General features: G+C 39.7%; 5 protein-coding genes, 1 long non-coding RNA gene and 1 pseudogene across 18 annotated transcripts; 3 read left to right on the top strand and 4 right to left on the bottom strand.

Annotated features, from left to right (window-relative positions):
- LOC131220128 (histone-lysine N-methyltransferase ATXR2-like) overlaps positions 1-23,803 on the bottom strand; it is a 45,391-nt pseudogene extending 21,588 nt beyond the window's left edge.
- A 2,887-nt stretch (positions 23,804-26,690) lies between these two features.
- LOC131220127 (probable disease resistance protein At4g27220) lies at positions 26,691-28,259 on the bottom strand. The gene has a single exon (XM_058215098.1). It carries the CDS (start codon positions 28,257-28,259, stop codon positions 26,691-26,693), a length of 1,569 nt encoding a protein of 522 aa, XP_058071081.1.
- A 368-nt stretch (positions 28,260-28,627) lies between these two features.
- On the bottom strand, positions 28,628-29,632 carry LOC131220125 (disease resistance protein At4g27190-like). Its single transcript, XM_058215097.1, has one exon. It carries the CDS (start codon positions 29,630-29,632, stop codon positions 28,628-28,630), a length of 1,005 nt encoding a protein of 334 aa, XP_058071080.1.
- A 536-nt stretch (positions 29,633-30,168) lies between these two features.
- Positions 30,169-30,704, top strand: LOC131220568 (uncharacterized). Its single transcript, XR_009158690.1, has 2 exons — positions 30,169-30,206; positions 30,295-30,704. It is a non-coding gene; the product is annotated as an uncharacterized LOC131220568 (long non-coding RNA).
- Positions 30,705-76,325: 45,621 nt separating this feature from the next.
- On the top strand, positions 76,326-115,099 carry LOC131220124 (receptor-like protein 15). Its single transcript, XM_058215096.1, has 4 exons — positions 76,326-76,823; positions 103,160-103,507; positions 103,653-103,727; positions 112,735-115,099. Exons 1-4 carry the CDS (start codon positions 76,469-76,471, stop codon positions 115,011-115,013), a joined length of 3,057 nt encoding a protein of 1,018 aa, XP_058071079.1. The 5' UTR covers positions 76,326-76,468; the 3' UTR covers positions 115,014-115,099.
- A 2,830-nt stretch (positions 115,100-117,929) lies between these two features.
- On the bottom strand, positions 117,930-119,789 carry LOC131221486 (uncharacterized). 5 transcript variants are annotated; one of them, XM_058216744.1, is made up of 6 exons: positions 119,650-119,789; positions 119,423-119,486; positions 119,202-119,311; positions 118,921-119,008; positions 118,663-118,771; positions 118,144-118,563 (listed from the first exon to the last, which is right to left on the bottom strand). In XM_058216744.1, the coding sequence occupies exons 2-5, from the start codon at positions 119,475-119,477 to the stop codon at positions 118,755-118,757; spliced, it is 270 nt and encodes an 89-aa protein (XP_058072727.1). In that variant the 5' UTR covers positions 119,478-119,486; positions 119,650-119,789; the 3' UTR covers positions 118,144-118,563; positions 118,663-118,754. The 5 variants fall into 5 exon arrangements, 4 of the variants coding, with proteins under 4 accessions (XP_058072726.1, XP_058072728.1, XP_058072727.1 ...); XM_058216743.1 differs by lacking the exon at positions 118,144-118,563 and adding an exon at positions 117,930-118,050 and having other exon boundaries at positions 119,423-119,789; XR_009159307.1 differs by having other exon boundaries at positions 119,397-119,789.
- A 5,444-nt stretch (positions 119,790-125,233) lies between these two features.
- LOC131221487 (oligouridylate-binding protein 1-like) lies at positions 125,234-131,292 on the top strand. Of its 9 annotated transcripts, XR_009159308.1 has the most exons (7): positions 125,234-125,555; positions 126,988-127,035; positions 129,255-129,306; positions 129,440-129,527; positions 129,731-129,806; positions 130,766-130,854; positions 131,016-131,292. XR_009159308.1 is itself a non-coding variant. In XM_058216752.1 (6 exons), the coding sequence occupies exons 2-6, from the start codon at positions 127,030-127,032 to the stop codon at positions 130,787-130,789; spliced, it is 246 nt and encodes an 81-aa protein (XP_058072735.1). In that variant the 5' UTR covers positions 125,234-125,555; positions 127,010-127,029; the 3' UTR covers positions 130,790-131,292. The 9 variants fall into 9 exon arrangements, 7 of the variants coding, with proteins under 7 accessions (XP_058072735.1, XP_058072733.1, XP_058072729.1 ...); XR_009159309.1 differs by having other exon boundaries at positions 129,255-129,316; positions 129,440-129,523; positions 130,766-131,292; XM_058216752.1 differs by having other exon boundaries at positions 127,010-127,035; positions 130,766-131,292.
- Positions 131,293-144,179: the final 12,887 nt, after the last annotated feature.

Below are 144,179 nucleotides of genomic sequence, written 5' to 3'. Positions count from 1 at the left end.
TTATCACAGGAAGGCAGGCCGGTGGCCTTCTACAGCGAGAAGCTCAGCGAAGCCCGAAAGAAGTGGTCGACTTATGAGCTTGAGTTGTACGCAGTTGTTTAGGCGCTGCGACATTGGCGGCATTATCTGATTCAAAGAGAGTTTGTTTTGTACACTAACCATCAAGTATTAAAGTTTATTTATAGTCAGACTAACGTGAATCGTGTGCATGCTAGATGGGTTGCGTTTTTACAGGAATTCACGTTCGTTCTGAAGCACAAGTCAGGGCAGCAGAACAAGGTGGCTGATGCACTTAGCCGTCGTGCATCATTACTAGTAACAATGAGTAACGAGGTAGTCCGCTTCGACTGTCTCAAGGAGCTGTATGCAGAGGATGAGGACTTCAAAGATTCTTAGATGAAGTGTCAAGAAGGTCACCCCAGTGACCTTCATATACAGGACGATTTTCTCTTCAAAGGGAATCGATTGTGTATCCCCCAAAGTTCTCTGAGGGAGCAGATTATTCAGGAGCTACATGGAGGTGGCCTCGGTGGACACCTGGGGCGAGACAAGACGCGAGCTCTTGTGGAAGAGCGGTATTACTGGCCACAATTAGTACGCGATGTGGGAAAAGCCGTACAACGTTGCCATGTTTGTCAGACCTCCAAGGGGCAATCTCAGAATACGGGCCTCTACACCCCGTTACCTGTGCCTAACGGTCCTTGGGAGGATTTATCAATGGACTTCGTGCTTGGTCTCCCACGAACACAACGCGGCATGGATTCGGTGTTCGTGGTGGTAGATCGTTTTTCAAAGATGGCGCACTTTATCCCATGCAAGAAGACCCTCGATGCAACACACGTGGCGAATTTATTTTTCAGGGAGGTCGTTCGGCTACACGGGGTCCCCAAGACCATTACTTCCGATCGTGACACGAAGTTCATTAGCCACTTTTGGCGGACTTTATGGAATCGATTCGATACACGACTTCAATTCAACAGTGCTTACCACCCACAGACTGATGGGCAGACCGAAGTTGTGAATCGCACGTTGGGAAACCTCCTTCGCTGTATTTCAGGAGAAAAACCGAAGCAGTGGGATTTGGCCTTGTCTCAAGCAGAGTTTGCATTCAACCATATGGTGAACCGTTCGACAGGGAGATCACTGTTCTAGATTATTTATGGACGAGTGCCTTCCCACACACTTGACTTGGTCCATCTGCCCAAGCACCTAGGCACGAGCATTGCAGCAGAACATATGGCAGACAAGATCATGGACATCCATGCAGAAGTGCAGACCAAGCTACATGCCTCGAACGAGAAGTACAAGGAACAAGAGGACAAGCATCGGCGATAAAAAGTGTTCGAGGTAGGCGACCGCGTTATGGTCCATTTGCGCAAAGAGAGATTTCCGACCGGGACGTACAACAAGTTGAAAAATAAGAAGATTGGACCGGTACCAATCATCCGAAAGATCAATGACAACGCTTATGTTGTTGATCTCCCAGATTACATGGCCATCTCACGGACTTTCAATGTCACGGACCTAACCGAGTATCATGAACCAGAGCATGACGAGAACTCGAGGACGAGTTCTTTTGAAGTGGAGGAGACTGATGTAGAGCAGGTCGCAGACAGTTACTTGGCCAAGATGGATCAGAAAAGGCCCGGTCGACGACATAAGTGATCCAGACCATCGAACCTTAAATCGGGCATATCTTGCAATCCGGAATGAGTTATCTGACGTAAAATATATGATTTTGGGGTAGAACGAGCTACTTTAGCCAACCAAACCGGCTATGCCAGGTTGCGCAGCCCGGAATTGCGAAAAACCCCTGGATCGATGGTCGTTTCCCCGTTTTAACTATAAATAGTAAGTTTTAGTTTGATTATAACTCTTCATCCGTCGGGCTTTAGGAGTTGCGCCCAACATAAAAAGAGCTTAGAATAATTAGGAGAACGGTTTGGTGAAGCCAAATAGGACACTTACTATTTTTGGCCGAAAACCTTGCGCACTAGTAGACATCATGACCGTCTATAAATAGTAAGTTTACTATTTATAGCAAGTAGCGGATTCTAAGAGTTTGAGTTGTAGTTTGATTCTGATTTCTTTCCCATTGCTTGGTACCCCTATTTAAAGGGTTGTGAACTCGTTTTTATTCATCAATTAATCAATTTCGAATTTATTAGAATTTATTTCTATTTTCTTGCTTTCTTTCATCGTGGATTCGAGAAGTCTCTGTGAGGAGTCCAGAGAAGCTCCGTGGATTTGGAGTAGTTATCCTTGAGGAAGATGGTGATCGTCCTCATCACGTTCATCCCTGCGTCATATTTTCATACCGAGCTTGAGTGGGGTGGCTTGTGGGATGCGGGGACACACTCGGGGTGGAAGGCCTGTGTGAAGCGGTGGCTCGTGTAAGGCGGAACCAATGTGATTTAGGCCCACGAGGAGGGTTCGGCCGATGACCTAACCCATGGATGTGGAACCCAGGCTATGAGATAAAAGGATTAATTAGCCATGCTCTATCAGTTCGAGCTTTTAGAGCAAGTGGTTAATTGTCCGGCATCAATGGTGCACCTCTGCTCATGCCCTCACACCCTCAATAGAATGGGCTGGCAAAGAGAAAGAATGGACATATCATTTAAATTACAAGATTTCTCCTTATGGCTTCATGGATGCTCAAGTCATTTTATCAGAGCAGCGGTTCTTGCAGGAGAATCAAAGAGCTTCCATGGTTTGAACAATAACATTCCATCTTTTGGTTAACAGGTAGGCATCATTAGCTTTGTGTTCATGTGTACATGCACAGTAATGGATCCCAAACATGAGAGAGACAAACCTAAGACACATCAAAATTAATAAAATATTTTAATGATAAAGAAACAAAATATTAATGTATATTTGTTAGTGCCTATCTACCCTATGATTTAGGTATAAAACACATCCTACACAAGATCTGTACCAGTCCAACAAACCATGTCCAAGAAACATAGATGTCCGTTTTTTTTTTCTTCTTGAGCCTATACCTAAGATACTTTGCTGGTATCAACTCAAGTCAAAAATAAATAAAATAATAACAATAAACTGAACCTACTGATGCTCAATCATGTGAAGAACTAAAAAGATCAGATTATAAAATATTTATTTCTGTTTATTGTTTACACAGTTTTCCATTGAGACTAATGGGCTCTCCAAGTGATTATGAGAAAGATACTACTGCAATTTTCAACTTAAAGGTCCTGAAGAATCAATACTGTTAGGATGGATGCAACACCAGAAATCTATCCAAAAATGATGGTCCATGCACGACACCAGTTGCTGGACAGCATACCGTGAATGCAAGTTCCTTTATTTGCTGTCTAAATGATGTTTCATCATGACAATCAACATCATCTGGCAAAGCAATGCAGTTCCACCACCTACAGGCATATTATAAATACTTGTCTTAATTTGTTTTAAGAATAATCTTACACTCCCACAACAAAGCAACATGAAAATGCAATGAAAAAGGAAAGATGAATTAAGAGTAACATCCATAATAACTGATAACTTATGATACTCAAAACTTAATGATATGCATCAATGGAACCATAACACCTTAAAATTATTGAATAGGTAAATACAAGGGAAATTATGCTGTTTCATATAATTCAATGCAACATGAGAAGGTATAAGCATAAAAATGGCGCAGAACACGTGTTGATGCCAATGTACTAACGAGTTATGGGACTGAGCAGGACCTAGGCAAGAACCATAGCGAGGTCCCATGCTTGACTCCAAAGAGCGGACAAGGCACCTATGTGCAGCTCCTTGTAAAAATGAGGTGCCGCATGGGGCCATGTTGGTCATTTTACAACCAGAAAAGGATAGGAATTTTTTAGAAAATATCTTTTGCAAGGAAAATTCACTCTCAAAATTTCGTCTTGATTATGGTATTCATTTTAAGTAAGCTTCTCGACACTGACGGACACTCAGATATTAAACATGGAGGGACGCTAGATTGCTTTAAGCCTTGTGTGTCCAAATGAATGGTTTAATTATTCAATATATGGATGTTTAATTGTTTACTTTTAAAGGACTGTATATCTCTGTCTCTTTTTTTTTTTACATGATTTAGATAAGATCGAATTTTTATCAAAGGAAAAAAAAAATTTAATGTATCTTGAAAAGAAGAGGGTATATTATCATTTGTCAGAGGCGAATGAAGCTGATCAGGTAGACTCCCAACATGGTCCATCTAACGAACAGTTGGTGGATGTCCTTATAAAAGGCCTATGAAGGGAACAAAAGCTGTCTAAAGCAAGCTTTCAGCGCACCAAAACTGCATCTAATCTTGAAGGGGAATGTTCAAGAAATGACATGACTTAATATTTTTTTGCCTCTCATCATTTCTTCACATGAAGAGGTTGGAGAAGGGTGCGTCCATCGTCTGTATTTTACTAGTAGAAAACCCTGAAAGTTCAGTTTACATGTGTAAAATGTATATCAGATTATCTAAGCCCGCACACAGCAGACAGTCATTCATGTATGCTGAGCATTGGAGCCAAGCATCAGGTGGGGGCCCCTTGTAGATGATCAGGCTCAAAAACCAGGCTAGTCCATTCATCAGGTGGGGCACACATGCAGTGGATGTGGATCATTAGAAAATTTTGTTAAGCTGAACATTGTTTTCCCACGTGTGACCCACCTGATGACTGGACTGTCCTGATATCCATAACAACACATATGCCCACATATGTACAACTTGGATGTCCTACAAAAAGGCTAGGTTTGCATGCATGTCTGTGTGCAGAGATACATGCGGGCCTTAGGGAAGCTTGTGCATATGCATGTATCAACAAGGAGTCCAGTTTTTTTTTTCTTTTTTTTTTTTTTTCCAAAGGTAACAAAAAGTCCATCAATAGCACTTTAATAAGATTCTTAGCTCAACGTCTCACATTTACATGCACATATCCATGCACAAATATCTCTATGTTGTTTACATTATAAGGCAAATGCTTTGACTAAATTGATAAGCTACATCAATTGTAAGATGACAGAGAAACACGACACACCGTCTCTTGAATCCCATTGAGATTGGTTTCCAAGCCTCCAAAAGCAACGAAATCTGGAATCATCCACTCCATTTACCATAGCAGGCTGTTTTTGGTCTTGATGACATGATTTCAACTTCTTGTACCTCAAAATCATGAATGAGATAACCTACAAAATGGAAATGAAGAAATATGACCAGGAAAGAGGTATCATTTAACTTCCATCTGTGTATATACATATCATAAAATTTTCTCCATTTGTGATATGCTAGTTTGACCCTTATCCTTTTTCAATTTACATAATTTCGCTAGAAAAGTAAGGGATGTCTTCTTGTATCAGAGTGAGCATAAAAACATTGAGAAAAGCATAAAATAATAATAAAATAATAAACAAAGAAGAAGAAGAAGAAGAAAAATAAAAAGTGAACACAACATGTTCACAAAATATTGCTAATGAATAGTGTATAGAGATGCTTTCCGACCTTTTTTTCCTTGGCTAACCTTTTAGTTAGGAAGTTCAGCAGATGATTGGGCATAAACTTCGTGATGTAGAACACTCAAAAAATACAACTTTGTATAGAATACAAAGGTTCTTTCACTTATTTATTTGTGATACGATAGAAGTACTTAATCCGACCCATCATTTTCACAAGCAGATGCCTATGTACCCAAGGGCACTTTAATCAGGGTTTCGAATTGGGCCAGGCTCAACCTGATGCCAACTGGCCCAACCTGATTCTAACTTGGGTTGGGTTGGTCTGGTTTAGGTCGGACCGGATCCTTGTAAACTGATTCTAATCCAGATCAGGTTCAGGTTGAGTCACAACTTGTAACCCAACCTGGACATGCAGCACTCAACCCAACCCGGCTCCAATCTATAAGAGTTTTAAACCATTCGAGGCATGGTTTACGTTCCCATTTTAGCATGCAACTCGTTTCAAACCAAAACCGAGTCAAATTGGACTTGATCAGTTTGTCTTAGCAGGTCATGACAAAACCAACTCAGCTCTCCCTCAAGGCTCAGTTACTTGCTATATTTAAAACATGATCCCTAGTGGGGATCTTCATATCAACGGTTTGGATCAAGTTTCATTACTCAAACAGAAGAATTCGGGTTAAGCCAAGTTCAAGTCATACAATATGAAAATGGGTCGGGTCAGTTTTCAAAATATCGGTATCGCATTACGTATCGCATCCTTGGGATACAGATACGCATCGGTTATCACAAGGAATATATCATTTGTATTAGATAATTTATCACACTTTTTGCAAAACATGGGGAAACATTGGTAAAATGGTTGAATTTTTCAATGAAACTTCAGGGATTGTTAAAAAAAGACCTTAATACACACTTTTAAACCATAACATCTAAAAAAAGAAGTACACATAATAGGTTTTCTTTGTATAGGGTCCTAAGTTGTGTTATCTGACTGAACTAATGCAACTATATTCAAATTGAATGCATAACATTTAGAATGTATGTGATGATCATTTAATCAAACACTCCTAAATATTTCGAAATTAGTCTCAATTGACAGCTGGTTAAAGGAAAAAGTAAATAATAATAATTTTTAATTAAAAAATGATTTTTATTTACCAAAAATTGACTAGGACTTAACAAATCAATAGATCGGGCCTCATAAATGCTTTGATTTCATGTTTGGAGTGCAACATTCTAAGCAATTTGGGAAATTTTTGAATTTTTCTCAAATCGGATCACCTATACTCAAAATTTTGAAATTAGAGTATATGTGATGATCATTTCATCGAATACTCGTAAATACTTCAAAATTAGTCACAATTGACAACTGGTTGAAAGAAAATTAGAGAGTTAACCTAATGGGTGTCGGGAAAGAAAGGAGTTTAAAGAGGATACATTAACATGATTGAGGATATATATAAGGGAGCGGTAACAAATGTGAGGACCACTAGTAGATAGACAAGTGACTTTCCAATTACTGTACGCTTGCACCAAGGTCGGCATTGAGCAACCAAACAAGTTAGTGAAGCATTTCCAAGAAGAGATCCCATGGATTATGTTGTTTGCAATTGGCATAGTTTGATTAACAAGATGAGGAAGGGTGGAAGCACAAAGCTAGATTTATGGAGAGACGCTTAAGAATCTGAAGGATTTAAAATTATTTGGTATATGGAATGCAATTTTAGTAACAATAGGAATGGAAGCAACGAATAGTGAAGATTGCCAACCAAAAAGTTTCCCAAAAGGACCACTTTCAACATTTGGGGTCAACAAATTCATGAGAGTAGGTGATGCAGGACAATCAACCACTTGCTCTAAAAGCTCGAACTGTTAGAGTAAGGCGAATTGATCCCTTTATCTCATAGCCCAAGCCCCACATCTCATGGGTTTTAGGACCTCGGTCGAACCCCCTTCGTAGACTCCAAATCACATGGGCCACCCACCCCGAGTGTGTCCCCGCATCTCATGGGCTACCCCACTCGAGCCCGATGTGAAATGCGCATTAATCACCCCTGGTGAGGAGTCTCGAATACGAGACCTCCTCCGTGGGCCGCAACCACCCCGAGTGTGCCCCTGCATCCCACAAGCGACCCCACTTGTGCCCAATGTGAAAATGGTCCTGCATGAATCACCCTCAGTGAAGAGTCTCGAACCCGAGACCTCCCGCTCTTATACCAATTTGATGCAGGACAATCAACCACTTGCTCTAAAAGCTCGAACTGCTAGAGTATGGCGAATTAATCCCTTATCTCATAGCCCAGGCCCCACATCTCATGGGTTTTAGGACCTCAGCCGAACCCCGTTCGTGAACTCCAAATCACATGGGCCGCCCACCCCGAGTGTGTCCCCGCATCCCACGGGCTAACTCGCTCAAGCCCGATGTGAAATGCGCATTAATCACCCCTGGTGAGGAGTCTCAAACACAAGACCTCCTCCGTAGGCCGCACCCACCCCGAATGTGCCCCTGCATCCCACAAGCGACCCCACTCGTGCCCAGTGTGAATATGCTCCTGCATTAATCACCCTCGGTGAAGAGTCTCGAACCCGAGACCTCCCGCTCTGATACCAATTTGATGTAGGACAATCAACCACTTGCTCTAAAAGCTCGAACTGTTAGAGTATGGCGAATTAATCCCTTTATCTTATAGCCCAGGCCCCACATCTCATGGGTTTTAGGACCTCGGCCGAACCCCCTTCGTGGACTCCAAATCACATGGGCCGCCCACCCCGAGTGTCCCCGCATCCCACGGGCTACCCCACTCGAGCCCGATGTGAAATGCATATTAATCACCCCTGGTGAGGAGTCTCGAACACGAGACCTCCTCCGTGGGCCACACCCACCCCGAGTGTGCCCCTGCATCCCACAAGCGACTCCACTCGTGCCCAGTGTCAAAATGATCCTGCATTAGTAGGGAGATTGAGAAGGATGCCCATAGAATTCAAGCTAGGTGGAAGAGATGGAGATGTGCCTTTGGAGTTTTATGTAATCATCATGTAACACTCAAACTGAAAGGGATATTTCATAATATAGCTATAAGACCAGCCATACATTATGGGGCAAAATGTTGGGTAGTTACGAAACAACATGTTCATAGGATGAGAATAGTTGACATGAGGATGTTGAGATGGATGAGTGGCAAGATGAGGAAAGATAGTATTAGAAATGAACGCATTCAAGGAAACTTAAAAGTAGCACCAATAGGTAATAAGATGAGGGAAAGTAAATTTACATGATTTGGTCATGTCTAATAGAGATCACGAACAACACTGGTTTGAAGGAGTGAGCAGGTACAAGTTGAAGTCTCTCAAAAGAGGGCAAGGGGAAGGCCCAAAAGGACATCGGTGGAAGTAATAACAAAATACTTGATGACCTATGGTCTAACCGAAGTTATGGCCCTTGACAAAGTGACTGATTGAATAGGATTAATGTAGCTGACCCCGATTAGTTGGGATAAGGCTAGATGATGATGATAAGTGCTAGTGCATGAGGTTCTTGAGCAAAACTTAAAATCTCAAACAAATGAAAATAGATTAATATCATTAGTATCTTGGCAGCAAGGAGGAAAATATCATTCGTTCCTGGAAAGAAAGAAAATGATATAAAGATAATTAGAAGGGATAAAAAGTATTAGGACACAAATGTGGCTTCAAAAATGAGAAAACGAAAATTATTAAAATGGTTCCCAATGAGAACTGTATGATTCTAATCAAGCAGAATGTGAAATGGAGTTGACATCTTACTGTTAGCATGTTCTATAAATTTAACAAGTGCTTCCCGACGTGAGGATCCTGAGCTCTCTCCAGTACATAGTAAGGTATGAAACAATTCCCACTCAGCCTCCGCACATAATTTGCTACAAAAGGTTGGCAATTCAACATTACTCACAAGCATGTCAAATTACGTACCTAGAATTAAATGAAAGAAAAATAGGCATCAATCACTACACCAAATTAAAGAATGTAGCCAAGCTCAGACAAATTACATTTGGGAAACAATGTCATGGGGTGTATCCTCCATGTAGAAATTATTGGGTCCTGATGTGTCACACCACGGATGTCTCCTAATACACCTATTTTGTACAAGCAGGCTAATGATCAATGATCGAGAGTGTTGATCTGATGAGGCCCAGTCATGGGGGATATCTAAAAGATCTTCCAAATTAGAGGATCCTGAGCCATCCAATGTTCAGCCATGTTTTACTGACCATTGTTGTCCATTTCCATTAATTTTCTACCAAGGATGCCCGAATAGCAAATTGCCACTCCTCTTGAATCCTGCCCTACTCTCGCTTAGTACTTTCTGGAACCAAGCTTTTATCTCCGCCAACTCCCTATCACCACCATCATCACATCCCTTTCATTTGTCAATTTTGATCTAGATATTCAGCTATTTATAAGTTACAAATTTTATTAAATGAATCTTACCCAATCAAAATTGAAGGGAAATTTTTATAGGATTGCTTTAAGACCAGTCATGATTTATGGTAGAGAATGTTACACAATCAAGGAACAACATGTTCATAAGATGAGTGTAGCTGAAATGAGAATGATGAGATGAATGAGTTGCAAGAAGCGGATGGATAAAATTAGATGAACAAAGATGAGAGAATTTAGGAGTAAAACTAATAGGTAAATAATATGAGAAGTCGACTTGGATGCTTTTGCCATATGCAACAGAGACCAAAAACTGCACTAGTATGAAGTGAGTTGGTTCAAGTTGAAGGCTCTAAAAGCGCAAAGAGAAGCCTAAAAGGATGTCGATAGGCAGTCAAATGGGCCCAACCACCTGGTCCAAATGTTAAGCTGGCCCAGTCAACATGCAGGCCACTGTTGGCAATTTATTTGATGCTAACGTTGGCGTGAACTGCATGATTAGTGGATCACCTCCATCTTTAGGCCAGGTTATCTACACAATGTGGTCCACTTGATGCATGGGTATAGTGTCACACACAAGTGCCATTTTGAAATGATTTGCTGCTTTTTGAAGTGTGCAAGTGCATGTGAGCTTTAGCAGAACTATAGAACAGAAACATGCTGTGTTACCAACATCTATCTTTCATTTACTAAGGTAGGAAATAACATCAGTATCCATAGAAACTTACTGACAGTAAAGCAACAGAAATTACATTTAACCATAACAAATTCTCATACAAATCCAGAAAGCTACAATCTCTTTGTGGAAGCCAACTATCAAAAACAACACTCAAAATTTTTTATTTGAGAGATAACAGAGACTTTCATTAAAAGGAGAAAAAAGAAGCAACCGGCCCGCTGAGAAAGCGGATCAGTTAACTCCACACAAAAGCACATTGCAATCTTTTAGAGAGATAACAATAGAAGCCCATTTGAAAATATAAAACTGAACCCTTTGCACAATGGACTCCCGCCCTTTAGATTCCCCTCTAAAACATCTCCTATTCCTCTCTTCCTACACCATCCACCGAATAGCCGCAAGGGATAATCTCCAAATTATAGATTTCTGCTTTCCAAAGGAAACGCCATGCCAGGCCTTTAGCAGCTGAACTTTATGGTGAATACACTTAAAATATAAACCCTTGCTCAGAAGTTTCTTGTTGCCTTGACTTCTATGCTTTCGCTATTGCTTACCCTGTAATTATAGTTAACATGGCTCCATTTCTCTATAACTAGAATCAGTCTTTATAGGATTACATGGATTGAATACAATAGACATATGATATGTTGGCAAGAAAGACAGTAGCATGTGAAAGTTCACAATCACATGCATCCCATGAATGGAAACTTCACCAAGAAGCAATGTGTGACATGCATCGACTGAACCCAAGCGCAGTTAAAGGAGTGGAATTTATGTCCAGTGAGCAGCCCATTGTAGAACTTTTTCCAAGAATCATAAGAATTCTTGCTTTGGATATGATTGACAAAACGGAATAGTAATGCCAACCACAAATAGTTGGGAGTTGGGACAAGGCTATAATGATGGGTTGAACACAATAATGAAAATTTGCACATGAGGCGCGCATATTTATTAGCTTTGTTCACCTGCAGTAATGTTCTTGCTCACACCCTCCAGGACATGGAATGACCGAAGGGAATGTAAACTGCTTAGAGTGAGGCAAAGCCAAGCTACCATTTACTAGCACCTCCAAGACCCCTTTTGGTACAAGATTGTTGTTCTTCATATTACTTGAAGAACATGACTGTACACTGTCATAGTTCGCCATGAGAGTATTATCTTCTTCATCCGATAATTCAACTGGACAAGCCTCTTCTAAAGAATGTGAAGATGTCTCATGATCATGTGCTGTATTTGCTGGTAATCCCAGAGATTGCAAATAGAGTTTCCTACCAATCTGAAGTTCTATTGAACCAATATAACAAAAACAGTAGCTACAAACAACGCAGTCAACCTGCAAAACATGAGAAATTAGTGAGCGATATGTATATATGAGAGGCCAATGTAAGAAGAGTGAGACTAAACCACTGCATGACCTCCACACTTGTTGGATGGCGGTTACTCATCCACCATACACGTGGGACATGGCATATATGTATTTCAATGCCAACCACCAAAATAGTCAGCCCCACTGTGGGTGCAGCAAAGCCCAAAAATCACACCGAGTGACTGATCTTAACCACACATCCAATTAATTTGGACATTTGACCATTTTCCTCTTAGGTGTGTGTTGGCTGCAAATTGGATGGCTACAAACATCCAATAAGTGCGATTTCAGGACACAATACATCCTCATTAGAACCGAGCGACCATGTATGCCACATGTACAGTGGATGAGGCATCACCATCAAGAAATAACAGAGAAAACATATAGAAGTCTAGCCAAAGAATATGAAGAAACTGCAAATTCCAAAGAAAGAACGGAAAAAATGAAAGATTAGATAGAGATAAAAGCAAAAACATGGTCATTGGCACAACCTTATTCGAACTGCGTTGAGCACCAACAAGCATTTGGTCCCTAAAAACCAACTCCCCCTCTTTGAATTCCAAGCTTGCATGGACAGCTCCAGTTGCCAATCCAAATTGAAGATATCACAATTCATGAGAAGTACAATAAAAGTGAATAGACAGTGCAAATAGATTTTGCTAAGGGAGTGTTTGGGTTGAGGGTATACTATAGAAAGCAAATAATTTTCCTTTGATTTGACATTTCCCTTTTTTTCTCTCTTTTTCATTTTTCCTTTGGAAAGGCTTTCATTTGACATTTTTCTCTGTTTGATAAACATAAAAGGAGAAGGAAATCAATTTCCTTTGCTAAGTAAGGGAGTAAAACTTTTTTTTCAAAATATCAATTGATGGTAAAAGGGGTTTCTGTATGATGTGACTCTTTTAGTGCAAAATTAGAAGGAAAAATGTTTCCCTTTGAAAATTGAAATTCAAACCAGATGGTTTCTGTAGTAAAATGAACAGGTGCAAAGGTTTTCCTTCCCCCAACGTCAATCTCACTTTACCATCCGCTTATGTCACACTTGTACTTTCCCTTGCCTTCCCTAGTTTACCATCAATCCAAACACACCCTAATAGATCACAAAATGTAAAAGATAATCCTCAACATTGAAAAGGCAAAGTATGATCTACGAATTGTTTCTAGCATCAATCGTAATGCCTTTTCTAACTTTTCCAATTTATCCTGTTTTCTCACACATTAGTAATTGAGCACAAAACTTTTTAGACCCAGTCTGCAAAAAACCATAATCTTCAGCAAAGCATTGGAATGCAGCCGCAATACACTATAACAGAACTGTACTATATAGTATATACTGTACCGAAGCGGGTTGGACGTCATAAAAATTATTGGGTGTACACAAATATATATATATATATATATATATATATATATATATATATATGGGGGTACTATCATCGAACAGATTCTAGGCGATACACTAAGATCATATGCATATGCATCATTTCTTGCATTTGCATTTTCAAGCATGAGAATATTATCCATGTATGGAAATGTTATGAATTAGTTTATAGACTGGCAAAGCATGACCATCCATAAGCATGCACATAGCTATTGTACACTTAGCATATACATGCATGCTGTAATTCAGTCCAAATCGCACCCAACTATAGATAGGACACGCCTCAAAATGGCCACATGGACATATACTGCTGAACTAGACCCTGGCTATTTTACATTTTAACCATACACTTGATGGCCGCTGACTGGATATTTCAGATCATTCGTTCAGTGTGATCTTTGGCTTATGAGACCCATCTACAGTTTGGTGCCAATTTCAGCATCCTGAGCTGAGGAATCATATGATACACAGCCTATGTGTTTGCTCAATATACACAGATTTTCAGTTCTGAAAACTGGGACCCACAGTTCAGCAGTCCGGACAATTGGTATATTGCCTCGCACTGCTAGTGGACTACTCCCCAAAAATTTCCCAGTTCGGTATATCCCAGCAACCAATCCTGGAACTTTTGATCAGCTGAATGTGGACCTTTGTTGCATTTCTCTTCTTAACTATCCATTTGTGGACCACAAATCAAATGGTTAGGATTGTCTCATTGAGGAGAGTTTTATGGCTTGGATTATAAAACCATGAGTCTCACTTTTCAGAACCAAAAACACACAGATAACAAGCAAACAATGTTGCATTTGTGGACTACCCCCCAAAAATTTCCCAGATCGGTATATCCCAGCAACCAATCTTGGAACTTTTGATCAACTGAATGTGGACCATTGTTGCATTTCTCTTCTCGACTATCCATTTGTGGACCACAAATCGAATGGTTAGGATTGTCTCATTGAGGAGAGTTTTATGGCTTGGATTATAAAACCACGAGTCTTACTTTTCAGAACCAAAAACACGCAGATAACATGCAAACAATTCCTCTTTCACAATATGTTCAGGACCATCCCTGAGATATACGGCATGAAACATTATATCATGGAGCCAACCTACAAATGGCTCGGTTTACATGATGGTGGGCCGCACCTGTGCCATTTCTGGGCCAATTAAAACAAATGATGTTCCTCTCAATCAAGCATTATATAATCACTCTTCGCAACATATTATCGTGTGGAGTAAACATCATTAGGCATTCAAAATTTACGGCAAAAAGAAGTGAATATCTACACCAACTATTACTGCTAAACACACCCATCATTTCTACACTTGGTTATAAAACCCTATAAAATCTTTACCATAGTATAACCAAAAACAGAAAAGATGGGCGTATTAAGCAAACGGTGGATAAAATTAGTAGAAAGAGAAGATACCCTTTCCATGTTCTTCACTCTGCTTAATTTCAAGACCACGACATCGCCTTTTTGTAATAAGCTGGTCATAGTAGTCCTGTATCAAAAATAAGGGTGAGAATGTCAACTTATGTCACAGGCAACCAAATTGATATTTACACCTGCCTTTTTATATACTTGCACCCCATTTTTTAAGCACATTGAAAAGGGGTATGTGTATAAAAACAGAGGGAGCGTTTGGAAAATAAAAATACAAGAGAAAGGTGTTGTTGGAGATGGAATGCCTGAGAAGATAGAGGAGACGGAGTTGCGAGCAGGGCTGCAATTATATCTGAGTACTCCTTGTCCAAAGGGCAGATTGTACTCGCCATCCGTTTTCAGAGAGAGAGAGAGAGAGAGAGAGGAGGGAGGGAAGGTTTTGAAAATCCTTCGAGAGCACGGGGGAGAATGGAAGAGGAAGCTTGCCACACGAACTCTCCAGCTATACAAGAGATGATTAATGTGGTCGGTACATGGATAAAGAGAAGAGATCATCATTTGCTTCTCAAGTGTAGAGCTTGAATCGACAACGAAAGATAAAATCTCTAAAAACAAGAAATGAACTTCGATATTATTGAATTAAGTAATGTTTACATCCTATACAATTGCATTATATAAGCAAAATATAAACTAGACCTTTGATTTGAAATACACACTTTCCCGAAATAGTATAAATTAACAAAAATAGTAATAAGTTGTCTAATCATTTCAAAACTCATAAAAAATCTGCAGATGAGTTAAACTCGAAGAGGTCGTTTGGCAGTGACGATTCGGAGGTATTTGGGGGTATTTAGAAGTTGTTGAGGTTTTTGGGGGCATTTGGAGGCTGGATTTGGGGTATTTGGGTTCCCCAAATCAGTGATTTTGAAAAATGCAATCCCCCTCTTGGACTGTTGCCACTCTCGTTTATAAAGGAGATATTCGCGGCGGTTAGACAGAGCTGTAGAGAAAGAGAGGTAGCAACCGGTGCATGGGAAGAGGGATAGAGAGAGAGCGGCTATGAGAGAGAGAGAGAGAGAGAGAGAGAGAGAGCTGACTTGATTACAAGCGTCGCACTTTTTGGCCGGAGAAGACGATGGTGTCGGGTAACAAGAGAGGGAAGCGGAAGAGGAGTGTGTTTTCGACGCGGATTGCCAGCGACCACGACTGGAGGAATTTCCTGCGGTCGGAACTTGGGTGGGCCCCACGGTGATGTTTGTGTCAAATCCACCCCGTTCATCTGTTTTGCCAGCTCGTTTTAGGATATTTACCCAAAAATGAGGAAAATATAAAACTCAAGTGGGCCACATGAGGGAAAATAAACGAGTATTGAATGCCCACCATTGTAACACGTGGGACCACGTTTTGGGCGGGCGCGGATTGGGTGCTACTGCCATGGGTGCACACGGATCGGTTTGGTCTGGTTCTAGAGTGAAACCGGACTGAACCATTCCTAACTGTTCTACCACTTTTGGAACCGGAACCAAACCGTTGGTACCTCGGAGCCAGATTGTGAAAAATGGTTAGGTTCCGGATCGGTTCCACGGTTTTGGCCTAAAAATCAGGTTGTTTCAGGTTTGAACTTGCCAACATCAATGCATAAGCTACAAATTTCTCATGAAAGAGAGAGAGAGAGAGAGAGAGAAAGAGAGAGAGAGAAATACAGAGAGGGCACCGCAGAGCTTGCGCAGGAGCTTAGGCAGGGGCTTAGGCTGCCAAAAACAGAAAATAGAGACGGAGAGAGAGAGAGAGAGAGGATAGAGGCGGCAGTCGGCGAGAAAGAGAGGGCAAGAGCAGCAGTCGGGTGAGAGAGATTAGATTAGGATTTTTTTTTGTTTTAAAGTCATATCTGGATCAAAGGTTCGGATCCAATGTTCAGATCAACGGTTAGGATCCACGATTTAGATCCACGGTTCGGATCAACGGTTCGGTTCACAGTTCGATTTGGTTCTACAGGGCCCTAAACCGAAACCGATTCGTATCCAACGGTTCTTGAAATTTTGGAACCGGAACCGGAACCGGTGTTATCTAAAACCGAACCAAACTGAACCGATCCAACGGTTCTGGTCTGGTTCCATGGTTCTACCGGTTCAATGTGCACCCCTAGCTACTACTACCCCCGCTAGGACGGACCGGCTTCCGTGGATCCCCTAATCCACCAAGGTGGGTGGGACCCCTGAGTGTGGGGCCCACCATAATGCATGTGACTACATCCACACCGTCCATCTTTATTGAAAGCTCATTTTATGGCATGATCCCAAAAATAAAGTAGATTCAAATTTTAGATGGACCGTAGTGGAGGATATAGTGGAAATTGACCATTAAAAACTTTTCGTGGGCCACCAAAGCTTTGGATGAAGATGATATTTGTGTAGTTTCTTCATCTAGCAGTTTGTGGGAACGGATTGGCTACTCCCCCTGCCACCAGCCAATAGCTGGTGGTCGGTGCTCTATGGGCCCCTCCATGATGTATGTGGTTCATCCATGCAGTCCATCTACTTTTCTAGATCATTTTATAGTATGAGAACAAAATTGAGGTATATCCCAATCTCAAATGGACCACATTATAGGAAACAGTGTTGAATGAACTTCAACCGTTAAAAACTTTTTGGTGCCCATAAAAGTTTTGGATCAATCCGATCTTTGTTTTTTCCCTTCATCTAGGTCAGTATGACCTGATCAACAGATTGGATGTCAAATAAACAGTAGAGTGGTCCTTGGGAGGATTTTAATGACGGATATCCAATCACTATTTTTTTCTTGTGGTGTGGTCCACCTAAGATTTATATTCCTATCATTTTTGGTATGAAGCCCTAAAATGATATGTAAAAATGGATGAACGGAATGGATGAATCACATACATCATGGTGAGGGCCACATAGCACCAACCACCCGCCACGAGGATGGTGGCAGGGGGAGTAGCCAATCCATTCCCGCTGTTTGTGACCTTATCAACAGGTTGGATGACAAATAAATATTCTGGTGGAATCCATGAAGTTTTTAATAATGGGGGTTCAATCTTGATTGTTTCATTTGGTGTAGTCCACCTAAGATTTGGGTCAGTTTAATTTTTTGGAATGTGTCGTTAAATGAGCTGTCAAAATAGTTGGATGGTGTGGATCTAAGTCATATACATCAGTGTGAGACCCCGGCTCCACCCAAGATGGTGCGGCCTTACCACGGGCCACCTTGATGTTTGTATTTAGTATCCACCTGATTCATTCGATATTGGGGGGAAATTGGTTGCTAACATGTACATTTTAAGCCCACTTTTGAAAGATTGAGCATGCTTAAATGAGTTGATTTTGATCTTATTTGAAAACTCGTTGAATCATTCTCCAAATGAGTCAAAGATCGCTCCTATTTAACTTGTAATGAGATAAATGTGGCAAATCTTATAGGATCGCACAAGATTTGAAATGGGAGTAAATGCGAACAATTTGTTAATGTCATTATAGACTTTAGGCCCACTTTTAAAAAGTCAAAACATATTCAAATGATATCATTTTAGTCATATTGAAAGTTTGTCGAATTATTTTTACAACGAGACCAAGATCACCCTGATTTGGCTTACAATAAGGGAGTTGTAATCATTCTCGTAAGATCACATGATAGTGGAAATGAGAATGAACACGAGTGTACTCGCATTCGCATTTACACTCCTTTCCAGCTAGGGCTGTACACGAACCAAGTTAGCTTGGTTAGCTTGCTCGACTTGACTCGAAAAAGCTTGGTTCGAAACCGAGTTCACACCGAGTCGAGTTGATTTTTTGTGCTCAAAAAAATTTCGAATCGAGTTCAAGCTTGCCTGAGCTTGACTCGACTCAGATCAAACCCCAACTCAAATTGAACTTGGATCGAACTAGTTTAGTGACTCGATTACTTTGATATTGATGTTGCTCACCAAGTGTTTGATGAAATGACTCAACGAAGTGTCGGCTGGTGACAATGAAGGTATGTATATGAAACAAACTCTTTTTTCTTGATTTTGATGTTGCCTACAAGGTGTTTGATGAAATCCTTGTAAAATTGTTGTTGTTATTTTATATACAGTAAGAATTTGAAGGTGTAGTCCATGTGTTTGTGAAAATGCTGCATAGGCAAACTCAGCTCGATTTTAGCTCGAACTAGGCTCGAACTGGCCCGAGTTGCTGACAGAGCCATATCAAGCCAAGTTTGAGCTGGGGTCAGCTAGTGGTTGTGCCGAGTCGAGCTTGTATGCCTCTATTTTCAGCATTAAATGATTCTACAAAATAGTCATAACTCCTTCGTCATTTATCGGATTGGAGCATTCTTGGGCTCATTATCTGTACCATGTTGAAATGAGATGAATTTAGTCTTATTTGAAAGCTTGTCGAATTATCTTTACAATAAGACCAAAAGCACCTCAATTTTACCTATAACAAGGGAATTATAACCATTTTCGTAAGATCGCATTCACATTTACACTCTCTTCCAACATTGAACGATCCCATAAAAAATGGCCTTAACTCCCTCGACATAGGTTCGATCAGAGCATTCTTGAGCTCATTATCTTTATGGTGTTCAAATGAGATGATTTTAGTCATATTTGAAAGTTTATCGAATTATCTTTACAATGAAACTAAGATCACCACAATTTGGCCTATAATAAGGGAGTTATAACCATTTCTGTGAGATTACATGATGCTAGAAATGAGAGTGAACATGAGTGTACTCGCATTCGTGTTTACACTCCTTTTCTAGCATCAAATGATCCCACAAAAATGATCATAACTCCCTTATCATAGGTCAGATCAGAGTGTTCTTGGCCTCATTAGAAAGATTATTTGATGAGCTTTCAAATATGATTAGAATTATCTCATTTGAATACTATTTGACCTTTTCAAAAGTAGACCTAAAGTCAATAGTGACATTCATAAACTATTTATTTTTGCTCTCATTTCTAGCATCACGTGATTTCATAAAAAAAAAAAAAAAAAAAGAGTCACAACTCTATTATTGGAGGTTAGATTGAGATGATCATGGACTCGTTAGAAAGTTGATTAAATGAGCTTTCAAATAGAACTAGAATAATCTCATTTAGACATCGTTTAACCTTTCAAAAGTAAGCTCATAGTTTAGCTTGCCAATATCTTCTTCACTCATATAAGCAAAATATTGTAGAAAGAAAATTAGCATGTCTTTTAAAAGTGGAGCTTTTGTGATTTATTTTCTTCTTCTTCTTCTTTTTTCCCTTCCATTTTGTGGTAAAAAACCCATCTGAGTACAACCTTTCGAAGAAAGAAGAATAAATAATCTTCTAAAAGTTAATTTTTTGCACTATGTTTTGATGTCAATTTTATTATTTTTTGTCCAAACAAATCCATTTAAGCATAACAAGTAAAAGGAGGAAGAATAACTTATTTTTATGAGGTGGGAGTTTGTGCCATAGATAGTAGTTGGTAAGCATAAATGATTGGCGAAAAGCAGTCGGAATGCTTGAAAGATCATCGAAATGTAGTGGCGAAAAAAGGTTTAAGTGTAGAAAAAAAGGCCTAGGGGTATTTTCATCTTGAAAAAATAAAAAGAAAAATAAAAAATGTTTTAAAAAGTGAGTGGATTTTAGAGCTCCCATGATACCTTGGGTGTATTTAGGAAGAAAACCCTTTTTTAATTCTAAAGTGCTTTTCTAAAGTGTAATTTAAATTGTGTATTGGTTTGAATTATAGATAGATACACTAAAATGAATAGCTTTTATTATCTTCAACATATGTGGTTTTACCTAACTTATAAAATTAGTCGACTCACTTGAGACTCGAAATTTCTCATTTTTAGAAAAAATAAAATCTTTCAAAAGACTTATTATAATAATTATTTAACATATTACACATGTATACAACTTTGGTATATTAAACGTGATTTGTTTTATCAAATTGATTATCCCGTGAATATATTGCACATTCCACCTTAGCATAAACTTAGGCTTTCAAACACAAATTTTGGATTTAACATCATTCTAATTATAAGCCACCAATTACAAATAAAGATTCGAAATCCCTTCAAATCAAGTGAAATTGTATTTGAATTCTACATATTTCAAATCCAAGGAACCTTTAAAGTATAAAAGAAAAAATGAAATGTTTTAAAAATATTAAATTTACTTGCAATTTTAATTAAACTCTTAAAATGATTAAAGTTTATAAAATCATATGGGCCAACGAGCCTTGGATGGTTAGCTAGGGAGTGGAGATTGCCGATGGCTTTCTCCATGAGGCTGGTGGCAGGGGGAGTAGCCAACTGGTTTCCAGTGACTCCCACCGTTGAAACCTTCATAGGCCCACATTAAAGTTAATTACCATCCAACCTATTTATAAAAGTCACGTAGACTTGGAAAAGCATTCAACGGTAGGCATTCAATCCTCACTCTTTCACGTGGAGTGACTCACTTGAGCTTTGGATCTCTCTCATTATTTCGCTCATGCTTTAAAATGAGCTTGAAGAGTGGATGAGCGGTGTGTAAAAAACACATACGTCACGGTGGGCCCCACAGAGTTGGGTCATCAGGCAATCCCCGTCCGAAAAAGTGGGGCCATTTGAAAGGCTAGCATAATATGCCCACTGATGCACAGATATGCTGCTACTGTACAAGTGGCACAATCATAACCGTCCAAATTGTGGGCTATACAGTAGATGGACTATGTTCCCACAGAAAACGGATTGGACGATCGTAGCCTCATATTGATATGTGCATTTGTCTGTTGATTTGGACCATTGGAGTGTTTTATTCCAACCGTCAATTTTTTTTTACCACAAGTCCAACTGTTTAATAACCCTTTCGATGATTTGTTGTGTTATGATGCATCAGCTCTCATCCCCACCGTTCTTACAGTTTGATTAAGGAATGCATACGCAAGTATCAAGATCGCATGGCTGCACTCTGCATTTCACTTTGGAAGTTTCATCTTCACATTCCGTTTAATCCCTATGATTTCAATGCAACGCTTCTTCAACGCCTGGCCTACCTGATGACGCCCCTGATGAATGGCTCAGAAACTGCTTTCCTCGTATTGTGTTCCTTCTTCATCATGCTAGTTTCAAGATGATGCACACCATTTGTTCGACGTTTGGGCTCAACGAGATTGAGTACTCTGCAGTGTACGTGTAAGCAGCAGTTGAAAAAGTAGGAGGGCAAAAGGTGTGACTTGATTGAAGAGATCTGCAGAAGAGTGAAGAGTGGGACTGCATGACAAGTGATTGTTTAAATGTCTAGAAGAAGAAGAAGAAGAGGAAGAAGAAGTAAAAGACTTGGCTGGTAAAACTATCCAATTTCTTTAGCTTTACGCATAAAATAAATTGGAAACCTCACTTATCCTGTTTCTCACTTTCAACAATGATAGTGAGAAATCTTTATCTCAGCTCTTTCTTGGGTGATTTACAATATTTTGAGGGTTTTTTCTTCTTTTTTTTTTTTCTAACAGGAAAATTCCTCGTAAATCCCAAATTTACCAAGGGATTCTGCCACGAATCGAAATACCTATTAGGGCCTATTTGGATGCCTGTAAGTTCTTTTAAGTTGTAAGTGACTTACCAGTAAGTCACTTACAAGTGAAAGTTACTTACAGGTAACCTGTTTGGATGTAAGTTGTAAGTCACTTATAGGTAAGTTAATTTTTCCGTTTAGATAACCTGTAAGTTACTTATAAGTAGAAAGTTGTATATTCACATCAAGCAGAGCTTAGATTAGAAAATTGTTCTAAAATGTTATAATCATATAAAAAAACATAGGATCAAATATGTTATTTTGTTAAGCCCATCAAGATGAATATTTAAGATAATTATTAAGCTAAACCAATCATCAAGTGGGCTATAAAAGTGAGCTCACGAATTCAAAATATTTATAATATGGAGTAATAACTCAATTTAAACATTGAGAATAAACTTCCTCAATGAAAAACTCGGCAACACAAGCAAGGTGGGCCTAAAATCCCTGATGGAGAAATGGTTGGGTGGAGTGGATATATAACACATCATCAAGGTGGGCCCACGGCAAGGGTAACACCCACTACTGTTGTGTTACCAGTAATGCAATCAGACTGCATACTGAGTTGCTGCTTTACTTTTATTACACAAAATTAAATTCAGTTGGACCCACTGTAAATGTATACAGTTTACCCAATCAGTCCATCTATTTTTTTCATCTACATGCAGAGGTCGAGCCATAAAATTAAGCATATCCAAAGCTCAAGTGGACCATACCACAGGAAACAGTGGAAATACTGATTTAGACTGTTGAAACCTTTCTAGTGCCCATAGTGATCTTAATTTGTCATCCAACATGTTCATGAGATCACAAACACTTGGATGAGGGGAAAAAAAATCAGCTTGATCCATAACTTCTGTAGCCCCCTAGAAATTTTCAACAGTATACACTCAATTCACACTATTTCCTGTGGTGTGGTCCACTTAATCTTTGGATATAGCTAATTTTTAGGATCGGGATTTAAAATTAAGTATTAAAATGGATGGACGGTGTGGATCAAATACATATATCATGGTGGATCCCACAGAGTTTACGCATTACTCAGCACTCAATCCCTTCCCGCATAATACTTAGCAGCGCACGAGTTGGCAAGATTTCTCTTGAGAACTTTTTGAGAACTCATCATATGTGACTTGAGTAGAAAATCTGAACGGTCCACGTGATGCAGAACCCCATGAAACTCCTATGAACTAACTTTTACTTTGATCTAAAACATTGGTGGGCCATGACAAAAGAAAACATTTTCCTACCTTGATTTGCATCTCTCTTTTATATGGCCCACAATAGTTTTAAATCAGGGTGAAAATTGGTCCTTGATGGTTTCATGGGATGCTGCATCACATGGACCGTTCGGATTAGAGGTCCATGACACGTGTGAACAAATGTGCACATGTGCAAGTGCGTATAAGTGAGCGTGCCCTATTGAGTAACGTGAAGCCACTACCGTTTTCAAAGAGAAAAAAGGGTTGATGAAACCCTACCGTTCTAGGAGGAGAAGAGACCGCAGAGAGGGAGGGAGAGAGATTGCAGGGAGGGAGGAGGAGAGAGCTTGGGATGGAGAGGCGAAACCTTCAATCCCCATTGGTGCGTTTATCCCTCTTCCACTCTTTTTAAAAATCCGACCGTTGAGCCTGTAAGTGACTTACAAGGAAGTGACTTCTCACCCCCACCCTCCTACAGTTTTTTGGTAGATTTGCCTATAAGTGACTTACAGGTTGTAAGTTACTTACAGGTGATTTTTCTCCCCCAAACACCACCTGTAAGTGACTTCCCTGTAAGTTACTTCCCACTTACCCAACTTCCAGGCATCCAAACAGGCCCTCAGTGTTTTTTTATAAGGAAATTACAAGTACCCTTGTTTATTGTTTTTCTTTGGGCCTGTTGGTTCATGTAAGTGGACCATCGTTATCATTTCCCAAGAATTCACTGCAATTTTACCTTATAAAATCTCAATCAGTACAATTTTACAATGTTAAAACAAATAATGGAAGAATGTCATTGTTGTGGTCAAATGTGACTGACATCATCAAACAAGTAAAGGAAATAGTAATTATTACCCATTTCATTCATTTACTAAGGTAATTGGAAAAATGAATATACCTTAGAAGTATTAAAATCAGGAAAATTTGGGGCCTAAATGGTTTTTGTTTGGGATCCAGCCTGTCAAATAGACACACTCAACCGTAGTAAATGCATGAACAAAAATATTTCTGATGGAATCCGTAGATGGGTTGCATATGCATTTTGATGTTTTTGATTGGTGTATATTATTTATTATGGTGTGACACACCTTATGCTTAGATTGATTAAATTTTTGGTTCTTTTGAACATAATGGCATATTACATCTAATGGACGGGTTAAATATCATAAAGATATCACGTGGGCCCCACAATTCTCCACTTCACCACATTCTGAAGAAAAAGGTGCACTGTGTGCCTTATGGGAATTTCACCACTCAAAAAGAACTAAATTTCAGTTATAGAGTCATTAGGTAAAATCATAATTTGTAAGGAATTTTGAGGTAAAAATCCCTATTTTAAAATCTACTAATATTTTTTAAAATCTCACGATGAAATGGTTAAGTGTATTTCGCGAGATTTTCAAAATCTCAATGATACTTGTCCCACCCAACAGAGTGATCTGGGCACTGAACCATCGGTCCACTAGGGTTGTCCTACCCCAGTAGAGTGATCTAGGTGCTGAACCATCGGTCCACTAGAACTGAAGAGCTTAATATATTATGAAAGAGATAAACTTCGATACTCAGGCAGGTATTGATGGTTGACACATAAACACATGCACTAAGAAAGTGTACAAGTAGCATAAAAGCAACTTAAGTTAAACCATTCAAATTATGGGCTACATTTAGATGAATCACAAACATTAATCGAAAAATAGTCAAACAGCCTGACTTCAACGAACAAATGTCCATTAATCATAGGATTGTATAATATCCACTGCTTGAATCAAAATAGAATGGTAGATTTATTCACTCTATCAATAACCAAGCTAGATCTAGTGTAGCATAAGAGGTTTGCCTTTTGTACCAGTTCCTATGGATTGATCAGTAAAATTCTTGAATGAGGCATTCAATTCCATAGATGAATGGGTTCTGCCTCCTTTTTTTGTTTACAAAGAGAATGAATCTTTTTATTGAAGGATAAGAAAAAAATCGGTCCGTATCTCCTGTGGGAATGATTTGGAAGATGCAAAAGGGTTTTGTACTAGAGTCTTGATTTATTAAAGGCCACATCTTTTACCTCGTACTCCAATAAGAAATTATCACATACAACTGTTTGTGTGGTGCAAATAGGAAATCTCTCCTCTACTAAATCAAAACAAATTTCATTATTATAGTTAAATTAAAAAAGATTCTTTGAAAATCTTCATTGAATTTGAATGTGAAATTCCCTATTGTACCATGTACCAATTGCATGTGATTTTTTTTTTTTCCTTCTCCAAATGTCTGCATACCCCACATGCACCTTTTTCACATGGCATCTAATCTGTGTATCAAGTGGACCCACTGTCTTCTATATAATCTGGCCGAAATAGCATGCCCATCCATGGATGGAATGAGGTTGACAGTACCATACATCAAAAGAGCAACTTAATACATTTCCTATATTTTATCCAATGAGGTAGTTGTTTACATCACAATGTATAAGAACTTAAGAAACTATTACAGGGAATAAAAATAGTGGAAAGCAAAATTGAAGATTTATCTAAACAGATAAGCAAAGAAAATAAGTAAAAGTAAATCTCCCAATTGAATTTCACAATGCTTAAACAGCTTATCCTGATACACTTTCCTGTGGGTGTGACCCAGACCTTAGGGTTCACCACTTCACCTCGATGTATGCATTGTATATACATGCTGTCCATCTGTTTTCTGACTTATTTTAGGGTATGGTCCAAAAAATGAAGCGGATAAAACAATCAGGTGGACCACACCAAAGGAAAGAGTAATTATTGACCATTAAAAACCTTTTGTGGGCCACAAAAGTTTTGGATCAAGCAGATATTTGTTTTTTTCCTTTCATCCAGGTCTATGTGACGTTATAAACAGGTTGGATGGTCAATAAAAATTGCAGTGAACCCTAAGAAGTTTTTAATGGTGGGTGTTCAATGAGCACTCTTTTCCTGTTGTGTGGTCCACCTGAAATTTGTATCTGCTTCATTTTTGGGACCATGCCCTAAAATAAACTGGAAAAACAGATGGATGGTGTCAACAAATACAATGCATACATCTAGGTGGGCCCTAGGGTCAGGGTCCCACCCACATCGCTCGTTCTAGGGTCGCAGCCAAGTCATGCTCTCATGTGCTACTGTGAACAGACATGGGCTGCACTTTTTTCTAGCTGCCATTTATATTCCTCAGTAGTCCTCCAATTGGGGGTAGGATCATCCCAGTGCTGTGACTTCCGGGTTATGGCACATGACTGCAGGGCCCAACGAAGTATGTGCTTCATTCCCCATTTGGAATTAAGAACCTGTGAATATCTTCCAAGAAACTGGGACGAGCGACAGACTGAGAATCCTTTTGTAACATTGGGCAATCACTCACTTCAATATGCTGCCATGGCAGTGCCTCCTTGCAAACATGTATTAATTCTTTAAGGCTAAAGAGTTTCAAAATCCCTAGCCTTGGAATTGCATTTCCCTCTTCCCTGATGATATCCGATGCTTGTCCATCTGCCACCTCCTTGGTTGTGACTATCTCCTCCATCTGAGAACAGTCTCTTACCTTGATCTCTTCAAGGTTCTTTAATTGCTGAAGAAGATCATAGGAGATGAGACTTTTCAACGGCTTACAATTGTCCACTTTTGTGGTTCTTAATTTCCCAAGGCTTTCTCCATTAAGTTTCGTTACTTCAACCTCCTTTTCTTCAAATATCGCCCACATGTTATAACAGGAGCTTACCTTGATCTTTTCAAGGTTTTCCAGCTGTGGAAGAAGATCATAAGCAATAAGACTAGTCAATGGACAGCCACCCACTCGCAATGCCCTTAATTTCCTGAGGCTTTTTCCATTCGGAACCACTCCTTCCCAAATGCAAGTCAAGTTCCCGAGCCAAACCAGGTCCAGTTCCTCCAAATTTGGTAATATGCTACCGTGTACATCTTCTCCTTTTATTACACTGGTGATCCCACGACAATCTGCAATCCGAACTAATTTTAGGGTTGCAAGATTGAAATTGCTCTTCTGAACTAATCCAGATATGCTGTTTAGGCCCTTACATGAACCCAACACTAGTGCAGTTGTGCTGCTCAACAACACGTCAGCCCCTTTCCCTGAGAGATCAACACCGCTCATAATTGTGCTTCTTTCATTGTTCCACATTGGCGAGTATTTCGAAACGTAGGTTCTTGGACCAATGCATATGTGGAATCTTCTCAACCATTTCAACCAACTGAAATCTAAGGCAAGACAAGCAATGCTGTGTATCCTGATGTAAAGAACAGACAAGAACCTGAGAGATGACAGTTCCTCAATCGTTGATCTTCCCTCATCAGCCTTCTGTTTGACATCCCAGATGTAAGCACTCAAAGACACGTCGAATACCTCCAAAATGGACAGCCTTGATACTGTACCGGCCTTAATTCTTTCTAAATTGAGTGTGCGAGATAGATACAATTGCTTTAGTTTATCCAATTGTCCTATCTCACTAGGCAGTTCGCTGATTTGGGTGCCAGAGAGATCAAGTGTTTGGAGTTCCGTGAGTCGTCCCATTGGTGGTAACTCTGATAGAAAAGTGCAATCTCTTAGAAAAATTGCACGAAGCTGTCTCAGTTCTGTAAGAGAAAGTGGCAATGATCTTATGGAAGTCTCACTTAAATTCAAGACTCTAAGTGCTTGCAACCCTGTAAAGAATCCTTCTAGGATTTCTTTGAGAGGATTGCTTTGTAAATGCAAAGTTGATAGCTGAGAGCATCCCACCATGCGATCTGGCAACCTTCTTATCTTGTTTTGGATGAATGAAGCTCTCTTCGTCGATTCCCACATGCCTTCCTCTGGCAGCTGATTCAATCCCATACGGATTGAACAAAGAACCTGCTTCCATCTTCGAGCGAGGATGCTATCCAGATGGCAACATTGCGGACAACGTCATGCATCTTTACTGTCCCCTCGTGTGTGCCATTGTCCAAGAGGCATGAGTCCTTGAGATTTTCAATCAAGGCAATCCCCCTATTTGATGCTGATTCAAAATTCTACCTCTCATCGATTAATCCCTCTGCTATCCAGTATTGTACAAGTTTGCTTGCTTTGATAGAGTAGTCTTCAGGGAATTAAGAGCAATACAAGAAGCATGGTTTGATGTTCTTACCTTGTAATGAGTCGTAACTCCACTTCAATGGAGAAAAGACCTCCTTTTCTATCCCTCTGATGGCTGGAACTGAGCTTCACAGTTCTTCCAAAGCATGCTTCCACAACTTGATCCTCGTCTTCCCCCTCATAGCCCTCCCTACAGTGATGATCGCCAGTGGCAAACCACTACATTCTCTAGCAACAGCTCTTGCAAGATCTCCTACCCTGACCAAATCAGTCATGTCTCCTGCATTTTGGCAAAACAACGTCCAAGCTTCTTCGTCGCTAAGAACTTCCACCCTGATGTCTTTATCCGTCTTCATCCCCCTACACACATCAAGAGATCGAGTGGTCAATATGATCTTAAAACCTTTGTGACCTTCCCCATGTGGTATACCCAATGCATCCAGATCGATTTTCTCCCAGACATCATCGAGAATCAAGAGGAATTTCTTCCCCTTCAATTCTGCGAACAACCGAATAGCAAGTTCCTGTATGGTTTCTCCCCTTCTCATCCTCACGTTCAATCTTTTAGCGACCTGCGATTGAACCCTCTTCATGTTGGAGTCCTTTGATACCGTCACCCATATGATAACATCAAAAGCTTGAGCTGAGGAAGAGCATTCAAGCATGTTGTTCAAGTTTTTTACTAGAGTAGTCTTGCCTACTCCTCCCATACCCCATATCCCAATATATCCGACTCGTTCATCCACCACAAGCTCCAAAATCCATTCTAGTGTATCAAGTGCCGCTCTCTGACCCATGATTGGTGCAACCGGGATCTCCTCAACTGCCCGTGCTCTGGGATTCCTCACCACCATCCCCATTGGAAAATTAGCTGAATCTATAGCTTCTTTCACATCCACGAGCTTTTCCACCGCTTCTTTGCTCAATCTATATCGCATACAACAATTTAGCCCACACCCACGTAGATTTTCTTCATTTGATGTGACTTCTTCCTCTATCAAATTCACTTTGATCTGGATTTCTTCGACATCTTTCAACCACTCTTTAACTTCCGCAATTGGTAGCCTCCCTTCTTTATCGGCGGATTCAAGCTCTTCATTTATGGTGGTTTTCAGATTCACAGGTCGTTTCATGTACCGGTCGAGTTCTTCCACGTTAGATCGGAATTTGATGAATATGGTGGCCTTGGAGAATATGAAGCCACAGAGGTATTTTCTTGCAGGATTATAGAACCTAAGTTTCCATGGCCATTTCTCTCCTGCAACGGTCGACAATCGATCGGTCAACAACAAAGAGAATTAGAGAAGAAGGAGATTTCAAGGAAAGCAAGCAAAGAGTGTTGGAGATTAGAGATTGGAGGAGGAAACCAAGATCAATGGTATGATTTTTGGACTTTACCCAACTAGCTAATTGACTTCATTGGAAATATCGTGCTTAGTTTTATCATATAATTTAATTCCTGACCAGTGAAAACAAGCAATGCATTGGTTTTTCTTGTGAGGGTGGGTCGCTCATCAGGTGGGTACCACTTGTAATGGACAGTGGAGAGAGCTAGGTTGAGAAGGGGAGAGCTATTTCAGATTATGTACAGGTTTCAGTCCCTGAGGATTCGACCTCGGTCTCACCAAGTTTATTACTACATCACAACCCTATACTTGGGAAGTGAACATTGAGCACAAGATTTAAGCCAGCATGTTGAAAATAAAGGTATTTTATTTTAATTAAAGGTGAAGAATAGTTAGGATTTTCACCTCCTCTAAGCACATCCTTAACACATGACGTCACCTATGTGCAGGCTTCAAAAGATAGTCTAGATTGAGCAAGGTAGAGAACCTTGACCTGAGCTTCCTCTCCTTCAAGGAAAGCATCCTACCATATTGGGGTACCCTTTCATTCCTCAAGAGTATGTCTCTAGCGGACAATTCGTTCAGAGTTCCAGACAAGTTTTGAAATGTTGTCATGATTGGGCAACTTAATTAGAGCATCTAGGCCTAAGTGGGAATGGCTTCAATAGAAGCATTATACCGTATTTGGGTGCAATCTCATCCCTTGGGAGCTTTGATTTGCGCTGGATTAATTTGGAAGGATCCTTGTCCTCTAAATGTAAGTTGATTAATTGTAAAGAAATTAAATCAAAATTGATAACATCAATCATATGTCTAAACTCCCCGTTTAATTCTTTTATTATTTATTTTTTAATTTTTTGCATTTTGGATTTGGGAAATAATTGGATCAATGGGTCCCTAGATCTCCAAGTTAAGAGCACTTAGATCTTACTGATAGATCTCCAAGGAAGTTGTGAGTCTTTCACATGCACCTCAAGATGGCATTTGAGAATTCACATTCTAAGAGGCTTTTTGTGATATAATTCTTGCGTCCAGTAGTAGGAGAAAATAAAATTACATATTTTTGTCATATTATTCTCGCCACATGGGAAAAGAAGCACAGGTGGGACATGCCACAAGAAACATTGGGGACCGAATGCCCGCTGTCAACTTCATTGTGGCCCATAGAAGTTTTGGATCAGAATGCTATTTGTGCTTTCCCTACATCCTAATGGGAATCACCTTATGAATGGATTGGATGGAATGTAAATATCAGCATGGACCTCAGGGAGGCTTCAATGGTCAATGTTTTCATTCCCATTGTTTTTTGTGGTGTGGCTCACTTGAATTTTAGATCTGCCACATTTTTTGAGTCACATCCTAACATGACCTTGCAAAACTAATGGAGAATACGGATTTCAGATGGACATCATGGTGGGCCTCACAGAGCTTTGGGTTGCACGGGCTCTGTCTAACAAGGATTGACACAACTCACCTCTGTCAAAGCAGGGCGGCAGTGCATGGCTAGGTCTCTCCTTGTAACCCGGGGTTACAGGATTCTTGCAACCCAATGTCTGTGGTGCCCACCGTGACATTTGTGTTATCCACTGCATCCGTCCATTTCATTGGTTCATTTTAGGACATGAGCCCAAACACAATGGAGGTCCCAAACTAAGTAGGCCGCACCTCACAAAACAGTAGCGATGGAAATGCCACCATTGAAACCTTATTGGGCCACGTGCTCTTTATATCCCATCAACCTGTTCATAAGTAGAATCCGTCAAGATGTAGGAAAAACACAAAAAATCAGCCTGATCCAGAGCCTCTAACAATGGGCATTTCTATCTTCATTGTCCTTAGGAGTAACCCACCTGAGTTTTGGATCTTCCTCGTATTTGGGTTCATGTCCTAAAATGAGCTATCTAAATGGATGGACGGACTAGATATAACAAAAACATCATGGTTGGCCTCTATGTTACCGAAGCTCAGAGATAAGTTGTGTTCAATTGGAAACGTTGATAACCCTTGCTACACTCAGGGCAAGAAAGAACAAGCTTTATGTGGCTCACCATGCTTTATATGTAAAACCCTCTCCATCATTTAGGTGACGCCCTTTATTTTCACCATACATACAAAAGATTTTCCCAAACATAATTACTTTAGGCCTAAAAAATGGTTAATGCTAAAGTTTCTCCAAAAACCTTATATTCACACGGTGTTGCACGCTTGAGTTTCACAGAATTTTGTGTTTTCTCTTCATCTTAGTAAGTTACACCTATTAATATGTTTGATTAAAGTGTGTGTGTGTGTGTATATATATATATATATATATATATATATATAGAGAGAGAGAGAGAGAGAGAGAGAGAGAGAGAGAGAGAGAGAGAGAGAGAGAGAGAGAGAGAGAGACACCCCTTGGTGGCCCACACACAAACATCCGGTTGTTGTCCCATCACTGTGGTTCTAGATGGTATGGCCCACCGAAATTGTGTATCTGGCCGATCTTTTGCTCTTAGGTCCAAACATCAAGGATAACCTGATTGATAGAGTAGAGGTTCCATATAAAGCTTGAAAAGCCCCACAGGACTGCAGATTGTCCTCCTAATTCAAAGTGATGTGAATCTCCTATTTCCTACTTCCCATGACACCGCCCGGGTGCAACAAAAATGTGGACCCACTGCGACATCTCAATGCCATTCTGTTTTGCCAGCTGATCCGAGGACATGAGGGCAAAATTAGGCAAATCCAAAACTTAAGTGGACCACACCACAAGAAATGGTAGGGGTAGAAATGCTCACCTGAATTTTGTAGTGATACGAGTAATTACATTGTTCATTTTTGTAGCTTTGTGCAATCATGAGAATCTCCAAGGGGTCAATGAATTGGAAGGGAGCATTCCTCCATGTCTCAGCAACTTGCCATCTCTCTAATTACTTGATCTCTCTAGGAATAGACTCAGTGGGCAAATCTCCTCATCTATCATCTCCCGCCTCACAATGCTCCACTTCCTTTTTCTCTCTTCCAACGTCTGTAGATTGACCGGGCTAATTCCTCGTCAGCTAATTGAGCTCTACACCTTATCTACTTTCATGGTGGCCCACAATAACTTAACCGGTAGGACACCAGACATGAAGGGGCAATTTGGCACATTTGGAGAAACCCGCTACGTAGGCAATCCTCTACAACAGACATGAAGGGGCAAATGAGCTCATCGCATTAAGTTTTAGGTCCCTGACATACAGAGGGATGTGATGATGTCAATCACCATCCTCCATGGAATATCTATTCTGAATCCATGGAGCTCTCTAGATTCCTCACAGAGCTTCCTCGAATCGAGCGGATAAAAGTAGAAATAATTTCTAATAAATTTGAAATAAATTTAATGATGATAGAAAATGAAATTACAATCCTTTAAATAATGAGCTCAAACTTAGGATAGAGTTTTAGGCTCAAACACCCTAAGTACATGATGTCTGATTTCAGATAATTGGTATATACTTTGGACCCGAGATTCATGTCATGACTTGTACAATAAGAATACTTAAACTATTAAATATGCTTATAAAAATTCGCCTATATAGTAGTTCAACCATAGATCTAAGTTTCACTCATACTCAATCACATCTCATTAATACGAAATCAACCATTCGTTCCAATCATCAGTTATAAACATAATTAAGGACACTTCCATTTGGGGTCCTATGCAATGAAAAAAATAAAATAAAATTGTCCAACAACTTCAAAGACATAATTAATAATCTAAGAACATCAAATAGAATTAAAGTTATAACTATTGTTGGTTCAGGGCAACAACTTCTTCCTCTGTCAAGTAGGGCCATGTGTCCCTTAGATCCTTTTTCAGATCGACTGCGTACTCTTGTTCTTTAGCCAACGGCTCACCCTCAATCACATCTGTACGGTTTTACATCAATACAGGATAAGCTGGCCAGACCTAGTAAGAAGTTTCGACATAGTTCTTCGTATCAAATTACAATAGAATAACAGTAATCATATGCAATATAAGTTTAAAAAGAAAATGCAAAATATTATGCAATGCATGAATGCATCATGTGAGAATCCATCCACTTGCTTAAGTTGGAAACCTATCAAACACAAATCTACCCCTTAGCAAACTTTTACTATTTAGTAGACATAGGCAAGGCTCGCATCTACTCCATGAGTAGACTTCCACAAATATAGTGGGCTTTTGGTAACGATTCTACCATGTATACCATCTAGGGAAGTCCCCTAGGAATTCGGCACATGTTGTGCAAGCAAATAAAAAATGAACAAAGATAATAAGTAGTAGTGAATCATACATTGTATAGTTCATTCCGATTTTCATATTTGAATCAACAGTCCAATATTATCCAATAATATCAGTATATCGTTCAATTCATGTCCAATTAATAATTCAATATATAAGTTGCATCAATACATAAACTTATATAATTAAGTATTCTAACACATTAATCAAATCATATCATTATTATTAAATTAATACAGAAATCACACGTTCTTCTAAATCAAGTAAAAGTACACAACAACTACATTATGATAAGTATGCAACATATCAAAAAAATCAATCTATTTTAACTTACTAGAGGAGAAACACATCGAGATCACTCACCTTGATGCGGTAGAAATGATTCCGTAAATCGATGGCTTTATTTGAATCAAAAATTTTTTAAATCACATAAATGAAAATTATTTTTAATCTTACTAGTTCACATGGTGGGGCTCCATCTGTGATTCATCTAATTTCATTTCAGATGTCTCATTTAAATGAATTCGTAAATTAGAAAATAATATTTCAAACTTTAAGGTACTGTTAGAATTTGCCCCATGAAATTTTTATAAATTCAGGCTGTTTTCAGTAACTGCCTTGAAAGTTGATTTTTTCTGAAAGTTCATGCTGCATTCTGTAATATTCTGAAATATTATGACAGAACCCTTGACTTTGCAAAAAAATATATTTTAACCCTGAAATTTTGAATTTTTATGCAGTTTGTGATGATTTACACAAATTTGAGGGGATTCATTTACTTTGATAATTTAATGTTCGAATTACCTTTGGTAGAAGGATCAAGGCCAACAACCATTAATTGTCACTTGAACAATTTCAAGGGACAATTGATGAGCATCTTGATTTGACAATCCATATCTTAATTAATTATAATTATTAAATATCACATTGATTGGTTAATACGGCCTACTAGATGGTTAGATCGATCATCAAATTAGGACGTCATCATCATCTGATGTCTGAATTTTGATAGTCGATGCAGATTGAGTTAAATCTCAACCATTCAATAGTTTCACACAATAAATTAACATATGATTTATTGTCTACCATTTTCTCATACCGATTCGACTCATCCAATTGTCTGATCGGTCTGAAATTTAAGATTTTATTTTATTTTATTTTTAAAAATATGATAAATGGTGAGGATTTAATCAAACATTTCAAATTATATCATATAATTCCATGTGCCAAGTTGTAACTTGCATAGAGAATTATTCTTTTGGTATTAATTCAATTTCCTTAGATTAAGGAAGAACCTTTGTAAATCTATGATCGGTACAGTTCATTGAGGTGCCAAATAGGTCTGATTCTTAAAATTATTAAATAATTAAGACTTATAAAACCCTTGAAGTGTACAAATCATATTAATTATTGTCCATCATGGAAAAATTCTACATTCTGCACATCAATCCTAAAGTCATGCACATCAATGTACCTTTCCACATTGATGAGTTAGATGTAAATAATGGATATTTGATTGATCAAATTCATTCAATGTATAGAGCAATACTGAATTAAACTATTGCGAAAAGAAAACAGAGAGAAAATCATTATACTAACCTGAATAGATGAATTTCAAAAGCCTCTCTCCTACTTTCTTTTTCATTTTTTTTCTACGAGTTTGTTTATCTGATTCTTTGAGTGTTGTTAGAACTCTCTCTCTCACATGCTCCATTTATAAGAGAGATGGTTTGCTGGGAGACTACGAGGTACGATGGAGAGTTTGAATAAAGAAAGATACGATGAGGGATAAGATGAGATTGACGGATCTCCCTCTCACTCAAAATTAAATTCAAAATTTTTGAACTTAAATTTTATTTTATTTTTAAAAAAATACAGGCTTCACACGTGACTTACTATAAATAGTAGACTTACTATTTACAGATGGTCTCCATTCCTACTTATATTTCATAGTTTTCGTCCAAAATAATAAGTGTCCAATTTGCCCTAATTACATTATTCTCCTAACTTTTCTAATTCTTTTTCATGTTGGGCACGGCTCCTAGAACTCAAAGGATCCAAAGTTATATGCAAACTAAAACTTACTATTTATACTAAAAACAAAATTAAATGGGATTTTTGACCGTTGATCTAATGGAATCTCACAAATCTGACGTGACAATGCGGCATAGCTAGGTTAGTTAGATAAAGTAGCTTCTCCTACCCCAAAATCATATATGATGTCAAAAAAACCATCCTAATTTGTGAGATGCTAGGTTAGTTAGATAAAGTAGCTTCTCCTACCCCAAAATCATATATGATGTGTCAAAAAAACCATCCTAATTTGTGAGATACGACTGTTTTAAGGTTCTGACAGTCTGGATCATTTCCGCCTCCAAATGGGCCTTCTTTGGTGCTTCTTTGCCATGGAAGTGTCCGCAACCCACTGTACATCAGTCCGGTTCCATGGCTCAGTGGTAGATATACTCTATTTCAACCCCGAAACCAGGGATTGGGTGACCATGCATGTGGTGTAGGTGGGTATGTAAGTGTTTGGGGTGTGGGTGGGTGTGTTAAAAAAATAAAATAAATAAAGATCTTAATTTCTCTTCCTTAATTACTATTATTTAAAATGAGATCAACTTATTTTTGGGCATTAAGACTTTCATCTTTATCTGTAAAAAGGCACGTCCTATCCATTTTAGCGTGAAAACTACACCGGTTGGAAATTTTGGTAACGTGGTTCAAGCGATTAGGAGGACTTGAAGCAGAAGACAATGTCCCATACACAGAGGTGTGGCTTTACTTAAAGATGGCACCTGTCCCAAGAATTTGTGAAAGTACTACGTCTTTTCAGTTTGTATGTGCAGTGATCCTTACCGTTGATATAATGGCCCCAAGGTGGTAAAAGAGCACGTCCAACATACCTGACACGAGAGAATGTCCTACAACATGACACCTTGTTATACGTGACTACATGAAAGGTGCACGTGGATTTGGCAAAGGATGAGAGTAACTGGGCTGCTTTTATACATATTTACGCCGACCATATGTTTTGCAAGCTGATTTTAGGGCGTGATACCAAAAATGAAGAAGGTGCAAATTTCAGGTGGATCACACCACAGGAAACAATCGTCATTGAATGCTCACCATTACAGGCTTCCAAGGGTTCATGATGGTTTTTTTTTTTTTTTTCAAATCTAACCTGTTGATAAGGTTAAACAGCTTGATCCAAAACAGTGTGACCCACAAAAGTGTTTTAATGGAAAACAAATTTCAGCTTGATCCAAAACAGTGTGACCGACAAAAAGTTTTTAGTGGTTAACAACTATTGTTTCCTCTGACGTGGTAAATCATTTACAAATACTAAATGATTTACGAGTAAATTAGTGCATCTAAATGATTTACAAGTAAATTAGTGCATCTAAATACCAATATTAAATGATTTGCTAGTAAATCTTCACTACTTGCCCCCATTTACTACTATTCAAACGACCCCTACTTTCACAAAAATGTTATTTCACGGGCATCCGTTCGTTTACCTCACTTTATGGAATGGCCTACCTGTGAAATATCCATTCCATCCTCCTTACGACGCCTTCTGTTAAAATGATCTGTGCCAAATATCAGTACTTTTCACTCATCAGGTGGGCCACAAATGCATGAGTAAACTAGCTGGTCGGTAGAAAATAAGGGTAGTGATTTTTAAAAGCACGGAGGTTCTGTGGACACGAATTGCCCATGCGCCCACCCCACCGAACCCAACCCACAGTAAGTTCCTGCTGTTGGAAGCTTATGTGGGGGCTCGCAGAGATTCCCTTCCGTACTTCAACTTCTAAATATATCCTAATATGGTAGGAATCCAAAAATTATGCAGATCCAAAACATAGGTGGGCCACATGAAAGGAAATAGTAAGAATGAAAACATCAACTACTGTTGAAACTTTCCTTGAGCCAACCATGATGTTTATATTCTATCCAAACCATTCATTAGGTTACCAATAGATAAACTATATGCACAAATATCATCCTGTCCCAAAACTTGTGTGGGCTTTAGAAAGTTTCCAATGTGGGTGTTAAATCCCCATTCTTTTCTGTGGCAAAACTTGTGTGGGCTTTAGAAAGTTTCCAATGGTGGGTGTTAAATCCCCATTCTTTTCTGTGGCATAGCTCAACTGATTTTTGGATCTATCTGATTTTTAGACTTTTATTCTCCTGTAAGCCCTATAAACTGATTAAGGGAGCGGATTGCTCTCTTTTTTCCTCTATAGGGTAGGTTTAGGTGCAGTCAAGATGGGCGGGTAGTTTGTTCATTTGTAGATACTTAGGATTGATACAGGATAGGTGCGGCCATAGGTTTTTGTGTGGCCCACCCAAAATATTTGTATATCTTCCCATATGAATGCAAAATGAAGTTATTTTTATGTTTTATTTTTTTAAAAAGGGAGTGGATTGCTCACTGGAGTCTCCGTTGGACCACATAACTTCCAACCATGGGAACTTTTTGTGGGCGGGGCAAAGGCAAATAGTGTCCAGGTTTGCTAATCCAACACCGGTTTAGATTAGAGCTGTGGGCTGGGCTTGAGGTAGGTCTCGGCCTGGATTTTGAACTGATTTGGGTCGGGTTGTCAGGCCAGCCTACTCAAAATTCTATTTTTTAAAGCTCGACCCATTGACACCCTAGTTTAGATGCCTTCCACCTCACGTGCCAAGTAATGGGTTTGGTTAGGGCGGTGACAAGCTTTATCCAAACCTCTTTATCCAAACCTGGCCTGCTTTTTTGAACCAAAGTCCAAATTCAGCACAGGCTAGTGACAGGCCAAAACAGTCCAACTTGAGCCTGGCCTGAACTCAACCCAAGCCTAAGCTCAAAATTAAACCTCATGAAAAAAATCTCAAACATGAACATAGGTGATATCAGTTTGCTTGAGGGTGCGGTGGATTTTTTCCTTGGTGGAGGAGGTTGATAAGGATGTCTCTCGCTGGTAGAAAGAGTGACAGAGAAAGCACCTTCAGTCGAAGGCTCTGCAACCAAAAGCTTAATGGTGCCCGTAGAGGGAGAAGAGAGAGTGAAAAAGAAAGCGCCTTCAATGGACCGCCCCATGTTAGTTATGTAAAATCCACGGTGACCGCTAGGTACATCACCGCATGGTAGAACCAAACCAAGGCCCAAAAATAAGTCTCACCCATGATTCTAGGGGACCATATAATTAGAAATATCATACAGGGTAATATTCACCCTCTAAACTGTTTTCCTTGACGTGGCTCTTCTGTTTTACATGTGGGGTTCTTGTTTTGGATCATAGACTTACTTTTTCTTATGGCATATAATGTTGGAGTGTATATCATATAATCATCATGATGAACCATGAAAAAATCTCTCTCAACTATTTCCGTTGTTGTGGCCCTATTTAATCACAAGAGAGCCTGAGTTTTTGGTCCTAGTCCTAACTTGTGATTACGCATCTAATGGTAGGAGCAAATTTCACATTCATATCATGGTGGGACGCCTAAAAAATTGAGAGTAAAGTATTAATGATAAAAAAAATAATTATAGGAATCCTATCCTTGATTTTTTATGGGGCCCACCATGATGTGTAAGTGAGATCCACTGTGGGCATTACGTGTTATCTCAGAATAGGCATTGGGCAAATAAAATCAGGCTGACATGTAATTAAGGTGGGGCACACCAACAGACATATTTAGGAGATAGATGTATACCCTTGATTTTTACAAGGCTTACCATGATGTTTATGTAAAATCCACTCCATCCAATATTTGAGCCATACATGGCATAGAACCTACACCCAAAACCCAAAAAATCACACCGATATGTGATTCATATAAGCCATACCAAGGGAAATAGTTTGTAAGGTGAAAGTTGCCCTCTATACTGTTTCTAATTGTGTGGTCCACCTAAATAACAGATAGGTTTGATTTTTGGATCCTGAGCCTAATATATGGTGAAACGCCTAGTGATTGAGGAGGAAGAACATACCCATAGTTTCTTTTATAACGAAACTGCCATTGCAAGTAAGTAATAGTCCAGCCGGACAGATTCCAGCTGGGCTGTAGAGCCTGAATTTTAAGCTTACGCCCAGCCTCGAGGCCTGGTACCCATCACAAGTCCAGCCTGAGGCGCTCCAGGCCCAAAAGCCGGATGGACCAGCCTGTCCCATTGACAGTTCTACTTCTCGTACATTTAGCAAAAAAAAAAAAAAAAAAAGAATAAAAGAATACGTGCTGTCTCATTTTTTAATGAAGAAGAACATTTACCAGGTTTATAAAAAAGAAAGCACACCGCCTACAATTGCTCAATGAAGAAAAGCTTTTCCCAAATCAACCAAACAGAATATGCAACCCTTTTTCAAAGTTATTTAATCAAACTATCGAGACAGTGAAAAAAAAAAATGAAAGAATGTAGGCATCAATCTTTTATTTAGCGTCCATTTGCAGGCAGCTGAACAGATGGCTAGGATTTCTCAATCGGAAACGGATGGGCTACTCCCCCTGCCACCAGCCCAGTGGCTGGTGGTCGGTGCTCTGTGAACCCCACCATGATGTATATGTTTCATCCATTCCGTTTATACATTTTTACAGATCATTTTAGGGCTTGATCCCAAAAATGAGAGGGATATAAATCTCAAGTAAATCACACCAAAGGAAAACAATAGTGATTCGATATCCACCATTAAAATCCTCCTAAGGCCCACTATGCTGTTTTTTTGACATCAAATCCGTTGTTTAGATCATACAGACCCAGATGAAGGGAAAAGCAAAGATCAGCTTGATCCAAAACATTTATGGCCCCAAAAAAGTTTTTAATGGTCGACCTTCATTCAACACTGTTTCCTGTAATGTGGTCCACTTGAGATTGGGATATATCTAATTTTTGGTCTCATATCATAAAATGATCTAGAAAAATAGATGGACAGCATGGATGAAACACATACATCATGACGGGGCCCACAGAGCACCGACCGTCAGCCATTGGCTGATGGCAGGGGGAGTAGCCAATCCGTTTCCTTCTCAATGATCAGCATCTAGCGTATTTTCTTTTTAAAAAAAAGATAAAGAAAACAATCCTCGTGGCTTTCAAGTTAGGAAACCTCCAGTCTTGGTCAATGGAGTTGCCATAGGACAACCCTTCAATCTGTAGTTTGATCTAGACTGTTGATCAAATGATCCTCGCCATGAATGGCACATACAACATCCCTTTGTACCAAACCTTCAACTGGTGAACCGAAACAATCATCCCATGTCCTAAAGCGGTGAACATGTGAGGGATACATGCCACAAAGTCCAGAAACGTAGAGAACACGGATTGCCTACTGGTCGCAAGAGATACCCCTCCTGATCACCCAACTCTGTAAAAGAGTTGAACATATGAGAAGGAGCAGCCTCCACTAATTTAAAACTATTTTAAAAATATTGTATTAATCACAGAATTTCCACCTCTTATGAATATTACTAACATTTTCAATTAAATGACACAACTACAGTTTCCACAATTCAGCTGAACCTCCACTATGTATATGTTTTTCTCTGTAATAAGTCGTCCAACTAGGGTGACAACTCTATGTGATAAATACTATACACTACACAGGTTGGTCACTTGAAAATATATATTTTTTCATATTAATTGCTTTTATTTATACATTGAAAGGCACAATTAATATCCTGCTATGGAAAAATCATAGCCAAAGTACTGTAGCTGCCCATCCACCGGGGCTTCTTTAGAATTTGCCAGTTTAGAGAAAACAAGTCGTTGGCATAATTGCAGCCATCCAACTTGTAGTGTAAAACCCGTATCCTAGCCCTTACCGTTCCGTAGACTTCCGCGGTTTTCCTACTCAAATTCCGACGACTTGCGATCTGTTATCCGCATTTGCGCGCGATCTTGAGTCGTGTCCCGTATATAAGAGTCGAATCGACTCGAAACTTATATTCTTGCGACGCGCCGTCGCCGTGGTTCCAACGCCGTGTATTACGCACCGAGGCGATACCCAGGCCAGGAGAAGTGGGCCCACGTTTAGTTAAAAAAGCGCCGCGCATTTGTGAAATTCCAAGAGAATCTCTGTAACATGTCAAATCAATCCCATCAATCACCTCACATGTCAAGTACTTGTCCCATCCCCAAAAGCAACCCCAAAGTCAAAGCAACTTATCCCTTACATGTCAAGTACACATCACTCACTCACCCATTACTCACTCCATCCATCACCCATCCCCCCCCCCCCCCCCCCTCTCTCTCTCTCTCTCTCAACCTCTCTCCCTCTCATTTCTCCATTTTCAAGCAAGCTCCCCAAAAAAAAAAAAAAAAAAACAACGTCCATGGTTTTCTTAGGTGAGGAAGAAGTCATGTGTGGCCCACCTCCCTACTACCCAATCTAACCACTCAATCTCCATCATTCTCCATCAGAGTCGAAGCCGAGGAGCTTAGCTTACCATTGATCTAAGAAGAAGCGGAAAAGGTGGGTGCTCATGCCTTAGATCTTAATATTTGATGCAAAGTCCATTTGTGATGGGACCTATTTTCATGTATGTGATTGTAAGTAAAGAGGAGCCCATAATGGCGGGCCCCTCTATCTCGCTGTCTCTCCCTCTCTTGTGATGGGTGTGGCCCATTTGATCTCCACCATACAAAGTTGTATAGGCTCACCTAGACGGATGTAGCTGGTGGGCCACGTGTATGTGGACCCACATTGATGGGCGTATTGTGTCCACCGTCCATAGAGGATCATCCGGCAGCCTCCTGGACAACGTGAAAGGAAATGCGTATCAGCTTTAATTCAAAAGCTGGTGGGTCATGCTCACATGGACCCTACCTTGATGTATGTATCTGATCTACACCATTCATCCTTTTTCTCATCTCATTTTAGGCGTTGAGCCGAAAAATGAAGCTAATCCGAATCTCTAGCGGGCCATAATGTAGGAAACAGTGGCTTTGAGTGATTTTAACTGTTAAGGCCCGCCTTGATGTTTTCATACACCGAAAAATATTGCATATTGGACTTGTTAGATCTATTACAAGCCGGGGAGACCAGTAGTCAGTGTGGATTTTCCTAAAGCGGGCCCTACCTATCAAAATCCTTAGAAAAAAATAAAAAAATAAATGAAGAAGCTCCGGATGCTGTTGCTGTCAGCGTCCAGGGGACGCTGTGCTTGGAACGGGCGGATCAGTGGGCCCCACCTTATGCCCCACCATGATGTGTGTTGAACATCAACACCGTGCATTTGATAGGTCCCCTTTAATCAGCGGGTCACCTCCAAAATCAGCTATACAAGGAACTCAGGTAGCCCACACTACAAGAAACGGCTGGGGATTTAACGTCTACCATTGAAACCCTTGTTTTTGGGTCACAAAAGTTGTGGATCGATATGAAATTTGTTTTTCTTCTTTATTTAAGTGTTTGTGATTTTATGAACGGATTAGATGGAAAATCAACGTTATGATGGGCCCCACGTGGGACCCACTTATAGTGCACGGATTGGCTGGTGTGCGCTCACAGCAGCTGCATTGTTGCTGTCAGGATGTCAGCATGTTGTGTGGAACCCACATGTGATGTATGTTTTGTATCCACAACGTCCACGTGTGGGACCACCATGATGTGGGTTTTGATCCACACCATCCACCGTGTGGACCCACTTTATGTACGTGCACATCCAGATCGTCCGTAGTTTGGACGCTAGACTCAAGCATGTTATTATAATAATAATAGTAGTATATATATTATATTATATGGTGGGCCCCATGTGGGACCCACCTTAATGAAGTAGATATGCTGGTGTACCTTTCACCAGCAATATAGCTGCTGTGTTGGCATCCTAAGCTCGTGGGACCCATACTATGTGTTCTATCCACACCGTCCAGCTGCAAGGACGGTGGGACCCACCTTCATGTATTTGTCCTATGTCCACACCGTCCAACGTTCCAGGACGGTGGGGATCCACCCTGATATGTATATCCACCCCATCCATAGCTTAGATGTGGGGCCACCTAGATGTATGTGTGGGGTCCACACTGACCATGGGAACCTACCTTGATATATTTGTTCTATATCCATCCCGTCCATCTGTCTTAGGACGTGGACCCCCCTTAATGTATGTGGTTTATATCCACACCATCCATCCTAGGTGGAAACCACCATGATATATGGGCTTTTCCTGCACCGTCCGTGCAGTGGACCCCACCAAGATACAAGTGTTTCAACCCAGCCGCCCATTTGTCTAGTGAGATCACTTTAAGGCTTGGGAAGAGAAATGAGGCAGATCCATATATCAGGTGGACCACACTACAGAAACAGTGGGGAATGAATGCCTACCATTGGAAGCCCCCCTTTTTCGGTCACAGGAGTTTTGGATCTATATGAAATTTATTTACCCTCTTAATCTAGGTCTCTGTGACCTTATGACTAGATTGGATGGGGAATATAGTGGGCCCTACCTTGATGTATTTATGGCCCATCCATGAGGCCCACCCGGATGGATTTGTGGCCCATTGATGCAGCCCACTTGTAGATGGTGTGACCCATCGATGCGGCCCACTTATAGATGGTCTGGCCCATTAGTACGACCCAAGCAATGAGGCCCACCTTGATGTATCTATGGCCATCCATGAGGCCCTACCTTGCTGTATTTACGGCCCATCCATGAGGCCCATCATGATGTATATTTGAGGCCCATATGATGGGGCCCACCTGCCTTGTATTTAAGGCCCATATGATGGGGCCTACCTGCTTGAATCTGAGGCCCATGAGCAAGGCCCATTGTGATGTATTTGAGGCCTATGGGCAACGCCCATTGTGATGTATTCGAGGCCTATGAGCAAGGCCCATTGTGATGTATTCGTGGCCTATGGGCAAGCCTCATTGTGATATGTATTAGGCCCATGACGCGTGACCCTTTTGATGTATACGAGGCCTAGATACGTGGCCCATTTGATGCATATGAGGCCCATGAACAGGGCCCACCTGTTGTGTATATGAGGCCCATTGGTGCAGCTCGTGGACGCAGTCCACTTGATGTATATGAGGCCCACTGGAGCAGCCCATGTGATATGACCGACTCGATATATATATGAGGCCCATTGGTGCGGGCCGTGGATGCGATCCACCTGGATGTATTTGTGGCCCATGTGATACGACCCTCAGTAATGTGTATTAGGCCCATGTGATGCGACCCATAATTATGTGTATTAGGCCCATGTGAGCAGCCCATAGCGATGTGTATTAGACCCATGTGATGCGGCCCATAGTGATGTGTATGTAGCCCTTGTATGAGGCCCATTGCGATGTGTATTAGGCCTTTGGGTGAGGCCATGGGCCCATTATATGTTTAACCCTATGTGGGCCACTCCTTGAGAGCAATGTTGGTTGAATGTCCATATTGATGAGCAATGATGATTGGATGTCCACATTATGACCTTTCCTTAGGCCTTGTTAGGCCCATTCTCACGATTGTCGATTCCGTATGTTGAGGTCAAATGTCGAGGCCGATTCCAATCGTAAATTCCAATTGTCGAGGCCGAGTCCGATTGACGAGGTCGATTCCGATTGTGGAAGCCAATTCTGTATATCGAGGCCAATTGGCAATTCTGATTCTGATTGTCGATTTCGAGTATCGAGGCCGATTCTGATTGTCGAGGCCGATTCCGATTGTCGAGGCTAAGTCCGATGATGAGGCCAATTCCATATGTCGAGGTCGATTCTGATTGTCGATTCCGAGTATCGAGGCCTATTTCGATTATCGAGACCGATTCCGAGTATCGAAGTTGATTCTGAGTATGGGACAACGTAGCATCATGATACATACCTATACACATCATCTACATGTTTGGTTATGAGATATGGTTGGCTATTGCATATGGCAATTTGTTCATGGGACTCCCTGATAGGTGGAGTTGGCTCACATGAGCGCACGATATGCGCATGATTGATGCATGATTAGACTGTGTGACTCATGCATCTTGCATTGTGTGTTGTGATTACTGTACGCCCTAGCGACATCAGGGCCGTAGCCTCCACAGGCATATCGTGGATGACCAGATGGGACATCGAAAATCTATTCTACATGGGGTGCTATAGATATCCCTGAGTGAAAGTCTATAAACCCTCTTGATTTCATAGGTTGCTCCAATGTATAGACTGAGTGGACGTATGAGCGCATGAGGGTTGTATATCGTTAGGCCGCGTCTCCCATTGTATCGTAGTCGGTTGGAAGGGGGTACTGCCTTACTTGCTCGAGAGGAAGGGGCAAAGCTAGACTGAGTTTGACCAGCTCGAGGAATGGGTCCGCTATCGACGAGCCGGGCCTAATATTGGCAGGTGGATAATGAGGTCTCTTCCACTCACCTTGTTGTGCGCGATGGGGCGACAATCTGGTTTGGAGTGTAATAGACCTCAGTGATTTTTCAGAGAGGAACCGTACTGGTATATGGATTTATTGAGAAGGAGTTGCATACTCATTCATTCATTCATTCACTATCTACTCGGGCTGGTGGTGCGTAACTAATTGTTGTGTACCTTCGTATGGCTAGGATTTCGGTTGAGCGCACGACTAACTTGAGATCAGGAGTCAACTACATTGAGTTTGGCTATCCAAATTTAGGTATGAGATTAGTTTGAATAAAAGTTCCTTGTGATGGACCCCATAGCCTGCGATACTACGTACTAATATCCTGACTTCACTCCAGTTTGGTCATTTCATTCGCACCGCATATTGCATTACATCTGCGGCATTTAACATTTTTGGTTGTCATGTTTCTGCATTTATATGACCTAGATACGACTGACGGTATTTGTGGACTCATCAGGATTTACATATTTCACTGCATATTTCATTGCATCATCGGCATCTGATATTTGGCTTACTGTCTCCGCATTGCATAGCTGATTTACATTGCTTCATCAGTATATGATATTGTTTTTATTATATATTTTCATTGTATAGCCTGGATAAGGCTGATGGTATTTATGGGCTTATCAGTATGCTTTCGTATTACTTTAATATCGTATAATTTATGAACTTGCCAGTAATTTTAATATTATATGATTTATGGGCTCGTTAGTATTTCCGCTTACTCTGATTACTCTGATATTACTTGCTTGGCACTTACCTTGTGCACACACTTTCATCACTCACTAAGATTTCTATAAGCTTACGCACGATAGATGTGTGCAGGTGGTGTTAAGTTGTAGCAGCGTTGAGCTTAGAGCATTCAGTGGACCTCTGGAGCTTTGATTTTCGATATATGTATTTCCCTTTCAGCATTGTATTCAAATGATTATATTAGTGGATATGTGATGATGATGCTGACTTTGTGATTTGGGTAAACTTGTGGTTATGCTTCTTATGAGTCAAATGTACATTGAAAAATACTCCTTGTGGTAACTCAGGATCCGAACCTGGCGTATATGTGTTAGGAGCCGAGAATGGGGTACTACGGAGACTGTCGGCACCGGATTTGGTGATCGAGATTTCTATGAGTCCGATTTCCGGGTTGGAGGTGTGACATGTAGAATTTCATCAAAGTCCATCGACTATAAGGTCAGCATCATCCAATGAAGCCTTTATGTACCTAAGGGCTTTCATGGATGGGGCCACCAAATTAAATGCATTAATTCACCAAGCCATGTGTAAGGTGGTGAAAGGAATGGATAACGCTTGCATGAAAACAAGTAATGGCCATCTCTTTCAAGAAATAAACGCTTGAGCATCTTCCATAGAATAAGCTTCCACTAAAGTCCATTGACGATGAGGTTGGAATCATTCCCTGGTAAGGGATATTCATGGGTCCACCATATTAATAGCATCGATTAACCAAGTCATGTATGGTTCATGGCATCTAGACAACCAGCAATGATCTCTTTCATGAGATGATAAAGAAACTTTGATACTCTGGCAGAGTGCACGTGAAGCATCTTCACGATATGCAGGCACTTGTAAATTACTTAGAAATTGCATGGCTAACATAGTAGTCATACAAATTAAGCCTCTAAATTGTATATTCTAGTTTAGATGTAACATGAAACTAAATAACATCGTGAAGCATCTTCACGATATGCAGGCACTTGTAAATTACTTAGAAATTGCATGGCTAACATAGTAGTCATACAAATTAAGCCTCTAAATTTTATATTCTAGTTTAGATGTAACATGAAACTAAATAACATATTTATTTGATTATCTAACTATAAGAGTTCAAATTGAAATATTAAATGATCATATTTTGGTAATTAATCTTTTAATTACAATTACTTTAAGTAATGATGCAACTTTCTGTTATCTGAAATACAGAAAATTTTATCTTTTCTCTATTTTCTCACCACTAGCCCATCTTTGAGTCACTGCATTGGACCAAGAGTGCAATTAGTGCCAATTATCACATTTATAGCATGATTGTGGGCTGCATCCATTGCAAACCACAGCACCAGGATTTGATAAATAGGTGGGGTTAAACATGTCATAGGCCTCTATGATCTTGTTTCTGTTCCTGGCCTACAAAAAAAACATGTTTTCGTCTCATCTCAACAGGGAATTATTATAAAAAAACAGGTATTCTCTACTATTTATTTTTTGAAGCTTTAAAACATTTGCCATCTAGCAATACATTAATCTGCTCCTAACTTTCTCAGCATAGAGAGAGAGAATGTTGTGTAGTTTCGCTGATAGATCAGACTGATCCAAAACTTTTATGGCTCCCAAAAAGTTTTTAATGGTCTACCTTCATTCAACACTGTTTCCTATAATGTGGTCCACTGAAGATTGGGATATACATCATTTTTTGTCTCATACTGATCTAGAAAAATAGATGGACAGCATGCATGAATGAAACACATACATTATGGTGGGGCCCACAGAGCACCGACCATCAGCCATTGGCTGGTGGCAGGGGAGTAGCCAATCCGTTTCCTTCTCAATCAGCATCCACCGTATTTTCTGTATATAAAAAATAATAATAAAAAATCATCGTGGCTTTCAAGTTAGGAACCTCCGGTCTAGGTACAAAGTCTTGGTCAATGGAGTTACTTTCAATCCTCACCATGAATGTTATATTCAAACATCCCTTTGTACCAAAGATTCAAACCGAAACAATCTTCCCATTTGCTAATGCAGTGCACATGTGAGGGATACATGCCACGTAGTCACAGAGTTCAGAAACGTAGAGAACACGGCCGGATTGCCTGCCGGTCGCAGGAGATACCCCTCGTGACCCAACTCTGTGGGACCCACCGTGATGAATGTGTTTTTATCACGGCCATCAATCAGTCTGCCAAATCATTTTCGCGCATGAGCCCAAAAATGAGCAGATCCAAAGCTCAAGTGGACCACACTCCAGGAAATAGATGGTGCGGTGACCTGTTTGCCACCTATCAAGGTGACCTTTTTTTCTTTTCTTTTTTTCTTTTTAATCACTAAGGTGCGTTAGATAATTTCCACTTTCAATATGAATCACATCTTAAGTTACAGCCTTTCCTATAATTAGAAATAAATAATAAAAAATGAGGTATATCCAAAGGCTTAAATGGACCACACCACAGGAAACAACAGTGACCCATTTTACCACCAATCAACCCTGACTCAACTATGTTGGGACCATTGTGACATGTGTTTTATCCACGCTGTCCATCCATTTTGCCAACTCATTCTAAGGCCATCAGCCTAAGTTAGGTGATCATGATAGCTGTAAAAGAGTTGAACATATGAGAAGGACCAGTCTCCACTAATTTATAACTATTTTAAAATTATTGTATTAATACAAAATTTCCACTTTTTATAAATATTACTAACATTTTCAATTAAATGACACAGCTACAGTTTCCACAATGTCAAGGATCAAATTATGATTCTCAATCGATACACAGCCTGGAATTGAGTTACTTTTCCAGTTTTGGAACTACAAATCTGTTATGATTCTCAATTTATGTCTCATAGAATTGAGTTGCGTTTCCGGTTTCGGAGCTATGAATCTGTTATTTTCTCTGTAATATGTAAGTCATCCAACTAGGGTGACAACACTGTGTGATAAATACTGTACACTACACAAGTAGGGCACTTGAAAAAAAAAATATATTTTTCATATTAATAGCTTTTATTTATACATTGAAAGGCACAATTAATATCCTGCTGTGGAAAAATCATAGCCAAGGTACTGGAGCTGCCCATCCATTGGGCTTCTTCAGAATTTGCCAGTTTAGAGAAAACAAGTCGTTGGCATTATTGCAGTCATCCAACCTGTAGAATTTCATCAAAGTCCATTGACCATAAGGTCAGCATCATCCAGCCCTTATGTACCTAGGGGCTTTCATGGGTGGGGCCACCAAATTGACTGCATTAATTCACCAAGCCGTGTGTAAGGTGGTGAAAGGAATGGATAACGTCTGCATATAAACAAGTAATGGCCATCTCCTTTAAGAAATAAGCATCTTCCATCCAATGAGCTTCCACCAAAAGTCCATTGACGATAAGGTTGGAATCATTCACTGGTAAGGGATATTCATGGGTCCACCATATTAATAGCATCGATTAACGAAGTCATGTCTTAGATGGCTTATGGCATCCAGATAACCAGCAACCATCTCTTTCATGAGATAATAAAGAAAGAAACTTTGATAATCTGGCAGAGCGTGAAGCATCTTCACGATTTGCAGACACTTGTAAATTACTTAGAAATTGCATGGCTAACATATAAGTCAAACAAATTAAGCCTCTAAATTGTATATTCTAGTTTAGATGTAACATGAACCTAAATAACATATTTATTTGATTATCTAACTATAAGAGTTCAAATTGAAATATTAAATGATCATATTTTGATAATTAATCTTTTAATTACAATTACTTTAAGTAATGATGCAACTTTCTGTTATTTGAAATACAGAAAATTTTATCTTTTTTCTATTTTCTCACTGATAGCCCATCTTTGAGTCACTGCATTGGACCAAGAGTGCAATTAGTGCCAATTATCACATTTATAACATGATTGTGGGCTGCATCCATTGCAAACCACAGCACCAGGATTGATAATAGGTGGGGCTAAACATGTGTAAGCCCCGTATCTTAGATCGTACCGTTCCATAGACTTCCGCAGTCTTCCCAGTCGAATTCTGGCAATCCTTCGACCCTTAACCGGTATTTACGCGCGACCCTGATTCACATGCCGTCAACCCAAGTCGACTCAACCCAAGACCTTTACCATAGCGATCGCGCCGTCGACGCGGTTCCGATGCCGCGACTCACGCGCCGAGGCGATACCCTGGTCGGGAGATGTGGGCCAGCGTTCAATGCGAGGAAAACGCCGTGCGTTGCAAAACTCGAGAGAATCTCTACGAGATGTCACATCAATCCATCAATCCCATCATGTTAAGTACATGTCAAGTACACATCACCTTTCACCCATTCCCAAGCAACCACAAAAGTCAAAAAGTTCTTACAAGCCCATACCTTTCTTACACCAAAAATCTCTAAAGTCAAAAAAGTCTCCTACACACCCATCCCTCTCTCTCCCATCCATCACTCCATCACACATCACCCATCTCTCTTTACAACTCTCTCTCTCTCTCTCCTTCATTTTCAAATCACAATCCAAGCAACCCAAGAGCACCATCCGTCCAAGCCTCTCCCATTCTCCCAGACTTCAAGTGTGGCCCATTCCTACCCTTTCATATCCCATCTCAACCATCCAAACCTCATCTCCTCCGTTGAAATCAAAGTTAAGGAGCCAAGGAAGCCAATGGAGCAAGAAGATCAAGCGGTGGGTGCTTTGATAGGGTAGTTTTAATGTTTTTAAGATGGGCCAAGTGAGGCCAACCGATCAATGGTTTGGATCTCACTTTGGATCCTAAGATGTGGCCGATGGCCCACTTGGATCATCATGATCATTCCATGATGGGGCCATTCTCCATGGACCCCATCATGATGTTTATTTTCCTTGCATACTTAGGGTCATCTAGACCGTCTATTTTAGTGGAGAAGAAATTTCCACCGTTGGATTTTGATTTAATGGGCCTATGTGTAATGGGACCCACTTGATGTATGCTTGGTTGCAAGGGAGGGCCCACAGTGCCGAGGTCCCTCCATCGCGCGTGTCCCACTCTCTATCTCTCTCCCTCTCGATTTCATTTTCTTTTATGAGATCATGATATGATTGTGTGGCCCACTTAAATGGACCCCACCATGAGGCATGTATTCTATCCAAACCATCTATAAGTGGGGCCCACTTTGTGTGAGTAGTATCCACACCATCCTCCATGAGGTGGCCCACCTAAGCAGGGCCCACCTCTAATGTATTTGTTAAGTCCAGCGTCCAGGGACGCTGGACGTTTGTTGGAAAAAAACGCAAATATCAGCTTGTTTCCAAGCTTAGGGGTGGCCCACTCATGTAGGCCCCACCTTGATGCATGTATTCAATCCACGTCGTCCATTCCCTTCTCAACCTCGTTTCAGGCATTGAACCGAAAAACAGAGTCAGTCCGAGGTTCTGGCGGGCCATACCATACCAAATGGTGGTTTTCACCATTGAAGCCTTCCCTGATATTTTTATACGCCGAAATATGCCAAATATTGGGCTTGTTTTGAGCCATGGAGGGACATTGGACGGAGTGGATTCTCAAGATGTGGACCCCACCTGTGAAAAAACTACAGAAGACAGAAAACAAAAAAAAAAATATTTTTACATACACAGCAGCGTCGGTTGCTGTGTCAGAAGGCAGCAGGCGCTGACAGGCGGACACCAGTGACCCACGGCCCCAGCCGTGGGCCCCACCTTAATGTTTATTTGTCATCCAATCCATTCATATGGTGGGCCCTCAGGGCAGTGGACCACCATCTAAATTTCAGGACTATCCAAGACTCGGGTGGCCCACACCGTAGGAAACAATGGGATTGAAGCTCTTCCATTAAAATCCCTTTTGGGTCCACAGAAGTTTAGGATCAATATGAAATTTGTTTTTCCACTTCAATCCAGGTCTGCGTGACCTTCTCAACAGGTTGGATGGAAAGCAAACGTTATGGTGGGCCCCACGTGGGACCCACAATGATATACGTGTTTTATTCCACCGTCCAGGCGGACGGTGGAACCCACCTAATGTATATGTTTTATTAATGCCGTCCAGCCATTTGGCTGGACTGTTGGACGGCAGGGACCCCACCATATGTATGGGTTACATCCAAACCATCCATCTATGGACCCGCAACGATGCATGTGTTGCATCCAAACCGTCCAACCATTTAGCAAGCTTATTACAAGTCTTGAGTCAAAAATAAAAATAAAAATAAAACAGATCTGGCATCAGGTGGACCACATTATACAGTGGGTTTGAACGTCCACCATTAGACCCTTAAGCCACCAAGTTCTTTGTGACCTTGTGAACAGATTGTATGAGAAATAAATGTTATGGTGGGCCTTGGAAATTTTAATGGTGGAAATCATTATCACCAATCATATTTGGGTATAGCCCATTTGATATGCATATGACCCATGTGATTGGGCCCATTCTAATGTATTATGGGGCCCAATTGGTGTGGCCCATCTGATGTACATAAGACCCATGAGATTAGGCCCATTTGATGCATTCTAAGGCTCATGGGTTATGGCCCATTGCAATGTACATAAGGCCCATTGGTGCGGCCCATTGATGTGGCCCACTTGATGAATATAAGGCCCATGTGATTTGGCCCATTTGATGTATTTAAGGCCCAATGGGATGTACCTAAGGTCCATTGCAATGTGTGATCCCAACATGGTTTATGTAATGATGTTTATGACAGTCGTGCCTTGAGAGCAATGTTGGTTTGACGTCCACATTGCACGTTTATATGTTGGTTAAACGTCCACATTACAACTCTCCCTAGGGCCCATTGATAGGCCTGTACTCGTTGTGTGTAGGCCGTCTAGGCCATCTGCGTTGTAAGGATAATGCATTACTTTATAACATGTGTAGTATAGCTCCATAACTCATGATCATACGTATCATATGTATGTTTGATATGAGAAGTGACTAATCATAGAATATGCCTTCGGGCAGATTGTTTAGGGGCTCCTGGATAGGGGGTGTTGCCCTACATGAGCGCATGATACGCGCAGGATTGCTGTATGACTGGATAGTATGATTCATGCATTCGCATTGTGTGATATGGTTACTTACGCCCTAGCGACATCAGGGTCGTAGCCTTCACTGGCGTATCGTGGTTGGCAGGATTGGATACTGAAAATATTTTTTTACATGGGGTGCTATATATATCCCTGGGTGAAAGTCCCTAAACCCTTATAGTACCAAGAGGTTGCTCCAACGTTTAGACTGAGTAGGTGCATGAGTGCCGAGTGCTGATTACCAGACGGTTGTGCTTTCCATTGTGTCGTGGTCGGTTGGAAGGGGGTGCTGCCTTACCCTCCCGAGAGGAGGGGCAAAGCTAGGTTGAGTCTGACCATCTCGAGGAATGGGTCTGCTATTGACGAACCGAGTCCGATATTGGCAGGCGGATAGTGAGGTCTCTTCCACTCACCTTATCGCGCACGATGGGGCGGCAATCTGGTTGGAGTGTACTACACCCCGGTGATATTTCATATTTTGAGTTATATTGATATGTGAACTTAGATAAGAATTTGTATGCTTGAGTTGCATTTTGCATTGTATGGCCTTGGTATGGCCGACATCATTCTTTACACCGCATGGCTTTGGTACGGCTAATGGTATTCTTGGCTTTCATTAGCATGTTTCGCATTACTTTGATACTGCATAACTGCATTACCACCTTGAGCACACACTTTCACCACCCTCTAAGCTTTCTATAAGCTTATGCACGACCGTTGCGTGCAGGTGACGTTGGATTGCAGCAGCGCTGAGGCTTGGGTACGTGGCTGATTATTTTGGAGTTTTGTTCATCATTTTGGAGTTTTGTTCATCTAAATATGTGTTAGAGAAAAATGTCGGTAGAATAAAATTCTCCATGTAAAAGAAAAAAAAAAGAAGAAGAAAGAAAGGATACGGATACGGTTATAGATACGGTTATAATCCATAGCCATAGATCGGGGGTGGAATCGCGGAATCCGCGATTGATTGCCGATTAGGATAGCGACTTGCGGTGGAATCGTGGGAGCTGTGATTGATCACGGAGCTACATCTATAGCTAGGGTTATAATCCGTAGCCATAGAAAACCGTAGCTAAAGGTTCCCGATTTTTATTTTTTTTTTGCTCTTGTAATCCCCACCGCCTTTTGTGGGTCCCATCATGAGGTCTGTGTTATATCCAAACCGTCCATCTATTTGAAGACCTCATATTAAGGCTTGAGAGGAAAAATAAGATAGATCTAACTATCAAGTAGACCACACTGTAAAAGGCATTGGGGAATTGAACGTCTACCATTGAAACACTTTTAGGGGTTATAGAAGTTTTGGATCATTATGAAATTTGTTTTTCTTCTTCACCCAGGTCTTTGTGACCCTATGAATGAACTTAGACGGGGAGGATTTCTCACAGACATCACAGTGGGCCCCAAAAAATTTTTAATGGTCGACACTCATTCAACACTTTTTCCTGTAATGTGGTGCACTTGAGATTTGGATATACCTCATTTTTGGTCTCATGTCATAAAATGATGTGGAAAAATATATGGACGGCATGGATGAAAAGCATACATCATGGTCGGGCTCACAGACCACCAACCATCCGCCATTGGCTGGTGGCAGAGGAGTACCCAATCCGTTTCCGTGAAAGGAGGGGTATTTTCATCCTGAAATTCGTAATCCGCACATGCAGGTCTAAGTTGCAAAACAAAGTTTGTCTTCTTTCATAAAACACAGCTGGATAAAAGGTGGGTCCACAGTCCTAAATTTCTCAAAGATAAAATGAATCCACCGTGAACATGGTTTGGTTTAAAAAATAGGTTGCTGGGGCTTAACACGTGGATCACGCTTGTACAGGAAAAATGAACAATGAGTTGGCCGGCTAACATAGCAAGAAGCGGATTGGCACATTAGCGATCTTGCAAGTTCCGTGTGTCTCATCAAGAGGCATGTGTTATATCAACTGTCCATACATTTGGTGAGCTCCTCGTAAGGCTAGCCTAAAAATAAGACGGATCTAATAATCAACTGAACCACACTGCAAAAAGTAGCGGGGGATTGACCGTCTACCGTTGAAACCCTTTTGGGGGTCCCGGAAGTTTTGGATCAATATCATATCTGTTTTCACTCTTCATCCTGGTCTTTTTGATCTTATGAACAGATTGAATGGAAAATAAATATTGTGATAGGCCCTACAAATGTTTTAATGGTGAAAATCATTATCCCTGCTGTTATTTGTGGTGTGGTCCAGTTGAAGTTTTGATATGATTTATTTTTTGGCTCATGCCCTAAAATGATCTCGAAAAATGGATGAACAGTGGGGATATAATAAATACACCATTTTTGGGGCCATGTAACTTTGATCTCCTTTGAACCTTACCATGTCGGTTGGATGGAAACTAAACAATAAGGTGGATACTAAAAAGGTTTCAATGGTGGATATCGTTCGCACGGCTTCTTCCTGATCCAATTGAGACTTGGACACACCATATTTTTGGTTAGTAGTCTCAATTTAAATTATATGGAAAAATGGATCGACGGTGTGGATAAATTTGGTAGTAGTACCTAATCCGCACACTTCTGAAAGGCTGGTGGGGCATCCCATCATTGACGTTGACTTCAGTTGCCGTACCAAGTAGTACCCCATTTTATAAAGGAGCGGATTAGCCGTTACCCGGGCAACACTAAAGTAGGTGTTATCCAAACCGTGTGGGCCCCACCGTGATGTATTTATTGTATATCTACGGCATGCATCTAATGTTTCATCTCATTTTAAGATGTCATCCCAAACTTAAAAAGATGCAAATCTTAGGTGGACCATATCACTAGAAACGGTGATGAATGACTATTGAAAACTTTTTGGGGCTATAAAAGTTTTAGATAAGTTAATCTTTGTAAAAGTTTTGGATTAAGTTAATCTTTTTATTTTCCCTTCATCTAGATTTCCTTGATATTATCAACAGGTTATATCGCAAATTAACATTAGGAAAACTTTACGATGGCCCTTTGAAATTTTTAATAGTGAAGAACTAAATTGCCACTGATTCCTGCTGTGTGGTCCACATGATATTCGTATATGCATAATTTTTTGGACTGTCTGCTAAACTGGGTTGGAGAAAAGGACGGATGGCGTGGATATGTAACGCATCATGACGATCGGCCCCACAGTGCTGCCGTGCATAAAACCGTAACGGATGGGCGGTTCACCCTGCCACTGGCTAATGGCTACTGGTCGCTTCTCTGTCGGCCTCAACATGATGGATGTGTCTCATCCATTCCGTCTATCCATTTTTACAGACAATTTTATGGCATGAGCCTAAAAATAAGCTAGATCAAAATGTCAAGTGGGCCACACAGTGTTGATTGAACTTTCGCCATTAAAAACTTCTTAGAGCTACCAAAGTTTTGGATCAGGCTGATATTTGTTATTTTGCCTTCATCAGGCCTGTATGACATAATTGATAGGTTGGATGTCAAATAAACATTCTAGTGGGCCTATGAGGTTTTTAACGGTAGGCATTCAATCACTACTGTTTTCCCATGGTGTGGTCCACCTGAGATTTTGATCTGTCTTATTTATAGGATAGAATATTAAAATGATGTGTAAAAATGGATGGTAGGTGTCGATAAAAACACATAGATCATAATAGGGCCCACAAACCGCTTCGGCATAGGGAGATACAGTCCTTGATGTTGACTCCATATGTCGTGGGGGACTGCCTAAAACACCCAAGTCTGCGGGGTCCATTAGGTTGAATTTGTGAAGTCCACTGTCTGTCAGGTTCTATCCTCAGTTAAACCCCAGGCCAAAATTATTAATTAGATCCACCGCTCGGCTGGGTCATACATACCACATGGAACAATGGGAATGCCATGCCAACCATAGGGTTGTGTGTGGGGCTACCCTAATGTGTATTTGTCACCAAACCTGTTAATTAGGTGTAACTTACCATGATGAATAGAAGACACAAAACTCATCAGGCCAGTACACCATGTAAACTTATTGGTCTGAGTTTTTAATCGGGCTTATTTTAATTATATACCTGGTTGATGGATTGGATTTCACATATACAAAGTGGCCGGTCCTCCTGTGCTTGGCTCACTTCAAATATCTCCCACGTGGGAATACTCCAGCACTTGAAACCATTAAGCAATTTTCCTTTTCATATGTGAGAGCAAATCAACTGCATTTGATTGATTAAAAAAATGGAGCATCTCCTGACCATCTACGTCGAACAATTGATTGTTGTAATTTTTAAGAATTTGGGTGAAGCCCTGTGGTCAAGTCATGGCTCGACTCATCAAACTATGGCTCACGTTTAAGAAATCATCTACACCATGAAATGGACATGGAGTTTGGTCAAAACAAACTTGCCATTCTTCGCGAACCACAAGGTATGGCCGTTATCTTTGAAATTTAAGGAACTTTTTTCATGGACTAATGCTTGCAATTGGTGACAGGTGACACCCTCCCGACCGATACCCCATCTCATACCGGCATGTTCTCCAGCGCAACTTGGCTGTGACCCGTGACCAGCAATGTTGGAGAGACCCTGACCATTGGGGCCCACCTTGATTTATGCTCATCCGTTTTTCCAGCTCATTTTAGGTCATGTTCCATTTTCACCCCCTAACAGAACTCACATTTAAAAAAAAAAAAAAAGAAAAAAAAGTAGGCCCTCAGTAGATCCCGCTTTTTAGACCTGCAGAACGTTAAAGATACCCAGCAACTGGGGCTTTTTTTCGTGATTTTTTCATATGGCAGCCTTCATTTTTGGATATGGACCGAAAACCTCTTGCTTTAAAATTACTTCCCACAACCCACAAAAAAGTCTCTCTTACCATGTTGAACAGATATTACAGTCCGATTCTTTTCATGCTTGTACCTTTGCCAAATGACAGCAATACCCTCACTTTCTTCCCAATTCCAGAAGGTTTAATTTAATTCTATAAATGTCTCTGCCTACGAACGCATGAGGATATTAGGGTCAACGATACTGTGGCTTATCCATGCCGTCCATCCGTTAATTATATCATTTTAGGGCATGAGCCCAAAATTGAAGCATATATATAAGTCACGCCAAAGGAAACAGTAGGCATAATGATACCCACCGTTGAAATCTTCACATGCAGATCTTCCATCGTATAGGCGAGGCAACCATTGCCTGCCAATAGCCACAGTAAAGAATGAGGGGAGTGGAGTTAGGTGCTCGGTGGAGTGTACTCAGTCTACACATGCACTTATCAAGCTGTATACATATCATGGTTGTTCGATGATCCAATCCGTCCAAATCCTTGATTTAATCATGGATGGACAATAATAGAAAATTTCACTCTCTAAGACTTCTGTCCCTTGTTTCTAGATTTTCACTAGTGGGAGCCGAAGGTCATGCATGCCATCTTTATACACTTTTTGTACAATTCTCTATACTAATGATATAATGGTTGGTGGCATGCACTGTTGATGGTAAAAAATGAGGCAAATCCAAGGCTCAACTGGGCCACATGACAAGGAAACAGTGGGGATTGAACATCCACATTTGAAAATTTCATGGGGCTTGAAATGCTTGTGAGAAATTCACCTGATCCATAGGTTTTGATAGCTCAATTTATGTCTTGGGCCATCATAGGGCTCACTTTGAGCGTTGGATCTCTTTTATTTTTTGGCTCATTAAGATAGCAAAACAAATGGACTGTGGATTCTCACAACCTCAAGGTAGCCCCGCACAATCAAGGCCAGGTCGGCACGTCAATCAAGCGTGAGGAAAGTTTTTGAGAGAGGATTTGGGCATTTTAAGTCCACATAGGGAGGGTTATCCAGCATTAGGTGGGGCCCACTGTGATGTTTGTGAAAAATCCACTCCATCAACTGGATTTTCGATAACACCTAGGACATGCACGCAAAAATGAGGCCGATTCAGAGCTCAAGTGGCCAAACTAACAGAAAAAGTGAGGATTGAATTCCTACTGTTGAAACATTTGTGGGGTCACAGATTGTTTGTGACAAATCTACCCTGTCCATTTGTATTTCCAGATCGTTTTAAGACATTGGCAGAAAATGACGCAGATCCAAAGCTTAAGTGGCCCATACGATCAGAAACATAGGATTGAATACCGACTGTTGAAACATACTGGGGCCATTAAGGGGCTATTTTGAACTATCGATGTGGCTCATTTTTTATTTTTTTATTTTTCTTTTTGTGCTAGAAAAGTATATGGACGGGGTTGGTTTCTAACCAACATCAAGGTGTGCCCTATGTATGGTCCGCGTTAGATTAGCATGCAATCCGCGTCCATCAATGTTTTGTCAAGGAAATTCAAGTCAAGCGTGATATTTGGTTGACCGTAAGTGAGGCCTAAATTTATGTTTTTAATAAATCCATTCCATTTACAGGATTTTTCATCTCATTTTAGGGCATGGGAGCAAAAAATGAGGCTTATTCAAAGCTCAAGTGAGACAACCAACATGAACCAGTGGGGATTGAACGCCGACTGTTGAAACATTTATGGGGTCATAGAATGTTTATGAAAAATCCACCCTGTTCATCTGTTTTTTCAGCTCATTTTTATAGCATAGGCCCAAAACCGAAACCAATACCATGATCCAGTGAGCCACGCAATAGGATAGAGTGGGATTAAACTCTTTGAAAGATATTAGGTCTATCTTAGACCACACGTTGAGCTTTGGATCTGTCTTATTTTTGGGCATATATCATGAAATAATACGGAGAAACAGATGAACGGGCTGGATTTGTCACGAACATCAAGATGAGATCCACGTGTGGTTAGAGTTAGGTTGGCACGAGATCGTGTATTTAGGAGGGGAGATTGCCGAGTGCGGCAAAGGGAGGGCAGTTTGGGTAATATGAAAATATAAAAATCCATTAGCGTACTTAATTCATGACAGCTGGTGGTGCAATGCATACGGTGAAAACTATGGGTGGTTCGGAAAGTAATTTAAAAGCAGCAGGTTTTCGGTCCTTAGCCCAAAAGGCAAGTATACGTATGGAAAATTCTCGATTTTTTTTTTTTTTTTTTTTTTAATATTTTATTTTTAAAATTTAAACTGGGGTTATTAGTTGATACTCTGGCTGCATATGAAGCTTGCTACGCAGGCACTTCCAAATGGTATATCTGCAGGCACTTCCAAATGGTATATCTGTAGTACATTTACTAAACCAAGGGCTTTAATGGATGGGCGCATCAATTTGACTGTATCAATTCAGTAAGCCGTGTATAAGGTCGCCAATGGAACTTAAAACAGCATCTATCCCTTCTATGAAATAAAAGCTTGAGCATCTTCCATCCACTGGCCTTACACTAAAGTCCATTGACGATAAGGTTAGCATCATGCAGTGGTAGGCATTTTGTAACTAAGATTCTTCATGGGTCCATCAGATTGACTGCGTCGGCTAACCAAGACTTGTATTAGGTGACCAAGACAAACCTCAATCATCTCTTTTATGGGTCCACCAGATTGACTGCATGAGGGATCCCATTGGTTGATGCTGACTTTATGTTTAATGGACTTTGATGAAGTCAGACATGTTGGATTGCTATAAATATACCAATGATTCTATGGGCCAGCCAAAACTTAAGTGGGCCACACCACATGGAATAGCAGGATGGGATGCATACAATTGAAATTTTCTTGAAACCCACCAAAGGCTCGTATAAAGCAGATATTTAGTTTTTCCCTCCATCATTCATGTACTCACCTTATCAAATGGTGAACCCACCATCTGATAACTTCCTAGGCTCATTATTATGTTTATTTCCATCTAACCTGTTGATAAGTTCGCATAGACCTGGATGAAGGGAAACCACGAATATCAGCTTGATCCATTTTTTTTTGTGGCCCATGAAAGGTTTTAATAGCCATTCAACATTGTTTCCTGTAGAGTGTTTTATCTTAGATTTTTATCTGCTTTAATTTTTGGGCTCATGCTATAGATGAGTTGGCAAAATGGACCGACTGTATATATAGATATACAATAAATACATCCAGGTGGGCACCACATTGCTGGTTTGGATCCAGCCAAGCCAAGCCAAGCCGTGCCCTTACAGGTTTAACTTCACCCGGACTGAGGGTATCTTTGTCTGAAATTCTTAAATTTGTTGCTTGCAATTGCATGCAAGAATGACGACAGAATGGTTTGAACTGTAGATTTGTTAGTACTTACTCATACCATGCTTTATACGTTTGGAATAGATATTTAAATCTAAACCGCTGGACTTATTATTCAGAAGGACGGAACTAATTATTATTCATTCCGACGACGTTGTTCATGATTTGAAGTTGAGTTTGCTAGAATTTTATTTTATTTTTTTAATTAATTAATTAATTTTATTTTTTTTTATACTACGCGATATGATGGAAGATCTTGATATGGTTATGGTTCCTGTGGTTGACTGATGGATTCGATACCTGGTACACATCACTTTGGACCCACAAGGGCTGATGTTGTATGGTAATGTTAAAATAAACAATATCAAGTGAAGTTTTTAATGGTCAATCACCACTGTTTCCTGTGGTTGGTCCCCATGAGATTTGGATCTACTTAGTTTTAAGGGTAATACCCTGGTTGGTCCCCATGAGATTTGGATCTACTTAGTTTTAAGGGTAATACCCTAAAATAAGCTGTCAAAACAGATGGATGGCACTTACATCAAAGTAGGCCCGACGGTCAGGTCAGTAGATCCTCGTTTTGTAGACGTGGAGAACGTGGAAGATACTCAGCAACTCTGGGCATTTTTTTAAACCACGGGTGTTAGTTGATACTCGGCTGCATAGGAGGCTTGATACCCAGGCACTTCCAAATGGTGCATGTGCAATACATTTACTCAACTTAAGCAATCTAAACTGTGTAATCCATTCTTTCCAACTTATAATCTAACAGCTGGATTGGTTGCACAAATTTATCCTCTGATTCGTCTACACTTAAACTGAAATATGATCAGTCAAGTAAATCATCCACTAATCTGATAGTTAGATAATTAGATAAGTATGTTTTGTTATTCATGTATTTTTATTTTTATTTTCTGTGGCTCATGTTACATCTAAATTATAATGCAAAATTTAGACAGATTAATTTGTATTAGCTATATGTTAACCGTGGAATTTCTAAGTAATTTATAAGTGCCTGCTAATCATGCTTAACATTCTGCAAGAGTATTGAAGTTTTTCCCTTCATTATCTTATGAAAGAGATGGTTGAGGTTTGTGGTCAATCTGGTGGACACATGAAGATCCTTAGTTACAAAAGGCCAACCACAACATGACGCTAACCTTATCGTCAATGGACTTTAGTGGAAGCCTAGTGAAAGGAAGATGCTCAAGCTCTTGTTTCATGAAAAAGATAACCACTTTTATCCGTGCCCTTCCATTCCCCACCTTACATGAAACTCTTAGTTGCATGAGCCATCAACTTTATGTTCAATGGACTTTGACAAAGTCTGAAATGTTCGATATAAATGAAAGCAATTAGTAAAGAATATATATATATATATATATATATATATATATATATATATATTCAAGTGCCGCATAGTGGTATCAATCTACTTTTTAAAAGAACGAGAAAAAGCAAAGAAAAAAAGAAAAGTGGGAGCTCATTGTTGGTGCCAACTTGGATGGCTTGTAATCGAGCAAATAATAGATATATTTATAATTCCAAAACTAGAAAACTTAACTACATTCTTTGATACAGTTAAATTAATAATCAAAACGTTATCCACAAGGAACAACATCATGGAAGTTCTATTGTGTTTATTTTAATGAAGATGATAGGAATATATAGGAGATGTGAGAGACCTGTTAGATATTTATAAATCCAACCCTATATATATCTGCAATAGGTACCACTGTATTTTATAAGACCACCCGAATTGTGCATCTTATTATGGATGGATTGTGCTTTATAAGAATACAAGTCAAGTTGGAGGAGCACCATGCTATTGGAGTTTCTTTAGAAACAAAGAAGAATTTAAGTGTTTTTTTTTTTTTTTTTTGAAAAAAAAAAGACTTATTTCTTTCCAATGGGCATGCCATCCAAAGAATACAAAAGAGGCCCACACCCTGTCTGATGTAGAGAGGGTCACAAACACTTTAATGGCAAAGATGGAGAGGGCTAGATTGGAGGTGGAAACAATCCAGGCTGTCAAAACCTTAAAACAGTCGTAACGCAAACCAGGATGAGTAACTCAACATATCAAATATGATTTTGGGGCAGGAGAAGCTACTTTAGCCAACCAACTCTGCCGTGTACAGTTTCACATGCCATATTGCGAGATTCCATAGGATTGTTGGTTGAAAGTCTAATTTATTTTCATTTTTACTATAAATAGGAAGTTTTACTTCGAGTATAACTTTTGATCCTTTGAGTTGTAGAAGTCAGCATGAAAAGGGATTAGATAGACCTCACCATAGTTTTACTTCCATTGTCATAACCTCATCATAAATATGTCCTTAGAAAATCAATGGACCTTTTATTAGCCCATGTGAGAATCAACAAACTCTTATGGATGTTTCCAGTCAGACCAAATTTTAATGGCCATGTGGTAGCCTTATAAACTGAACTAAAGCCATACAATTATATTTGTGACCCTCACATGTCTTCGTGACTAAGGATTGATCGAGTAATTTGAAAGTCTAACAAGTAAAGATAAAAACGCGGTCCAGCAGTCTGAGGTACAAAAAGCAATCGGTGTGAGCAAAGCTTGGGCGACAAAAGAAGAATGGTTGAAAAAAAGAAACGTAATAAAAAGAAGGATTTTGAGAAAGTGTTTTTGACTACTGTAACTGTTGCAGTAATGGAAGAAGTATATGGATGAATAACCTGCAACAGAACTCTTCAAATAGCATAGGAATCCAATAGAGAAAAAACAACACAATATTCAAACACAATATAATTTTTTTCAAAAAAACAATCTATCTATCAAATTAATTTTATTCCAACTTATCTTTATAGTAGCAATAATTTTTAAGTATAATCTTTAGTTGTAATCCAAATTTATGGTCATAAGTTGGATTTATCCTTTATTCAATATCACATAATTCTTTCAAGAGACACATTCTTGGAATTCCTCCTTATAACCGATTGTGAGTTTTTCCTTTTATTTGAATGCAATGGTATTCTGAAAGTCCTTTCTTATAGAAGGCCTAAAACAGCCCATCTTCAAAGGAAGTACCCCACCCTCCAATTATTGCCTAATTATTATAAAATTTTATAAGTGGCTAAGTGAGCGATCGATATTCTCAGAATTTGCTCATATACAATTAATTTAGACGTATATGCTCATTTTGGCGATTGGGGTTGAAGTTGATCGAATTGCATCGAGCCACTTTATCGAATATGGCATGACCACACACATTATAGTGATAAAGCAAATCGAATAGTCGACAGTTTTGGCACACCTAATGGGACTTACAACTACTAAGTTGTCATAAATATATATTGTGCACGTGTCGTGCAAAACTAAAATGCTAATATTTTTTTGCACGCATGGTGGGACAAGACAAACTACTTGGCTGTCATAATTTTTTGTACTAATTTTCAAAAAAGAATGATTTTAGCACACAAGTATATTTATCTGTGTAGTAATTTCTCAAAATCATGAGTCAAAGGTATGGTCGCAATGCTTCAACATCCACTACTAATGTTATTGTAACAAATGAGCCTCCTACTCACAATGAGGAGTTACAAATTCAACAGGTGCCCGAGCAAGGAAATCCATCACCTAGTCTAGTGCCCATTCCATCAAATTTAGATAGACAATCGACATCCCGAATTGAACTACTTGACATTATGTCAACCAAGATGATTGATATGCAACGAAGGATTCAAGACATTATAGAATTGTCGCGAGTTCAGGCTAAACACTTGAGAGATCAAACTAAAACCTTTAATAGGTGGATGGTCGGCCAGACTGAGAGCATGAATCGGTTGACAGATTTATTTATTAAAAGAACACCTATTACACTTAAGAAATAGGTCGATACTAGTTATATTGGGAATTTAGTACCTGTACTACCAGTTCAGCTAGTGCCATGAACGGTTCCCTTAAGACGAAATACACTACCTATTTCTATCCCCGGTTTAGTCTAGGATATGTGAAATTCACTTATATTGGAAGATTTTAAACGTCTTGAATGTGTTCCTGTCCAATATGTACAAAATTCACCACCACAGGTAGATTTCAGGCATCTTGAACGTAAGAATAAGAACTTAATTCTAGAAGCCAAGAATCAATGGAGATATTGGAGGCAACCTTTGCGTTGAAACCAACCTTTTAATGAATAAGAATATCGAGTTAGTCCAAAAGTATCTCCAGTTGTTTCGCAACAACACTGGGAACGTAATCAAATTGCTCAACTGGTTCAGGAAGTAACAAGTTAAGTTCTTGGATGAACTATTACTCTCGTTTATCATAGGCTATATCCTAACTGGATCGACCAGTAATATCTATTATCGAGAAATTATCAACTTGACTTTACGATGTTTGTACTGGTGATACAAGTTAAGCAACTATAGAAAACTTGGTCAATTTACCATATATACAATGTTGAGAATTGGCAAATAACGAGTATTATAAATTACAACTATTTGGTCATTTATCACCGGGGTCTCTTTTACCTAGTATCCAATCTGCTATCAAATTCCATACAAAATTGGTAAGAGATATAAAAAAAAATTATATGCTCAATTCTTTTATAAGGACAATGAAAATTCTATGGCCGATCTTGCTCGTTTTCAACAGTTGCTGGGAGAATTTGTCAAAAATTATATTACTCGGTTTAAGAGAACAAACTCTTATGCAAGGTAGTCATGATCGAAGAAGAATTTGTCTAGTTAGCTCAAGATAGACATGAATTCAAACTTCGAAAGAAATTTATCAGAACAAAATTAACAGATCTTTATGATTTGAATAGGAATGTGATCGGTATAAGGCACTGATTCAGGAGTCAATGTGACAAGATAATTCATCAACAGTGACATATTATTACGACTCTAATTATGATGTTGTAGTGACTAAAGTGGTGGATAAACAACCATTCATATACTTGACTTTAGTTAAAGCAGAGGCAATGATATCCTCTAATTAAAAAGTTCAAAGAACTTACATTATTAATATTTTTTGCTCTGATGAAATCCTAGATCTTATGTTAATCGGTAAATTTATTAAGATTCTTGTTAACAAAAAATTTTGACAGATGAAGAATTGATAAAGATTAATTACTATGAATATCAGAACTCGATCATATTCCACTTACAAATGTGTTGTTTTCAGTAATGTTATTCAAGACAATATCGACAAAGGGTTGCTAATTTTTTCTAAAAAAGAAAAAGAAGCAATGTTGATCGATACTAATCCATTTCTGTACAATATCGAGATCACTATACCTACCATTAATCCTCAACAGTTGCTTTAACCACGAGATTAACCTCGGTACTATATGGGTCAAGCCAATGAGCTAAAGGATGGCATGAGTAATACGAGGCCTAAGCCTACAGTTGATCAGACCGAGGAATATTAAGAAGTAATAATGTTAAATTATCAGCACATGTGTGACAAATGTACGAGGCTGACTCGATCAAATAAGAGATTTTATCAACCTAAATATCAGACGAAACAATCAGTCAATCAAAACTATGAGGAAGGAAATACCTTTTACTTACAAAAGCATAAACATGTCGACGATCACTCTTCCCTCATCCAAGTATAAAAGATGGTTAAACCTCGGCCTATCCAATAAGGAGTGTCGAAAAGGCTCAGTCACATGAAATTTTCAGAAGTACCAGAAGAGATAAGTCGTACTGAGAAATGATGTTTACAAAGGTAATAAAGATAAGACAGTTGACCGATGTGTGAGACGAATCTCAAATGTACCCACGAACCTAATCGAGCTTGACAATACCAAAGGCAGAAGAAAAAGAACAGATATTAGCCAATACAGCCAAGCTTCATGTGGGGTTTAACTCGATCGATAATTAGTACGATAAAAGAATCATACATATAAGGGGATCGACCAGATATTTAAGCGATGAAAAGTTCTCGGATGATCTTCTGATTAAAGAATTTCTTGCTAAAATAAGAACTTTAAGACCAACCTCTCTAAACTAAAAGAAGGAATTAAGAATGAAGTTGTAAATAAACTGAATTTGGATATACCTAGGAAGAAATATCTAAATTTGATTATACTATTTGGCTCATTTCCACTGATCACATTGGATTGTAATATTGCTAACATTATTATTAAGTTTTCAAGATAAACCATCTGAACCAAGCACGATGAAAGGAGATGTGGAAGAGTTAGGCTCTCCAATAATTAAACAACATGGATCCTTTGATTTCGAGGAGGAAGTCAAAAAGGTGTCGATCGTGACGATCAAATACAGGTCCCTCTTTGAAAAAATAATTATTGAAAGGTCGACTTTCATGATGACCCAACATTTGAAACCATTATATATTTCCATTCACCTGGAAGGGTATCCAATAACTTGGGTTCTAATAAAAAATGTTGTTGTTAATACTCTCTGAGCTAAAATGGTGGCTAAATTATGAAAGACAAAATGACCTTATCCCTATTGAGGTCATGATGAGTAATTTTGCTGGAGGAGTAACGTAAACGTAGGGCATTTTACCGGTCAAATTAATGGTGAGAACTAAGAAAGTGTTGGCTGCTTTCTTTGTGGCTAACAATTTATTAAATCATGATGCTTTACTTGGACGAGATTAGATTCATTCGTTATCATGTATTCTATCATCACTACATCAGTTTGTGATATTTTAGAATCAAGATACAGTAGAATTGATTTTTACTGATAATAAATTATTCTTATCGATGTGTAATGCAACCAAGGCTTATTCTTATAGAAATGATATCAGACCAATATAGTTTACAAGATAAAAAAATTGATAAACCAACTGGAATTGATGCCAAACTCAATCCTGATAATGTTATACATGATATTATTGTCATGCTTCGATTGAAGAAAGAGTTACCGAAGACAATAATTTCCTTTCGTGTGACTACAAGATGTACGATTGGAAAAATTCAATGATGTGTCAATCGTCAGTCAAGGCTGAACTCATGGCTCGAGTACAACAGCTAAAGGAGAGTTCATGAGATCATGATAATGAATGTTACATTGATATGACTGAGATAGCAATACGGGCCGACCAAATAGGTGAAGTTGGTATTGAAATAAAGGAATTGAAACCAGCCCTAAAGAAATTAGAAGATTATCATGCTCAAGTCAAGATTCTCTAATAGAGAAAAATTTGGGGGTGAAACAACACCCTAAGCTAATTTTTATCAATAAATTATTGGATTCCCAAATACAAGTTGAACTTATTAACTTAAAGAGTTCGGTGATTGCTTTGCTTGGGACTATCATAAATTGCTTGGATTAGACAAAAATCTCGTTAAACACATGTTACCTATGAAATAAGATTATTGGTCACATAAACAATTGGCGAGGCAGATGAAGATCGAAGTGACTCAAAAGATAAAGGAAGAAATCAAGTGAATTTTAAAAGTAAGTTTCATTAAACATATCAAATATGACAAATAAATTTCGAACATAATGTTTGTTATTAAAAAAAAAAAATTATAAGCTTAGAGTGTGTATTGATTTTCAAAATTTAAATCAAGCTATACCAAAGGACGAATTCCATGCATATATCTAATCAACTGATCAATCAATTTGTTGGATATTGAATGGTATCTTTTATGGACAACTATTCCAATATAATAAAATAAACATTATAGTAGGAGATGTCCCAAAAACTGTCTTTAAATCTCTTGGTCCTTTCAGTATATTTTATTGTGTTGTAATTCCATTTGAACTAAAAAATGCACGATCTACTCATGAAAGAGAATCTCATTTTTATGATATGATTGGTTGATTCATGAAAATCAATATCAATGATGTGGTGGTTAAATCAGTCAATTTGATCGAACATCTTAATCATTTACAAAAGTCATTTGAAAGAATGAGGATTTATAAATTGAAATGAACCCTCTTAAATATGTTTTCGAGGTATCGACCGGTAATTTTATGGTACAATTGAGAGGAATCGAAATATATCGGCATAAGGTGAAAGATATAATAGAAGTTCGGCCGCTAAGAACTAAAATTGAGTTACAAAAGTTTTTTGGCAAGGTTAATTTTATGCAGTGATTTATATTCAACCGTGCTAGAAAAGCTAATGTATTTTCTTCATTCTTAAAGCTAAAATGAGAAGATGAATTCATATGGGAGTTAGAATATCAATTGGCTTTAAAAATTATTTATATAGGCTACTAGTGTTGATGCCGCCGGTAAGTGGTCGACCACTTAAGTTGTATATCCCAACTTCTATAAAATTGATTGGAGTTTTATTAATACAAGACAACGATGACCAAAAATAGCACGGTCTATTATCTTAGTCGAACATTGTTAGATACCGAAAGATAGTATTCTATTATAAAAAAGTTATATTTATTATTATACTTCACGATTACAAAATTAAATCATTATTTGTTGGCCGAGATAATTAATGTAATTACAGTAATTGATTTAATAAAGTATTTATTAAATCGACTAATTCTAAATAGCCAAATTGGCAAATGGATTCATGTATTATCTAAGTTCAATTTAGTGTATATAACACAAAGGACTTTGAAAGAACATGCCATAGTAGAGATCCTATCTAATTATCCTTCATACATGGAAAATCGATTTCTTTTTGTAGGCCTTAAACTTATCTGTAGTTTATCGATCATCTTGGAGACTGATATTTAACGGTTCAAAGACTAATAAGGGATTAAGTGCAGGGATTGTTTTGATCGATCTAGCTCATATAATACAAGAATTTGCATTTCGGCTTGAGTTGGATTGTACTAATAATCAAACTGAATATGAAACCTTGATAATTGATTTAGAAATGTTGACCGATTTAGGAGCGAAAAAGGTTCTATCATGTACGATTCCTTATTAGTGATAAACCCATTAATCGGTTCGTATAATTGTAGGAGTACGATTATATACTCGTATCATCTTTCGCGACACGGTTGCTAAGTAAATATGATGAGGTCAAGTTAAAACATATAACTCAAAGGAGCAATATAAATGCAAATGAAATAATATGGTAGCATTAGGCCTTCAAATCGCCGAAGGATTTGAAGAGAGAATGGCGACCGTTTGGAGGAAGCCATTACCCTTAGTTTTTAAGAGGAGAATAACTGACAAGATTTGCCAGGTCAAAGTGAGCGATAACAATTGGAGAGCTCCAATCATAGAATATATTCGGTCTTCTCAGACGAAAGTTGGTCAAGACATTAGATGAATGGTTGTAAACTATGTGTTGATTGATGAGGAACTATATCGAAAATGGACCAATGAAGTATTGTTATGATGTTCAAATAAAAATGAGTTTATGTTGGCTATGTGTGAAGTGCATGAAGGAATGTGTGGAGCACATTAGGTTGGAAAAAAAATGAAGCTCGGACTTCGATGCTATAGATATTTTTCGTTGAACATGTTTGCTGATTATAACCAATATGCTAATTAAAGAATATAAAGCATGTCAAAAACATAGACCGATACAACATGTGCTTATGATTGAATTGCATCATATTGTCAAACCTTTGCAATTTTAAAGATGAGTTATTGATTTAATAGAAAAAATTTATCCTCCATCATCTAAGGGGCATAACTTTACTATTGTGATGACTGTTTTTTCATCAAATGTGTATAAGAAAAACCTATATTGAAAACAAATCATTAAGAAATTATTAAGTTTATTGATACTCATATAATTTATTTGTTTGAAATTTCTGAATCAATTACTCTAGACTGAGAAGTAGCATTTTCTTGCAAGCATGTCTAAGTGATGGCTAATCAGTATAAAATCAAGTTGATGCATTCAACACCTTATTATGCTCAAGCCAATGTTAATGCCAATGCTAGCAATAAGGTCATCAAAAATATAAACTTAGTATGTCATTCAATATTCTATACTACCAATGACATTTCAAGTTTTTAGAAGCTCTTTGGGCTTATTGCAACTCGTTTCAAAGCACGTGGATGAGTCCATTCAGATCAGTTTACGGGCATAATGTTTTGTTATTATTGGAAGTGATTGTGCCATCATTATGGGTAGCCTATCAGGCCAACGTAACCACGACAGAATTCACAAAGGCTATGCTGGTTAGGCTCGAGGATTTAGAAGAAATTCGGGTAAAAGCCTTAAATTCCATCATGACGAATAAGGCCAGAGTTAATTGAATATGCAACAATAAGATGAAAAGAAAGCTTTTGGTGAAGGCAATATGGTTTTAAACGTGATATTGCCTCTCAGGAGTAAGGATGTCAAAAAATCTAATAAATAGTAGATTTTTAAAAGCTTGTCGTCTTAATATCTAAAAGATATGAAAATATCAGGCCAAACGATGGTTAGACTAATCATAAAGGATATATAAAGACCTAAATCAGTTGAACAACAAAAATAAGCATAAATATAATTATTATATTGTAAGGCCGAGGATAAGTAAAATGTGTTTGATAGGCCAATTACATATTTATTTTAAAAAACCAAAGAAAATGGCTAGGCTTGAGTGTGAATTAGGCATAAACAACCTTCATCTCATCAAATTCTTTAGCAGCACGTTCTCTGATGAGTTCATTTATTTGTCTTTGAGTATTTCAGGACTCTTCGCTTTTCAAAACTCAATGGAGAAAATGTAGGACTTGGTTGATGTGGCACCGATCATGTGGGCTTTATACTCAGCTTCTCTCTTTTGTTCATTGCTCTCACACGACCGTGTCTGATAAATGATGATATGAAAATTGATGATGTTCAGAAGAGTCTAGGAGTATTACAGGTACCATCCAAGATAGATTCTCTTAGTTTGCTGGAGATTGTTATTGATTTCTCCGCGTCGAACTTGTAGAGTTCTCAACATCATTGGAGTGTGCTCTTACATATAAATGTCTCGATTTTTTATTTTAGTCTTCTAATTATGTCTACACTCAGTCGGAGATTTCTCTTCTTCTTTCAATAATCTCAGTTTATCCTCAAAGGTAGAGATTTAAGCCTTTAGATCCATTAAGGTTGTGTTTGACTCCTTCAGGTCCCTGTATACAACACTAATTTGTTTATTGATAGTTACCATTTCAGTCATTCTGATGTAGACCATTGAATGCTTAGATTGAAGTTTGTCAACTGCAATTACTTATCTTAATGCCCATGAATCAAGCTAAAAAAATTCAAGGAGTACAGGTAGTTTGGTCGACAGGAACTTATCCTATCGAGTTAGAGTTTGGTATCAAAGAATAAGAAAGTTAAGTTTCACGATCGATCCTGACGTGATGATATCAGCAACACCAGATTGAATAAGAGCTCGTAATTACTCATAAAGCTACTAAATCTTTTATGATTGTGTAGGGGATTCGGCTATAAGGATGTCAGATCGAAAGACTCAATCAATGGAGGATAAAATATCTTCTATGGGAAGCAACTCCGCAGAGATAGGAGATAAGGAATGAGAAATATCAACTGAATGGGCTAAAGAAGAAAGAAGGTCCACCGTTGTAGCTCGATCAGAAGAAACTTTAGTTGGTTGAGATGTTTCCTCTTTTTATACTTTTGCTTTGTCCAAAAGAATTATCATGTGTTCATTGATCAGGGCAATGACTATTTAATCGGGGTAATTGCAAGTGGTGTTCTCATAAGCTATGCACGAAAGCTTGACAAAGCTAATGAATGATGGCTATGTCCTAGATTAAGGTGTAGGACCAATTAAAAATTATACATTTTAAAATACAATTTCTTAACTTAAACTAATATACAAAAAATAAACTACGACAATTAACTCTAAGGCTTTCAAGCCAATAAATAGTCCAATCACATAGACTACCAAAGATATAACATGTAAGCAACTTGTCTATAAGTATGATTGTGTACATGTATGTGTGGGTTGTGCTACATATTAACTCCTACCATTCATATAATCATGCATATATATATATATAAAATTTTTAATCATTCACTAAATATATATATCAATCTAATAGCCCGGTTATATTTTGGATTATATATTTCCATGTGACTGAAGCCGCTTTTGAGTTTTATTCCGTATTTGTGTATCATCCATCATGCTATTCTAGAGTGTCAGAGCATCACTCATTTTCCTGCTATGTTCCAAGTGAACAATGGACCTGGACAATGTGTGTATGACATGAACGGCTCATAAGTCTTCATCACTTCTGAAGGATGACTGTTTATATACCATCAATGTTGCCATTGTGTTGTGGCACCGTACCATGTTTCACGCCAGCATCACACTTACGATTGGACATGATGATCAGTTCTGTGAAAACCGTAAGCTCAGCTAGGAAGGTTGTCCATTTCAAAGAATAAGGGTGATCTACTCACCAGGTGGGCTCCACTTGTACGTTAAGATAGACTGTTGGTTGCCTATTACTTCTGATGTCGTGGTCCACCTGATGAGAGAACAACTCTAACTTTGTGCCGGTTGATCATCATGATGGTTCCTGCTGTTTTAATGGTATTGATCTCCTATCTAAGTGGTAAAGGGTCAGGATTAATAGGATTAAAATGGGGAGGGACATGAAACTCATGCAACGCATGACGCTTAATAAGCTAATTATACCTGTGGCATGTAGCAGCTCGATCTGAACTGTGTGTAACTCACTGCCCTTCAGTCACTGGGAACGGATTATGTGTTACTTTCGTGATGTTTTGTATATTCACGCCATCCAGTTTTCAGTGGTGTGGTATACTTAGAGTTTGTATCTTCTTGAGTCGGGATCCTCTGTTATTTGGTCAAGAGGGATTTCTTGTTACCCTAATGGTTTGGCGTCCGAAGCTTTTTTTTAAGTTTATTTTTATTTTTTTAGTGAGTGGTGACGTGGACCAATGAGGATTAGGGTATCAGGAATTATCTGTTGACCAGATACAGAGGATCTGGCCTCTTCTTTTTAACATCCAAAAATGAGATGAAAAGGGGAACAGATTGGCTACTCCCCCTGACACCAGCCCCGTGGCTGGTGATCGGTGCTCTGTGGGCCCTACCATGATGTATGTGTTTCATACATTCCGATCATCCATTTTTATAGATCATTTTAGATCTTGATACAAAAAATGATAGGGATATAATCTTAGATGGGCCACACCACAGGACAAAAATAATGAATGGATATTCACAATTAAAATCCTCCTAAGGCCCACTGTACTGTTTATCTGACATCCAATCTGCTAATTTAGCCATAAAGACCCAGATGAAGGGAAAAAATAAATATCAGCTTGATCCAAAACTTTTATGGGCCACAAAACGTTTTTAATGGTCAAAATTCATTCAATACTGTTTCCTATAATGTGGTCCACTTGAGACAGATATATACTTAATTTTTTTTATCATATCATAAAATGATATATAAAATTATATTGACGGCATGGATGACACACATACATCATGGTAAGCCCCATAGAGCACCGACCACCAGCCCATGGCTGTCAGCAGGAGTAGCCAATCTGTTCCCGATGAAAAGACAGATGGAATGACGGGATATTCAACAAATACATAAATAGAGATAAATAAAGTTTTCAAGTCAAATGTACCATGGGTATCCAGATAACCATCACTGTCACGCGATGTGTACCTATCAGAGCAGTCGAGCCATGGATTAGCCGCGCCACTCTCCTCCCACCGAAATTCTCAAATGCGTCTTCCAAACAGTCACGGATTGCATGTTAACAATGCTGGGCAGTGCTTTGCGGGATCCACATCATGTATGTGTTTTATCTCTGCTGTCCATCCAATTTGCTAGCTCATTTTAGGTCATGAATCCAAAAACTAGGAATATCCAAATCTTACGTGGACCACACCACAGGGATAAGTGGTGATTAAACGCCTGCAATTAAAAACTTCTTGTGGCACACAAAGTTCTGGATCAAGTTGGTATTTGTGTTTTCTCTTCATTAATCGACCATTTGGATGCAAAATAAGCATTACAGTGGCCGCTAGGAAGTTTCTAATGGTGGGCGTTCAATCACCTCTGTTTTCCTATGGTGTGGTCCACTTGAGATTTGGATCTACTCTGTTTTTTAGCTCATGCACTGAAATAATAATCCAAAATAGATAGACGGCATGGATAAAATAAACATTATATGGGCCCCCGTCACTTGGAACCCAACCCAATCTGCCACACACATCACCTCTCCCACGCGTCCCTCGACCCTGACCAACCTTAGAACTTTTACACTTATAAATTGCAGAACATTCTCCTGCTGGAATACAGAGGAGAAAACTAATACAATTTTCATGGATTGGGCATTGGTTATGTGGTTGTGGGCTTTGGTTTTTGTTCAGTACCATAGTCATGGGTGTCTTGGGTACTTGGACAATGAGAGGACTTCTCTCTTGAAGATCAAAGCTTCCATCAATTATCCGAATGGGTCTTCTCTTCCTACATGGGAGGATGGGACTGACTGTTGTCGTTGGGATGGAATCAAGTGCAACAATGCAACAGGCCGAGTGAGTGAAATTTCTCTCAGTGAGACAAGGGAAGACGAGTTGGGAGAATGGTATCTGAATGCCGACTTACTTCTACCCTTTGGAGAACTGCGGAGCCTCGATTTGTCCGATAATTACCTCGCTGGTTGGGTTGATCATGAAGGTACCTTTATCTCCTACAATCTTAACATTCTTCCTTGATGATTTAAAACAGGGTTGCCTTCAGATGTCCTAATAAATTGAATTGCAAATATGTCAAGGTATGTAGTGATTTCTCTTTTCTGAACTGTAATTCTGTCAATTTCAATTTGCACATGAAAAAACAGGGCTTCAATGACAACGAGGATGACTTGGAGACAAGAAAAAAAAAAAAACCAGAGTTGTTGGGATTTGAGGCCTTCTCCTACATAAATACAGGGAAACATTTTTAACCATTGCAATTTAATTCACTCCAGCATCACCATCTGTTTCATGCTGAACAAAAGATCTACCGCAGTGTGTTGGAAATAATGACCCCTGGTATTTCCTCTTCGGCATGATGCATTCGAGGAAATTTATTTATTTTTCTAATGAAAGATTAAGAATGGTTGGGATTTTTCCCATTCTAAGCAGGATCTAAATACAGGACGTCACCCATATGGGATTTTTCCCATTCTAAGAGCACCTTGACCTCAGTTTTAAACTCCTTCAATGAAAGCATTTTTCTCTATTTGGGTTCACTCTCATCCCTCAGGACTCTTGATCTAAGCTACAATAATATTGAAGGACACTTCCCCTCTAAAGGTAAGCTGATCAATTGTAAAGAAATTAAACCGAGATTGATAACATCAGTTTAAAACAATATTTTGAAATGGATTCAGTCACACTTCCAAACATGCAATCTGGAGGTTTCGGATTTGAAATATAAGAGACTGAATTGTTCACAATCCCTTCTATATAAAAGCATATAGATCTTACTGATAGTAGTCCTTCACATGCATATCAAAATGGCATTTGAAATTTCACATTTTGAGATGCTTGTTGATTCTTGCCATCAGTAGTAGCAGATAATAATATTACATCTTCTGCCATATTATAAGCTCAACCGTGGCGAAAAACAAAGGTAGGTTTCAGTGCTTTCTTCCTCTTCTTCTTCTTCTTATTTTTTTTAGGGCCTGAGGTCGATCAAAAGAAGCCACCTTTGGCTTTAACCTAAAGTGATTGAAGAGAGGGGAAGGAGGTGAGAGGACTCAGATTCTGTAGTGATCCTCCAGTGCCAACCATTCATGCAGTCCATCAATCTTTCCAGGTCATCTTAGATCATCATCACAGAAGTGAGGCAGATCCAAAGCTCAAGCGGATCACACCACAGGAAACAGTGGAGATTGAATTCCTACTGTTGAAAACTTCCTGTGAGCTACAGAAGTTTTGGATAAAGCAGATTTTTTTGTTTTGCCTTCATCCAGGTTTATGTGACTTCATGAACAGGTCGGATGGAAAATAAACATGGCGGCCGGACACTAGGAAGGTGTCCACGGTATGTGTCACTATCCCCACTTCTTCATGTGGTGTGGCCCACATAAGCTTTGGATCTATCTCATTTTTGGGTCTCATACCTTAAAATGAGCTTGCAACATGAATGGACTGCGTGGATAAGATACATACATCACGGTGGAACCCACAGAAGCATTCTACCATATTTAGATGCCATTTCATCCCTTAAGAGTTTGTATCTAAACACCGATTCTTTTAGAGAGCTAGACACAAGTTTTGAAATATTGTCCTGATTGAGCAACTACGTGCATCTAGATCAGGACTCTAGGCTGCCACAATTGATTTGCTAGCCCTCCGGGCATCTTTCTTGTTGTTCTCTCGGGAACCGACTACTTCGCTGAGGATTGCTTTATCCGAACCATGTTGCTTTGATTGTTGACAGGGTGGTTGTCAGATGATAACCTGACCATATGTTGGTGGCATTTTACCCTTATGTTGGGGTTTATTGAACCGTGTAGTTCCCTCCTTGAGTTATCTTTTCATGACATCTATAACAGAGGAGAGATTCGTGTGGACGGATTCCAGGAAGGTTTAACAATATTCGAACTGTTTGGGTCTTGGTTGACCATTGGTGCTTTTCCTTTATCCTTGGTTTTAGTTAAGTGGTCTTTGATGATTATTCCCTTCGAAATGAACCTTTCCTTTAGGGCTAGGGGTGAGCCCTTTGCTTGTGTTCAATTTGACTATTTATAGTAAGTTTCTTATGTGGCTTAACTAAATTATTCTCTTAATTTTTCCAAACACTTTTCATGTTGGACAACTCCTAAAGCCCAACAGATGAAAAGTTACAATCAAACCAAAACGTACTAAAAATAGTAAAAACGGAAATAAACAGAAAATTCGACCGTCAATCTGATGGAATCTCGCAAATTCGGCATGGGTAACCCGGCATATCCGGGTTGGTTGGATAAAGTAGCTCGTCCTACCTCAAAATCATATATCCTACGTCGATTAACTCATTCCGGTTTGCGAGATATGCCTGTTTTAAGGTTCTGACGATCTTTATGACTTCTGCTTCCAATCGGGTCTTCTCTGATCCATCTTGGACATGAAAGTTTCCATGACCCGCTCTAGTATGCTATAACGATACTCGAATAAAAAATTATGATCAATTTACGGTCCACCTTTTGGTCCAACCATGCTAAGAAAGTATCTGTGACACATTATACAACAAACCCCTCCACTTGGGAAAAACTCGTCCTCGAGTTACTCAAGGGGCTTGACTCATGATTCTGAGATAACTTTTGATGCCGATGCTTATTAGCTATTTTCTTGTACTTGGCATTAGGCTCTTAGCTGACACAATACATGTACTCATGCTTTCCTTGACTTAACTAGTATCGATCAGTTCCTTCACTTTTGCTGGCAAGATCTGACATTCTTTCTCACTCACCTAACAATGAAGGTGGTTAGGCAAGCTAGACCCAAAGACAAGGCCTATGTGATGTTGGATGTCCCTCATGGGGGGCAATCCATCAAGTAAATCTTTAGGCCAAAATTCTTTAAATTCGTTCAGGAAAGACCTTAAACTTAGGGGAATGTCTAAGGGTTTCGATTCCTCGCTCTTTACCACTACGGCGTATACCTCGCCAACTTCCTTGGATTCCTCTATAAAATGTCGAATGGTCAAGAGGGAGCTCGCCTCCACTTTAGAAGCTTCGGAGTATTTCTCTGGTGCCATAGGGGTAATGATTATTTTTCGATTATCCTTAACGAAGATGTAAGCATTGTCTTGTCCTCGATGGGTCGCATCACAGTCCGATTGCCATGGTCGATTGAGTAACATATAGCATGCTTTCATGTTGATGACGTCACAAAGTATTTGATCCTTATAAGTTTTGCCAATTGATAATGAAACAGTGCATTGTTTTTTTACTTTGGTCTCGTTTACCTTTTTTTATCCATCTAATTAAGTACGAGAAAAGATGTTTTGTCATTGGTAGATATAACTCATCCACCATCACTCTTACGACAATGTTCTCGCTACTGCCACTGTTTATGATTACATCACAGACTTTGTCGTTGCCAGCGCATTGTGAACGAAACATATTGTGTCGCTGTGGATGTAATTCCTTCTATGGGGTGTATTGTAATCGCCTCATAACTAGAGATTTATCACGATCCTCACCTGTCCATTCATCGCCATCTGCTCCTTCCCTGCGGCCTATTCATGTTCATCAAAACTAGGGTCTTCTTTTGTGCCCTCACCTTCAGTGCCTCCTTCATTTATGGTCAAATGGGCTATGGGCCGTTGAGGACAGGTGTTTGATAAGTGTTTCGGTTAGCTACAGTGGTAACAATTGTTCGACCTTAGCCAAACATAAGGATTTGAAATCCTACTCGGGCCCGCTGTTGTGGGTGCTATACATTGATGCCTAGATGAGCCGCTCCCCATATCATAGTTTGCAGTTGTAGGAGGTTGATGATGTTCTCCTACTAGTTCTTTTCCTCGTGCCAGCACTGAATCCTGCATGAGACTCATCATAGGGGGTCGAGTTGAAGGAAACAACCGATCAAGAACTCTTGCAAGTTGCGTTTCTGCCCTGCCTACCAATTGAACCGCTTCATCCACAATCCTGACTGGGTGCATCTAAACTCGATCCTAAATCATCGATCGTAACCCACTTATAAATCCTGTTACCTTTTATGATTCGGTTTTTGACAAGTCATTTCGTATTACCAACCGTTGGAATTCTTCGATGTAGTCAGTGATGATTCGATTCCCCTATCGGGAGTTTTGGTATTGCTAGAATAATACCTGCTCGTAATCACTAAGAAGGAATTATGATTGAAGAATGCGTCTCATCCGTGGCCATGATGCGATAGACGCCTTATTCAGCAGGCACGTGAGAGTTGTAATTGCTCCTAGATTTTAATTTAAACGTTACTAATTTCACCTTTTTATGCTCTAACACGTCTATGTAATCAAATATCTTTCTACTTCGGCTAGCGAATCGAAGAAATTTCTATACATAATGAATCGTTAAAACTAGAAAGTTTGGCCTTACCTCGATAATGTAATGCCCTGTGTTTTCAGGACCCGAGTACATAACTCGTTTCCCAAAAACCCGAGTGTAACCTTAAAGGACGGTCGACTTCGAGTATACATTTTTTTAACTATTAGAGTAAGCAGATGAGCATAGTATGGACAAATTAAGTTATATAGAAAAGTTTGCATTATTATTTGAATATACAAGAGCTGCCCATAATGACTTATACAAACCAATGTCCCCATTCTTACGAATATAAAATGAAATAATATTACATGTGAAACAAGATAAACTGCAACAATCTTGAACTGTGAAATCCTGTAGCAGCTCTTAGCAAATAGAATCATGCACCCTTGTCAACCATAGCCTGCTCCTCTCCAATATATAGGGCCACCTGTACTACTTGTACGGTTGTATATTTGATGGATGAGTGACCAACTCAGTGTGAATTCTCCTCATGATTTCACACCGACGCATTAAATAAACATAGTTATAAAACAACCAGGCAATCAAAACAATACATGATGCAGTTTTTTTATATGCATGGATGCATGAATGCACATCGACCTGGGGATGCACATGCAGTCAAACTTGGGCTCGTCACCCATGCAATCATCGATCTGGCAATGATCATCCAGTCGGATAGGGGTCGATAGTCGATGGTCTTGGAGTTAGCGAAATGATACCCCAACAACCCTAGGGCACGTGCTACAACATACAGAATAGTCATCGGTCATCGCCAATATACTATGAATACATGATTAGCCAGCCATTATTAGTCCATTTACAATCAGCCAATTTAAATAAGCTCACGGTCACTACGGGGAGCACATGGCCCAACGTAGGCCAACGGCTCGGGCATAATGTCCCATTACCACCATCCCCGGCACATGAGACTACCATCTTAGGATGCTTAATGGAAACCAGTCGACTAGTGACCAATCATATTACATTATATGTGGTTTACCATAGCATGGTTACACAAGATAAAACATCGAACCCATATAGGGAAAATATGAAAACAAAACCACGTAGGGTGAGTATCAAAATATGCCACATAGGACCGATATCAAAACCATACGATAAAGATCATCCTTAAAAACCATTGGGCACAACAACCCTGGATGGTAGGCCCACATCAATGGTTAATTTAAATCATCATTCAATAACCACTAAGCCGAAGGTCCATTACTATCACAACTAGTCGAGTTACATCCTAAGTATGGGTATACACATATAAGTGGGGGTTTTCCACTGATGTACCATTTTAAGTTCCGTAAGCAATCCACAAATAATTCACAAGCATGAATAAATGTGAAGGATAACATTAAGCATGTAATGTAACAATTCAATTTCAATAATTAACACATGTGATTATGAGATAGAGATAAATAAGAACTATAACTTAGGCTATTGGGAAAATGGAAAGCTTCAGGGGAAGAATCATCACCTTATACTTTGAATCGCCTACTAGTGTTGCCAAAGGGTGTGTATTCTCTTATAATCAAATCCTATCATGAATTCTAAAGTTATACAGTTAGATCCCAACTTACATGCTATTTAGGGTTAGGGTTTCAACCTAGGGTTTGGACTACCTAAGTTCTGGGGTTTCACTCTAGGGTTTAGTTCATGGAGTTGGACTAGGACATATGTGTAGCTCAAACACAATGTCATGATATGGTTAGTTACAATTTGATGTTAGTGATATAACCAATATTTGTGACCATGGTAATATTAAGCATTACAATGTAATAGTGTAATCTATCTTGTTCTTATTATAAAATTTTTAGATGATGGATGTTACACTAATATCATTAACGGTAATTTATTTATGATAACTAACGTTGGCGCAACAATGTATTGATGTTGTCCTAACTTTTCATTCTAGAGTTCAATCCTAGACTTGGATCATAGGATTGAACGCTAATTGATGTATGGTTAATCGTGACGTCAGTAATGTAAATAATTGTAAAACCACTATTAATACTTGTAGTGTAATCAATGTTAGGTACATGATAATAATAATTGTTATGATGACAGTGAATATTTTAATCTACCGTTAATAATAATATTTAAGAGCGATAAATAGAATGCTACTATACGATAATTGAAATTTTGTTTATACTTAACTAGTTCTAGTGTGAATAACTAACTAATGGCTAATCGTTATTAATTTTAATAATTCTTACAATGGTATTAGTACATTAAAATGGGTCTAGTGTGGGTTTGAAAGATCCCATGAATAAGGTTATTTGGGTAGGTTTGTAAGGGCCCACCTACATTTGATCTTTACGTGTGGCCCCACCGGTTTATGTGGTGCGGCCCACCTAATCTTTTTGTGTGGCCCACCATTTATATAGTGCAGCCCACTGTATATATAGTGCGGCCCACTGCTTATATAGTGCCGCCCACCAGATTTTTCCACTCTCATTGTATGGCCTGATGAAGGCCCAACTTCGGACCGATGGTGGCCCACATTTCAGGCCACACTGCTCATTTCGGAGCCCAACAAGGGCTCGTTTTCTGCCTAATTCCCGGCCCATCTGAGGGCCCATTTGAAAATGTTTTCAGCCCAGCAAGGGGACCGGTTCCAGCCCAACTCGTGCAGCTGATCTCAGCCTAAACCAAGCTGATTTCGGCCCAGTTCTGGGCTGATTTCAGCCCAGTTCAGTGTGGCTGATATGGCCCAAATCTCAGCCCGGTTTTGGGCCTGCACTCGGCCCTGATCCGATGCCATTCATTGCCCGTTGAAAGTCCATTTTCTCAGCCTGTCTGAAGGCCGCGTTCGGCTCAGGTTTGGAAAGACCCTTTTGGTCTAGATTGAGGACTGGTTTTCAACTGTTTACAAGTTGTAAATCCCAGCCGTTTTCAAGCTGACTTTCAGTTGCTTTTACGTAGCAGCTGAATGCTGTCTTTCCTAGCGCACTGAAGCTTGGTTTTGGCTTCAGGCGGGGCCCAAAAATGGTATGATTTTAGGCATGATCCTAGTTCGGTTTGGAGGCCTAAGTCATGGCTGAGCCTCCCATAGGAATGTACTGTTTGGAGAAAGAAAATGGAGGAAGGGAAGTTGTTACCTGTCTGCTCTGCAAGAGGCCCACGCCTCCACTCTCATCGACTTCTCCTCCTCCTCTCTCGGTTTCTTCTCTCTTCTCCATCTTCCTCACTCCTTCTTTCTCTTCTTTTCTGCGGCTTTAGAGGCCTGGCAGAGCCCACGGCTCGACCTGATTTCGTCCCGAGTTGGGACGACTCGGTGCAGCTCCAATGAGGAAGATGATGGCTACCATTAATGGCGTTTCCGACTTCCCGGCTTCTTCCTTCGATCCAATCCGTCAGGACAGTCCGTGTGGGTCCCATAAATCTTGCAGATAAGCTGCCTTGAAGTTTGGGGGAGGTTAGGTCCGACGGTTTAGACGTTGGGGTTTTACGGTGGGCAGTCGAGCGTGGCTGCTGTGAAGACCCCTGCCGTTCGATCCCCTCTCTTCTTATGGAGAATCCTGGCTCTCCTTAGACCGTTGGATTGAATCCCAACGGTCAGGATATGGTCTGTTCGAAGCCACTCCCAAAACTGTGGGTACAAAGGAAACCAGCCGTTGTTTTCTTTCTCTGGTTTTAAGAAAACCCTGTACCATGCAGCTACGAATGGACGGATAATTTTTTTCCAATTTGAACGGTGGAGATGCAAGAATAGGACGTTATACGGATCGCCTTGTTGGCAGCAAGGACAGTCTCCATTTTCGGAACGTTGGTTTTGTACGGCCCGTTTGTACCGTAAATTGTGTCCACTTACATGAACCCCAACGTGCGAAGTGAGCAAGGCTTCGGTCAAGCCCAAGCCCAGAACACGATGGACGGTTTAGATTTCCTATAAGGTCGGTGTAGGTTGGCCACTAATCAGAAGAATGGAGGTCTGTCCGTCCGCTGTCAAACCAAGGAGAGAGAGAGAGGGAGAGAGAGAGAGAGCGATGTCTCTCTTTTCATGGAATTACGGGTCACCAGCTGCTAACAGCGCTGGCACACCCGGTGCACGGCGGGTACGAGTGCACTAGGTGCACTCGCACCCCGTGTGGGGCCCACCAAACTGTTTGGGAGAAATCCACACCGTCCATTCCCTTTGTCAGCACACATCAGAGCCCTGTCCAAAGGATGAGGCAGATCTCAAACTCAGGCGGACCATATTCTTAATTTTCTACTCCTAATGATGAATTTTTTGTTGTTCTAATGGCTGGACCAACTTGAATTTGAGTATCAGCGGAGGAAATGGTCCTAGGGGCCACTTAGTTGGAAATCAGTGGTCGAATTAGGAGATTAATGACTGATATATGTTCAAAACATCAAGTATTATTATTACATTATTATTTCTATCATATATATATATAGGGAAAAGGTACTATGCGCTCGAGCTGATGGGAACGTCCCATGAGGTCGAGTTGTGTGGGCCCCACCGTGATGCGTTTCGAACATCTACCCCATCAGTCAGATGCACCATTCCATCATGGGCCTAGGTCTCAAAAATCAAGTCAATCCGTGACTTGTGTAGGCCACACCACATACAAAAGTGGGGAGGGGCCATGCACCATTAAAACATTCATAATCATTTTTTGAGCCCACCGAGATGTGGTTTGCAAATCCAACCCATCCATTATGTGTGTCCCACTTGGATGAGGGTTCAGATCAAGTTTCAGCAGCATTCAAAACTCAGGTGGCCCCACCAAGTGCTTTTATATGTTTTTGTCATGTCTTCACATGATTTTAGATGGTATGGCCCACCTGAGTTCCGTTTACGACTGATTTTTGGGATATCCCATAATTTAAAGGGACCCATCAAATGCACGATGTTGATGGTCGACACACATCACGGTGGGGCCCACATAGCTCAACCTCACGGGAGCTTATCGTGAGGTCGAGTGCATAGTACCTTTTCCCATATATATATATATATATATATATATATATATATATTTTGATTTATTTTCCCTTAAATTGTTGTTGTGGTTTATGTTCATTTATTTGTCCACTCAGCTAAAGCTTGGATAGAAGTGAATAAATAAATAAGCCCCTTTAGTTTGTCAGTGGCATTTGTTAAGTCTATAAGTTTTCACCAGGCATCGGCCCCAAATTTAAGATGGATTACCCGTATTAGTGGACTTCATGGAATAAATTCCAATTATACTTTTGAGTTATAAGTTTTTGAAAGACGAAGGCTAAATTGATTACAATTTATTTCATGGGCGGATGGCTTCATCTGAGGTTAAAGGTTACTTTTATTCATTGACTCTTTTTTTTCTTTGTAACGCTCGAGTACTGGAAAGTACGGGGTGTTACAGATAGTCTCTTTCAGCACGATCTAGATGATTTCTCCCATGGATTGGTTGTCGGGTAAAGCCTTCATCAAGATCTTCGTCGCTAAAACTTGAATCATCTGGTGTAGCCCTACGATTTACCACTAGAAGTGCTCTACGGAAATCAGGGTTGTGACGTACAGCAACCATAGGTGGTGGAGCAACCACAGGCGGTGGAGTATCGCCTAGAGGTTAAGGCGGAAGTAACACAGCTATAAGACGGTTGACGGTTGACGGTTGCATGTAGCCCTTGCATGGTCAACTAACTCGCTTAATGGAAAGATTTCATTCTTTTCGAAAGATAACGAATTCCTAGATCACCGTCCATAGGATTTTTGTTCATACCTTCGTTGTTTGCCATCGGCCCGAGAGGAAACCTGGATCTGATACCAATTGATACTGGGATGAACTTGATGAGGTCAACCATCGTCTTCCTTAGGGGGATAACTACTTCGAATCCACAAAGCTTCTCTGGACTCCTCATAGAGACTTCTCGAATTCACGAGGAAAAAGTAAGAAAATAGAAATAATATTCATGAAAATTCATAAATTAATTTATATCTTGAATAAACGAGCCTACAACCCTTTAAATAGGGATACCAAGCCTTGGAAGAAGTTTTGGAATTAAACTACAACTAAAACTCCCTAAAATTCGTAACTTACTATAAATAGTAAAATTATTATTTATAGTAAGTTTCCTATGTGGTTTAACAACATTATTCTCCTAATTTTTCTAAACACTTTTCATGTTGGACATAACTTCTAAAGCCCATCGGATGAAAAGTTACAATCAAACCAAAACTTACTAAAAATAGTAAAAACGGAAATAAATAGAAAATTCGACCATCGATCTAATGAAATCTTGCAAATTCGGCGTGGGAAACCCTATATTGCCGGGTTGGTTCGATAAATTAGCTCTTCCTACCTCAAAATCATAAATGCTACGTTGAGTAACTCATTCTGAATTACGAGATATGCCTATTTTAAGGTTCTAACAGTCTTGATGACTTCTGCCTCTAATCAGGCCTTCTCTGATTCATCTTTGACAAGAAAGTGTTCGTGACCCACTTTACATCAATTCCCATCAGCTGCTTTTTTGAGAAACTCAAGAGGTCTTTGTTCATGTTCTCATGCACTATATTCCTAAACATGTTACAATTCTTAGTAGAATGAGTCTTAGTTCCATTATACTTGTCATATATCTCTTATTTGAATTCCTTAAGCTGATGGAATCCTATGGTGGTTTGGAAGCATGATGAACTTGGATTCCAATAGAATGTCTAACATCTCCTAGGCAATAGAGATATCAAAAGTATATTATGTTGGAGTTTCAGAGGAACCTTTCCTTGAGTTTATATAGGGTGAGGCCTTTTACTCGACCTTTTTCAAGGCATAGCACTCATAGAATTGTGTGCCAATTATCTAGGCCATGGCCGCCATGTAACAGTTGTCATGAGCTTCATCTGACCATGTGAGGAGTATTTTCTTTACAACCAACTAATAGTTTGGATCATGATAAGATGTGTCCTTGGATGTGATCATTCATTGTTTGTCCTTTGGGAAGATGTGCTTGTATTAGATTGCCCTAGTTAACAACTCAAATAGATGTTTAATGTATATGCCTTAAAATTGCTTTTGAAGCTTGAAACCCATGCCTTATAAGGTGAGCCCAAAAACTCGACCTTAGGGAGAATCACCAGACAACGATTTTTGGCACTGTTGAACCGAGCGATGAAATGATTGATCATCTCGCTAGACAGTTTTCACGGACTAAACAAGTCAGTTATGGATACCTCAAGCTCAGTTCAGCGGAACTGTATGTGAATCCTCTCTTCCATATCATTCCAGGATTGGATTGAGATAACATAGAGTTTTATGTAACATGTGAAAGTGGTTGCTGTTAAAGAATTCCTGAACAATATGAGTTTAAAAAATCATTAAGAGACGACTTACCACATTGCATGGTGAAGCAACCAATGTGCTTAATCGTAGAGGTCTCACCTTCTTCAGAGAAAAGTGTGAACTTAGGGAACTTGAAATCTCTGAAAAACTCATAATATTGATCAACCCACTCAAAGTATGGTTTCCTATAAATCGGCGGAGCAATTCGTCGGTTGTTAGATTAGACCCCATGTTCCTGAATGAGTCCTATAACATCATCCCTGCCTACCAACTATTGTAAGCCTGATATTTCCACTCAGCCGAGGTGTCACTTAGATTGCCTAGGGTATGTCCATTACACCACGTGATCGACAACCACTGGGGGAGGGGCAGCAAGAGGTTTCCCCCCAAGCACCTTTACCTAGTAATAGTTGTTCTGGACAAGAGAACCAGTCGGAGATTGCCCCCATGTGTCTTTGTCCTGTGATACCGTTGACAGACGATTAGGTCAGTCAGAGGTTATCTCCTTTAGTATTTGGCCCCCTGAGAACCTCTTTGAACAACTAGACCAATTAAAGGTTGCTTCCCCCTATTATCAACATGGATTGGGAATTGCCCCTAATGAACATAATAATTCTATCGGTCGAGGTATTCTAGCTGATCGTAAGATTGAACATATTGGTCACTCTTTATTACCACCACTTATGCAAATATAGGTTGGCTTCAAGGTTCGGTTTGACTTGCTCTTGTATGTAGCTTAGTCGGTTGTTTTGCCTCTCATTCAATTGAATGATTGGGGGGCTTATTGGGTAATATTACTAATTGGAAGTCTCTGGAGGAAATCTTCAACCAATCTCTCGAAGATCTTTAGTTATACACTAATTCCTCTACAAATCTACCGCATATGTCATTCCATTATGAGAAAATGTATGAAAAAGTCATCAAAGACAGTTGAGAAGATGATCTTGTATCAACTTGACTATGGGCTCGAACTGCAAGCCCAAGTATTATTGCTCTTCTACAATGCCATCAATAGAACTGCATTATTTTAAATTTAGGAGGCATCATATTTATTGATAAATACCAAAGGTAGCTTATCGGGTCCCACCACGCTCACCACAAATTTTGTTTGTGTAATTCAATCAAACACAAGGCTACACATGTGATCAAGGGCCTTTACTCGGTTAATGTCTGCAATTAAAAAGTGTGAGCATGCTAGAGTTATACTCGACTTAATGCTTGATTGAACGTTGGTGTCCCCAATGCTTTGATGCACCGATTAAGACCAAATTTGAGGATCCAGACACTTTCACAACCACCCATTGTAACAGCGATTAGGCAATTTGCATAAGGGTAGAGATTAGTCCTTCTTGATTGAATAATTTTACCTTACATTCGGGACTTTTCTTTCACCATTAATTACAACCAATATATTTTTTAAAGGAACAAAGATGGCAAATAAAAGAAAAGAATGCTAAAACAATGTTGCTTTTATTAATTTGTGAATGATGCTTATTACAATCGACAGAGTGTCAAAATAAACTAAAGAATAAAGTAAAACAAGAAATAAAAATATGATTTTTTTTTGTATGATCCAATGATCTAGGCAGATAGTCAGCGGAATGTGAACTAAGTGTTTAATTTGCTAAGTAAGAACTCAATTGATAGAAATCTGACAATGGATGGTCGCGGACATTTAATTTGCTCTTGGTCATAAAAATTATGATAGAAAGTAAAAATAAGGACTATGTAAATATATTGTGTTTGGTGAGGGCCTCGAGCTCTTCACCGCGTTCTCCTTTTATAGCTTTTGGATGTGACAAAACTCTCATCGAGTTTACTTGTTAGTCTAAGATCCTTAACAGCCACGGCCTTCTGATATTCTTTTCCCACGTGAGATCTGATCTGTAAATCAAAAACTCATTTTCAGATTTCCACTTTTGCGTGGTCGTGTATATTCGAGGATTTGTTTAGGACAATATTATATCTAAATCTGACTTGATAGAGCCATCTCCACTTATGACCTATTGTTCCCTTGAATATTCATGGAACTGGGGAAATTGGATCCACCAGATGCTGATCGAGTCTCATTCTTTTGACTATAATATCATCATATATTGGTCATCTTCATATATTCAGAATCTTTGTAATCACCACTAGAGCTCTGAACATCTTTAGGAAGATCTCCCATTTTAAAAAGGATTGTGAGAGATGACCTTAGCGAGCATATCCAAATATATGAAAGGATCCTTACCTCCATGGGTCTTTTATAGATGTGTTAGGTATGCTTTCTTCATCATGTGCCACGCGAATTAGGGTTTCATGTCATTTGTTACTTTATTTATCTTAAAAGCATGCGTACGGTTTTGCGCCACCTCATTTATGATAGGAAACATATCGCGAAGGGTAAGAGGGCAAAAGATATATTCAAGCACGAGTATGATTCTATCAATATTAAGTCTATGGTTACATCATGTGGTTAAGTCTTATTGATCCATGTAGGTGTGTCAAAAACGACCGTAAACAATGGCTAGCATAACTTGGTAACTGGCTTTCACCTGGACATCACAGCGGACCTCACAGAGCTTTATGTTACACGAGATACGTATTACATGGATTACACGAGATAGGTCACATGGATTGCACGTAACTGGTCATGCATGGTAAATCTTGCTTTGTATGGTGGGATTATAGGAATCCATTAACCCAAGCTCTGCGTAGTTGTTCACACCCCAAGTATAGGGTTGTGATGTAATAATAAACTCGGTGAGACTGAGGTCGAATCCACAAGGACTGAACTTTGCACGTAATCTGAAAATAACTAGAACTAGAGCTAGAATGAAATGAAATCTAAATCAAGTAAAATATGAAGGAATAATGGTGAAAAATATTAATCTAAAAGTTGTAGAAATCAAAGGTAGTAAACTAAGGTGCCAAGGATCCACTTGTAGAGATCAGGGAGATCTACACTTGATTCAAGAACACAAGTGGACTTAGATTCCTATCTTCAACCAGTTGGAAGGTATAACATTAAAATTCAAATCTGAACTTCCTTTTGATCTAGTTTTCAAGAGATGAGAAGGGTGTGAATTTGGCTCAATTCCATCACAAAACCATGCCCATGAGGCAAAGTAAACAACAGAAGTTAACTAATCCCCACAATCCATTCAAGGGAATTATGAACATTAGGAAAGGTTCCGTCATCCAACCACGTCCAGGAGACGATGGTGAACAACAGGGATTCCTAAAGTCATAATCCATATAATGCATGTAAAATACCAGAAGATATTGCAAATCCATTGTAATTTGAGTCACAACAAACCATTAAAAACTAAAGGCATTCCATATAATCAAACTAGAATCAAATAGAGTTCAGTTTAAACAAAAATCAAAAACATAAAAAAAAATCTCCCATCTCGCTACAAGCTTCACCTCTTAGCCCTAGCTAAGAGGTTTAGCCCGACATGATTAGGCTAATTCTCTTAAACAAAAACATAAAAAATAAAAAGAAAAAAACTTTAACTATCTCTCTTTCTTGCACGTTAAAGCCCCAGGATTGGATAGATTTCTCTCCCTCTCTCTCTCCTCCTTTTATAGGCATACAGTCGGTGGCTGGAGTCGGTTCATGTAGCTTTACGCATCCAGAAACAAGAGAGGCTTGCGTTTGGATATGTTTTTGGGATGCTGAATGCCTCAACTCGGAATTTTTACATTCATAAGAAGGGTCAAGACCCCCTTCTCTATCATTTGAACGGTCTGGATCATCGATCCGACCTTTATCAGAGTCACACAACGGCCCATGGAGCCTACGGAAAACAGGGACGCTGAGATGCTCGGTGGGCCCCACATTGATATTTTTGGAGAAATCCTACCCGTTAATTGGATTCCTGGAGATATTTCAGTTGGGACGGAGTAGTTTTCATCGGGTTTTGGTGCGGTCCACTGCATAAAATCAATTGACCGTTCATCCTGCATTTTTCGATGATCCATATGTATACATGCATAAGAGGATAAACTGCCACCTAGAAGAGAGTCACGCTCCACCTATGGAGAGAATGGACAGTCAGGATCATCGATATACATGATGGGTGGGCCCCACTACTGAAACCGACGGTCGGCGTGCAAAGACCCTGGGCGTCATGAGAGTTTTAAGTTTTTTATCGGTCAGCATTGCGCTGACCGATTTGGATAGGTACGGTGCGCGGCGGGATTATGCACATGGTGCACACGCACGCTTCTTAGTGGGGTCCATCATGATGTATATTACGAAATCCACTCCGTCCATACGTTTTATCCTCTCATTTAAGAGGTTGAAACTGAATTTGAAGCATATCCAGATATCAGGCGGGCCCCAAATCAGGATTTTAGGGGCTGATCTGTCCATTGGGCTACTTCCACAAGGATCCAATGGCTGAAATTTTATATGTACGGTTAATTTATGGTCTTTATATGAAGTTTCAAGCCGAACGGATGGTGGAAAACCTGTGATCTTGTATTCTGGACGGTTTTTCGGTCCATTTAACGTGAGTGGTGTAATTTTCTTGGATATCTGGCGTGTAAATTCTTCGATCTCGGTCCCCTGGGGTCCGTCCCTTGCCTTGGTAATTTATGAGTATTAAATCTATGCTTTTAATACCCTTTTCAGTCCAAGCTCTTTAAATTCACCTTGCAACAAAAACACGATTAAAAATAGAACGTTAAGCATTATCATGAACGTAAAATCAGGTAATAATTGGGGTCTAATATGCAATATTTGACCCTCAACAGTAGCCCATCATAATGTTTGTGTTATATCCACTTTGTCAATCAGTTTCACTAGTTTATTTTAGGACATGAGCCCAAACATGATGGAGATATAAAACTCAAGTAAGCTATACCTTAACACATTCAGAATTAAATAGTGGGGATAGAAATGCCAACAATATTGAAGCCTTCCTATGGCTCACCGTGATCTTTTTATGCCATCTAACCAGTTCATAAGATGACTCCCACTAGATGTAGGAAAAACAAAATATTATGCTCATGTAAAACTTCCATTGCCCACATAAAAGTTTCAACATTGGGCGTTTTCATCCCCATTGCTTCTTAAGGCATAATCCACCTGAATTTTGAATCTTCCTCATATTTGGGCTTATTTCCTTTAGTGAGTTACCAAAAAAGAAAGATGGTTGGATATAGACCTGGCAATGGGCCTCGCTTTGGGTAACATGGATTGCTCTAATCCTACTAATTAAGACTAAGGAGGTGATTGACATGACTACGAATACTAGCTTATTAGCTTATTTAAATATGCTTTTGGATGGTTTGGTAAATGTCTAATTATAAAATTTATTTATCTAGAAATGAGAAAATAAGTCCTCCCATAAGCTAGGGATGGTTCACTTTTTTTTAGATCTTATTGAGCTTAAGTGGGTAAAGGTTGGGGCTTTATCAAAATTTAAAAATACTAAAAACTACCTTCACATATTTTATTTTTTTATTATCTTCCTCTCACTCTCTGGTTTGTGGCTTCTCATCCCCCTCTCTCTTTCTCTCTAAGGTAGCCCACAGGATGGACCGATACTGATGTAAAGTGGGTCGCGGACAGTTACACGGCCAAGATGGATCAGAAAAGGCTCGGTCGGCGACAAAAGTGATCTAGACCATCAGACCTTAAATCGGGCATATCTCGCAATCCGAAATGAGTTATCTGACGTAAAATATATGATTTTGGGGTAGAACGAGCTACTTTAGCCAACCAACCCTGCTATGCCAGGTTGCCCAAGCTGGATTTGCGAAATACCGCCAGATCGACGTTCGTTTCCCTATTTTAATTTCGTTTTTACTATAAATAGTAAGTTTTAGTTTGATTATAACTCTTCATCCGTTGGGCTTTAGGAGTTGCGTCCAACTTGAAAAGAGCTTAGAAAAATTAGGAGAACGGTTTAGTGATGCCAAATAGGACACTTACTATTTTTCGCCAAAAACCTTGTGCACTAGTAGACATCACGACCGTCTATAAATAGTAGGTTTACTATTTATAGTAAGTCACGAATTCTAGGAGTTTAGTTGTAGTTTGATTTTAATTTCTTTCCCATTGCTTGGTACCCCTATTTAAAGGATTATGAACTCATTTTTATGAATTCATTAATCAATTTCAAATTTATTAGAATTTATTTCTATTTCCTGCTTTCTTTCCTCGTGGATTCGAGAAGTCTCTCTGAGGAGTCCAGAGAAGTTCCGTGGATTCGGAATAGTTATCCTCTTGAGGAAGACGTTACTCGACCTCACATCCTCCCCTACGTTAGTTTAGTATCAAAATGAGGTTTCTCCTCATATTGATGGCTTCTAACGACGGGTCGGGCAACAATCCCAGGGGCGGTGCTCTAAGGAATTTACCTTTAATGGTCGTAGCTTTTGAAGCAGAACAGCAAGAGAATCGGCAAGCCATGCAAGGGATGAAGGCTTCCATCGACCGCATAGCGGATCTCTTGGTGAAAACCCTAGGGCAACTCCGTGTTCCTGGTGGCAATCCTCCACCGCCAATTGATGAAACTCGTAATCGCCTTAATCGCAAGATAGTACTGGCAGTGCATCCAAGGGTCATTCCTGAGGAGGGGGGATCCAATGAGGAGGAAATTGATGAAATAATCATCTAACACTCCTGACAAGGTGATCGAGTAGATCGGACAAATCGAGAATTCAAGATGCGAGTTGATATTCCTAACTTCAATGGCCAACTACACATTGAGGATTTCCTCGATGGGCTTTCTGAAGTTGAGCAATTTTTCGACTATATGGACATCCCTGAAGCAAAGAAGGTCCAGCTCGTGACCTACAAGTTGAAAGGCGGAGCTTCAACTTGGTGGGAACAACTACAACTCGTATGAACCAGGCAGATGAAGCACCAATCCGTATATGGCAGCAGATGAAGTAGCAACTACGTGCCTGATTCCTCCCTAGCGATTACGATTAAGTATTATTCCAACAATACCAAAATTATCAACAGGGTAGTCGGTCGATGAGAGAATACGCATAAGAATTTTACCGCCTAGTAGTGTGTAACGATTTGGTCGAGATTGAATTGCAACAAGTCGTCTAATTCAACGATGGATTGCATATGGCTATCCAGGATCGGGTCCAGATGCAGTTTGTCTGGGTTGGCTACTCGGGTAGAAGCGCAACTTGAACATCTTAACACATGGACCTACCTTACTGCAAGGATCCCTGCGGCAGGTCCGCCCCAAGGAGCTCCACTGCCCAAGGGGAAGAAGCCCGTAGGATCACAGACTCAACCTCCTACGTCTGAGAACCGGGATCAGAGAAGCAGGCAAGCTAGACCCCAAAGGGGCGTATCGACTGCTGCTGGTCCAAATAGAATCCCAAACCCTTATGCTCGGCCAAGGCTCGACAACTGTCATCGTTGTGGCCAACCGGGCCACCTATCAAATACTTGTCCTTAGTGAAAAGTGGTAAACCTTGCCATCAATGATGGTAGTGCTGATAACGCTTATAAAGATCTAGATATTGAAGAACAAGAGCATACCATCGAGGACGAGGCAAATGATTCAGGTTAGGTTCAGCAAGATCAGGACGAGTCGCTCGTCGTGAGGCGACAATTATATACACCAAGAAAAGAAGTGCATCCACAGCGGCATAACATCTTTCGCACTAGGTGTACGGTGAATCGAAAGGTTTGTAACGTGATCATTGATAGTGGAAGCAGCGAGAACATCGTCTCCAAGGTCATGGTGGAAAAATTATAATTAAAAACGGAGCGTCATCCCTCTCCATATACAATCGATTGGATCAAGAAGTCAGTGAAACAAAGGTAACTAAATGGTACACCATATCCTTTTCAATTGGCAAACATTATAAGGATAAAGTAGTATGCGATGTGGTTGACATGGAAGCATGTCACATACTACTCGGTCAACCCTGGCAATCTGACCATGATGCCACTCATAAAGGGTAAGATAACATATATATCTTCGTCATGGATGACCGGAAGACCATATTGGCCCCTATGGATCCAAAGGAACACCTGAAACTTCTAAAGTGGAGGGTCGTTTTCTCTTAACCATATGAGACTTCGTGGAAGAATCCAAAGAAATAGGACAGGCTTATGCATTAATTGTAAAGGGAGAAGAACTCGATCCTACCATCATCGTTGAAAGACTAAAGCCCTTGCTACATGAATTAAAAGAAATCTAGTTTGATGACCTTCCCGATGGTTTACCCCTAATGCGGGATGTCCAACACCATATCGGCTTTGTCCCTGGGTCCAGTTTATCTAATCATCCTCATTATCGAATGAGTCCGAATGAGTGTAAGATTCTACAGGGACAGGTAGAGGAGCTGATCCATAAGGGTCTTATTCAAGAAAGTATGAGCTCGTGTGCCGTACCGGCTCTATTAACTCCAAAGAAAGAAGGGAGTTGACACATGTGTATCGACAGCCGGGCCATCATCAAAATCAACATAAAATATAGGTTTCTTATACCACGGTTGGACGATATGTTGGACATGCTAGAGGGCACAAAAATATTCTCTAAATTGGACCTAAGGAGCAGCTCCCATCAGATTTGAATACAGTCGGGTGATGAGTGGAAAACGACCTTTAAGACTAAGGAAGGATTGTATGAATGGATGGTCATGCCCTTCGGTCTTTCGAATGCGCCTAGCACATTTATGAGATTGATGAACCAAGTTCTGAAACCTTTCATTGGGTGGTTCGTTGTGGTTTATTGTGATGATATTTTAATATACAGTCAAGACGAAACCACCCATATGGAACACCTCAAGAAGGTCTTTCAAGTGCTCATTAAAAATAAATCGTATCACAATTTTAAAAAGTGCAGCTTCATGACTGATAGCCTATTATTTCTGGGTTTTGTCGTAACATCCACGGGCATTCGGGTGGATGAGGAAAAGGTGAAGGCAATCAGAGAATAGCCGGTTCCCACAAATATTCACGAAGTGTGAAGTTTTCATGGACTGGCGACATTTTATCGTCGGTTCGTGAAAATTTTCAGTACTATTGTGTCACCAATCACAGATTACATGAAGAAAGGGTAGTTTTAGTGAACTGACGAAGCCGACAAGAGCTTGCCACAATCAAGCGCATATTATCCACGACCCCGGTTCTTGTACTTCCCAACTTTGACAAACTATTTAAAGTCAAATGTGATGCCTCATATGTCGAAATTGGGGGAGTTTTGTCTCAAGAAGGTAAGCCGGTAGCCATCTATAGTGAGAAACTTAGCGATGCACGTAAGAAGTGGTTTACATATGAGATCGAGTTATACGCGGTGGTCCAAGCACTGCGACACTGGCGACATTATTTGATTCAAAGGGAATTCATACTTTACACGGACCATCAAGCTCTCAAATTCATTAATAGTCAAGCTAACATTAACCATGTGCATGCTAGATGGATCTCATTTTTACAGGAATTCACGTTCGTACTAAAACATAAGTCAGGGCAACAGAACAAAGTAGCTGATGCGCTGAGTCACCGTGTAACTTTGTTTGTCACTATGAGCAATGAGGTGATCGGGTTTGAGCGCCTCAAAGACATATATGCCGATAACGACAACTTCAAGGATGCATGGGTTAGATGCCAAGAAGGTCACCCCGGCGACTTACATATGCAAGACGGGTTCCTTTTCAAGGAAAATGGATTGTGCATCCCGAACAATTTGCTAAGAGAACAAATAATCCAAGAGATACATGGAGGTGACCTCAGTGGACACCTTGGACGAGACAAGACGTGAGCTCTTGTGGAAGAATGGTATTATTAGCGGCAATTGGTACGTGATGTGGGAAAGTTAGTCTAACGTTGTTATATTTGTCAGACCTCCAAGGGAAAATCTCATAATACGGGCCTCTATACTCCATTACCTGTGCCTGACGGCCCTTGGGAGGATTTATCTATAGACTTCGTGCTTGGTCTCCCACGAACACAATGCGGCATGGATTCGGTGTTCGTGGTAGTAGATCATTTCTCCAAGATGGCGCACTTTATTCCATGTAAGAAGACTCTCGATGCAACACACATGGTGAATCTATTCTTCAGAGAAATTGTGCAGCTACCCGGGGTTCCCAAGACTATTACTTCTGACCATGACACGAAGTTCATAAGCCACTTGGACTCGATTTGATACACGGCTTCAATTCAGCAGCGCCTACCTCCCACAGACTGACGGTCAAACTGAGGTTGTGAATTGCACGTTAGGAAACCTCCTTCGATATATTTCAAGAGAGAAATTGAAGCAGTGGGATTTGGCTTTGTCTTAAGCGGAGTTTGCATTCAACAACATGGTAAACCGCTTGACAGGAAAATCCCCGTTCCAAGTTATTTACAGATGAGTACCTCGCTACATACTAGACTTGGTCCCCTTGCCCAAGCTCCCACGCATGAGCATTACAGCAGAACATATGCTAGACAAGATCATGGGCATTCATGCGGAGGTACAGACCAAGCTATATGTCTCGAACGAAAAGTATAAGGAGCAAGCGGACAAGCATTGGCGACAAAAAGTGTTCGAGGTGGGCGACCAAGTAATGGTCTATCTGCGCAAATAAAGATTTTCGACTGGAATGTACAACAAGTTGAAGAATAAAAAAATTGGATTGGTATCAATCATCCAAAAGATCAGTAACAACGCTTATGTTATTGATCTTCCAGATGACATGGCAATCTCACGGACTTTCAATGTCGCGGACCTGACCGAGTATCATGAACCAGAGCATGACGAGAACTCGAGGACGAGTTTTTTTGAAGTAGAGAAGACTGATGTAGAGTGGGTCGCGGATAGTTACATGGCCAAGATGGATCAGAAAAGGTCCGGTCGATGACAGAAGTGATCCAGACCATCGGACCTTAAATTGGGCATATCTCGCAATCCGGAATGAGTTATCTGACATAAAATATATAATTTTAGGGTAGAACGAGCTACTTTAGCCAACCAATCCTGCTATGCTAGGTTTCTTAAGCCATATTTGCAAAATACTGCCAAATCGACGTTCGTTTCCCTATTGTAATTTCATTTTTACTATAAATAGTAAGTTTTAGTGTAATTATAACTCTTCATCCGTTGGGCTTTAAGAGTTGCGTCCAACTTGAAAAGAGCTTAGAAAAATTAGGAGAACGGTTTGGTGAAGCCAAATAGGACACTTACTATTTTTGGCCGAAAACCTTGTGCAGTAGTAGACATCACGACCGTCTATAAATAGTAAGTTTACTATTTATAGTAAGTCACGAATTCTAGGAGTTTTAGTTGTAGTTTGACTCTGATTTCTTTCACATTGCTTGGTACCCCTATTTAAAGAGTTGTGAACTCATTTTTATGAATTCATTAATCAATTTCGAATTTATTAGAATTTATTTTTATTTCCTGCTTTCTTTCCTCGTGGATTCGAAAAGTCTCTGTGAGGAGTCCAGAGAAGTTCCGTGGATTCGGAATAGTTATCCTCTTGAGGAAGACGGTGCTCGACCTTACGTCCTCCCTTGCGTCACATACTGAAGGTAGGGGCCCACATGATGAATGGTACACACATCTAGGTGGGCCCACGTAATGGAAGGTTAACATCAAAGGTGGGACCCACATGATGGATGGCCTTTCGCATGATGGACGATCTACACCAGGTGGAACCCACTTGATGGAAGGTCCGTATGAAAGGTGGAACCCACATGATGGACAGTCCACATGAAAGGTGGAATACACGTGATGGATGGTGGCATTGAAGATGGGCCTATATGATGCAAAGTTGACATCAAAGGACGGCCCACAGGATGAATAGCCCATATTGAAGGTGGGGCTTCACATGATTAATGGTCCACATTAAGGTGGACCCAGATAAAGGATGGAGTAAGCCTCACATGATGGATAGCTCGCAACAAAGCGTGGCCCCATATGGTGAAAGACGCATATCCAAAGTAGCCCACCATAATTGATGATCAACATAGAAGGGGTACCTCCACACAATGGATAGTGGACATCAAAAGTGGGCCTAACATGAGGGGATAACCCACATTAAAAATGCTCCCTATATAATGAATGGCCCACATCAAATTCTGTGGACTCGCATGATGGACTACCTATATCAAGTGGGACCCACCTAATTGAGGATCCACATCAAAGTCATTCCTAATGATGAATGGTATGCAAGATGGACAACCCACTTTGAAGGCAGGGCCCACACGATGGACACATCAAATGTGAGCTCCATGTGATGGGTAGTGAACATTCAAGTGACCTACATGAAAGAAAATTAACATTGATGGTGGGCTCCACATGATGGATGACCTAAATCAAGGTACATAGCCCCCCACATAATGGATGACCTAAATCAAGGTGGGTCCCCACATAATGGATGGTGCACATCAAAGGTCGACCCCTAATGATGAATGGTCTACATCCAAAGTAGGTCTCGCATAATACATGGCCCACTTCAAATGTTTGACCCACAAGGACTGTCCACATAAAAGGTACACTCCACGTGACATACAATCCGCGTGCATTTGCCAACATGATGGATGGCCAGCATCTTAGGTGAAACGAATGAAGGAGCATGCTCATTTGAAATAGAGTTATTGCAACTTTTTAAAATCATAGCAACTATCCTTTAAATAAGTTTTTATTTGAATGCTTTGCCAAATATGATTATTTCAAATAAAAGCTCTTTTCAAGCATGAAAAAGTAATTTTACCAAATGAACTTATTTAACAATAAGAGCTAGTATAAAGAAACTTATTAGAATAGCTCTTATTTGAAAAGCTCTTATTAAATTAGATAAATCATGCCAACCATGCCTTGAGAAATAAGTGGTATCCAAGTGGAATCATGATGCAAGGATGGACGTGATGAGGTCGATCACCGTCTTGCTCAAGGAGATAATTACACTGAGTCCACGTAGCTTCTCTGGACTCCTCACAAAGATTCCTCAAATCCACGAGGAAAAATAGAAAGAATAGAAATAAATTCTAATAAATTCGACAATAGATTAATTGATGATAAAAGCGAATTTTCAATCCTTCAAATAGTGATACGAAACTTATGAGGAAATTTCAGAATCAAACTCCAACTGAAACTCCCTAAAATATGTGATTTTTAGTAGACTTCATGGTTTTTGGCCAAAAATAGTGTCTAATTTGGCCTAACCACGTTATTCTCCCAATTTTTCTAAGCGCTTTTCATGTTGAGCACGACTCCTAAAGCTTGAAGGATCAAGAGTTATGATCGAATTAAAACTTACTATAAATAGTAAAAAAGAAAATAAAATGGACTTTCGACCATCAATTTGATGGAATCTCACAAATTTGGCGTGGCAACCCGGCTTTGTTGGGGTTGCGGGGTTGGTTGGCTAAAGTAGCTTCTCCTACCCCAAAATTATATATGGTACGTCGAATAACTCATTCCGGTTTGGGAGATATTTCTGTTTTAAGGTTCTGAATGTCCTAATCACTTTTGCCTCCGATCGGGCCTTCTCTGGTCCATCTTGGACATGAAAGTGTCCACGACTGCTCTACATCAAATCATGAATAACACTATTTCACACAATGCAAAAAACAACAAGTTCTGAGTGGCCCAACATGTTTTACATGTAAAATCCTTACCATCTATCAGGTGAGCCACTTATTTTCTCAGTCCATTTCAAATTTTCCTGTACAGAACTCCTAGATGTCCTGATGTAAAATTTCTCCTAAAACCTCTAAGTTCACGTGGTGTTGCCCACCTGGGTTTTGAATCATGAAGAATTTCATATCTTCTTTTCATCTTACTGAGTTGCACCTAATTAATGTGTTTGACTAATGATACATACCATGGTTCCCTCATACACAAACTTATCATTGTCATCTGATCCCCATTTTTCCATTGTTTTTGGCCCGAATCATAGCAGCACGAGGATAACTTGATTGAGGGGGTAGATGTTCTATATAAATAAAACATGGTGGACAGCACAAAGATCTGCAACTATGTCTGCTCTTTCAGCCATTTTATTTTATTTATACTTTGATGGGTCTTAACTATCGTTTCTTGATGAAATGAAGGCTGCCATTGGAAGCCCAGTGAATTAAGTTGCAAAAATGTATGTATGCAAAAAAAAAATAGTTTCAAATTTAATAATTGAAATTCAATTTGATAGTGCATCCAAACACACTCAACAGTGCCATTTTGAATTCAGGTGGAGATGGCAAGGTATGTTTGCAACACTAAGATTGCATTTGGAGCACTTATTATTGAATTGCAATTATTGGTCAAATGAGGTGGAAATGGCCAAAATTGAAAACCATTGGCTTTTTTTAACCAATGAGTCCTGAATTGTAATTTTGACAATTTTAAGGTGGACTTGAGAAAACAAGCCAACAATTAATAATAATAATAATAATTAATTAAGTTGATTATGATTGGCTTTCTTAACCAATGAGTCCTGAATTGTAATTCTGACAATTTCAAGGTGGACTTGAGAAAACAAGCCAACAATTTAATTGAGATGATGATGATTGGACAAACCAAAAACAGAGTGGTTGTGATTTGCGGCCTTCTCCCACATAAACACAGAGAAACATTTTTAACCTTTACAATTCAATCCTTTTCATGTTGAGCACAAGGTCCAAAGCAACATATTGGAAATAAAGGCCCCTTCAAAGTGTTTATCCTTGGCATTTGAGGAAATAATTTTATTTTATTTTTCATGAAAGATAAAGAATGGTTGGGATTTTTCCCTATTCTAAGCTGAGGCCCTAAATGCAGGACGTCATCCATATGCAGGTTTCAATAGATGGTCGAGATTGAGCAAGCTAGAGAACCTTGACCTGAGCTATAACTCATTCAATGTAACCATCTTACCGTATTTGGGTGCATTCTCATCCCTCAAGAGACTGTCTCTGACCAGGAATTACTTTGGACTTCCACACAGAGGTGTTGATGTGGAGTATTCACCTCTTGGAAATTTATATACAAGTTTTGAAATGTTGTCAAGATTGGGCAACCTAGAGCAGCTAGGCCTAGGGGATAATCAGTTAAATAGAAGCATTCTACCATATTTGGGTGCACTCTCCTCCCTCAAGAGCCTTGATTTAGGCGGAAATTATTTGGAAGATTTCTTCCCGTCAAAAGGTAAGTTAATTAACTGTAAAGAAATTAAGCCAAGATTGATAATATTAGTTTAGATAATATTTTGTACTTTATTTAGTGGTCATGCCTCACTTCTCCAAATTCCTACTCTAATGTTATTTTTTTAAAATTGTTTAAATCTTGATAGATTTGGCCAACTTGAGCAAACTGGAGGCGTTGGATTTGGGATATAATGGACTCAATGGTTCCCTAGTTCTGCAAGGTAAGAGCAGTTGGATCATTTTTAATAAATGTTGTAGTTGAGTGTCTTTCACATGCACCTCAAAATGGCATTTGAAAATTCACATTCTGAGATGCTTTTCATGACATTATTTTTGCCACCACCAGTAGGAAAATATATTACATCTTTGTGGAATAATAAGCTTTAACTTTGAAAATGATGATTGTACCTTTCTATGGAGGATTCTCCTAGCGATGATTTCTGCTCTCGTTATCCTTAAGGAAGAGGTGTGAAAGCAGGACACGAGGTGCGTGCAACCTTCTTGCATGTTCCTTTGTAACCCAAAACTCTGTGGGGTCACCACATGTCCGTAAGGAATCCACTCCCTTGGATGTGAGCCCAAAAGTGAGATAGATCAAAAACTAAGGTGTGCTATGCTACAAGAATTGCTGGGGGATTTAACACACACCGTCAACTTCCTTGGGGCCATAGAAGTTCTGGATCAGAATGATATTATTGTTTTTCCTACATCCTAATGGAAGTCACCTTATGAACGGGCTGGATGGAATATAAGGGATCAGCATGGGCCTCAGGAAGGTTCGAATGGTCTGTGTTTCCATTCTCGTTGTTTTCTGTGGTGCGGCTCACTTCAATTTTGGATCTGCCATATTTTTGGAATTACATCTTATCCTGACCTTGCGAAACTGATGGACGGAGTAGATGTTAGATGGCCAACATGGTGGGCCCTACAGAGCTTTGGGCTGCACCGGCTCCTTGTAAACAAGGATTGGCCAGAGCTCACGTGTCAAATCAGGGCAGCTGTTCTCTCGCCGCACGGATATACCTTGCCTTGTAACCAAAGGTTACACGTGATGCGGATTTCCTTGGAAAGCCTTTAGCTGGTAGTTGGTATACTAGGTGGCCCACTGTAATGTTTTCGTGAAACTCACCTTTTCCTTCTACTTTGCTAGCTTATTTGACGACATGTGACTAATATGAGGAAACGAATTGGCTACTACCCCTGCCACCAGCCCCGTGGCTGATGGTCGGTGCTCTGTGGGCCCCACCATTATGTATATGTTTCATCCATTTTTACTGATCATTTTAGGGATTTAGATAAAAACTTAGAGAGATATAAATCTCAAGTGGACCACACCACAACAAAACAATAGTGATTGGATATCTACCATTAAAATCCTCCTAAGGCCCACTGTACTGTTTATTTGACATCCAATCTGTTGATTAGGTCATACAGGCCCAGATGAAGGGAAAAAACAAAGATCAACTTGATCCAAAACTTTTTTGGCCTCCAAAAGGTTTTTTAATGGTCGACACTCATTCAACACTGTTTCTGTAATGTGGTCCACTTGAGATTAGGATATACCTCATTTTTGGTCTCATATCATAAAATGATCTAGAAAAATAAATGAACCACATGGATGAAACACATACATCATGGTGAGGCCCACATAGCACGTTGGCCAGTGCAGGGGGAGTAGCCAATCTGTTTCCCTAATATGAGGACTAGCCAAAACTCAAGTGGGCCACAGGAGAGGATCCACGAGGGGTAAAATGACTACCCTTAAAACGGAAGTGGACCGCGTACTGAGTAACTCAGTACCCTCAGCATATTATGTAAACTTTGTGGGGTCTACCATTATTTATTTATTTTATCCACTCTAGTCATCCATATTAACAGATAATTTCAGGTCTTGAACAAAAAAAGGAAGCATATCCAAAACTCAAGTGGACCACACCACAAGAAATAATGTGATTGAACCTCTACCATTGAAAAATTCTTGTAGGCCACATAAGTTTTGGATCAAGCTTATGTTTGTATTTTCTCTCCATCCATGTCTTTTTAATATTATGAACTGGTTGGATGGAAGATAAACATTACTGTGGGCCCTAGGAAGGTTTTAACGGTGGAAATCATTATTCCACACTATTTCCTATGGCATGGTCCCCTTGAGCTTTGGATATACTGAAATTTTGGGATCAACCCCTAAAATTAGCAGGAAAAATGGATGGATGGTGTGGATAAACTACATACATTCACAGTGGGCCCAACTGAGTTTACTTAGTACAATTAAAGCTTACTGAGTAACTCAGTACGCAATCCGATTTCCCTTGAAACTTTCCTGTGCTAGCTCGATGTTTTTGCTCCATCCAAACCTTTTATGAGGTCATTACCACTAGGATGAAGTGAAAAGGCAAAAGTCCTAACCTGATACAAAACTTTTCAGCCATTCGAATATTTCAATTGTGTTCATTATATCCCCATGTTACATCTCATGTAGCCACTTGAGTTTTGGACCCACCTCTTTATATCGAATGTGCTAAAATGATATCAATAGTTGAATGTGCTAAAATTATATATATATATATATATATATATATATATATATATATATATATATATATATATATATATATATATATATATATATATATATATATATATATATAGGATGAATTCCTCACAAACATCGCAGTATGGTCCCCCTATAATCCCATCACAGGAACTTTATGTGAAATCCTTTCAGAAAATCCACCTCTTATGGGAATCATGTAACCCAAGCCTTGTAGCGTTCATTGTAAGGTGTGTGTTGTATCCACTTCATCCATCCATTTCATTGGTTCATTTTAGGACATGGATATCCAATATTGAAGTAGGTCATGTTGTTTTTTAAAGTCTTAAATCATTTAGAAACATCGGGAGACCATTTGATGCCATTGAGCACCGTTCGATGCCATCGAACAGTGCTCGATCCCATCGAGAATTTTTGAATTTTCTCTAGTTGGTCGCTGGACTAACTGGGTGCTTTTTCAATGACATCGAAGGTTATGTTCGATGCCACTGAAGATGGCTTGATGAAATCGAATAAGATCCAATTTTCATGTCTTGTCTCTGGACTAATTCAGCATTTGTTCGATGTCATCGAAGGATAAGTTTCGATGTCATCGAATGGATCCATGCAGATTTTCATAGAGTTGCAATTTTGCGGGATTTGCTTCATATTTCGATTGTGATTCTTCCAAAGGTTACATATTTGGGTGTAATCGGGATTAGGAGAAAATTACTAGGGTTTCAAATTCGACCAAGGGGTTTCAAGGGTGTAGCAAGGGATTGATTTGAGGTTGTTCGAATCGAGTAAGCTCTCATCTCTTGTAATTTATGTTTTTTATAGTGATCATCTGTCACTTTGTACTGTAGTTTTTTCCCGCAATGGATTTTCCACGTTAAATCGTTGTATTCTCTTTGTGCTTGCTTAGTGCGATTAGATTACTTTTCTAGATTCATCTCTATGTGCTTCCATAGTCCCCCCAACAATTGGTATCTGAACTAACACTAGGGCGCAGGCTTGAATCTGTAAGGAGGAGTATCAATGGCTGGAAATCTTAAGTATGACATTGAGAAGTACTCAGGTAAAAACAACTTTGAGTTATGGAAGGTTAAGATAATTAGCCTATTAACTCAGCAAGGGCTAGATGAGGCTCTTGAGGAGCGACATGCGTTTATGGATGATAATGAATGGAGGATTCTAGATAAGAAAGCTAAATCCTCAATCCGATTGTGTCTAATGAGTAAGGTTTTCTACAATGTCATGAGTGAGAAAACTACATCGGAGTTGTGTAAAAGTAGAAGACGTTTATGCGAAGAAGTCCCTTGAAAATAGCCTACACTTGAAGTTATTTTTGTTCAATTTCAGGATGACAGAGGGTGTAGATGTGGAGGCCCACATCAGTAATTTAACAAGTTGATTATGCAAGTTGTTAAACATGGAGGAAGTGGTCAAAGATGAAGTCAGGCTTGTATTTTGCTAAATTCTCTTCCGGCATCGTATGAGTCTTTCAGGGACTCTTTGTGCACTAGTAATATATCCCTGAGTGTGGACATTGTTATCTCAGCCATTCAGGGAAATGCCATGAGAAAGAAAAAACGGTAGCATAGGGGCCTCTACTAATGCACTATTTATAAGGGGTAGGAATACTGAGCGAGGTACAGGATCCTCTTGGTTGAGATCTAAATCCAAGGGAAAGGGTAAAGGTAAGTTAAAGTGCTGGAATTGTGGGATGTTAGGGTACATGAAGAAGGATTGTACAAATCCTAAACTAAAGAAAGAAAACTCAGTGGCTTCTTCCAGAGAGGCAACATTGCACGTCTGATGAAGAGACAAGTAGAGGTGATGTGTTGTCAGTATCTATGATCGGACACTTATACGATGATCGTAGAGATGAGTGGATTCTTGACACAGGGAGTTCATTTCACATGACTCCTCATCGAAGTTGGTTCACCAGTTATATAGAGTACGATGGTGGACAGGTATTTATGAGTAATGATAATGCCTGTAACGTCGTGGCTGTTGGTACAGTGCGCATCAAGATGTTTGAAGGGATGGAGCGTACCTTGACTGAGGTGAGGCACGTTCCTTGCTTGAAGAAGAATTTGATTTCTCTTAGTGCACTCGAAGCAGGTGTAAGTTCAACGGTTTTAATAGTATCCTTAAAGTTTTAAAAGGGGCACTTGTGGTTATGAGAGCACAGAGGCACATTAATCTTTACAGGTTGATCGGGAGTGGTTCAACAGGTGGAGTTGTAATAGCTGTAACAGATTCCACGTCTGCATATTTGTGACATGCACATTTGGGCCTCATAAGCAAGCGTCGTATGAAGGTATTTTTTGATCGTTGTTTAATTCTAAGTTTTAAAAGTTCTAATTTAAATATATGCGAGCATTGTATATATGGTAAACAATCTAGGTTATCTTTTAAATCTGAAAAACTTATACATAGGGGTGTGCTTGACTATGTCAATTCTGATGTATGACGGTCATCGCCTGTAGTTTCCTCCTGGGGGTCGTGGTGGTTTGTCACATTCATTGACGACTACTCCCGGAAAGTTTGGGTTTATTTCATGAAACATAAATATGAGGTCTTCACCAATTTCAAATAATGGAAGGACATGGTGGAAAAGCAGTCAGGGCGAAATTTAAAGGTATTAAGGACAGATAATGGTGGTGAGTTTACTTCAGGAGAATTTAATCAATTTTATAAAAATTGAGGGATCATATGACAGCACACACTATGCCACATACTCGAGGAAAAACGGTGTGGTTGAGTGGATGAGTCAGGCTTTCTTGGAGAGAGCTCGATACATGATTAGTAATGTTGGGTTGGGCAAGGACTTATAGATTGATGCTGTTAACGCAGCTTTCTATTTGGTGAACCAGTCTCCTTCTATGACTATTGAATGTAAAATTCCAGAGAAAGTAATGAGTGTCCATAAAGTGGACTACTCAAATTTGCGTATATTTTGTTGTGAGGCTTACTCTCATATACTGTCAGTTGAGAGAGATAAGTTAGACCAAAAAGCTAAAAAGTACGTCTTTGTTTACATAGTGGTTGTGTAAAGAGATACAGGCTATATGACCAGGTCATATGGAATATCATCATTAGCAGAGATGTCAAATTCAACGAAAGCTCCCTATTCCGCAAGAATGGTAAGGAGTAACAAGAACCAAAGAGGTTGGTTGTGGATGTTCAGATTGACACAGAAAATACTCAGACTGAGACAGATGCGTAGATAGTAGTATAAGAAGAGGTGGAGCAACCACCTAGGAAAAACTTACCGTGGGATCACAGGTTACCAGCGAGATACAGGTACGATTCTAATATCACATATGCCCTTCTTACAAATGAGAGAGATTTGTCTACTCTTCAAGAGGCTCTTAACGAGCCTGATGTAGAAAAGTGGAAGGCAGCAATGGACAATGTGATGGACTCCTTCTACAAGAACAACACATGAGAGCTGGTAGAGCTACCAGTGAGCTGAAAAGCAAATGGATGCAAGTGGTTATTCAGAAGAAAACAGGATGAATACAAAGCGAGACTAGTAGTGAAGGTTATGCTTAGAGAGAATGAATTGACTTCACAGAGATATTCGCACCGGTGGTTAAGCAAGTGTCTATCAGATTCGTATTGGCGCTGGTTGCCTAATACGATCAGGAGCTGTAACAGATGGATGTGAAGACTGCATTCTAGCATGTGGAATTGGAAGAGTAGATCTACATGAAGCAACCAAAAGGCTACAAAGTTAAAGGGGCAGAGAACAAAGTTTTCAGGTTGATGAGGTCGTTATACGACCTGAAGTAATCGCCTAGGCAGTGCTATAAAAAAATTAATTCTTTTATGTTGAGTCAGAAAATTACTAGGAGTGAATACGATCACTGTGCTTATTATAAGCACTGAGTGATGGCAAGTTCATCATCCTAGTATTGTATGTTGATGACATATTGATCACCAATCATAACATGTTAGAAATCGATGTACTAAAGACTCAGTTATCAGGGACTTTTGAGATGAAAGTTCTAGGGGCTGCAAAGAGTTTTTCGACATAGATATTTATAGAGACAAGAAGAGGAGTAGGCTTTGATTATCTTAAGCAGAGTACCGTGAGAAGGTGTTGATCAAGTATGGGATGTACAAGGCTAAGCTAGTCAGCGTTCTCCATGCGGCTCACTTCAAGTTTTCCTCGTAACAATGTCCTAAATCAAATAAAAAAAAGTAGGATATGTATCATGTGCCTTATTCGAATGATATAGGTAGTTTAATGTATGTCATGGTTTATACGAGACCCGATATTTCACAAGCAGTTAGTGTTGTGAAATGGCTACACTAGGAAGCAACACCGGGAAGTGGCGAAATGACTACTTTGATATATTTGAAGTACAAAAGACTACGTCTAAACTTTTGAAAAGATAGTGGCAAAGTTAGTATGGTATGTGGATGTAGATTTCGCAGGCAATGTTAATTCCAGAAAGTCAACTTCAAGTTACTCATTTATGCTAGCGGGTGGAGCAATCAGTTAAATGTTTAAGCTTCAGTTTATGGTGGCTCTTTCCATAATTGAAGCTTAGTATATGACAATGATAGAGGCTTTTAAAGAAGGTGTTTGGTTGATTGGCATGATAAATCAGTTGGAGGTTCAGTAGGAAGTCGTGCTGGTTAATTGTAATAGCGAGAGTACTATCAATTTGTCTAAAAATTATGTTTATCACTCCCCTACTAAATACATTGATGTTCATTACCATTTTATCACACGGGTGCTTGAAGAAGGAGGTGTGACTCCATAGAAGATTCACACCAGTGCAAATCCGGTTGACATGCACACAAAGGTGATTCCTGTAGAGAAGTTTAAGTTCTGTGCGACTTCTTTAAGCTTAGAGAAGGTGTAAAAGGAGAACAGTGTGCACGAGAAGCAATGGTGGAGCTATGATTCAAGGCAGAGATGAGAGAAGAGGACAATGAGATACATTTTGATGATTGAAGACATGGTGGAGATCGTTATTTTTTGAAGTCTTAAATCATTCAGAAATAGGGTCTGTCGATTACATCGACAGATCATTTGATGCCATCGAGCACTATTTGATGCCATCGAATAGTGCTCGATCCCATCGAGAATTTTCAATGCTTTTTTTATCCCATTGAAGAGTGCTCGATGACATTGAAGGATATGTTTGATGCTATCGAAGATGGCTCGATGCAATCAAAAGAGATCTGATTTTCATGTCTTGTCTCTTGATTGATTTGGTATTTGTTTGATGCCATCGACATGGCTTTGATGTCATCGAAGGATAAGTTTCGATAATATCAAAGTGTGTTCGATGACTCATATTTGGGATTATGATCTAAAATGATCTCATCAAATGGACGAATGGTGTGGATATATTATTGTGGGGCCCGAATAACTTTTATTTACTTTGAAACGTTTTTACACCTCAGAGCTAGAGGACGGTCAATGCTTGTCTTCGCATGACACGTACCCACACTAGCCAGGTTGGTGGTGTGTGGTACACTAGCCAATCCACTTCCATATGTAAAACCCTCTCTATCCTTGTGACGACCTTTATTTTCAACGTAGGTACAAAAGATTTTCCCAAACAAAACTCCTTTGGGCCTAAAAATTGGTTTATATAAAGTTTCTCCTAAAACCTTAAGTTCACACGGTGTTGCCCCCCTTAAGTTTTGAATCACAGAGAATTTTGTGTCTTCTCTTCATCTTGGTGAGTTACACCTATTAACGTGTTTGATTAAAGATACTGACCCATACACAAACTTATGGTTGTCATCCCATCCCCATTGTTCCATGTGGAATGGCCCACCCAAGTTGTGCATCTGGCTGATATTTTGGCCCGAGGTCCTAGTATCAACGATAACCTGATCAATGAAGTAGAGGTTCCATATAAATCTTGGATGTCCCTGTACGATTCCGGTTTGACCTCCAAAATCGAAGAAATATGAAACTCCTTTTCCTACTTCCTATGACACCGTCCGTGTGACAAAACTGTGGGCCATTATGTCTTGCCAGCTGATCATAGGACATGAGGGAAAAATTAGGCAGATCCGAAACTTATGTGGGCCACACCATAGGATGGTAAGTAGATCAGATCATTGACTGGATCATTAAACCGTAGGTCCATGGAGTGAAATGTTTACAGCCCCATATACATGCACTACCAGCCCATTTCTCTGTAAATATGGATGATTGAAATAAAATCGTCTGGATCACAGATGGATCTATATTGCTTTGTTATTATAGTAAAACTAAATGATTAGAATTACTGTCCAAGCAAGCGATCCAGAGGATCCAAAATACATGGCAACCATGAAAAAAAGCCACACATTCTGTTTTATAGCCTATCCATGTTGGAAGTGAGCCATCTCATTCATAGGTTTGGTCATGAGGCACTTGTTGTTTTAAAGCATCACTTTCATCCATGGGTGGGGAAATGGATGGCTATAAAACAGAATGTCAACTACAAATTGATTCGGATCATCAAATTCGTGCAATTTTTTCCTATGGTAGCCCATGAAAGATTCCATTGATGTAACCGGCAACTTAGATCGATCAATTGGACTACAAGCTCTTTACTCATAGTACTTAAGAACACTATAACTCTTATTACAATATTGAGAGCACAGGATAATTTCTCTTATGACCAACTGAATTTTGGGGTGATAAGTTAATTACATTTTCATTTTTGCAGCTTTTTGCAATCTTGAGCATCTCCAAGAACTGGCTCTTCGACACAATGAATTGGAAGGGAGCCTTCCTCCATGTCTCAGCAACTTGTCATCCCTCCAACTACTTGATCTGTCCGATAATAGACTCAGTGGGAAAATCTCCTCATCTCTCATCTCTAGCCTCACAATGATCCGGTTCCTTTCTCTCTCTGCCAACCGCTTTGTGGGGTCTCTCTCATTTAGCTCATTTGCTAATCTTTCCAAGCTCGAGGTTGTGGAACTTTCAGTACTGAACAGTACATATCTTAATCGCTATGTTACTAGTACTTATCCCAATCAGTTAGAGGTGGAAACGGAATCCACACATTGGGTTCCTAAATTCCAGTTGAAAGTCCTCCAATTATCAAACTGTGACATAAACAAGCTCACTGGTACCATTCCCAGCTTCCTTTCCACCCAATATAACTTGATAGAATTGGACCTATCCCACAACAGCATGAAGGGAAAGTTTCCATCTTGGTTGTTAGAGAATAATAAAAGACTTGAAATGCTAGACCTTGGAAGCAACTCCTTAGCTGGCCCATTCCATCTGCCACCTCATTCTAATAACCTGACTGCATTTTCTCTGGACGTCTCCAACAACCACATCTCCGGACAACTTCCGGAAAATATCGGTTTCAGCCTTTCAAATTTAAAATACTTAAACATGTCTACAAACGCACTTCGTGGTACCTTTCCTCTGTCGATGGGTAACATGAGAGAATTGTTTACTTTAGATTTGTCGAGAAACAATTTCTCAGGAGAAATACCAGAGCAGTTGGCCCTGGGTTGCATCAGATTAGAAGTTTTGAAGCTATCAAACAATAGATTACAAGGCCCAGTGTTTCCGACACGTTCGAACTTGACTAGGTTACAGTATCTGTATTTGGATGGCAATCAATTCACCGGGAGGATCTCAGCTGGTATATTCAAAAGCCCCCATCTACAGTTTTTGGATGTTGGTAAAAACAACATATCAGGTCGTCTTCCTGCACAAATTGGGAACTTTTCTGAGTTAATGTGGCTTTCCATGCCAGAAAATTATTTAGAAGGTCCTATTCTAGCCGAGTATTGCAACCTATCTAGTCTTTCACTTTTGGACCTTTCCCAAAATAGAATTTTTGGTTCCATACCTTCATGCTTCAATCTATCTCTGAAATTCTTACATTTGGAAGGAAATGAGCTTACAGGATTGATGCCAAATGCTTTATCCAAAATTTCCTCCCTTGTTACATTGGATGTCAGCCACAACAACATCTCTGGTAATATTCCAAATTGGATTGGAGCATTTCCTAATTTAAGGGTTCTTCTCCTCAGAGGAAATAATTTGCAAGGTCACATTCCCATGCAGTTGTGTCAACTGAAGAACGTCAGCATATTAGATATTTCACACAATAATCTCTCTGGTCCAATACCACCGTGCTTTGGTAATATGACATTCGGGAGGGCAAGAGTAGCGGACTTCTCAACTTTTGTTTTCTCTCCATCATGGGCCGTCGTATACAATCTCGTTGACCTGCCTGGATACCGTATTAAAGTTTTGGTGCCTTATATAGTTGGACATATGACAAAATCTGAGGAAGAAGTGGAGTTCATAACAAAGAAGAGGTCTGAAACTTACAAGGGCAACGTTCTTTACTTGATGTCCGGTGTAGATCTGTCATGGAACCAGTTAACAGGTGAAATCCCACCTGAAATTGGATATCTAACCGCTACTCATGCATTGAACTTGTCCCACAATCAATTGAGTGGACCAATTCCAGAAACCTTCTCAAATCTAAAACAGATTGAGAGCTTGGACCTTTCTCACAATAGATTGAGCGGGGAGATTCCTCCTCAACTGACTGAGCTCAACTTCTTATCTGCATTCAACGTCTCTCACAATAACTTATCCGGTGTCCTACCGGACATGATGAAGGGGCAGTTTGGCACCTTTGGAGAAACCAGCTACGAAGGCAATCCCCTACTCTGTGGACCACCACTGAAGAGTTGCTTCTCCACTTCTCCGCTACCACCTTCAATGCCAACAACGTCAGGCGACGAGGATGATGGAGATGACATAATCTTCTATGCATGCTTTTCGGTGTCATGTACTATGTCGTTCTTGCTTTTCATAGCACTTCTCTACATCAACCGCTATTGGAGAGGTCTATACTTCTATTTCGTTGATGCATGTATCTATTCGTGCTATTATTTTGCTTTACACAGCTACTATTTTGCTTTAGACAACCTTCGGAAGGTTTTCACCTGGCCACATGCATAACCTTCAAGTCAGATTAGTTTCTCCCTGTAACTCTTATTGTAAGACAATAATAATCATGTTTATGCATGGCGTGACTTTTATTTCAACCCATCACTACACCTAAAACGTCATTTAGGAACAGTTTTAAACCGTTCCTAAATGCTTCAGGAACGGTTTAGTACCGTTCCTAAATGAGGCGTCACAGAAAATCAGGTACGGTTTAGAACCGTTTTGGGTATTTTTTAAGGAACGGTTTTAAACCGTTCTGGTGCCAACGGCCATATTTGAGAATGGTATTTTTTTCTTATTTCGAAACAATTTTAAACCAAAAAAAACCTGCTATATAAAATAAAATAAAATAAAATATATTTAAGTCATATTCATTTAAGAATCAAAAGATGGTAAAAACAACCATGATGTATTTTGAAACATTATTTATCTGACTTGCAAACCTAACAGTAAAAATTAAAATCTATAATGGAAGACTTCAAAATAAAAAGACAATTCAATGAAAGTCTGTCCAGCAGATGAAGAGCTCCACAATGTGATGGCCTTTTATGTACCCAACTAACAAGCAACAAGTAAAAAAATAAGAACAAAAACATGTGAAAAGATTGAAAGAACAACAATCAACTATCAAAACAGTGTGAAAAACATAATGGGGACTGTTGTTAGTTGACTCACTTGGTTTTTGGATATGCTCGATGCACTCCTGACCCGAGGGGAGCTCGTTCTAGACCAATTGAGCTGCAATAACAGAAAAACAAGAAAATGAGTAAATAATAGGAAAAACTAGTAATCCAGAAATATTTCAATTTTGATATAAAGCATACGAATGCACATGATTTGTATCGGCTTCTTGCAATAGCACCATCCAAAGCCAAATATAAACAATAAATAATGAAGATAAAAGACATTACAGAAGCCATTATGTATCAATCCGAGTGTAAAATATGGATCTAAACTCAAAAGATACAAAATTATATACAGTATTTTAAGGAAACAGCTAGAAACCATGTAAAGTCTAAGTTGTGGTAGCATGTCTGGCATGAATTGAATAGTTTACTGCTCACTCCATTGACATGAACTACTCTAGCAATGTTTGATATAACATTGAAAAGATGTACTGGAAGAAGAAAAAAGAATTGAACAAACCTCTGTGCTAACTGGAAATGCAGCCTGCGATAAATCTTCCTGCAAAACAGAAACAATAATTTTTAAACAAGAAAAAGAAAAAGAAAAAATAGCATACAACTGTTAGAGGACATGTAATGCCTGTACAAGTTGAAGACAGCTAGGTTACAAGTAGAATAAGCACTCTCCACTACACGAAGGAAATTCATTAAATACTTTGGTAGATATATAATTACATATGGGGAAGCTAGCCTCAGCACAATGTACCAATTTCCTTATCTGACACTGCACTGAACTGGACATAGGTGCAATGGTCCATGACCAAGACCATCCATCTAGTGGGTTTCACATATCAGATTATGAGATAAGGTGACCTTCTAATGGTAGGTACAAAACAATATTGGCAATAGACAACATTGAAATTCAAGAGGTCCGCCAATTGGATTGGTGAGATTGTCCAATCCGTGCAATTTGAAGATAGTGGGGCATCCATGGTGGGACCCACCAATGAGCATGCAAATCCATGCTCACCAACCATTGTGTGACCCTGTAGAATACAACTCTTAACTAGCTAGTGAAGATGATAGCAACCTGTATAGAAAAGAAAAGATGATAGCAACCTGTATAGAAGTATAGGTTTGTGTTGGATCTGAATTCTTATACTGATCTAACCTTGAATAGTTTGAGAATAAGAAGTTGTGGGCTCATTAAGAAAAAAAAAAAAACAGAGAGAATGTTCTGACTTAGAAAGAAGGAGAAGCATAGAAGATTTTGATTTGGAAATAAACAGGTGTAAAAAGTTCCAATTGAGGATTTAACAGATAAAAATTGAAAGTAAAAAGGGAATAGTACAAACATTATTTAAAAAAGAAAGGGAACTTGTTCACCTGCACTAAGGATTGTTCGTGTATCATCATAGAGCTGGTTGTTTGGGATAAGTACATTGAGGTAGGCTATACAAAACTGTTTTTGCACAATACAAAAAGCATTTTAGCTTGCAAGTATTATGAACATGCTATATTCTAAAATTTAAGGTGGCACTCTTATCAAGTAAGCCACATATATTTGACATATATTTGTTGAATCTAGGCTATTGGACTTCTCTTTATTGTTATTTTTTCTCATCCAAGTTTGATATGGATTAGCGAGCCAACATTATTTTCAGAAAATGCATCTTAATAGTGGAGCTCAATTAATGGCCAAGCCATGCTCAGGCCAACGATGAATGGCCCAGCCTAGCCAATTGGCCTGATCTAATCTCTAAGTGGGCCATGGTTATAAGAAAGAAAAGAATGCATGGTTTAAAGACCTTTGTTAGCAGCTCCCATTCAATCCAGGTGAGCTAGACTACCATAGGTTTCAATGTTGTAATGCAGATTTTCTACCATTGAACTACATGCTCAAATCCAAACTCATACCGAAGTTCAGAAAAGATAATTAAAACTGAAGTTTATGCAAAATACTAGAGTTGACGCAAAGGAACAATCAAGGGAAAAAGAATATTTTGCATAAAAAAAAAAAATCCATGTAAGAAATATGATTGTATGTTAGGTGGGATGGTCATCATACAATGGAAAAACACTAATGTCGCTGAACACGAAGTTTGAATGATTAGAACTATGGCCTTTCCAAGAAAAAAAGTTCTGAATATACATGGGAGTTTCTATTGCATGATGTCTTTAAAAGCATGAACATGCTTAGCTTCCTAATATACATGGGAGGCTCCCTGGAACATAAATATCAATCCAAGTCAAGATGCTCAATTAAAAAGAAACAGATTGGTGAACTACAATACACCTTGACAGCTCTAAGTACTGTCAACGAACTTGCTGAATTATCCAGGCCGGTGCCTCTGAAATACTTAGGTCGAGATATGCAGAAACCGGTACATAAAGATGGCTCTTTGATGGAATCTTCATAAGAACTGACTCATGTAATATTTAGTTCAGAAATTAGTGTTAGTTATCATTTATTGCTAATTCATTTTAAAAAATAAATCCAGAATGTACAAGCAATAGCAACTTCCAACTTCATGGCATTCATGATGCATTACATTCCCCAATAAAGGTTGCCTATACTAGCTAACAAATCAAATATTTAAAAATGATTGCTTCTGGATGAATAATTGCCTGTGGAATCATGAAAGATTTGAAAATATTCAAACATATAAGAGAACTATTCTTCTATTTTTTAGGTAGCATTTAGAGTTTACTGGCAAATCATGGATGACAGTTGGTAGGGCTTTCAGCTCTTCTAAGCTGAGATGGGCCTGACCCATTCCAAATCCCACTCAAGAGCCTTGGCCTGAACAAGATGAGCACTTTTTTTTTTTCCTTCTTTTTTAAAAATTACCAAGTGAGGTTTACAAGGCAAGAGTAAGACATCCAGGGATCCAACCTAGTTCATTCATGCACGTTACAGTCTCAGCCGTCTCTACCTGGAGAACAGTGATATTAATTTTTGAAAAAAAAAAGAGAGATTTTCAAACTGATCAATAGAGAGAGAGAGAGAGAGAGAGAGAGAGAGAGAGAGAGACTTCTTGCTCGCAGAGGGGCTTGCGCTGCATGAACTGAGAAATCTGCCCATCGAGCTGGCTATGGGAGTTCGAAGAAGGGATTGGATCCGCACTCATCTTCTTCTTCTTCCTTTATAATATAACATCACATCAGAGTTGGGAAAAAAATGTAATCCGTATAATAGGAACCCTGTTTTACAAGGGTTCCTTTATAAGGAACACTGTCAGTTTGAGGATGCACAGAAAACATCACATTGGAGTTGGGAAAAAATGATTCACCTTGCAAGAAAGCGTGTAGCTTCTGCTTCCGTAGCTTTAGGTTAACAGTACTTATCGAAACAAGACCATCCACACTATATGTTGAAATCTGGAGCATATGCAAAGTTACCAATAAGAAAATACATGGAAGCAGCTGGCTCAATCCTGATAAGGTAAGACACTAAAACAAAGTTTTTTTTTTTTTATGAAAGAAGATTGCATTTTTTCTGATCAAGATAATTATCTTGATGATTTGAAGAAAAAATGGGAGAATGAATTATTGTGGAAGAAAAGGACACAACCTCATTCATGAGACTCTTATTTACTCCAAAATTAGTAGCAGGTTCCATGTTCAAATCATTAGATGAATTTTGTTGTTGCTGTTGGGCTTCTGCTTTCACCTGGCCAGCATCTGCATTACAAATAATAACAAATTTTAATTTCGAGAACAAAGAGAGGAACTAAATATCAATAAACTTGGAATGTAGTAAGGGTACATGCTGAATAGTGATGTCATGAGCACCTGCATCTTTCGCTCCAGCTGACATCAATGCATGCTGAGCAGACTGTTGATGCATGGAATTTTGCTGTAGTGAAGAAGATGTGATAGCAGGGAGATCCACAGGTGAAAAATGAATTAAATCATGATAATACATAAATGGGAAACAATATCATACTCGAAATCAATCACTTTAAGATAGATATAGACACCTATTTCGTGAATATGGTTCAAATAAGGTTTTTCCTGACCTTCACTACAATAGGGGATTCCACCTGCTGCAGTTCTGGGGCAGCAGCTACTGCAGTTCAGCTGAATATATGCTTGAACTTGCACCACAAGAGAAGCAAATCTCTCCTATACAGATACCTGAAAATCCCTCTTCTAGGAAATCCTGGATTTTATCCACATCGTCCATGTATTTAGCCACATTATTTTAGGGTGGGTCCTTGCTCTTGCTCCAGTGTTAGACTCTTAGCAGTTCAACACCTGGTCAAGGGTTCGAGCACCCACCACACCAAAATCAGTGGGTCTATACAAGAATGGTGATTCCTTACATGTGGGGACATACAAAACATGTGCAGGATTTGTGATGATCAATGAGCAGTAAAGATTAGGTGAATGTATTTCAGCAAAAAATGTTGTGCAAATTGCATGTGACAGATAATTGTACAAAGAAAAAGAAAAAGAAAAGAAAGAAAGAAAGAAAAAAAACAACCACATACCTTTGTCACATCCTACACCCGATGTCCATGTCTATCACCGAAACTCTGCATAGTTCTGCATAGTCACAACGAACCCTAAACTAAAAACAAGAAATTGAAATTCGCACTCAAACCAGAAAAAACCCAACAGAAGACAAATCAAGAAACAGAGACATACATGTATTTAACTTCCCAATCTTGCCTAAAAGGAAGAAAGGGAAGAAAAATACACCAAGGAAATATTATATACCATGGGATGCAGAAGTTTGTGCTTCTGTAATGAATTCTGCATATGAAGCCTGACCAACAAATAACCAGATTGTACTCCTACCAGCAAGGACCTTCAAAGAGAATCCATAGTTAATGCTTATAGAGAAGATGAGAGCACCTTCATTACTTCCATATTTCCACTAATCCAGTCTGATCATTTCTTATATTCCTCTGCTTCCTCTGTTACTTGCAGACATGCCTATTAACTTTTTTTTTTTTCCTTTTTAAATTTTTTTTTTTTTTAAAGTCACAATAGGCATGTAGACATGCCTATTGATCTGAAATAAAACAAACAGTGAAAGATAGCACAAAGTACCCTGGTAAGAGTTTGAAATTTTTTTTTTTTTTTAAGACATGGCTGTGTAATTTTGTTGGCATTCATATCACCTATCTGAATCAACTAATATTCCTCCCTGCTCCCTGTGCATCAATTGGTCCCCATGGTCTACATGACCTGCCCATTATGTTTTCGAAATGGTTTCTATAGGATCATCTCTTGTAGTGAGCTAAACCTTGGTATTCCCGACTAGCATTGTTAATAGAAATTTGAAAAGTAATGTGCTACTACCCACAACTAGCCAATTTGGTAAGGCATGATTGCTTTCTCCTTGCAACATACATGTTTTCTTTGGATTTCTATCCACATCTACGGTTCCCTTGAATTGGTTAATTACCCTTTTTATGTAGATGGTTACTCCGAAATTTGTAATGCATTGACCTCAATAAGAGTACAAAGGTATGATTTCTTTGTAATCCAAAATAAACATAAATGTAATGTACTACTGGCCACAACTAGCCAACTTGGTAAGGTATGATTTCTTTCTCCTTGCAAGTAACATGTTTATTTTGAATTTCTATCCACTTCTCTGCCCTCCATTTCCACCTTTGCTACTAATAACTATAAAATTGGTGGCACTCAACTTTTTGGCTGTTACAGAGTTACAGTCATCTGTTGTTTGTCTTTTATTCTTAGTGTCTTGGTGAAAATGGAAACATGCATGTACAGAATCTGTTGCACAAGAAGCAACATCTTATGAGAAAATTGATGCAGGAAAAAAAAAATTATGCAACATATGTATTGTGAATTTACCAAAGACCAGTTCTTTGTTGAATGGCCGAATCTAACCTCAATCTTGCAAAACTTTCACCATCCATTAATATGTTACTAAGTACTTAGAACAGCTCTTCACAGGACCAACTTGCAACAATTGAAACACCTACTTACATTTCCAATAGACTGAACATGTAAGAAAGGCATCTGAACCACTTTCAACCTCTAACATAAATGATTTCAAGCTTTTGTGATATCAGCTTGTAGCCATTCAACACTCAGATAAGACTATATAAAAAGTCTTTAAAAAATTGGGAGGATTTGAGGATGCCTGCAAGGTGCAATAACACCATGTATTGGGCATGCATGACAAAGCACATCCAATTTCCAGCAACGGGTACATTTGCATTGGGCTCAGTAGTCTTACCATGATCTCTTCATACTCACTTGAACCATTTTACTCAGTAAAGGGATAATGACTACGTAGATCAAGCACAATTTTCCGTAAAATCACATCTCTTTGGCATTTTAACAAACAACTCCCCTGCATTTTTTTTTTCTAATGCTAAGGGAGAGTTAAGACAAAATAATAATAATAATAATAATAATAAAGAAAGAAAGAAAGAGAACATTAAGACATGACAAAGAGGCTACCAAATGAATAAGCCATTTTACCAGGTCGATCAGTAAAAAATCATCAACCTACAAAGAGAAGATGTAGATATGAAACAGTCAACAGAAGTAAATCTGAAATCACCAATAGATCTGGCTACTACATGTATGAATCTTTAACTAAATCTTTAATACTACAGCATATAGCAGAACTGTACCCTTCATATTCAATTGCAGATGGTGAAGGGTTGGAATGGTTTTCTGTCATCTCTAGTCCACTGCCTGTGTTCAGTCATTTTGGTGGGAAGACATCACTGTTCAGAGCTCTATCACCATCACTTCTGGAAGCAGCTTTCAATGTGGATCCTCATCTTGTGAAGCTTTTGAGGTCTGATGGGAGTAATAATGTCATTTTTGAGGTCTAAAATGCGTGGAAATGACTGTGAAGTGAAGGGAATTGACCGTGAAATACGTGGAAATGACCGTGAAGTGAAGGGAATTGACCGTGAAGTGTGTGGAAATGACCGTGAATCAACACGAAATTGCTGGGAATGACTGTGAAATGCATGAAAATGGCAATGAAGTGAAGCGAATTGACCGTGAAATGCGTGGAAATGACCGTGAAGTGAAGGGAATTGACCGTGAAATGCTTGGAAATGACCGTGACTCAACACGGAATCGCCGGGAATGACTGTGAAATGCATGGAAATGACCGTGAAGTGAAGCAAATTGACCGTGAAGTGAAGGGAATTGATTGTGAAATGTGTGGAAATGACCGTGAATCAACACGGAATCGCGGGGAATGATCGTGAAATGCATGGAAATGACGATGAAGTGAAGCGAATTGACCATGAAGTGAAGGGAATTGACCGTGAAATGTGTGGAAATGACCGTGAATCAACACGGAATCGCCGGGAATGACCGTGAAATGCATGGAAATGACCGTGAGGTGAAGCAAATTGACCGTGAAATGCGTGGAAATCACCGTGAAGTGAAGGGAATTGACCGTGAAATGCGTGGAAATGACTGTGAATCAACACGGAATCGCCGAGCATGACCGTGAAATGCATGGAAATGACCGTGAAGTGAAGCGAAGCGAATTGACCGTGAAATGCATGGAAATGGCCATGAAATGCGTGGAAATGACTGTGAATCAACACGGAATTGCCGGGAATGACTGTGAAATGCATGGAAATGACCGTGAAGTGAAGCTAATTGACCGTGAAGTGAAGGGAATTGACTGTGAATCAACACGGAATCACCGGAAATGACCGTGAAATGCATGAAAATGAACATGAAGTGAAGGGAATTGACCGTGAAATGCGTGGAAATGACCGTGAATCAACATGGAATCGCTGGGAATGACCGTGAAATGCATGGAAATGACCGTGAAGTGAAGCGAATTGACCGTGAAATGCGTGGAAATGACCATGAAGTGAAGGGAATTGACCGTGAAATGCGTGGAAATGACCGTGAATCAACACGGAATCGCCGGGAATGACCGTGAAATGCATGGAAATGACCGTGAAGTGAAGCGAATTGACCGTGAAGTGCGTGGAAATGACCGTGAAGTGAAGGGAATTGTCCGTGAAGTGCGTGGAAATGACCGTGAATCAACACGGAATCGCTGGGAATGACGGTGAAATGCATGGAAATGACCGTGAAGTGAAGAGAATTGACCGTGAAATACGTGGAAATGACCGTGAAGTGAAGAGAATTGACCGTGAAATGCATGGAAATGACCGTAAATCAACACGGAATCGACAGGAATGACCATGAAATGCATGGAAATGACCATGAAGTGAAGGGAATTGACCGTGAAATGGATGGAATTGACCGTGAAGTGAAGCAAATTGACCATGAAATGAATGGAATTGATCATGAAGTGAAGCGAATTGATCGTGAAAGTGAAGGGAATTGACCGTGAAATGCATGGAATTGAACGTGAAATGAAATGAATGAAATTGACCATAAACTGATTGAAATTGGCCATGAAGTGAATGAAATGAATTTTCGACCATCGACCTGATGGAATCTTGGAAAATAAGTAGGTTGGTTAGTTAAAGCAGCATCTGCTACCCTAAATCCCATATGGTACGTCAAGTAACTCATTTTGGTTCAAGAGATATGTTTATTAAATGAATAAAGAACGAAATGAATAAAAGAGAAAATTTTTTTATATATACTTATATATACATATTTATATAAATATGTATTAGAGAAAAATGTAGGGGAGAAAAAATTCTCCTTATATAAAAAAAAGTACAAAGGTGGAACAGCGAGTTGGGGTCAACCGGGTTTGGACGCGGTTGACAAGGCTGGGTCGGTTTTTTTTTTCCATGTTGTAATCCTATTGCTATTTATGGGTCACATCATGATGCATGTGTTATATCCGAACCGTCTATCTATTTGGTGAACTCATTTTAAGGCTGAGATGAAAAATAAGTCAGATCTACCTATCAAGTGGACTGCACCGTAAAAGGCAGTGGAGGATTGAATGTCTACTATTGAAATCCTTTCATGGGTCATGGAAGTTTTGGATCATTATGAAATTTGTTTTTCCTCTTCATTTAGGTCCTTGTGACCTTATGAATAGATTGGATGTAAAATATATGTTATGGTTGGCCTTACAAAATTTTTAACGGTGAAAATCAATTTTCCCGCTGCTCTCGTTGTGGTGTGGTCCGATTGATCTTTGGGTATGATTTTTTTTTTTTTTTTTATAATGCTCCGAAATGATCTAGAAATATGGATGAACGTTGTGGATATAATAAATACATAACTGTGGGGCCATGTAACTTTGATATCTTTTGAACCGTTCGTACAACTCGGAGATCGAGGAGCGTGAGCGCCCGTCTTCGAGCACCAGGCGATCCGCCTCAGGAAGGAAAACAGGGGCATTTTCGGGCCGTACAGCTGTGGAGTATTCTTGGAAGGAGCTTAAAAACGGTTGGGCCATATACTGGTCGTACAGTTGGGAATTTCTCTTTATATATTTTAGGTTTTTCTCTTCATCGGGATGCGGCGCACCTGATTTTTGGATTAGATGACATATAAACAGAACCCCACATCTGGGAATTTCCCTGTTGGTCGGCACTTCCTCAAATTTCATTCCCGGCGAGGCCGTTTGCTGTCTCCTCCATTCTCTCACTTCAATCCTCTCTCTCAATTCAGATCCCATCCCAAGGACAGGTACGAAACCCTAGATCGCTATTGTATCCGCTCAGATCTACCTCCACACCCATTTCTACACATTTTCATGTTAGATCTCGGAAAAACTAGGGTTTTGGGGGATTTCTTTTCATGTAAACATCTGGAAGATGTGAGAAGCGCTCCTGTTTCAATATCCCTATAAGAATCCGTTTTTCTCCATTTCTCTCTCCAGAAGATCGACGGAACCGATTTCTTGAGCAAACAGAAGCAAAATCATTCGCGTTTTTGGGAATTGCGGAAAAGTCAAACCGAGAACTGAGTCTTTTGGATGGAGGAATCGTTTGGAAGGATTCAAGAGAAGAAAACGGTAAGTGATTTCAGTTTCTATTTTCGTAGTTTTTCTTTTCCATTTAATTGAAAATGGTGTGTTTTGAGATGCGAATCGCTCGAATCCATTACGATCTTGCGATGGCCCTTTCTTCTTTCGATGTTCTTGTTATGTCTTTTGTTGGAATTGCATGAAATTTTAAGCGCTGAGGGGAGATGGCGTCTTTTGAGATGCGAATCACTTGAATCCATTCCGATCTAGCGATCACGCTTTTCTTCTTTGATGTTCTTATTATTATTATTATTATTTATTATTGTTTTTTGTTGGAATTGCATGCCATTTAAGCGCTGAGGGGAGATTTGAGAGCGAGTTTGGATGCACAATCGAATCCAATTGCAATAGTCTGGAATAGTGGAGTGTTAGGGCTAGGGTCTGCAAATGTGTTGTTTGCAGGGCGAACCTCAAACAAACGTGATGACAGTTTGTGAATTACAGGATCTTTACCATTTCCACACTCTTTCATCTGCAGTAGTAGGGAATCATTGGACTGTGAAGCATCCCTAACAGGGACTGCAGATCAGCTCATTTATCGTAGTTCAAATTCCTTCTAAGAACCATGTACCATGAAAGATTGTCCCTGCTGAATGGCACACTCTTTATCAAATAGTTATTGTGGTCTGTCTCAGGAAGGTTGGTGGCCCAGTGTGACCCAAATCCACTCGACTGAGGCTGGCAGGGTTTTGTGTTTTTGAACCCCATTTTTTTTTTTTTTTCCTTATCTTTTTCTTTTTTCTTATGGGATTCTTGGCATGTGAAGTGATGAGAGGGTCACTCGCAGGTGGAGGCTCCTGCATCTCACGTTTTCGTCACTTTTTTTGGCACTTTATAACACTCAATCATATTTTCTAGGGGAAAAAAAGAAAGAAAGAAAAGAAAGATTTGATGAAATGGAAGGGTTAAATTGAACAAGTATGATTTAAGTCGCAAAATATGGTACCCTTTTTCTTTAGATCAGTCACAACTGACACTTGAATCTCTACAATCAATCTATTTTATAAGAAATATCATTTTTCTGTTGGCCTTTGGTGATTTTTAAACTCTCCAAGGCTCCTTGAAAATTCAGAGGGGAGATCTTCAGGTTCAAATTGAATGTTTGCGAGATCTCCTCTACTTAGGCTTGTGTCGTTGGAGTTGGGGTGCCATGAAAGTTAATGATTTGGCTTTTTTATTCAAAAGAATTAAATGTTTGCTTTGTGAATACATTCTAGATCTTATTCAACCCCATCTTCTATGTTTCTATGGATTAACGTCTTTCCTCTATGGCCTGATGCTACTAATAAAATATGGTTTACTTGAATAGTCTCCGTGGATTTAGGTTCGGAAAATCTTTATGTTTCGATCTATTACTTTGGATCTTCTTACCAATACATTCTGCTTACATATTATGTTATTATTTTTTTCTTACTTGTAGCCAAAAAATTCTCCTGTCGAAGCATTCTCGGAGTAGATATTGATGCTGGTAAGTTTCCGAAATTTAACCCTCTTTTGTTGGTGACTTTCTTATATATACTAGAAAATTTCATTTTCATTTTTTGTTTCACTGGTTTAATTTGGTTTGAAGTTAGATATGATAATTCAATCTTTTTAAGGAGAGAATACTAGTGATGCCAGATTTGGTTGCTATTTCATACTGCTGATGGGAGGAGTGTTTCTCATGTTCTAAGCACATACTTGAGAATGATAAAAGTCCCTTGCCAAAAGTTTTATGGTGCATATGATGTTAATATAGGAAAATTTTAAGTGGATAAACATTTTAGAACTGTCAAGAACACTTATAAAGTTGTACATGACATTTGAGGTGTATTGGAATCAAGAAGTTTCCACATAATGTTCAGAGCCTTCTAATGGACTTGCGTGAGTGAATTTTCATTGGACTTGTGGTTCAACTAGCTGAGGTGGTATGCATGTGCAAGCTAAGATGCTCACTAGACATGCCACACCGTGGGAATGCCCTGGCCCAAAGATCATGCTATCCACTCATTAGAGAATTGAACAATGCTTCAATGTGCATTTGTGGTCCATATGTGCCTGCCGGATATTTAGGCTATGGCCAGTGTTTTAAATATCGAATAGCGTGTAGCGTAGCATTCACCCCTCCGAAGAGTGAGACATCATCTACCACTACATATAGATTTTTAATTAAAATAATATGAAAATTTGGGGAAAGAGTAAATATAAAGACAAAAATAGCAATTGACTGATTTAATATTGTCGTTCATATTATTTCACTAAAATCATTGAAAACAGTAACTAATTTTTACGAAAATAGCACATGTAAGAAGATTAAAAACATTTACTGTTTTAGTGAAAAATAACATGCAATGTATTCTAAGTAGCGTGTGATGCATGCTAAATGTGACTTAAGCTATTTTCATGCACCACGTAGTGTGAAGGCTATGCTGTGCAACATATCGTAAGCTTTTTAAAACACTAGCTATGACATCTAAATGGTGGGTTACATGTTTGCGTCATGTTTCCTGCAAACCTGCATGTGTCCCATTCATATTCCTCTTATGTACAACAAGGTTTGGTGGGCATTCTCAAGAATTTATCTTTTGATCTCAATCTGTTAGTTGACCCCAGTTTGGTTTTTGGGGAATTCTTTCCCTGGATTTTATGTTTCCTGGGGAATGTTAGAGCTGGCCTGGTATTTTTTGGGAAGTGATTTAATTTTGTTTGGTTGATACACAGCTTTCCTAGAAAAACCTGGGAAATGGAATTCTTGGAGAAGAGAAACCAACCAAAAAGTTTGAACCAAACTCTTCTTCTTCTTCTTCCTCTTCTTCTAACCAGGGAATTGCTAACCCAGGAAATATGCCAGCAGCCAAACACCCCCTTAAGTTCAGGGATCAAATGATCCTAGTGAGAATGTACTCATCCCTTGAATGAATCTTTCTCAATGTTACCAAAATGTGATAATATGGCTGCGATATTCAAATAGGACTGGATCAGGCAACTTCTCATTTGAAGAAAAATGAACAATTTTCCCTTTGAGAATATTCACATTTCTGGAGAATATTTCGAGTTACTGTTTTTTTTTTTCATTTGATTAGAAGATTTTGAATTTTTTTCTTTCTTGATTGAACTAGCTGCACATTCCTGGAGAATAAACAAAATTTCACAAGTTTATCCTGATTTTTATTTTTATTTTTTTCTTGATTTTTTTTTTTTTTTTTGGATTTTATTGTTGTTGATAATTGCTTCTATTATTATGGAAATTCTTCTAACAATCACCTTTTTTATAAGATCTGGAAATTGCAGTTAAAAACCTTTGAATTTTCATGGATTTCTATATATTTTTTTTCTTCATTTGGTTGAAGTTGCAGTGGCTTTCTGGAAAATAAACATAATCTGAGTATTGCTTATTTATTTCGATTTTTTTGCGTTCTTTCTGTTACCTCTTCTTAGGGAAATGGTTGTACTTACTGAGTTTTTTTTTTTTTTTTTTTTTTCAGCCATTTGGGAAATCATAGTTTATTTGCCTTTTTATTTGGATTTTGTTTTTCTGATGTTGCATTTTGATTTATTTTTTCTGAGGAACTTTCATTATTGCATTGCTGTCATTTTTTGAGCAACTGTTGAATCGCATTGTTTTTCCCCTCAATTTTGAGGAATGTTTTTGCCTTCATAACACAGTTTAGATTTTGATTCTCAAATTGTGGCTTCTGTCTTCTGCAGTTACGCTCAGGCAATCAAGGTAAACTGGGCATATGCCAGTGGCCAGAGGGAGGTTACTTCAGGTTACTATTTGCTTCCATACTTGTTTCCTTTCTCTTTTACTGTTCTTTATTTGTTGTTTCTGTTGGCACACCATGGTGCTTCTCTCCACTAATCATTCTTGATGTTGTTTTCTTGTGTTTCAGGCCACTTCAACATCTTTGTTGGCAACCAAAGTCCTGAAGTCACTGATGGGACTCTGTTTGCATGCTTTTCAGTGTATTCCAGCTGTTTGTGAGTTCCCTACTGCTTTTCAGAGTACTGCATTTGATAGTTTGTAGTGTTTGCTGTTTTTTTTTATTCCTGGTTTTGTCTTTTCTGGAGGAAGGATGAAACTCTATTTTTTTCTTGTTTTGCCTGAGTAAACTTGGGAAGCTTCTGCTACTGCATGTGTTGATGTGGTTATAAACTTGGTGTCTACACAATTCTCTTTGCAGAGATGCACGGGTTATGTGGGATCATAAAACTGGGTGCTCAAGAGGATTTGGCTTTGTTTCTTTCTGTAAGCAGCAGGTATTATTCGCTATCTTAGTTATTAAAAGCCTGTAGTTGACTTCTTCTTCTTCTTTTTCAAAAGCCTGCAGTTGACTGATGAATTATCCATCAATTTCTGAGGTGGGACTGGGGCATGTTGAGTATTGATTTCACTAATTGTAATAGAAAACAGACTCGGTATTGGTAATGGAAGTGAGTTAAGGGCGTGTTTGGGCAGTGGGATTAGAAGGGATTAGGTGGGATGGGATTCATCTGGTCCCGTGCCAATTCCACTCCATGTTTGGGAAGAATGGAAAAGCTTGGAATTAGATTAGATGGAATTGCATTGGGTCCCGTGCCAATTTCACTCAATGTTAACAAGTTGTGTAGGTCCCACCATGATGTGTGGGCTATATCCACACCGTCCACCCATTTTTTGAGATTATTTTAGAGCTTGGGCCAAAAAATCAGGTAAATCTAAAGCTCAAGTGGACCCCACCATAGAAAGCAACGGGGATTGAATACTTACCGTTGAAAACTTCTTTGGGGCCACATAAGTTTTGGATCTACCTCATTTTTAGGCCCATGCCATAAAATGAGGTTCCAAAACAAATGAACGGTTTAGATATATAACACGTGTGTTATTCTCAGTAATTTCAAATGATGGTGGGTATATTCATTCAATGTACTACTGTATTACCAACAAAGCATGACATTAATCTTAGCCCATGGCAACAGGGGACAATCCCCGCCATGGGTAATAATTATGTTTTTTGAATCCCATCTCACCTAATCCCTTCTAATCCCACAGCCCAAACACGCCCTAAGTGAACCTAGTCAGCAGCTGTTCAGACTCTTGATCCATTTGCTTGCACATGGACACCCATGACTGAATTAAGTAGAGATATTTCATCCAATTTGTGCATGTATGAGATCTCTAACCAAGAAGGGTGTGTGTCAACTGACGAATGTTCTCTGCTTCCATCGTCACTTTGCAGATGGAGGAGGTCAAGAGAATGTAAGTGCCGAGGCCCCTGAAAACAACCCTGCATTTTCAACCGTCTATGTTGGTAATCTTGCACACGAGGTAAAATAGAAGAACTGAGACATTGTGTTGGCTGCATGGTTTGTATAATTGAGAGAAAAAAAAATGCCCCTTAAATTGATGCCCATGCTTTGCAGCATGTTTATTTTTATCATCTGTGCTGGCATTTCCTGTTTTTCCTGTTTCAATGGCCAATTCGTCAGGCGACTCAAACTGAACTCCATCGCCAGTTTCATTCTCTTGGGGCTGGTGTCATTGAAGAAGTGCATGTACAGAGAGATAAAGGTTTTGGATTTGTAAGGTACCAGTACCACACACATGATCAAGCAGCCCTGGCCATGGAATCTATGTTGGCACCTGGCAACTTAATCGGGTGCCCATGGATAGCTGCAGCGTTACTCAATTAGCAACTGCTTCCCAGAATCTGTCACAAGTTGGACATATAACTGTTTCCCATGAATGGATTATAAATTAATTAAAATGAATGATTGTGCACAGGTTTATAAATTGATTAAAATGAATAATTTAGCCTCAGTTGTTGAGAACTGAGGTTAAAAATTGAATTTAGCCTCAATTGATGCTAATAGAGGTTAAATTCATCTTTAGCTTTAGTTAGCCAAACTAAGACTACAACTCCCGTGGCTTTGAGGCAATTGAGGCTAAAATTTGGATTTAGCCACATTTCAAGACAATTGAAGTTAAGAGAAAGAAGTGTTCTTTTAGCTTCACTTGAAGAACCGAGGCTATAAAAGCTGTTTTAGCCTCGGTTGCCAAAACTAATGCTAAAGCCTTTAGCCACTGAGGTTCCATCCTCAGTTTGGATAATTGAGGCAAAATTGAGGTTAAAGGCTTTAGTCTCAATTTCTAACCTTTTTAGCCACAATTTTGAACGGAGCTTATAAAACAAAGTGGGATGTCAGATGTTATGCCTATTGCCAACAATGGTATTCTACTCTAAATTATAAAGTAAATAATTTTTTTTTATAATCTTGATTATGATATATTAGTATCATGAATATAATTATTCAAAGTGTTACGTTCTAAATTCGGAAACCGGGCTCATAAAATTTCCATTCGTTGAATCTGGCGCTGACAGCCTCCGTAGTATCTCATTTTTGTCTCCTGACACCCATATGCTAGATTCCGATCCTGGGATCCGACAAGAATGATTTTAAACATAAATTTTTTTTGTAAAGGAAAATAATTACAAGCATAACCAAGTTACGGAAACATCATCACCACATATCCACTAATAAAATCATTCGAGTACAATGTTGAAAGGGAAATACATATATGAAGCAAAAACTCTAAAGTTCTAGCACACACTCTTGTCTCAATGCTACTGCGACCTAACGTTACTTGCACGTAACGGTCGTGCATAAGCTTACAAGAAGCTTAGAGGGTGGTGTATGTATGTGTAATACATGTGCGAAACATATAAATATCAGAGTGAGCAGAAATACTGGCAAGTCCATAAATGCCATCAGTCTTATTTAGGCTATGCAATGCGAGGACATAATATGACAAAGTCATATACTGAGGAAGCAATGTAGATCGGCTATGCAATGTGGAGACATAGTAGGCCAAATATCATACACTGAGGAAGCAATGCAATATGCAAATCCTGACGAGTCCATGAATACCGTCAGTTGTATTTAGGCCAGGCAATGCAGAAACATAGTAAACCAAATGTCTTATGCTAAGGGTGCAATGCAATATGCAACACAAAAGAAATGATAAAGCTGGAGTGTGTAGTCGGGATAATAATACGTGGTATCGCAAGTTCTGGGGTTCATCACAAGGGACTTCTATCCAAACCAGTCTCATACCTAAATTTTAATAGCTATATACTCAATGTGGTAAACTTCTAATCTCAGGTTGGTCGCGCGCCCAATCGAAATCTTGACCATTGCGAAGGTACACATAATGGTTTGGTTGTGCATCACTGGCCTGAGTGGATAGTGAATGAATGAATAAATGAGTCAAATATTAAGAACGCAACTTCTACTCAGTAAGTTCACATATCAGTACCGTACATCTCTGGAATCATTACTAGGGTCTAGTATACTTTAAACTGGCTGCCGCCCCTCCCGGCCGAGCAGCCCAATGAGTGGAAAAGACCTCACTACCCGCCTGGCCAGTAGTTTACTAATATCTACCCGGTTCATCGATAGCGGACCCATTCCCCGAGCTGGTCAAACTCAGCCTAGCTTTGCCTACTACCCTTGGGCAAATAAGGCCACATTCCCTTCCAACTGACCTCGACATAGTGAGAGACGCAACCTACTGGTATTTGACACTCGAGCACTCATGTATCCACTCGGTCTAGACGTTAGAACATCCACTGACTACAGGGGTTTAGGGACTTTTACCCAAGGACATCAAACGTATCCAAGTGCTAAAACCAAACATTTCTGGTGTCCAATTAGGCCATTTAAAATATACCTGTGGAGGCTATAGCGCTGATGTCGTTAGGGCGTAAAGTGATCATGTCACACAAAACATGAATCATACCATCCATTCATGCATCAAACCTGCGCGTATCGCGCAATCATATGTGGTAACTCTGTCTCACAAGGAGTCCCATAATCATCTCAGCCCAAAGGCATATGCTATAATCAGTCATCCCTTATAACAGGCATACCAATGATGCGTATGAGCATGTATCATGATGTTATACTAAGCATGTATCATGCAATCATGTGCATAGAATACATAACATATAGGGATTCATATGCATCATCAATATCATGACCCTTGTCCAATACTATCATTATACATGCCCTAGGCATTAGTTATCTATCATGCATAAGGTCATCCTTACGTCCACCAACCTCATTTATTTATCATTTTCTATGCATCAAGTAAAATATAATTATCTTATCCACATTATCATCACGATAATCAATACGTACATTATTATTACTTGGATATCAAGCATGGTTGTCAACTAGCATGTTTTGTCATCATGCATACGAAATATCATCATTATTACTATAATGATCATTTTCACTTCATGATTAACATGAACAATGTCATAAGTACTATAAATAATTACTCATCCATCATCAATGCATATGTTATAATTCACCACCTATTAAATCATATCTATCATTTCAACCAACAACTCACCATCATCATTATCATGTTACCATACATGTATCATCGTCTCGCCCATCACTAGGTGTATCCTACTAGACTAAGCACACTAGCATGATTATCAGATATAAATAATAACCGTAAATACATGATGAGGTCCAAAGAAGGACGACGGATCTAATCTAAAACATTGAGATTAGATCTAAACAGTGGATATACTAACCTGATACCACAGATTCTTCCATCTACAGCAAGGGGTGATGAAACACTCACCTATAGATAGTGGACAGTCTGTGTGTCATACTACATCAAGGATAGACCTCATGGGGTGAGTTTAATGAGCATAAAACAAAGGTAGTGAAGAGGATGAGCCTAAGTACAGTAAGTGGGCTTCCACACCCACTTTATCATGTAATAATTGGGCTTTCCTATGGGGGGCCCGATATGAAAACAAGGTGGGCTTTAGTGCGGTCCATAGATCTAGGACTATGTGTCCTTGTCAAACGGATCAGGTAGCCCGCTCATCATCTAAGTGGGCCTTGGGTTTGCTCACTGAGCTTGGTCAAACACATGTATCTAGGTGGACCACATTTCCTATGGAAGGCCCGGTATGACCACAAGATGAGTCCCAAGGTTTGAGTAGTCCTACAGGGTATGGCGGGAAGCATTATTATCAATGGGGCCCCAACGGTTTGGGTTAGCCCAACAAGTTAAGGTAGGAATTACTACATTAATGTGGGCCCAACAGTTTGGGACAACCCAATAAGGAAATTGGGTGACACTAACATCAATATGGGCCCAATGGTTTGGGATAGCCCAATAAGGGAAAATGGGTATCATTGACATTAATGGGAGCCTAACGATTAGGGGTAGCCCAATAAGAGAATATGGAAATGGGCTTAATAATGGGCCCCAAGGAGGTTTACAACGTGGACATTTAACCACCATTGCCTCCTAGAGTGCGGCCTACTATAGAAACTATCTCACAATGGGGCCCATGGCCTTTACAATAGCTATAAAATAAATGGGCAGCATTCATGTTATCTCATACATCATGGCGGGCTTCAAGGGACGACCCATGGTCTACATACATCAAGGTGGGCTACATAGGGCAACCCATAACCTAGAAAATAAATGGCCAGGGAAGACATACAACACATGCATCCTGGTGGGCCTCATGGGGCAGCCCATATACTTTATAAAATGGTTGGGCAAGGTGTATAACACATATATATCATAGTAGGCTTACAAACAGCCCACAAAATCCAGCATAATAGATGGGTAGCTCATGCATTAAAATGGGCTCTAAGGTTGGATGTCCAGCCCATCTGGGCCTGCTGGACGTAAAAAGGCCGAGCTATATGTCCTAAAGGGGGGGTGAATAGGACTATGCTAAATAAAAATTAATAAGCGGAATATAAATAATAAGATAGCCAAATAAATTGCAAATAACTAAAGGAAATAACAACCTTAAAAATCGAGTATTGAGAGGTTAATACAAACTTGGTTCTAAGGATAACCTGACACCAAAAACCAATGGTTTATGGCAGGACAACCTTACTAGAACATAGGTGAGTATCAAAAACTCAAACTGAAGAGGAAATAAAAGAAATAAAAATTAATCTATTACAACATTTACCACACAATGCTGAAATTTAAAGATTACACATTCACATCCACAAATACATCCCATAATCATAAATCATAAAAGATAAAGCAATAAACCACACATCCACCAAACACAAAGAACTATAGTGGTTCACTTGTGTGTACACTAACTGTTAAACGACAGCCACACAACTACTCCACTCCTAATATCCACTCCTTCGGGATATTAGCATTCACTAATCCAAAATAAGTTTTTCAAGGTTCATCTAAAACTTTTACAATTGTGTCGTTCAAGTGGGCTTATACAATTCAAAAACCCCACGCTCTGAGTTTTCTGGATGTTGAGGGTCAAATATTGCATATCAGACCCAGTTATTGCCTGGATTTATGAACATGGTACCGTTTAATAGCCCATTTTAATCATGTTTGTGTTGCAAGGTGTAATTGCGAGCTTGGACTGGATCGGGATGCTAAAAGCACGGATTTAACGTTCAGAATGCACCAAGGCAAGAGACGGACTCCAGGGGACTAAGATTGACGAAATTACACACCAGGGATCCGAGGAAATAAAGCCGTTCACGTTAAAGAGGCCCGAAACTGGCGCAGAATGCAAGATCACAGGGTTCTCGCCATCCGATTGGCTTGAAACTTTATACATGGCTCGAGGACCAAAAACTAACTGTACACGCCAAATTTCAGCCATTGGATCCCTCTGGAAGTGGCCCAACGGACATATCAGCCCATAAATCAGTGATTTGGGGCCCGCCTGGTATCTGAAAATGCTTCAATCTTGGGCTCAACTCATTAAATGAGCTGACAAAATAAATGGATGGATCGGATCTTGCAAGTGCACGGTACTGTGCACTCCCGCCGCGCACCGAACCGAGTCAGCGAGTCAGTAGGCGCTGACCCGCGTCTGTTTCTAAAAATGGCAGTGTCCGTTTTTGCGCTGCGTAACAGACGGACGACGTCAGTTTTGCGGACGCTAGTGGGCCCCACAGAGTAACTTTTCGGATGATCCAAGCCGTCCATCGTGTAGAGGGCCTCGAATACTACAAAACCTTGCTGAAATTTTACACCCATGCGTGCACATGTGCGCAATACAGAGGCCACAAACAGGCGGTCCTGCGACGTTCAAAATGATTTTTTGCGTGATTTCTTCTCTGGGCCTCATGAATGGACGTTCAAAACCACCCATTCTTGACTGAAATTTCATCCTGAATCCAATGGACGGGGTGGATTTTTTCGAAAATACCTCTGTGGGGCCCACCGATCACGATAGCGAAGAGGTGTGGAAGCTTTCGCACATCCGCAAAAATTCAAATTTTCAGGTGATTGTGGCCCACCATCTTTCATCATATGGTAAATCTGAACGGTCCATCATGTAGAACACTCAAAAACGTCCTAAGGGACGGTGTTTCTTTGAAAATTGAGCGAGGAAAGTGGCAAGTTTGAAGGCTCCGAAGTTTGTTGCGAAAAAACTTTCGTTGCGCGTGTGTAGCTGCTGCGACAGCTTCTCCACCGGCCCTAGTAGCTATAAAAATGTCCTAGGAGAGCTGGAGAAAGGGGAGTTTTGGGGGAACAGATAGGACGTGAAGCACAGGAGAGAGTTTGTTTGTTTTTCCTATTCTTTGTTTGTTTTCTTCTTCTTCTTTTCTTTTCTTTTTGAGATTTAGCCTAATCATGTTTATGTGTGGCTAAACCTCTTAGCTGAGGCTAAGAGGGGAAGCTTGTGGCGTGATGAGACTGACTCTATGCCTTTGATTTATGCTAGATTGATTGATGTTGATTTTAGTTCAATTAAGAGGAATACTTTTAGTTTGTTTTAATGATTTGTTGTGATTGAAATTACAATAGATCTGCGATGGCTTTGAGTATTTCTCCCTCCTTTTGATGTTTATGACGTCAGGAAGCCCTGTTGTTCACCATCGTCTCATGGGCATGGTTGGATGACGGTATCCTTCCTAACCTTCATGCATTGTTGAGTGGTTGGTAATTAGTTTAATTCTGTTGGTTGCTTTGCCTCCTGGGCATGGTTTGATGATGGAATCCATTCTAATTCATATACCTTTCATCTCTTTAAAACTATATTAAAAGAAGTTCAGTTTAATTTTCATGGTGATGGCATAAGATCTCCCTGATCTCTACAAGTGGATCCTCTGAATCCCCAGTTTCCCTTCCCTGAATTATTTAAGTTTTAGATAATTATTCCACAATTATTCTTTAAATTCTATTTGATCTAGATTACATCTTAGTCTAGTTCTCGTTCTACTTAGTTTTAGATAACGTACAGGTATCAGTCCCTTGGGATTCGACCTCGGTCTCACCGAGTTTATTACTACATCACAACCCTATACTTGGGGAGTGAACACTGGATCACCTCAGATAAACAAAAAATGGAGATTTTCTAGAACAATCTTACAAACCAAATAGGAATTGAATTACAGAAAAAGTAAAAACTTATCTGTACGACGATTCTGAAGCAGCCCGGTAGAACCAACTTGATGATGACGTAAATGTTTAATGTTCAGTCTCACAAGTGTATAAGGTTCTAAGTCTAAATGATTTTTAATTAAATCAGCAAAGGCTTTGTATTGATTTTGATATCAAGAAAGGGTAAATCGAATGTCCCTTTTCAATATAAGAATGGAATAGAGAATCAAAATCAAATTACAAGAGCTACTTTAAAGAATCTTAAATATGCACAAAATAGCTTAGAATGTACTCAAAATAAACTCAGAGTGATTGCTTAAGAATGATAAGAATTGAATATAAAACTCTGAAATTCGAGCACTATTTATAGGTGAAAACTCGGTTCACACGACTGGCCTTTGGTTAGCTACGACTGACCTTATCCAAACAAATTTTCAAAAATTCTGGTGTGATAAGATTTTTTAATTGCACGACTGGCCTTGTGGGTCCCACGACTGGTCGAGTGGCCTGCTCGACTGGTCGTGGACACCACACGACTGGTCGTGTTAATCCAGATAACACGTTGGAAAACGAGTCGAGCACTGCACGACCGGTCGAGCACTATTCACACGACTGGTCTTGTCAATCCAGATTACACGCTGGAAAACGAGTCGAGTACTGCACGACCGGTCGAGCACTATTCACATGACTGGTTGAGCAGTTTCCAGGACTGGTCGTAAACCAATAGAAAAATTATGAAAATTCATAACGAATCTTGGATTGGTCGAAGAATTTCTAGGACTGGTCGAGCCAGTGCTAGGGCTAGTCAAAAGAACAGAATTTTACACTTATAAAATGACCAAAATGACCAACCGAAAGTATGAAATGATCTAATCATGATCTAAGGTCAATCTAGGTCAATCATACCTTACTTGTGAGATAGAACATATGAACACTTAATATATCGATCACTTCAGTAACTTTAATTCTTGCGATCTTCAATGTTTGAACTCGATATACCAAACATAATCTTCAACTAGGTCTTGAGTTCTTGAACTTTTCTAGTTCACGATCTTGAACCATAATATTCTTAAAAACTAAGTCTTCACTCAATATATGAAAGTCTTCACTTTTTCCAGTTTGAAGATCTTGGTGAGTTCGTCGTAGATAAGATAGATTCATTTAGCACGAACAGAACAAACGTCGAAGATTTAATGTGAACAGATGCACAAGCTTGCTACAAATCAAGATACAAACTTGAATTGGTTTGGCTCACTAAAATTTGATAATACTTAGGGTTTATCAACATAGCACTTTCAGGACGTCCAAGGACTATTTGGTCTTTAATCGATTCAGATGGAAGGTGGGCCTTACAAGGCACAAATGGGGATCATGGTCTCAGAAAATAGATGCTTAGTGTGTATGCATTACACCTTCAACTTGGTGGGGCCTCACAGCCTCATAATATACAACTACATACAACAATATAGGGCCTTTGCCGGACGTCCAACCCTCCCAACTTCCTGAGCCTGCTGGGGTCCAGTAGGTGGTCAATTTGGATGGAATACGTAGCTCACGGTGGCCCATATATATCAGAGTGGGCCCCACCAGATGAATGACATGAATACAACGCATATATTAGGGTGGGCCTGCTGCTGGACAGTCAATCCAGTAGCATCCCAACCCTACTGGACGTCCCAAATGGATGGATGGTGGGCTAAACATTACACAACGTGGGCCCCACTTGTAGACGTCCCACTAGAAGGTGGGCCCCGTCCAAGTGGCCACAAAAGGAGGAACGACGTGGGTACAATACAAACATCAAAGTGGGTCCAACAACTTGGACGGCCAGCCCTGCTGGACGCTGGCCCTGCCTGGGCATTGGGCCTGCCTTTAGGTTGGGCCCAGGGACTGCTGGACATGGGGAATGGATGGATGATGTGCGTGCATGCACATACAGCAAGGTGGGATCCACATCAGTGGGCTACCCCTCCTCTAAAGATCTGGCTGATATTTATATTTTCCCATCGTCCAAGCCTGCTGGATGGTGCTAGCATGCTGGACCGTCCAGCCCGGTTGGGCCCACACCAGCGTGGCCTCCCATGGCTAGAAGGTGTGGATTCAACCATACATCAAGTTAGGGTCCACACATCAGTGGGCCACTCCACTTCCATAAAAAATCAAGCTCAAATAGGGGACGTTGCTCCATCCAGATGGTCAGCAATGTGGGCCTGGAAACTAGGCAGCAACACGCTACTGCATGGTATAACCCACAAATTGTTGGACGAGTGGATATAGATTACATTGATCAAGGTGGGGTCCACCTGGATGGGCCGTACAACATCTGAATCAAGTGGATATTTGTATTTTCCATTCATCAGGCCTGAGTGGTCGTCTAACCCATGTAGGCCCAAACAGCCAGCAATATGGGCCGCTGGACATCCAGCAACCTGGACAACAGGAACGTCCCTACTTTTGGACGGTCTGGATGTTGTGCACACATCAGGTGGGCCATAAAAAGGATGGAAAAGAGAAGGATAGAGAGAAGGAACGAGAGAGACGTGAGGCAGGAGAGCTCTGCCACTATGAGCTCCCCTAGAGCGCTACAATACATAAATCATGTGTGGTCCCAAAAACAAGTGGGCCTAAATCAGAAGATCAGGTGGGGAATCCTATTCCCACCACAAAATCAAGGCCTAGATGGCCATTAACAAGTTGAATAACAAGAAAACATCATGATGGGGTCCATGCAGAATGGCGCCATCATGGCATATGCATGCATCTCAAGGTGGGTCATCGGCCACACGTAGAGACCAAGATGGGATCCCCCACCATTGATTGGTGGGTCCCACTTGCCCCATGCAAGAAAATGAAAAGATCCACGTAAGGAGCACCCACCTCTCATACTTCTTCCCTTGTATGCTTAAGCTTCTATGGAGCTCCTTCAATGGTGGAGATGGGATTTAGAAGGTTGGATTGGGTGGGATTTAGCTAGGAAGGGGGTTGGAAATGTTGGGTTTTTCTCTCCTTGCTTGGACGTCCGAGGCCTCCTTGGGTTGCAAATGAGGAAGATGGGAGAGAATGGGAGGGAGAGAGAGGTATATGCAAGTAATCATGAGTTTGTAAGGTCATCATTGCATTGTAAGGTCATCAATCATAATACTGCCATGCTTTGGTAATATGACATTCGGGAGGGCAAGAGCAACTGACTTCTCAACTTTTGTTGTCTCTCCATGGATTTACGGTTTCAATCCAGGCATCGAGCTGCCTGGATACCGTATTGAAGTTACAATGCCTTTTATGGTTGGACGTTTGATAAAAGATGAGGAAGAAGTGGAGTTTATAACAAAGAAGAGGTCTGAAACTTACAAGGGCGGCATTCTTGACCTTATGTCTGGCGTAGATCTGTCATGGAACCAGTTAGCAGGTGAAATCCCACCTGAAATTGGACATCTAACTGCTACTCATGTATTGAACTTGTCCCACAATCAATCGAGTGGACCAAGTCCTGAAACCTTCTCAAATCTAAAACAGATTGAGAGCTTGGACCTTTCTCCCAATAGATTGAGCGGGGAGATTCCTCCTCAACTAACTAAGCTCAACTTCTTATCTGTATTCAACGTCTCTCACAATAACTTATCCGATAAGATACCAGACAGGATGAAGGGGCAGTTTGGCACCTTTGGAGAAACCAGCTACGAAGGCAATCCCCTACTCTATGGACCATCATTGAAGAGTTGCTTCTCCACTTCTCCGCTACCACCTTCAATGCCAACAATGTCAGGCGATGAGGATGATGGACATGACATAATCTTCTATGCATGCTTTTCGGTGTTATGTACTATGTCGTTCTTGCTTTTCATAGCACTTCTCTACATCAACCGCTATTGGAGAGGTCTATACTTCTATTTCGTTTATGCATGTATCTATTCATGCTATTATTTTGCTTTAGACAACGTTCGGGAGGTTTTCACCCAGCCACGTGCATGACCTTCAAGTCAGATCAGTTTCTCCCTGTAACTCTTATTGCAAGGCAATAATAATCATCTTTATCATGGCGTGACTTTTATTTCAACCCATGTTTCCATCGCTTCTTTGTTTGGTTGTGCAAGTGAACTGAAGTATGCGGTTGCACGAAAGGGGAGACTTCCATAGATGCTTGCTAATGTGAGATCAGAATCATTCGTCAAATTTCCCAACCACACATGCCATGTGTGATCTTAATATTTCTTAAGGGAGTCCAAATCCTCTTCAGGTGCTCTGCAGCATGCACCATGTGAAATCCAAGTCAGTAATTAGGCAGTCCCCACCACATTTGGAACCGATCACCAAAAGTAAAACAGATACATTCTTCCTTGTTTGGCCATTGTATATACACGATGAGGCTGTAAGATGTAATCTTGCTAATGTTTACGTGGGAAAAGGTCAGAACACTTCCCATGGTCCAAATTCAATACATGTTTGATGCCCACCTGGTGAGTGGACTTACAACATCTTTTCACCCTACCCATAGAATATTTCTTCCCTACTTGAGCTTGGACAAGCGGAGGCATGCTGGGTGATCAAGATAGTTGATGTAATAGGCCACAGCATGGATGGAAGACTCCACAAAATCTTTAAGATTAGAAGATCCTGACCGTCAACAACTCTATGGCCTCTTTCCCACATGGAAATTCAATCACGGCCTTTTTATATTTCTTGTTAACCATCTATTGCTTTTAGGGCACCTAGTGAAAAGAGCTAGAATTTTTTCACCAGTGGTAGTTTTTTCTTAATCCTTGATTCATGGCAGGGCCCATAAGTTCTGGATCAGTGAGAAATGGGCCTCACAATGGAAGGGGTACACCTTGGGCCTCACCAGTGAGAAACCAGCCTAAAAAACACTCCCACAAGGAGTGCGGGATTTCCTTGGTCTGGAGGGACCCCTTCCCCGTCGGTTCCTAAATACCTTCCCTAGGGAGTGCTGGACCACATCGTCCAAGGAGGCTTCTGCACTTCAGATGATATGGACTCTTGCATATGGCTTCTCAAACCATCAGGCAGTTTTTCAGTGAAATCGGCCTAGGCGATACGTAGAGAAGGAGGGCAGCACAGGGGATGGGCCAAATGGGTATGGCACTCAAAAATGCCGCAGAAGATCTCCACATTAGTTTGGAGGCTGCTGCAGGGGGCCAACCCGGTTGATGACAAAATACATGAAAAATGGGTTCTCTTAGCTTCAAAATGCGTTTGTTGTGGGGAGGAATCATATCAACGTCCTGGGATGGAATTGCGGAACCACCTGTTTATCAGTGGCAGTCTAGCTGTGAAGTTTTGGCATCATTTCAGTGTTATTTTTGGAATTGTCCTCTCAGCTCACCATCGGTACAGGAAAGAATGGGTCAATGATGCCTGATGCACTCTCCGGGGGTCAACATAGGTGCGTTGCGTGGGCTGACCTCATGCATTATTCTGTGGGAAATATGGAAAGCTATAAATGACTTTAAATTTGTTGGCAAGCAGGTTCCGGGTGCTACACTGATTGCTCTTATCAAGTGGTGGTTGGCGTGGGTCAGTACAGGGACCCCATCTCCCATAAATCTATTGATGGTCAATCAACTTATCCTCGGGAGTTGGGGGGTCGCTCCTTCTTCCCTGTAAGAAAAGAGTATGCTCAGTGAAGTGGAGTAGGCAAGAAAAGGGTTGGGAAAAATTGAACTTGGATGGGTCAGCTAGAGGAACCCGGGGTTTGAAGGCAGACGTATTTTTAGATGGGCAAACGACGACCTCCTTTTCGCGTTCTCTATGAGATATGGGGTAGGTTCCAACAACAGTGTTGAGCTTCAAGCGGTGTATGACGACCTCGCCATTTGTTTGAACCAAGGCCTATCTAAGGTGGTGGTTGAATCAGACTCGAAGTTTGTGGCAGACACTCTGAAATGCCGATCCCAAATGGGTTAGAAATGGCGGTATTGATTAGCCAGAGTAGTAGGCCTGAAGAAGAGGGGGATTATTCGGTTTGTCCACGTCTTGGGAGAAGGAAATGGCCCGGCAGATGGGCTGACACGTGTGGGAAGTGATCTTCAGGGGAGCCATTTATTTAGGAAGGCCTCAGATCTCCCTCTCTCTGGTGTCTTTTTTTTTTTTTAGAAAGGTGGGGCTGGATTCTATTAGAGAATCTAGCGTGGGGGAGGAGGTGGCCCCACCGTGGGTGCCTTTGTAAAGGGTTATGATAGGTTGCTCGGTTTCCTTTTTCTTCTCCGAAGGCA

This window comes from Magnolia sinica, chromosome 12 (assembly GCF_029962835.1).
Source record: "Magnolia sinica isolate HGM2019 chromosome 12, MsV1, whole genome shotgun sequence".
NCBI classification, from domain to species: domain Eukaryota; kingdom Viridiplantae; phylum Streptophyta; class Magnoliopsida; order Magnoliales; family Magnoliaceae; genus Magnolia; species Magnolia sinica.
This window is presented reverse-complemented; position numbering and strand designations above follow the sequence as displayed.

Coding starts and splice junctions, on each gene's coding strand:
- LOC131220127 (XM_058215098.1), bottom strand. CDS start 28,259: ATGGGATTGAATCAGCTGCCAGAGGAAGGCATGTGGGAATCGACGAAG.
- LOC131220125 (XM_058215097.1), bottom strand. CDS start 29,632: ATGAAACGACCTGTGAATCTGAAAACCACCATAAATGAAGAGCTTGAA.
- LOC131220124 (XM_058215096.1), top strand. CDS start 76,469: ATGGATTGGGCATTGGTTATGTGGTTGTGGGCTTTGGTTTTTGTTCAG. Junction 103,508..103,652: donor AGATTTCTTCCCGTCAAAAG/GTAAGTTAATTA, acceptor AAATCTTGATAG/ATTTGGCCAACTTGAGCAAA. Junction 103,728..112,734: donor TGGTTCCCTAGTTCTGCAAG/GTAAGAGCAGTT, acceptor TCATTTTTGCAG/CTTTTTGCAATCTTGAGCAT.
- LOC131221486 (XM_058216743.1), bottom strand. CDS start 119,555: ATGTATTATCATGATTTAATTCATTTTTCACCTGTGGATCTCCCTGCT. Junction 119,312..119,422: donor AGCTGGAGCGAAAGATGCAG/GTGCTCATGACA, acceptor TTTGTAATGCAG/ATGCTGGCCAGGTGAAAGCA. Junction 119,009..119,201: donor ATAAGAGTCTCATGAATGAG/GTTGTGTCCTTT, acceptor CATATGCTCCAG/ATTTCAACATATAGTGTGGA.
- LOC131221487 (XM_058216746.1), top strand. CDS start 129,287: ATGCCAGTGGCCAGAGGGAGGTTACTTCAG. Junction 129,552..129,730: donor GTTCCCTACTGCTTTTCAGA/GTACTGCATTTG, acceptor TTCTCTTTGCAG/AGATGCACGGGTTATGTGGG. Junction 129,807..130,765: donor TTTCTTTCTGTAAGCAGCAG/GTATTATTCGCT, acceptor GTCACTTTGCAG/ATGGAGGAGGTCAAGAGAAT.